General features: G+C 36.2%; 2 protein-coding genes and 1 long non-coding RNA gene across 4 annotated transcripts; 1 reads left to right on the forward strand and 2 right to left on the reverse strand.

Annotated features, from left to right (window-relative positions):
- Positions 1–5,718: 5,718 nt before the first annotated feature.
- Positions 5,719–24,235, forward strand: LOC129256400 (uncharacterized). The gene is made up of 9 exons (XR_010293018.1): positions 5,719–5,808; positions 11,079–11,170; positions 11,622–12,411; positions 14,258–14,942; positions 15,486–15,656; positions 16,971–17,109; positions 18,101–18,241; positions 19,446–19,584; positions 20,396–24,235. It is a non-coding gene; the product is annotated as an uncharacterized LOC129256400 (long non-coding RNA).
- An 11,238-nt stretch (positions 24,236–35,473) lies between these two features.
- On the reverse strand, positions 35,474–66,621 carry LOC129257494 (transcription factor TFIIIB component B'' homolog). Its single transcript, XM_054895829.2, has 10 exons — positions 66,527–66,621; positions 57,439–57,688; positions 56,558–56,957; positions 55,973–56,235; positions 54,908–55,014; positions 53,423–53,497; positions 52,211–52,446; positions 44,252–44,401; positions 42,605–42,745; positions 35,474–41,123 (listed from the first exon to the last, which is right to left on the reverse strand). The coding sequence occupies exons 2-10, from the start codon at positions 57,670–57,672 to the stop codon at positions 39,670–39,672; spliced, it is 3,060 nt and encodes a 1,019-aa protein (XP_054751804.2). The 5' UTR covers positions 57,673–57,688; positions 66,527–66,621; the 3' UTR covers positions 35,474–39,669.
- Positions 66,622–67,842: 1,221 nt separating this feature from the next.
- LOC129255729 (uncharacterized) lies at positions 67,843–98,654 on the reverse strand. Of its 2 annotated transcripts, none has more exons than XM_064096759.1 (21): positions 98,570–98,654; positions 94,253–94,359; positions 92,359–92,443; positions 91,094–91,354; positions 88,865–89,140; positions 87,198–87,320; positions 86,212–86,320; positions 85,419–85,877; positions 84,830–84,967; positions 83,597–83,846; positions 82,519–82,661; positions 80,531–80,605; positions 79,865–80,014; positions 79,126–79,166; positions 77,830–78,004; positions 77,231–77,302; positions 76,585–76,666; positions 75,289–75,350; positions 72,967–73,078; positions 71,919–72,010; positions 67,843–71,060 (listed from the first exon to the last, which is right to left on the reverse strand). In XM_064096759.1, exons 1-21 carry the CDS (start codon positions 98,588–98,590, stop codon positions 70,906–70,908), a joined length of 2,988 nt encoding a protein of 995 aa, XP_063952829.1. In that variant the 5' UTR covers positions 98,591–98,654; the 3' UTR covers positions 67,843–70,905. The 2 variants fall into 2 exon arrangements, with proteins under 2 accessions (XP_063952829.1, XP_063952830.1); XM_064096760.1 differs by having other exon boundaries at positions 91,094–91,351; positions 98,570–98,635.
- Positions 98,655–144,179: the final 45,525 nt, after the last annotated feature.

Here is a 144,179-nt window from a genome sequence, read left to right on the forward strand (position 1 = left end):
ATGTCCCTTTGCCTTCTTATAGGTGCACTTCTTTGTATCAAAGGGGCCGCGGAACGGTTTTCAAAGTGGGGGGCTGAGCCAAAAGTGGGGGGGGGGGGGGGTTGACCATGCAAAAATGACAATCCTATGGTCATTTTTACATTTTTGTGCACGGTTTTGGAAAAAAGTGGGGGGGGGGGGGGCTGTATCAGTGTCCCTTTTGACCCCCCCCCCAAAAAAAGTGCTCCTCACGAACATGTTATGTGCCCCTTTCACCTTAGGCTTATAGAAGAACCTGTTGTATGTGTTAACGAGTGCCCCTTTGAAACAAAACAATATTCACATTTTTATATGTTACTACTTATGAAGGAAAAAACTTGTAAGAATAATCTGACGTGCTTTAAGTTTCATGAGTCATGTGAGTGGGGTAGATAGGCAGTGGCGTACAGATTGGGGGGAGGTTCTTCCCCCCCCCAAAAAAAAAAAAAAGAAGGAAAGAAAAGAAAAGAGAGAAGGGTGGAATAATAATATGATATTATTTTCTGAACATCATGTCAAAATCTATCACAAAATTCGTTATAAAAATGTCAAAATTTTTGCTCGCTCTCTTCGCTTTCTCGTGGCTTCTTATAAATTTTACGTGATTCGACATACAGTTGAGGCCACAAGTTTACATACACCCAGGAAATTCAAAGAAAAAAAAATTAATAAAATTTAATGTATCTTATAAAATATTTGTGCTATCATGACGAATTTGATATCAAACAAATGAGTATATCACGCCCCTTCATCACATTGGTTTGTCATCAGGAGCTGACAAATATTTAGGTGTCATTTTCTCCCAAAAATGTTTATATTTTAGAAAAATTAAAAGTAAAAACTTGACAAAAACATTTCATATCTGTACTATAGTTACTTCTCAACACAAACATTTCAGATTACACTTTTTTGTTCAGTGGTGATATATCATGATAGAAAATGTAATATAAATCATAGATTTGACATAAAAATGAAACAATGTTTGAACATATAGTAACAAATAATACATTTGGCACGAATATTACCTTTTTTTCTTCAAAGAAAATTCCACCTGAAATATACTATCATCCCAAGAGCTTAATACACTCTTTTATTTGATATCAAAATTTTCATGGTAGTATTTATATTTGTGAAGATATAGTAAATTTTACGATTTTTGGCACGAAAACAAATTTCACTGAATTCCATGGGTGTATGTAAACTTTTGGCCTCAACTCATATTTTTGGGCTCATTACACCATTGGGTAGATAAGTTTTCTTTGTTTTAAGATAGTGCCCTTTTGGCCTTTTCGAAAGAAAAGTTACCTTTTTTCCCTGCCCCCCCCCCCCCCACTTTCAACTTCGCTCCGCCGCTCCTGTTAAAATTCTAACAGGAGTAGCAACCGCGTAGCCAGGATTTCATTTTGGAGGGGGCGGTAAATGCACGCGAAGCGTGCCAACGCCTACAGAGCGCGCGAAGCGCGCTCCCTAGGGGGTGGGTGCAGGGAGGGGGAGTTTCCCCCTCCCTCGCGAGGCGCGAAGCTTTTGGTGTTTCATAAATTAAAATGAAAAGGAGTCGTCTCTCTTGTCTCTAGTATCTATATCAGCTCCAATTCAGTTGACTATATTGTGATTTTGAACCTGGTTTTCATGAACCTTGTTTTAAAAAAAGATTGTGAACGCACAAAAAAGGAATACAATGGAGGAAATTAAAATGATAATAACCCCGCGCGAAGTGCGGAAGAGCTAAAGTGTTTTATCAATTTTTTGCCATGAAAAGGGTCCCGAGAAAAGGATATTCTCAAACATATATTGAATTCTTCCCTTGGAAAGATCAGATTTGATTACAAACAATTTAGCGACAGTGCATATCTTTAACTCGCAAAACAGAGGAGAAGAAGTGTATATGCCAGGAGGAAGATATTCCTCCCCGCGCAGAGCAACGAAACATTTCAAAGGGCGGATGTTTCATCAAAATAATGCAGATATCTCCAATACCCCATCGGCTCTAATTCAATTAATTTTCTAAGATTATTGAACTTCATTAAAAGGAAAATAGTGCGCAAAAAGTTGAAACTTCTGTGATCTATTGAAATTATATAAAAAGGATGCCTAATTTCTTTGACTTATCCTGAAGCGCTTCATTTTGAATTATAAAGAAACTTAAGAGTCATTCAATATTTCAAACTGAGGGCGAAAAACAGGACAGGAGATGAATGTACAGGGAAATTGACATGAAGTTGAATAGAATTTGATAAAAAATATTGTACTTTTTTATTTAATACCCTTATACGATACGAATTTTATACCTTCCTCTATTTGGATTAGGAACCTGTTTGCCCCAAAAATTATGGTTGTTTAGTAATGAGCTGAAAAGCGGGAGAAGTTGACTTTATGGAGGTGACGGCAGAAATTGATATAAAGATTTTACCCGCCCGGAGCCGACCCGACCAGAAGTTGCGCGATCAATTAAAAATAAAGATAACTTCATATACTTCGGCCTAACCTTACTCTAATTCCATGCCCTAATGTATAGGCCCTACATTTGAACTTTAACTGGCAATAAACACATATAGCTGAGGTAGAAAAACAGGGTTAGAGAAAGGGTGGGGGAAACAATGGAGATCTTCAATATTTTCATTTAACCGCGCGCAGCGCGGAAGCAAAATTCATAATCATAAATTTAGAGCAAGAGTGAAGGAGTTTCTCTTTTGAGAAAAAAAAAAGAATAAAAAGAAAAAAAAAACACAAAGCTACCTTTCTTCCCTTTCCTCCCTTCCCTTTTCCTTTTCTCCTCTCTTTTTTCCCTTCTTTTTTTCTTTTTGGGGACGTTTTTTTTTGGGGGGGGGGCGACCGCCCCCACCGCCCCCCCTGGCTACGCGCCTGAGGAGTAGGTCCTTAATAATATTCCAGGCGCAGTCAAATTTGCCGATACCATAAAAAGAAAAGCGGCGCCCGATTTAAGGACGTTCCACAGTTAAAATGAAGTCCATGTCATTTTCACAAAATTTTGCAGAGAGTTACTTTGGTATCTATGCATTATGAAAATGCAAAAAATAATATAGGTTCATGTGCTTATTTTTTTTCTACGGGTCTTCAAAGTCGCCGTATTTGAATGATATGCAATCTTGCGCAATCAAGAGAATTATGCCTCTCTTAGACCTCACGAATTCACCAAATGAGTTTAAATCATCTTTACTCAGTGGATACCGCATCAAACTTCATCAAATTTTCAAGATATATAAAAAAGTGTATACTAAAGTAAGAAAAAGTCTTTTAATTGGTAAAGCTATATGCATTTGGAGTCAGCAGCGCCCTCATTTGGCAAGAATGGTGCAAAAACTCGGAAAAACAAATCTTCAAAGACGTGAATCTACTCAAAAATTAAAAAAGTATTTTGTAAGCTGCACTTTTTTCAAAATCCATGTCATTTTCATCAAATTCGGCTAAATTGTAAAGGAATGCATATCAAAGGTGTAGGGAATTTAAAAATATGGGGTCCATGTGCTCGTTTTTTAACTATGAGTGTCCAAAGTGATGCGAGTTGGCATGAAAATCGCCCAAAATGCGCCCGAAACGTGCAAAAGTCTAATAATGCCGTCTAAAATACGAATGGTTCCGTAGTTTTGCCCCTTAACATTCAAAATCCATGTCATTTTCATCATACTCTCCAGATTTGTAGAAAAATATATTCTAAAGACATTAAATTATTAAAAATACGGGGTCCATGTGCTCGTTTTTAAACTATTGGTGTCCCAAGTGTGACAAGTTGGCTTGAAAATCGCCTAAAAAGCGCCGAAAACATGCAAAAGTCTCTTAAATACCCTATAAGATGCAAATGGTTCCATATTTCGCTCCCAAACATTTAAAATCCATGTCATTTTCATCATACTCTCTAGATTTGTAGAGGAATATATTCTAAAGGCATTAGAATATTAAAAATATGGGGTCCATGTGCTCGTTTTTTAACTATTAGTGTCTAAACGGTTGCGAGTTGGCTTGAAACAGCCCCAAATGCGCCGAAAACAAGCAAAAGTCTCATAATACCGTCCGAAATGTCTAAAATACGAATGATTCCTTAGTGCTGCTCCCAAACATTCAAAATCCAAGTCATTTTCATCAAACTCTCTAGAATAGTAGAGAAATATATTCTGAAGAAGTTAAGACATTTAAACTATGGGGTCCATGTTCTCGTTTTTAAACTACCAGTGTCTAAACGGTTGCGAGTTGGCTTGAAACAGCCCAAAAATGCGCCGAAAACAAAAGTCTGATAATACCGTCCAAAATGTCTAAAATACGAATGATTCCGTAGTTTTGCTCCCAAACATTCAAAATCCATGTCATTTTCATCATACTCTCTAGATTTGTAGAGGAATATATTCTGAAGACGTTAGAATATTAAAAATATGGGGTCCATGTGCTCGTTTTTAAACTATCAGTGTCCAAAGAGTAGCGAGTTGGCTTGAAACAATCTATAATACGCATAAAACGGGCAAAAGTTTAATACCATCCAAAATGTCTAAAATACGAATGGTTCTTTAGTCCTGCTCCCAAACATTCAAAATCCATGTTATTTTCATCATACTCTCTAGATTAGTAGGGGAATATATTTTGAAGAAGTTAAGACATCTAAACTATGGGGTCCATGTGCTCGTTTTCAAATTATCAGTGTCCAAAGTATTGCGAGTTGGCTTAAAACAGCCCAAAATGCGCCGAAAACAAGCAAAAGTCTGTTAATACCGTCTAAAATGCGAGTGGTTCCGTAGTCTAGCTCCCAAACATTGAAAATCCATGTCATTTTCATCATACTTTGCACATAGATACTTTAGCACCTGAATATTCCAAATATGCAAAAATTAACATGGGTACATGTGCTTGATTTTTTGCTATAGAGCTTCAAACTTACCCAAAATGGATGATGTTCTTAAGAATTGTGCATCCAAAAGAATTTGGCATTTTTAGACCTCACGAGATCACAACAATGAGTTTAAAGCCCTATTAGTCAGTCAAAATCCATGAAAATGTCATCAAATTTGCAATATGATTAATAATTGTATCCGTAAGATGGATAATCTATCTATATTGCTGTCAATTGTTTGCTCATTTAAGTCTAACAACACTCTCAGTTCACAGAAATTGCGGGAAAGATACTCAACCTCAAAAATTTCAAATTTCAATAACAAACTTGAGAAGTAAAATAAATGCTGCACTTTATTCAAAACCCATGTCATTTTCACCAAACTTTGCAAAGTTGTACAGGAAGGTATACCTAAGAGGGGCAAACATTAAAAAATATGGGTTCATGTGCTTGTTTTCAAACTATCAGCACTCTTATTAGAGAAAATTTGCTTCTTAAAACACCCGAAAACGCGCCAAAAGCAGTATCTATGTGAGGAAAATTCCGAACCACTTTTCCATTTATTCAAAACTCGGGGTCATATTCATCATACTTTGCAGCACTACAGAGAAACTATTTTGAAATTGTAGAGGAATAAAAAAAATGGTCCATGGAATAATTCCAGTTTAATAGCTTCATAAAATAACACATCAGATCTGCAGTTAGTGCATGCAGATAAGGAAAAAAAAATCAGCTCACAATATATCTACAGCTGATTAAATCGCCAGTTCATCCATTGTGACGTCAGCGCGCAGAGTGTAAAATATGCGTAGATCATGATGCGCACAAACATAACTGTGGAACGTCCTTAAAGGAGCTAAATAAAGCCTTTGGTTTGGCGTGTGACTTGTGACTGTTTCTGTGTTTTGAATTTTGTGACTTTCAAAATTATATACGACGAGGGTAATTAAGAGGTGAGTGTACATGATTTATTCATCTCAAAATGATTAACGTAATTAACTTTTGAAGTCGGTACCATTGGAAAATGAATTACTAGATCTAATTTAACTTAGACTATTCACGTTTCAATTTATGAACCCGATCAGAGACTCAGTCAGAGTCAGAGAGCACCGGCGCGGTTCGCGGGCCGGTGCTCTAGCTCTCTGGGTATGTTGTTGGTGACTGCTGCAGCTGCAGTGCATGTATGTTTTTGAATGCTCTACTTGCAATGTCAATGGAGGGGGGGGGGGGGGGATCTCGAATCATACAGTATTTTGATCGATGGGGGTGTAGCCAGGATAGCCTGGAGTGGAGGCGTCTGGGGAGTGAAAATCATAGTATGGTTGGAACTACCCCTTATCGACCACCTAATCTTCTTAGCATCATATCTGCGAAAATATTCATCAATTTTACCCAGTTTTCGTCTCATTTGTGCAGAAAATTGAGCAGATCAGATTCCCATGTTTCGCTCGGCGACTCCGATTCAATCCGCGTATATATCGACGAACAACGAATACGACGATTTTGCATTTGCTCATTTGCACCCGTCTTTTGAAACCGACCACCCGCGATACACAAAGTTTACGGCCGATTCTTGTCGCGGTAGTGAACTATTTTTATTCTTCCAAATCAGTTCTATGATGTCAACATGCTAAATGATCGTCTCACTACTTCCACTGCGAGCTCCGGCACATGATTCGACGATTGACGACGGATATTTGTTCTAAAGCCGTTTCCTATCGGATTTCTTGGTTTTTCAGCGGGGTTTGGGTCTGGTCAATACAATTTTGATTAATTCTACTAAATTTTTACTTTTTGTTGCTTCTTTTTTTCTCGTAAAATCGATTCTTACCGTTTCTATGGACACTGCGCCTACTCTCCCGCGCGTATCGTTTGTAATACGCAATAATTTTAACGCGCGCAAGGTGGTCGGTTTCAAAAGAGGTGGTCGATATGTGGTAGTCTCACCATACTAACAATTTGAGTTAAGATTTAACATGAATTTCTTCTTATTTCACAAAATCTTTTGGTTAATAGTGTTATATATATATATATTATTTATATTATTAAGAGTAAGTGTACCAAATTTCTCATTAAAAAATGAAAGAAAATATAAGATTTTCTTGAAAAAACCTTTGGGCAGTCATTTTCAGATTGAAAAAAAAAATGGTACGGTACCCCATGTCTGCGCACTCATTCACTTTGCACACGATTCAGGGATTTTGATGAGAAAGGCTGCATTTTGAGGCCGTCACATGAAATGCCCTGAATTCATTATTTTTCCACTATTTTGAGTCAGATTTTTTAATGAATACCTGTCTGTATTGCATGTGTAAAGTTCGTGCTCGTTGCGTATCTTCTTTTACTAGAATCGCGCAGATACGCGGGTGCGCAGACTTGGGAGACCGCGCAGACATGGGGGAACTGACCATACTAACGTACGCTCACTCCCCACTGACGCCTGGCTTCCTTGAGCATTGGTCTACACACACACTAGATTTTCCCACGGTGAGAGTGGACCTAAATTATATGTTAGGGTTAGGATTTTTACCCCAAACTACTGTACATGGGCCAAAACTAAGTTTTCCCCCAAAATTTAATATAATTGTATATATATTCCTTCATAGATATGATAAATATGAAAAATAATTAAGAGCACGAGCGTTGACTTACCAAGTCTGTTTTGGTCGCCATCTTGATCTCTTTGTTATCGATACCTAGATACCACACGTGTGTATAGCTGCCAATTTAAGTTTTAAAAATACTTGCATCGGCCGATAAATATTTTTGATCGCAAAATACTTGCCTCGCTTGATAAATATCATGAAGCCAGGCGTCAGTGGGGAGTGAGCGTACGTTAGTATGGTCAGTTCCCCCATGTCTGCGCGGTCTCCCAAGTCTGCGCACCCGCGTATCTGCGCGATTCTAGTAAAAGAAGATACGCAACGAGCACGAACTTTACACATGCAATACCAGAGCTTCCAAGTCTCCCGGATCCTGCGGGAGAATACTGGATTGCGATCCAATCTCCCGTTCTCCCGACCCCATGCCAAAATCTCCCGGATAATCAGGATTTTTAGCTGTTAAATTGTAAAATTCATACAAACGACTGTTTAACGAGTCTAGCATGTTCAACTCCCTAACACCCACGTGGAACCTCCTTATCACATTTTCATTTTACCCAGTAACTTCTACCAGTTTTTGTATAATCGTACATTGATTTCCCATGTAAATGAAGATAATTTTACTGAACGACTGGTGAAGTAGTCTAACAAGTCATTTTATTTCCGGGTTGTGCAATGTGTGTGATGAAAACTCTTCAGCGGTACTCCATGCACATGGCCCCCGATGCGCCCCGGCGCGGCTCCAGCCGGCCGCGCTGCGCCAGGAAGCTCCGAGAATTGCGAGGGATTTTTCGTAAGCTTGCGTGCGCCTTATTCGAGCTGAAACTGTGGATCAACGATGGGATTAACAAGTGGATTACTTTTACACCTCGACTTTCAATTTCAGGAATAATTTTATTGACAATCCTGAAGAATTAGAAGCAAAGTGGAGATTTTTTCGCCTACTTTCACTTGGGTTGATCGGATTCGAACATTTTCTCTTTTGTGACTGAGCTAGCCTGGCGCTGGCTGGCTGAGCTGTGCGAAGCACGCCCCATCCCGATTCATCCACACTACAATCGCATCGCCAGTGACCATGGAGATCATGGAGATGGAGTCATCCAAGACCAAGACGACAAAATACTTGTCGAAGTATAAAGATAATTTTCAAGCAGAATGGGACCGTGTGACAATTTTCACAGGAATCCCTCAGAGTCAGAGACTTTAAACAGTCCACATACTGTATAAAGCTCATTTACCATGTTTACCACTTCTGCAGCCCCTTCCCCCTCTGGCCAATTAAAGGTATTTTCATGTTGAATGTATTCTTTTATGAATTATTAAAAAAATCTACTGTATTGCCTGAAGTGTATATTTAGTCAATGACAAATCATGAATTCTCTCTAATGTGCATTAATTTTTTAATCTATCAGAATTTTTTTTTATGGTTTAGACAGCTGTCGGTTACTATCAAATGTTGTTTCTTAATGTGTTTTGCTACCCAAAACTCCCATCCGTGGGACAACGTTCCGCCGCTCCCTCACAAAATCATACCTCCGCGAAATCTACTGGATTCTATCATCCCAATGTTGGCAGCTCTGCCTTTTATGGGATACAATTTCATTTCCGACATTTATACGATATTGATTTCATTTTTAAACAAAAATTCATTAAAAAAATGAGAAAAATGTTTGAGAAGATGGGGAAAAACTTGCTGATGTTTATGTCACCATCTTGTTCTCTTTGTCCTCTACAAGATGCTGGAGAAAATACTGACAACAAAATGGCTGCACCCCCTCATGGGGATTGTAACATTACAGGCCATTAAATTTAAGAATGAAAATTGAGAAATCTTGGTCAGTAAAGTTTGTTATATCCTACATAAATTAAATCCTGCCTGCTGATTGGTTCAAATAGCATGATCTGACCAAACTTATTGTCACTGTTTTGTGATGATGTTGAAAATAAAAACACCCTCTGAAGAAAATTTACTTTTCCGTGATGTCAGATGATGAAAATGAAATGCCCACCAAAGGAAATTTACTATTCTTTGAGACCTGTGCCCTTTTGATACAGATCATGCAATCTCTCGGGTGCACCAGTCAGCAAGATGAAGGGATGGCGCATGCACAAATCTGCGTTCCGCTGAGCGTGTGGCTTTAGAAAAAGTAGGTCAGTCAGCGGATTTCGTTATCTATATTTTGGTTCAGATTAAAAAAGGATGAACTACGTTTACAAGAACTAGATTATCAAGATCTGTTGTTATAAATTATAAAATGTAGGATATAAAACAAATGTTGTATCGGGCCTTTATTTTAAAAGTACAGAGGGAATTATTAATTCTCGGTTGGTCTTGCAAAATTACTATTTGTCATTCTCTGCAACAACCAAATAAATATTAATGCCAGTCCAACCTCGGACAAATAATTCCTGCTGTACTTACTCAAAGCCTGGTATATTTGTATACTATTACTAGAGGTTTCAAATATAGATCTAGTAAGTATCTTAAGTTTCATTATGGTCTCCAATAAGGAAATAAAGACCAAGTGATTGGCATACAGTTTGGAGACATTGAATTTCTATTTCTTTAAAATCCATTTTTTTTCCTTTCGGTATCTCCGTTTCCGCAGTTTTCGCAGAAAATCTTTTCCCCAGAAAACTTCAGGCACTAATATGTTTCTTATTTGTCAATTTCACTTTTAGCTTCGGTCTAAGTCTCTTATATGCAACATGATTACAAACATTAATTTGCACTACAGATTCACTCAAGACTCTACCTTGTACCAGTAATGTATTCATATCTACCAGAGATCACTCTGGGCATCGTAACTTAAAGGTTAGCGAATAACCGCTAATTTGAAAGAATAATTCTGATTGGTTCCTAGTCACTCTACATAGCAAAATGACAGTAACTATCATTGGAACAAAGAAATGCTCGCGTTAATCGTCCATATCTTCATAGGTCAATGTTCTGATATTCGCGATACCGGCTGCCGATTAGGAATTCTCTGGCCCATACAAGATCAATCATTGATGCATTCTTATTTGATGTTCTGTGTTGTGCTTGGATGAATGAGAAAATGGATGCTTGGTGAATGATAATAGCAATTGATAGTATTACTTATTTGTATATCCTTTATTATTACAATGGAAGAAAAAAAAAATCAAATGGCTGCCCCCACCTCTGCGGCCCGCCCCCAAAATGGAATGTTTCAAAATTTGAGACACTTTTTTTATGTGCTGATTCGAGAGCCAATGGTATTATTCTGTGGTTTTAATGTCTACATGTACATGTACATAAAGCTGACATTGTGTGCAATCTTTTTAGTATCTTAGTAACTCAATTACACATTTTTATAAAAGTACAAGATTTGATTTTTTTTGGGGGGGGGATTTGGTTACAAAAATTATTCCCTGCTTTGGGCATAATATATCACATTGCTCTGTGAGACTTTTGAGGGAACATTTGGTGCAAATTTGAGCAAAATCAAGGGGGGGGGGGTCAGGTAACACTGCTCGGTGATTTGACATGGACTGATCCAAGTGTAATATTTGACCAGCAATTTTGTAATGTGTAATGAAAAGTGAAATTCATTGAAGATATTTTTAATAGTTTACATCATCTTGTTTATATTTTTCAGTGTTCTTGAGAGCAGCACATTACCTGCACACAATCTACAACATTTTGAAGAGATAGATACCACTATGTTCAGCATCTGTAAAACAAGACTAGGTAAATATTTGACATAACAATTTATTGTTTATTATGGTGAAAATTTGATGTGTGTTTTTAGCTTTAAATGTCCTGAATTTGTGATTCTCAACAACCCATCAACAAAATAAATAAGACAAAAAGGCAAAATTCAGCCAATAAAATGGTGAAATGAAGCTAATGAAAAAGCTAAATTGAATAGAGTTTACCTGATTGTGAGTTATACTTTATTATTCCTTTTTCCTCTGGTATTCAGAGATCGAAATAAAGAAGACAAATTTTTTTCTGAATATATGTATTTTTGTGCATATTTCATGATTTATTGAAGAGTTGCATGAAGTCTTTTTGTGATATGCATTTGTATGATATATTTCCCAAGGCAATCCATTCACTAACTTCTGGATTTTTACAAAATAATTGATAATAATAATTTAATGATTATATTTAAAAAATTATCTTTATTATCTCTCAGGGATCTAAATTGATGGTAGCAACGGCGGAGATGTTGCAGAGAATAACGTGGGATCTTTGTAAAATGGGTGATCCCTGGCAGGTAACAGGAAAGATGTTGCAGAGAACGATCTTGGGATCTTTGTGAAGAGGGCGATCCTTAGACGGTTGCAGATATTCTAGAGAATGACCTTGAGATCTTTGTGAAGAGGGTGATCCTTGGCGGGTAACAGCAAGGATGTTGCAGTTAATGACAGTGGGATCTTTGTGAAGAGGGCGATCCTTAGACGGTTGCAGAGATTCTAGAGAATGACCTTGAGATCTTTGTGAAGAGGGCGATCCTTGGAGGATAACAGCAAGGATGTTGCGAAGAATGACTTCAGAATCTTTGTGAAGAGGGTGATCCCTGGCAGGTAACAGCAAAGATGTTGCAGAGAACGACCTTGGGATCTTTGTGAAGAGGGCAATCCTTTGCGGGTAACAGCGATGATGTTGCAGAGAATCACCCAGGGATCTTTGTGAAGAGGGCGATCCTTGGAGGGTAACAGAAAGGATGTTGCAAAGAATAACCTCAGGATCTTTGTGAAGAGGGTGATCCTTGGCGGGTAACAGCGAGGATGTTGCAGAGAATCACCCAGGGATCTTTGTGAAGAGGGCAATCCTTGGAGGGTAACAGCGAGGATGTTGCAGAGAAGAACCTCAGGATCTTTGTGAAGAGAGGGATCCCTGGCGGGTAACAGCGAGGATGTTACAGAGAATGACCTAGATCTTTGTGAAGAGGGCGATGCCTGAACTTCCAGCTTCAGAGAGTGGTAAGTCTTTATAATTCCACCTCTTATTTTATTCAGAAGTTTAAACATTTGAAGCCCTATTTACATTTTATTTTTCAACTTGGGAACATTAATGTTTTCTTTGTTTCATTTTAATTTGATTTATTGATTGATAGAGAATAATATGTAAATTTACAAGTTTGAAATTTGTTGAAAATTTGCTTTAAAGAAAAAGAAGTGATTTTGAGGTTCCATTGCATTAATAGGGAGTATATATAATGTCAGGGCTCTGAATCAAAGGTTTCCTAGGCTAAACAACGAAATGTTTACACTTGTAGGAGCCAATTACACCTATCATAAATTCCTACTCCTAGAAAATAATAAGCAAAATATAAAACAGTTGTTTTAGTCAGGGTAAGATGTTTTTTTGCATCTTATGTCATCTTAACTCTAGGTGGTCTTCAATATGTCAATATCATATTTATGTCTTGCCATACACAGTCAGTTAATGTGAAATCTGATTAAATGTATATTATAGCCTTTGTTTAATGGATGATTTATTTAAACTGTTCATGTAAAGTACTGTGAAAATGTAGTAAATACAAGATAACAATACATGTACGGATGTACCACATTTATAAGAATTAGATCATTTACATTAAAAGTGATCTAATTATGATCTATTAAATTCTTATTAGTGTGGTATTGTGCAATTAGGATATATTTTCATACATTTTTGCAATTACCGCATTTCCATGGTATTGTGCAATTACCATGTTTTCATGGTATTTGTGCAGTTACAATATTCCCATAGTATTTTCATGTTACTACATTTTCATAGTATTGTGCAATTACCATATTTGTTTTGGTTTCAGAGATTGTTTTTTGTTGTGTACAAATCTACCATCATTTGCAAAAGTTTGCAAAAGGCCACCTGAAAATTTGTGTGTATAGCACTGTACATATGTATATAATTGTAATATACTGTTATAATTTCACTAAAACTGGACTGTATATTATTTGTAAGTGTTGATTCTGTGTTTTATTTGAATGGTTAAAGATAAATTTGTTAAAAGAAATTGTCCAATGGCTTGACTAATCCTTTTGTTTTAAAGTTTAAATAATTTTGAAAACAAAAGGATTAGGTAGTCAAGCTATTTGACAATTTCTTTGAGCTAGTTCCCCTTTAACCATTCTTATCAAACACAGAATCAACACCAACAAATTATATTAGGCTCGTTTTTAATGAAATTGTTACATTAGGTGGTTTCAAACCGCCTCGCTCACAAGAATGAAGAATCCCTGTTAAATTATGAGAATTTTTTTCAGGCTAAATGATACCTGTTCACTGTAGTTATTCCTGCATTCACACCATCCCGAAACATACCCTTCTGGATTAGTTCCTGAAGTTACGAGCATGCCCAGTATGGTCTGATAAGTAGAGAGAGGCGCGAGATTCAAAATCGCTAGCTCAGCAGCCACCCACGGCGCCCGCGCCTAAATACACATTGGACTAAAAGTTCCCGTAATTTGCTTTCACACTGCCAAAATACCTGCGACCTTGAAAAAATCCCCGCGAAAGTTCTTGTAATTTTGGCAAGTACCTACTATTTTCTTTCTGAGAGATTACGGGTAATTAGCTTTCACACTGCCAAAATACCTGGAACTGATGAACTTTGAGGCGGTCTGAAATCACTGAGTTTATCACAATTATTACATGTCATATACTATATACACAACACTTTGATGGTCTTAGTGATGGTATAGGCCTACTATACACTATCTCATCCTGAGTTACATGTAGCTTTGATAAATTAAGTAGGCCCATAATATATCCTTTTTCTGCAATGAAGGCACCATTATGTTATTTTTTATATTTTGTTAACAGGACATCTCCATGAAGGGATCAGATGACGAGTGTCAACAATGAAAGCTTGAATATTTTTGTCCGATGACCACCAGTGGAGACCAGTGGACCAGTGAAATCAAGAAATTAATTGTCACCAAAATTCTCAATACCAAAAAACTTAAAGTCCTACATTTCCTTATCTAGATTTAAGATTTTCACATATTATATTTCAAACCTTTAATCAACCAAGGAGAACTATAGAAATCAAATTACCAAGCAGGATTTCTCTATTTTATTGCTTGAACTTTATCAGCCAATAACGTTTTAATGCAGTTGCATGGGTGTGGCCATTTTTTCTGTCAGTTTGTGACTTTTAGCTACTCTGCTATATTTCTACAGCAGATTAACTATGAGTTGCAAACAGACGTTCAGGCAATAGGATTACAATGTTATTGGCTGATCAATTCAAGCAATGAAATTGAGAAATGTAGCTCAGTTATCTTATTTTCATTGTCATACTTCATTGATAAATCATATGAAATGATAATATCACATGGAACTTTGAAAAAAAAATTAGGGGACTTAATCTGTTGATTGTCAAAGTCTTTGACTTTGTGAATTTATATTGTATTTAATTATTTCACGTGGTCCACCGGTCGGTCATCGTTGGGTCATCGTTGGACTGGACTGCTCAGTTGAACTCAGCCCTAGTTTGAAGTGAAAAGTGAGTTTCATTTATTTAGTTTTTCCGAGAATAAATTTACTTAAAAATTAAATTAGTTAAAACCATGCCCAAGCAAGTGTTGCTTTTACAGGCGATTTTGCAGTGGAAACGGGTGAAATTAACTTGAAGATACATAAAATATTTATTGTCACTAAAAACCGAAAAACTACCAGTTTAAGAACTAAACTTCCTTGTTAAACTTGGTATCTTTCATCATCCAAGTAGAACAATGTAAATAAGATTGCTGTGCAGAATTTCTCTATTTTCTTGCTTCAATTTCATCGGCCGGTAATGGTATTAGATTGTTGCATTATGTTTGGGCGCGGCCTAATACATGACCTGCCACCCCAATACCAACAAATGTCGCACAAAATGAGTTTTGATATATTTATTGAGCTTAAACAAGCACATGATCATAAGCTTTAAAGTGAGATATAACTTGTCAAAATTGATAAATGAAAACCCACACAGTCAATTTGAGACAAATTCTTCTATTCATGACTGAGACTAAATTTAATCTTAAGTCTATGTTTCTCCTTGCAGCAAGTGTCGAGTCCTATCCAAGAGAGTAAAGGCCTAACATCAAGGATTCATTTGGAATGAGTGGCCCAACCGGAAGCAGGGAACATGGAGCTAGATCATAAAGACGTCATGACGGAGGATTAACTCAACATACTCATGAAATAGTCCAGAGAAATTTTATCAGAACCAGTGGTAAGTTATGCAGTGTTTATGGTTTTTTTAGATAGGGTAATTTAACAGTGCATCACAAATTTTTAGTATGCATGGTTTATCCGTGCAATATTGCATGGTGCACCTAAATTTGAAAAATTCCCGGACATCCCCATAACAGGCAACTTGTTGTGCAATGTTTTACAAACACTGCACATTTATAAATGTGTTTTTGGCAATGCAGCTCACTTGAGGGTACTTCCCGTTTTTGCGCAGCATGCTCTTTGCACAATATTTTGAATACTGTGGTGCCTGCATTATCCATTAACATCACAAATGTAAAATTGTGCATTATTTGTTTTATAAAATGGGCAGTATGAATTTGTGGTGGAAAATTTTATTTGCATCCCTCCAAATTTTCAAGGAATGCACAGATGGAGAGGTCAAGTCTGCTTTCTGTTATTACATCATAGGTGTATATCTGTGTACCATGAGTGCCTAAATAAGCAGAGCACGCCTGCCTTTTCTCTGAAAGAATGCAGATAGCTTCTCAGTAAATGATAATGATAATATGCAACATTCATATACATGTAACGTTACATACAATCTTCATACATGTAAGCACTGGATATTATTACCCTGGGTTTAGATTACCCAGATAGCTGCTTGATTATTCAAGGTTCTTAAGCATTCAGTTATTACATGTATGTGCTATGAGAAAAGTGATGTACCCAAACTGCAGAGTACTGAACCCCAAAATGCATTGCTTAAAGGCATGGAAGCATGAGACCTTCAAAAAAACTCGGAAGTACGTCATTTGAATTGGTACATGTCAAAATATGTCATGTCTTCATTCGATTTGACCTAAATACTTACGATATGTGCCAATTCAAATTAAGACATGACAAATCTGAACGACTGCGCTACAATTTAACGTCATGACAAATACATAATTGATGTTGCCACTTAAAAGAATTAAGATCATGTAGCAAATTTTATTGGTAGTAGCAAGATGACTAGCAAGCACTTGAGGCCACATTCATGTATTGTTCTCTTACTACACTAATATTGCTGTGTCAGGTTTAACATTGAAAAGACCTAAGAAGATTATCAGGAACTTATCATATCTCTTTTAGTCTATTTTGACAAATACTGAGAATGTATGCATTCTATGAAAATAATCATCTACATGTAAGTCAATTATATGCCAATTTCACAAGTGTAATTTTGATGGAAGCACATACATTGTATATTGGGCAATTTTGTTATGCCCTAGCAGTTACTTTTGTTTTTATCTGTCACAGACTTCGTAACTAATGAATGCAAATCCCATTTTTTGGGGTCTTTTTTCTGTAGCCATTATATAACAAGGGAGAGAATGCTAGAAGGGATGAACAGATTCTGAACTCTCAGTTATCTTGCTGAATATCAAGGACCTATTGACTTAACAGATGCTAAGGAGATGTTGAAGGCTTTTTTGCAGTACTTGTTGGATGTAAGCCAAGAACATGTTTCTTAATTGATCTTGTGACAATTGTTACCTGATTTTCAGGTTATAATTTTATGTTATGATATATACTACACATATAGGTATCTCAGTTAATTATGTCAGTTACACATACTGTATTACAAAGAGCAGCACATACTTTGTATATTGAACAATGTTTCTGTAAAATGCCTTACCAATTGTAACAATTATTGCTTTTTATCAATTTTTTTTGTCACAGACTTTTACTTTAATCAACTAAGTCCCAACTTAATGCTTATAATGTTTGTGATGTGGAAAATGATTTCATTTTTTCATTCACTGTAGTTGAAATAAAGTCAATAGTCTCTCTGCAGTGTCTATGAAAATGTATAAAATTTTGCAAAATTTAAATTTTATGTCACATTTTAACTAATCTCTAATGTGAGTATGAAGTCAAGCTGCCAAGTAGTACGGATTTACCGTATTAAGTACTAACAAATGAGAAGAGTACCAATGGTTTCATGCAAAGTACTGATTTCTAAAGTTTCGGATTTATGTGTTGTCCTATGGTATTTCTTCGACAATGCTGATTTCCTCACCTAAATACTGATTTTCAGCTTTTATAATACTGAAATGTTCTTGTTTAGGTTGGCAGCTCTGTGAAGTGTTTCTGCCAAAAGTAAGATTTCCTTCACAAGCAACATATTTCTGACCATAGGAATCACATACTTTTGATAGTTTTGTACATTTCCAATCAGGGCCCCCTAACACAGAGCATAGGGCTTTATTGTAAGGCTGTTTTTGTACTTGATTACATATTGATCATAATATGCTATCATGTTTTCAAATCAAGCATATGATCAATTATAAAGCTTTGTTTTATGAGACTCATTACTAAGAGGCATTCTTGCTATTATGGTTACTTAGTAATCAAATATTAAAAAGACATGAAATATATTATCATTGGTTCATTTCACTTTAATAATTCCCTTGATTTTTTTTTGTCTTTTTGCTGTAGCCATTATAACATGGGAGATAATGCTTGAAGAGGGACAAACGGATTCGGACCTCCCGGTTATCTTGCAGTACATAACTTTAGCACTTATTGACTTTTCTACAGAGGCTACGACGGTGAATACTTTGAAAGCAACGGTTAACAGTAAGTGAAGTCAATCATTTGTCTACAGTGTCTATGAATGAGCACTGCAAAGTGTGTATGATTTCACTACAATTCAAATTTTATGTTACATTTTTAAATTACTCTCATGTGGGTGTGAAGTGTTTCTGCCAAAAGTAAGATTTCTTTCACTAGAAACATACTTTTGGCCAGAGGAATCACTTTTTTTTTGTACATTTCTAATCGGGGCCCTTAACACAAATCATTATGTTTGATTAAAAATTAATGATACATTTTTACATAGTGGGTATGAAATGTTTTTGCCATAAGTATGAATTCCTTCATTGGCCATTAGAAACACGTTTTCTTGAGGACTTTTGTACTTTTCTATGAATTTCTAATCAGAGCTTTGTAACACAAAGATTATTGTTTGATTGTAGGGCTGTGTTTGCACTTGATAATTGTAACAGTCTCCTGTATCAAATCCCCGACAAAGATATAGCAAAGCTCCAAAGAATTCAAAATTCAGCTTGCCACCAGGTCCAAGAAACACAACCGCATCACACCAATCCTCAAAGAACTTCACTGCCTACCCATCGAATCACAAATTCGCTTCAATGTCTTTCGAATAACATTTAATGCTGTCCATGGTCTTGTCCCTCAATATATTTCTGAACTCATTTCTCCATACACCCACTCAAAAGTTCATCAACCCAAAACTCCTTCAAGTACCTACTGGTAGACGAAGAACTTAGATGCATGGCAAAAGGTCCTTCACCTACAGTGCGCCCATCCTTTGGAAGTACTGTCCGATTACAAAATAATCCTGGACTCTTCAAATCAAAACTTAAGACGTATCTTTTTAATGAAGCATTCAATTAGATTATTTCTTATACTTTAGCCATATGTAATTGATTAATGTTCATGTTGTTTAAGTGTAATATGTGATTTCCATTGTTCTCATTTATATTTGTATAATTTTATTTCTGTAAAGAGCATTGAGAGTCCGTACTGTTCTGAAATGCGCTATATAAAAACTACATTATTATTATTGTTCAAATCAAGTAGTATAAGATTGATCAAAAAGCTTTATGTTACAATATCCATTTCTAAGAGGCATATTTGCTTTTATGGTTAATTAGTGAATAAATAAAGAACGTTTAATGTATTACCTGGCAAATTATCTTTGATCATTTAAATTCAAATAAAACTCTTGAATTGTTTTGTTGTTGTCTTTTTACTATAGCCTTTAAAAGGGAGAGAGAGAGCTCGACAAGAGACCAACAGATTCTGACCTCCCGGATAACTTGCCGAACCTGAGGGACCTTTTGACTTTTCAACAGAGGCTAAGGAGACGTTGAAGGCTTTGAAAGCAACGGTTGAACGTAAGTCAAAAGCATGCCTCTTATTTGATCTGATAACTATTCCCACTACCTGATATACAGCCAGCAGGCTTGTTGACCCAGCATTATCACCATTCTTTGGGCAACAAAATATGATCGTCAATAAATAAGCAAGCATTGTCACTCCAAAATGGTTTTTATGTCCTTATTTCTATGTTATCATAAAACTAAGATCCCATGTTCACATCATCTGACAGGGTTTGGGAAGGAAATCTTTTCTGAAATCTAGCCATTTAAAACTGTTTGATGTCTGTAATGTCTCGGATACATGAGTTTTTATGGACACTGTTTTGGTAAAATTTGTTGTAAATTAAAATGCAAAGCTGTAATGTGATATCACACGACTTATCCAGAGAATAGTTTGGAAATTAAAATAATTTTCCATTAAAATAAATAAAAGATAGTTTTATGGACATTACATCACCATTGCATCTGACATGGACAGTACACATTTGCATTACTTTTTTTTCTTCTGAACTGTGAAGAAGGGTTATTTGTGGAATATAGACAGGTCACATAATTGTATGTTACCCACTCTTAATGTGGATAACAGAAACGGATAACAGAAACCATACCTAACTCCAAACTGATGTGGAAGCAAAATGAATGACATGTTTGAGTAAAGTTTTCTGACACTTGTCAAGACTGCATCTACCGTTAGTACATTAGTTCCAATGCCAACTTTTATTTATCTACTATATATATATATATATACATGTGTCACAGTGAATGTGTTTTTTAAAGAGGAATTGATGTTTAAATTATATTTTGTTCTTTCACTTTACACTTGCAGTTGCAGTTTAACATGGATGTACCCCCTATCTGGTGTTAACGATCTTCCAAGTATAAATGACAGAGATAGTCGACCAGAGACAAGGATGTAACACCTATCGTGAATCTACACGGAATGTCTGGTGTGAAGAGTTATTGGTATTTTGGTTAAGTATGATCAAACAGAGACAATTGATTTGATACAAAACTGTTCATATACACCTTCCATTTTGTGTTTATAATCTTCCCAGTATTCATAATTGAGATCGGGATAGGAAATAAGTTTTATTATTAGGGGTGATTTTATTGATAGGGGGCTATATCCTTCATTTCAAGGCAGGTGTGAATTATCTGCTATTTGACGGCCTGAAAAAATCCTTGTTATCTGTGCATTTCACATTAAATGCACCAACATTGATTAATATTGTGAAAGAATTTTGGTCAACCTGTTTTCCCCAAGACTTTCAAGATAGCATTGGTCAAGAGCGAGAATTAACAAAATTAATAATGGCTCCTTAACAAAATTAATTCAAGAGCACTGTTGCATGCGCCAGGACCTAAACAGAATAGTTGCTTTATATATGCAATCCATCACCAGGGCCCATTTCTAAAAGTCAAATTTAGGTTTTCTATTTGATATGGGGATGTTTGTCATGTAAATCAAGCTGAATGAACAAAAAGCCAGTTTGAACTTTTCTTTCAATTTATTTCACATATTTTTAGTATCAGATATGTGATTCACATAATAGTGATATAAATTTATAGAGCGCAGAAACTATTCACTAAAGTCTATATTCTACTGTGCTTTTAGGGCTCCTAAAATGCTTGATGTATTTACTATTAATAATAATACTGATATAAATTTGTAGAGCACAGAAACTATTCACTGAAGTATACATTTTACTGCGCTCTTAGGACTCTTAAAATACTTGTATGTAGTTACTATTAATAATAATATGAATTTATAGAGCGTAGAAACTATTCACTGAAGTATACATTCTACTGCGCTCTTAGGATTCCTAAAATGCTTGTATGTACATGTATTTACTATTCATGAACCCATGTTTTTAATGTATGCAAGGAGCAGGTCCAAGCTATTATTTCTTTGATGATAGGTAGGAGTATCGTAACTATTTATTATTGTGTCTATTGTTTTATTAGTAAATACCTGCTTTGTAACTTTCAAAGAATGGTTTCTCGGGGTAGAAAGTTTGCTTAAGGTTGTATAACAATTGGCAAAGATTTGGAGGCATTATAATGAGTCCATGGAGATATATGTTGAGTTAACTTAGTAGGTAACTTTATCTTCATGAAGCCAAAACCAACAATAAGTCGCACAAAATGAATTTTGAGATTTTTATCTAGCTTGAAAGAGCAAATCCTAAGCTTTAAAATGATGTATAACTTTGATCAGCAAATTTTGGTCAACAATAACACACACAAGTACTTCTTTAGATGCAGAAAACAAGGTTTAAAGTAGTCCATAGAAAATGGTGTCAAAGAAGCTCTTGTATCTTGTCTTTTATTCAAGTTACAACTTAAAATTTTGACTGTATGAAGAATAACTTTTCTTTTGGATTAAGGAAATTTCTATTTTTTTTTCATTTTTGAAGAAGTATTTTGCCTATTTCTAGAGCACCTCTTACTGACTTATTGTTGGTTTTGGAGTGGCTGGTCACATTTGGGTATATTTTGTGTTGACTATTCTGCAAAAGTGGATCCAAAGGTTTTCCAGAGTTTTTCCCTATTAGAGTTTTATCTCTGGTTTTTTACCCTGGACCTACTTGTCGTAGAATTGTTCAACAGGGGGGGTGGGGGGGGGTGGGGGGTCTTATGTAGGCCGTTGATTATGCAATCGCAATGAAAATCAGCATGCACGTCACCATAGAAAAAAATTTGTGACTCATTTCCAGACTTTTGACTTTTTATTTTTTAATTCTTGTACATCTATTGAGACCGTATTAGAAAAAAAAGTGGATACACTGTTACAACCCTGCATGACTTCTTATACATGCACTTCAACCTCAAAGTTACTTTAAAAGTTGTGATTTTGTGTACAAAATCAACACAAACTGTTTTCAACCAAGAATTGTAAATATATGATTATTTTCAAATTTGCAGATAGAAATTGATATATTCTATGCTACTTCAAAATTGTACATAGGAAATATATTTCTAGTTCAGCAAATATTTTGTAGATATTTGTTAAAAATGTCAAAATTGTAGGCGAGTTATAGGCAAAAACATTATACTAATTTCATACTTTTTGAATAATTTCTTCCAGAAATATTTTATAAATCATTAAAAGATTTTTGTTCTCCTCTCCTTGTGCATGGAAATTTATGCAGCGATTACATGATCAGCGGCTGAGATCTGAAGGGAGGGGGGGGGGGTCATATTGACCCTCACCCCAAGTAAATACCTGGTCTGAAATAGTCCAGTTAATATATGGTTAAGAGTTCAGCTTCAATTTTTACTCATGTACATGTATAAATGATCTGAATATTATCTTTTAATTTAGGATCATAAGGTAAAGGTCAAAGGTTACACACATTCTCGTGATAACTAAACGGTTTAGGTTTCTACTTTAATCTTAATTCATGTATGCATTAGGGAGAGACAGAAATCTGATTATATACTTGGGTCATGCATGAGGACAAAGTACTTATTCACATAGATCTTTATATACATTGAAATATCTCTTTCTCACATTAATTGAAGAACAGTTTGAGAGATCTTCAATCTTATGTTGAGCGAGGATGATCTTATTAGACTTTAGGGTCACAAGATCAAAGGTCATTATTTCAAAATTATTAGAAGTTAGATCTGGTAAGAACAGAGAGTCAGAGATATTTGCAGTCGAAAATCCATCTGTTCAAAATTTTACATAGTCCCTGTGATATAGTGCCAGTCATGTGGGGTTTTTTTTCATTAAAAAAAAAAAACCTCTACAGTATAGCAATCAAAAATTGTTTCTTTCCATTTAATTAATGAAAGGTTTATGACCTTAGAAAAACAGTCCTGGGGAGTGTTTCAAGAAAAAAGATAAACCCGACTAAAATCATGCTTGAGTGTTTATATGCATATTTGATGCTCAGTACTCTCATTGATTAATACACAGTAGAGCTCATTCTCTGTGCGCGAGCCAAACAATACAATTATCTGTTAATTTTGACACATATCTGGAAATTTATAAGGGATTTTTAGCCATACTCGGGTCTTCTGTGAAACACCCCTCTGATTTGTCCCTTTCGTTAGATTACATATAGCTTGGACCTGCTCTACAGTTAATAATTGTCATTACTATATGCTTGCTTTGTATTCATGATTTTATTTTTCTTTCTTGAAATAAAATGTAAGACCGGCAGCCGAGAGGGTTCATTCAAGTTGGAGGACCATGGCAGTTGACCTCATTGAGTGATGGTGCAGCCCTGAACCTCGCAAACATGGCTTGCTGTCTGGTTTGAGCTGGGGTCTTCCTGCCAGAATCACACAATTGGTGACGCCACTACCCAGAGGACTATTTTTCAGTGTGCAGAGAGGGGCACTGGCATTGCTGTGCATGACATACAACTTCCCTAATGTGAGTGCTTTATTCATGATTTTAATGGTATTCTGTGTAGCCTAGAGTATGTAAGACAATGCATTGACTTTCCAAGTGATTGTGTTGCAAAGGGTAATTGTATTATTGAGCAGCTTTACTTACATTGTACATTTATCCACATTTTACCTAAATTGACATTAAAAAAAAAATCTTCGGAACAAAATTCTTGCCATGAAAATTCTTCAAAACTAAACCATTCCTGAGGGCAATTCTGATAAATTTGTAGGGCCCTATTAAAAAAAAAAAAAAAAAAAAAAATATATATATATAAAATAACAAAATCCCCTTTTCTCTTTCCATGACTGTAATCCCTTATCTTTACAGTTACTTCACCCCATTCCTGATAATCCCTGTTTGCCCATATGGCTCAATCTGATTGAAATGTAATCTTACAATTTTCCCATGTATGTAGCCACTCCATTTATTTTTTAATTCCCAAATCTTTTCTCTTGTTCATTACTGCACCCTCTTCCCCTCATGTTTCCCTCTCTTATCCTGACAGTAGTTTTATTATTTGTTTATTCATTAATTGTCATCTGTCTTTACCTCCTTGTACTATCTACTCAATAGCTGTTAGTCTAAATCTGTTTCACACCATTGCAACATATTTGCCATGACTGATATAATAATGTGCTAAGAAGACAATGAATTTACATATTTTGATCTCCTAGCAGTTAGAAGTATTCATTATTTTGTAATATAGGTTTCACTTTTTCTGTACATGTTATTTTTTTTTATAAACTAATTTTAGTCAATTTTAAAAATCAATATTGGCCGAAGTTGGCCCTTTCCTCATTCACCACCATAAACCACTTGTTTGTGCTGATGCCGAGTGCAGGACCATATACAAAAGCGTTTGTGCGAATGCCGTGTGTGTATCCATCATGTAATCGCACAACGTGTGGAGATAATGGCCTGCGTTGAAATGGTAGGATTTTGCGATGAATATCGGTCCGTCTGCCCCAAAAAATTGTATTCACACAAAAAAGTATGCCTACTAATAAATTTTAAAGTTTTCACTAAATTTTGAGGATTGTGTGCTTAAATGGTTATTCTACAATGTGTAAAAACAACCCCCCCCCCCAATTATCCATCAATCACAGCAATACAGTAGTCTAGTTTCAGAAGTGCAATGTCAAATTTTTATTTCTGTCTTGCCTGCTATTGTCATCTCCTTTTCAAGCCATTATTCAAGAGCCTTGCCATTGTAGTGTTTCTAGTTGAACCTTATCGATTTTAGTAATGGCACTTTCGCATGTTTGTCAAATTCAATGGAGCAGTTAGGCGGCTTTGGGGCTTGTTGGCATTGATCGAGATTGAACAAGGACTGGTTTGCACTTTAAAATTGACCCAGGTCTGCTGATAACCATTTGTGGTTTCACCAAGAAGGGAAGGAACTGTTGAGCAAATTTTTACAAGAGCATTGCTGACATCCAGTAGTTTGTTTCAACTGCATTGAGAAATATCTGTATTCAGAGTTTGGAAATCTGGCAGGTGTTTCATAAAGCTGGTCCTAATTATGAGCGACTTTAAGAATGACTGGTGACCATTTCTTAGAACTAAATCAACACCAATGAAAATCAGGTGTATATCATTTACCACGAGAAAAGATCACCAGTCATTCATAAAGTTACTTGTAACTTACAAACAGCTCTATAAAACACCCACCTGGTAAAGTTGTGATAATCCCCAAGTACTGTGTGACCAAGAGGGATGGAGTTCTTTTCAGCTCATGTGATATCTGGTGCTCACCAAAACATCATGCTAGTCACACATTTCTATTGGGATTTCAGATGCTAATATTTCATGAGATGCTTCATCTTTGGTTGTTATGCTGGTATGTGGTGTCATACAGATGGTCTGAATAGTAATCAGGACACATGATGGCGCTCCGATATGACTCGTGCTATCCGGAATCAACTTTCTTTGCTATCCTGTGAGAGTATATAGTTCTCTTTGTGGTTGTATTACAGGAATTTTTTCATACCAGTTTATCTTTCCGAGTCTTTTTATCCATTTGTGATGTTTTCCTTTGTTTATTGGATTTCATCAGATTCATTTGACTCTAATGAACTGAAAGTAGGTAAGTCAGAGTGATTAGAGACCATTCTATGCTCTTAAGATACTCCTGCTCACCCTTGCTCTTTCCACTTGGAGAAAGGATCTATGGCTCAAGAGGAAGCAGCATTCACACACACAGTGCAATCACCCTCAAGAAGTCAGAGCAAAACAACTCTTCAATCTGGACCATTGTGATCATTGAAAGAGGGTTGTCATCTGTTGAGTAGCCTCAGCAGCATCCTCATATAGATTGATAACTGTGGCAGGGACTAAGGGGTGCTGTTGTCTATTGGTAATCCAGTTTGTCTGTCTAGCTGTCTGTGCAATTTGCAATTTCTTCTTCTGTTACATTGTTCCAACTGTCAGTGACCCTTTGGCTCAAGAAAAGGTTTCCCACACCAGGTTTTGAGCTCATTTTGGACATTTTATTAGGTGCCGTCTCTGAAATGTTGCTTCTTCATGATCCTATGGTTAAAGAAATGGTTTCCTACATCCCAGTCTGGAGAGAATTTTGACTTTTGTGGGGCGTTATCTCTGAAAACTGATGTTGCTTCTTCTGGTAGAGTGTTCTAATTGTCAGTGACCCTTTGGCTGAAGAATGGTTTCCTACATCCTGGTTTGGAACAAGTTCTTTTGAAATTTTGTTGGGTGCCGTCTCTGAAATTTGACATTGCGCTTTATGACTGGGATACATGCATTGTGTTTTAATGATTGATGGACCAATATGAATAATAATTACAATGTTAAGCACTTAGAAACAAAGTATAAAGTGCTATTCAAATTTAACAATTATTAATATATATTGAAACCATTGTGGGATATAAAGTGCACATCCTCAGGATGAGCCTATGTTCAGGGTTTACCGGTAACCCGTATCACATATCTTTACATTCCGGCTGCCCTTTACCTTATCTCTCAGAGTTGTGTGGAAACAAGTGGTGGATACGGTATGAAGGCATTCATTTGGTTGCTATATGGTGGTGAATGAATAAATGACAGGGGGAAGACAAAAAAGAAACAAAAAACAACAAAAAATTGCTTTCCCCCTTATTGGTTTATTTCTAAACATCATTCAAAATGCAGTGTGAATTGCATTTAATAAAAATGCAATAGCAATACTGCATTATGTACATAAAAGTTGATTTATTTGCAAAATAATTGTAATTTTTTTCATTTGCTCATTTGAAATGCAAAAAGCCCCCCCCCCAAAAAAAAAAAAAAAGTAAAAAAAGAATAGCAAAACATTAAATGATAAAAATACACAAATTAATCAAAATTTTAAAGATTATGACTAGTAATACATGTAACACTAAAAAAATATTTCAATAGATTTAAATAAAAGGAAAAAAATATGAATTACTTAGAGCATTCCAATATCAGTCATGGATAATAAATGTTGAAATGATGTGAAATGGTAGAAGATTGACAGGTATAGGGAGCATATCATGAAGAGTTTTGTTAGCCAATCAGATGCAATGATTTACAGTAGCTTATAACATCTGATTGTAAAAATTACTGACGAAAATCTTCATAAAATGCTTCCCTGAATAGATAGTACAGGGAGGTATGGGGAGAGCACAATTAGTGGATCAACAGGTAGATCTGTCGAGAGAAGAGGGGGAATAGAGGGGAGGAGGGGATGGTAATGAGCTAGGGTGCAGATTAAAGGAAAAGGTATTAAAGGTAAAATGTGGATAAATGTACAATGTTTAAAGTTGCTCTTTAATACAATTAAGGGGCTGCGGAACCCCCCCCCCTCCTTTACAAAAACATATAAATTACAATCTGATTGTGTTTTTTTGCATGGTTAGCCCCCCCCCCCCCTCAAAACCATTCCGCAGCCCCTGCAATTGAAACAATTTGCTTGGAAAATCATTGCATTGTCTTGTATACACTTGGCTGCACGGAGTATCATTAAACTTGAATAAGCACCTACATTAGAGATGGGTATATCATGCACAACAATGTCCAGTGCCCCGCCCTGCACACTTGAAAATTAGACTGTGGGTAGTGATGTCACCAATTGTGTGATTCTGGTAGGTGGACCCCACCTCCGATCAGGCTGCTGGTCATTTTGCAAGGATTAGGGTTTGCACCATTGAATCAAGAGGTCAATTGCTATGGAAACCTCCATACTTGAATGAATCTTCTTGGCTGCCGGCCCTTTTTTTTGTACATTTTTTTCTTTGGAAATATAATAAATTCCCTTGGTAAATTAAAAATTTGCTTCTCTGCATTAATTTTTGTATTGTGCACCTTTCCATGATAGTACCCCCCCCCATTCATGTGACATTTGCTCCTGTGCTAATTGCCCCTCTTATACCCCTGAACAAGGCATCATCACCCTTCCCGTGTTGGATGTACAGCAAGTCGAAAATGGCAGTTTTAATAATCTAATTGTACTACTGGTTGATATACAATATTAAAACTGCCGTTTTCGACTCACTGTGCGGGTACCACAAGGGTCAGGTGACTTCTGCCCATGAAGCAATAACCCCAGGAGCAAATGTCATGGCCCGGGGGGGGGGGGGGGGGGGGCAACTATATTGCTGTACACCTGCGCTACCCGCAAAAAAAGGTACTTTTTGCCGATTATGGCACATCACACGCTTGATTTTAGAGGTTACATACACTTGCTTAGGGAGCAAAATTGTCAAAAATTCATGCAAAATTACTCATGGTATAGATTTGACCAATGGATAAAACTTGTGTAAAAGTGGGTTAGTTAAATCTGTGGTCGCGTGGGTGTACAGCAATAGAGTGCCCCCCCCCCCTCCCCCGGGTGTTGTTGTGGGACCTTTTTTTCCAAGCCAAAATTGACATTATTCCTGAAACCCAGCTCTGGAGTAAGTCATGGCTAAGAGAGCTGCCAGTCTCCAGGTTTTGCCCAACAACTTTCCATATCAGGCTTGATATTGTAAAGTACATATGGGCCTTTAGTAATTTTTGTACTTTTTTTCAGACCAAGTGATTAAACCTGACTGGCATCTCTTTACCAGACAATGCATAAAAGGTTATCCAAATTCAAAGGGATGGGGTTTATTCATCATTGTACAATTTTTATTTTCCTCCCCAATTTTTTATATGGTCAAAACAAAATTTTCATGAATGCCCAAATAATGTTGCTTGTCAATGAATGACTTATCAATTTAATTTGTAAAGTGGGACAAGTTTGGTATTAATACAAAGTCAAAAATTTTCTTTTAATTTTCATCAACGCTCTTGGTTTGGATGACCTTTTTTGCACTGTACAGTATATGCTAAATATTCAAGCACACAAGGTAGTGGCAATTTTGCAGGCATTAAAATGCAAAAACTGTGATAATATCAGTTTATAAAATACTTTCAGGAATAATGTCATATTTTGGCTTGCAGCAGGTCATTCTGCCCCCATTTCACATCCCCCAATCTTACTTGGTAAAATGTTGCAAAGTGGATTTGAAATTGATGGCAAACGAATCCTGTGATTTTCAAGATGAAATACATGTATTTCAATATCTACCCAAATGAAAGTAAGCTTGCTCAACCCAAAAGTTTTTTTTTCCATAATCCAAAGAAAAATCCCGAAGAGTAAAATGTTTAATCATTAGTGAATACCTCGAGAGCAATCGACTTTGCAACATTACAGGTAGTAAAATTGGGAGATGTTTTATTTAGTTTTATTTTACAAATGAACTTCACAAAATGAATGTAATTTTGTTAGGCATATTTTGATGTGCTCTATTGATCAATATTCTTGAATAATCACCAGTAATGCATCAAGAGGTGCAAAGCATGAATATCACCTCAGTTACAATTTCAGAATAAATAAATAAGATAAAAGATGCTCACGGTTATTAACAGTACTTAAAAATTTTAAAATACAGTTTTAAAATGTTTTTTTATCGATCATAAAAGGTTTTGGATTCAAGAAATTGAAGTTTGTACCATTCTTTTGCAGATGATTGATGAATCAGGTTTAATAATTTGAACATGCATTTTGTGAAGTTCACTGTAATTTCCAAGGGCAGTGGGAAAATGGGGAGGTGGGGGGGGGGGGGGGGGTAAAGGATGTACATGTACAGTGCGTCTCATAAAAAAAGGAAGCCTGTCTAGAGAGGGATATCACAATCACGAAGCATATTCTGATCATAAATTATCCTCTTGATTTGAAAAAAAATACTAAGAGAATTATACGAGGATTGTAAACAAATAGGCATGTCCGAAATGATTTGCGCAGAAACTCCCAGGTGAATCTGAATATTCTCTTAAGAGATCAGTTTAAAAATGTTAGCAAATCATAGATTTATTAATGAACCACCCCTTTCTTACAATAAGTCATTGTATCCTCAACAAATCTTCACTGATTTTCCGAGCAACTTGGCTTTGAAATCTACAACTGTTCTTGCTCATACATGAACCATTCACATTATGTGATTTAAGAAAATTAATAAAAAAATAATTTCATGGTTACGAAAGACTATATATTTTTTTGAACCCCCCTGATAATTATGATTTTCTTTTTTTGTGGGACGCACTGTACCTGTATATATAAAGGGGCTTTCAAAATTGGTTGCGCGACCATTTGCAAGCACTGCTGTCGTGTGCAAAATATTCTGTAACCAAATTGTCACACAACAAATTGTGAAAGTCCCTTCAGAGGGTGATCATCTTCAGAGAAGGGGGGGGGGGCGAAGAAGAGAGAGTAGAGGGAAGAGGATTGTCATAGAGCATGTGTATGGGATGATAAGATCATTCGATAAAGGAAAATGATAGAGCCATGGATTAGGTTGAATGTGATTGAGCTAGAGATATAGACCAGAAATAGTGTGTAAATAGTTAAAAACTGAACTTGGAGGTGAAGGATTAGACCTTATGGTTTTATTTCTATTTTGAAATATTTTGAAATAAATGAAGTTTCAATTAAAAAAATCATGACAGAGAGAGAAATAAAGACTAGTTAATATTTAAAAAAATGTGTTGAGAGGAAAGATCACCTTATGTATAAGGAAGGGGGGGGGGGGAGTTTAAGAGGGGTTGAAAAAGAAAGTTGAAAGGATTTACAGAGAAAGCTTGAAATGATACATGTAAATTAACAGACAAGAATGAGAAAAAATGAAGTAGAGACAGGGGAAAGGGGGGATTAATGATGGAATAACAATAGGAAGAAATCTTGTGGAATTCATAAGAAAATGATGAATTACATGGTTTCTAATAAGAAAAAAAATGGAAATGGAAAGAGAGAGAGAGGAGGTGAGATATGGACAACATTTTTTTTATAAGGAATTGGTACATAAATAAAGACAAGTAGCCAAATGGAGGTATGGCAACCGCACACCTTACGACTGGTCAATCTACAAACCGATTTATGAAAATATAGCACTTTGCTTATTTTCTGAAAATATGAATGGGTAGCACCTTTTTTATTTGCAATTCAAATTAACTGTGAGAATACTAAAGTTTTGGATAATAGCAAGCCTTTATTATAAGGTAAAGGCCAAATTGGTTTCAAATCATAGCTGATCTTTTTGCTAAGAGTCATGATTACATATTGAATTTGCTTTTGTTCTAATAAGGAGGGTAGCATAGTAACAAATTAGTCTTTGTACAATGATTTAGAACTTTGCACGATAAGATGTTCTATAGTATGTCTCAATACTCGCATCAAATGTTACAGTTCATTCCAAAATCGGGTCACAGACCAGTCGTAGGGTGTGCAGTGGCCTAAACACAATTATTTAATAATCAATCGTCTAGGCAACATAAAAAATTATATCAAAAATTACATTTAGAGAGGAACTTATAGTTTGCATTTACCAAGTACGCTACAGATGATCAGTAATACTATCGAGGAATAAGGAGATACCAGAATTGAATACTATCCAATCATGGACAAATTCGTAAGCAACAGGCAGCACTCGGAGGAATGACGGTTCTTTAAATGTTGCCACGTACCCCTTGGCATCCAAATATTTTTATAAATCTATTGGACGTGGGAGTAGGCCTATTGAAATCAAACCAAATGTGTTACTCTAAATGATGTAAAAATAAATTAGTTGATATGGAATTACATGTATCAAATAAATACCAAAAAATCCTGCAGATAATGATTTTATATATTTATATTATTTCAATATTGATTTGATTATGAATCCGGTGACACAAAACAAACTTGTAAGCCGAGGTAAAAGTTGAGTGTGATCCTAATGCTGAATGAACTACAGTTTGGTCGTCCAAAAATATAAATGAAATAAAAAGGAGTATGTAATCGAAAATAAGTACAAGGGATGGAGATCTGTGGCATAGGATGTTTTTTTTCTTATAAAAGCATTAAAAGTTGTACCCCTCTCAATTTCAAATGCTGGTCTGCTTCTCTTTCATTACATTTTAACTCATTTTCATACATATACACTTTGCTTTATTTATGTGTTCCATTAAAACAAAAAATCCCTTTTGCCTTTTTGCACACCCTAAAAATATGTGATGGCCAAGTCATGTGCCTCCTTTTCCATGTAAGGGACGTAGCAACCAAGTGTGGTCAAATTCAATTAATGTTTTAAACCTCAAAATGCATTTTCTTGCCCTGTTTTCGAGAAAGCGAGGCAAATGATCTAAAGAAAAATATGGAAGTTTAAATCCTCAAAGCTGCATTTCTGGTGCATTTCCTGTTTATTATAGTCTTTAGAAGCTTATAATTATAAAATTGCTTTCTCCAAAGATTTTTCTTCCTCTCCCCTTTTCTTTGGGTTTATGCGCCCCTTATTTTACTGCCCTCAGCTAACATTCCTTTTAAATTGTTTTTCTTAAAGGTCAAGTACACCCCAGGAAAATGCTGACTTGAATAAATAGAGAAAAATCAAACTAGCATAGTGCTGAAAATTTCATCAAAATTGGATGTAAAATAACAAAGTTATGACATTTTACAGTTTTCGCTTATTTTTCACAAAACAGTGATATGCATAACTAGGTGAGTCAGTCGATGATGTCCATCACTCACTATTTCTTTTGTTTTTTATTGTTTGAATTTTACAATATTTCATTTTTTATAGATTTGACAATAAGGACCATTTTGACTGAACAATATAGTTTTAAACAAAGCTAATTATTCATGTTCAGGGAGGAATTAATTGTTGTATCACTTGACAATGAAGAGAAAATAAGAATATTTCATATTTCATATAATAAAATACAAAAGAAATAGTGAGTGGATGACGTCATAGTCTCCTCATTTGCATACCAGCCAGGATGTGCATATAACTGTTTTGTGAAATTAAGCGAAACTTTAAAATGTCATAACTTTCTTATTTTACATCCGATTTTGATGAAATTTTCAGTGTTATGCTTGTTGGATTTTTCTCTTTTTATTTAAATCAACTTTTTGTTGGGGTGGACTTGTCCTTTAAACTAGGAATGCTCCGAACACTGAACCCTGATCATGCTTATAAAAAGGCATTTGTAAAACTAACACAGGAGTGAAATCATGTGATCTTGAAAGGAAGCGAAACAACCGAGCTTTATAAAACATTGTCTTTTAAAGTCATGAAAGATTTTCTACAATCTATCTGATGTAAGTTTGACATACCACCTTCTCTATAAGACCATTAGAGACTTTACATTACAACATGGAAATGTCCCCAAGAATGCTAAATATTAAAAATAGAATTCAATCAGATTCGAAGTACAGGTAATTCATAAAATGCCCATTTTCCTGCATGTGCAAAGTAGACATAGGTTGGGTTAACCATTTCTTTGGCTGAATAAAACCATAAACAAAGATCACAAGGGAAGGATAGATTGCCACATGTAAAGGTGAAAAAAGAATCAATTTTCCCTTGATTCCTACTTAATGTCCTTGTGAACATTCCAGTCATTGTAACATAAAGACCTTCGGTCCTAGGCTGGCGGAAGACCACTTGGATCCTTGATCCCTCCTCACCATAATGAGACGACATTGGGGGCCCGTAACACAAAGGTTAGCGATTGATCATAAGCTTGATTTTCACGATTGATTGTACATTGTAGTCAATGGAATCAATCGTAAAAAAATGTTCTGTTACAGGCCCCGGGTGTACTTTCAAACCAATATATCAGCATGGTGTAAGTCCTGCTCACCATCCACTTCCTATTCATTCTCATGGTGAAACTAGGTCCCATCTCTAGCAGGAAATAAAAATGGCCAGTCAACAATGATGTCACACCACATCTCAACAGGAGATCACAGATTCCCTTCTAGTGACCAACATCAATCAGTCCTCAAATTGGCAACAACACACGTCCAACCAGCTTTCTGCATACACCAAACATTTTCCTAGCAATGATCATCATCCACCCATTGCGTCAACCTTCGTCTCGGTGCCAAGATCGATACCTCCGTGCACTGACATCAACCGGTAGGGTAACTTTTAGGGGGCTGACCACCAAAGGAAATATCTGAAAATGTAAAAAAAAAAATATCCAAAACTATCCCTCCGATATAAATGATAAAGGGGTTTTCTTACAAGGCTGATTTTTCTCACATTTATCCTAATAAATGTTAAGTTATAAACAAAAGTATATTTACATAATGATTTCGGTATATTTTCATTAACAAAGGAGAACATTGGTTTTGGAGAACTACCCCTCCTAATGATCCACATACATACAAAAAATTACAACCAGGAATAATTTGAACGTTCCTGCATTATTTATAGGCAACTTCAATTGCCATTTCATATCTTGTGTGAGGGAATTATAAACAAAAGACTATTTACATTATAATTTATGCATATTTTCATCAGAACACTGGTTACTTTGATGGCATTCCCTTCATATAAACAATGATCTAAAACATTCAGCGAGGAAGAAAATTTGTCATTCAGTTGGTTAAGAGACAAAAATATCACATCAAAATAAAAATTATTTAACTTACGATTCCACGCTGGATGAGAGAGAGTCACAAGACGATTCACCCGCTCCAACGATTCATCAGCATTCCCAGTATTTCAAGAAAACAAACTTCCCTGATTTTTCTGTGATGAAGTCTCAAAATTCCTTAACTATTTCAGCTCCTTTCTAGTTTCACATGTTGTTGCAGCAAATAATTTGCAGTATAGAACACCAACATAAAAGTTTGTACTTTCGACTATTCAGTCAATCAAACTTCCAAGACTGGAAAAAAGTTGTAAATGATTTTCCCTGATTTCTCTGACAGGGTTGGTCCCCTGTTCACTTGAGAATTACATAGGTTTAATCGCAGGAACTACCATCAAATAATAAAGTATCATCATAAAGCAGGGAGGAATTTTATGATTGATCATACACAATATAATCAATGCAATCAATTGTAGAAATAAACTACATGATTTATCACTAAGCTTTGTACGCAGCCTCTAAAACATTGCACTTTTTAAAATACACCTTTCTTATACTAATACTCATTGTTTGAACAAACAGACAGCCTTAATAAAACTTACATGATCAAGAGGTAATATTTCATTTAATCAAGAATGAAGAGAACTTAAATTGATTTTTAATTTAAAGGAAAAGCAAAACCACAACCAAACAGAAAGTTCTGCTCTTGCTGGAAAACGTGTAATATGAGGCGTTGCAAGAAACCTGCAATCAATTGCAAGTGATATTTGGGTAAAAAATCAATCAAGTATCTTGCAATTGATTGAACTTTGTAATTGATTGTTGATCCGCACCTTGCGATAAGTGTTAAGTGATCAGCTAAAATCAAGCTATCAAATATGAATTTGCAACAGAATAATTGAAATTGATTGCAAATATTTTCTTGCAACACCCCCTCTTGCACAAAGATGAATCCATTTAATATACAGAGTATGATGAGTGTGAGAGCCATTACCAGGTACTTTAAAATCTCAATGTACATGTATGAAGAAAAAAGCACATTGTCAGTACCTTACTGGTTCTTGACAAGCTCGGTGTATCATGCATGACGAAGGGCGGTCACACCTGAATGTTATAGCCAGCTATGCAGATGTATGTAGGCTGCTGCATGTCATTTTTTTAAATTGCTTTTCTTGATATCAAACATTGTTTTTTGTTACCAAAACAGATGATTCTTTACATAAGGAAATTTTGAATTGTTTATATTTTGTGTTGCCAACAATGTTGAATTCTTAATATCAAGAATGGAAGGATTAACACCAAGAAATGGGATAAAAGGAGCAAATGGCCATAGGTTTCTATTGTTACAGTAACAAATGCAAAGATTCTATGACAAATTTACTATCAGCCAATCAGACAGAAGGATTTCAGTAGCTTTTAACTCTTATTGCAAACTTGTTTTTATAACAAGTTTAATGAAACGGGCCCCAGGTATGACTGCCCCTTTAAACTTAATGCATAATCTCAATTAATGATATATCATTCAGAAGACCCATGTCTCTTAAACATGATATGACCAATGCGTGGATGCTTTCAGAAAGAATTTAAAGGGGAAGTTCATCCCAACAAAAAAAGTTAATTGTGAAAATATAATATAAATAAAAATTATTGTTAAAGGTTTGAGGAAAATCCAACAAAGAATTGAATCTGAAAGTTTATTTTTTTATTTTAGACATCATATTTGAGCATCTTCCCCATATATTGTATAGTAAAAAAATGTCATTTTCTACAAAAATTGCATACTGTTTTGATTGTACCTTTAATAAGTATATCAACAGACAAGTTATTTCCCAAAAGCTCCTGAAAGAAAACGTTCAGTATCATGAACCATAGAAAAATTGAAATATTTGCATTTTAGATTATATAACATACAATATGGGGCAGTTGCACATATATGACATCACAAATCAAAACTTAAACTTTTATTAATAACTTTCCTAATCTTTGACAGATGTTCCCAAACCTTCACAAATATTGTTTTAAAATATTTATTTTGTGTATTTTCACAACAGACTTTTCTTCAGGATAAACTTCCTTTTAAAGTCATTTATATCCCTCTACATAACAATGCATTTGAAATGGTAAGAAGTCTATCAAAGACATTTCCATGAAATATAAACATCTTTAAGTCATTCTTTAGCTATCTATCGTAAATTTTCCCAGAATGGGCCTGTCATTATTTCACTTTATTACCTGATTATATGAATGTGTATACCACACACAAAACAGTTAAGAGTGGAGGATGTGAAATTACAGACAAAATTTGTGATTTTACATGAAAATTAATTTTGATCAGGTACCCTTTCATAATAAAACATATGTATGCTTTTATTTCCTTTGATACGAAAAGTGATTCCAAAGCATGAAATGGCCTGGAAATTTCAAAATATAATCTTTTTATGTTGGTTTCTGATATCCAATCACTAAAGGGCCCTTTTTAAAGCAAAAATACAACCCAAGAGAATTGGTGGATGAAAATCAGATTCAACAGCTATTACAGTTCTGTAAGATCAGCATGTTAGATAATAATAGTTTCACATTATTGACACTTTACCAAAACTTTAGATGGGCTTTAATAAATATTCCCCTCTACAGTTGTAACATTGCTGGCTGGATCCAAACAGAAACACACATGCAAAAAAGGATAATTTTAAAACATTTTTTCCTCTAAAAGAGTTCAACACTATGTGTTACAAATCATATTGCACTTAAAGGTGGTAGATATATATAAAGAAATCAGAAAAAAGCATGCACCACAAAATTATCATTTTTTTACACATCAAGATTAAAACAAAGGTTCCAACAAATTCATCAAAACTTAAATTATAAAAAAAATCTGCATTTAAACAAACACAGGACTGTCTATCATATAATAAATGTGCATAATTTTTCAATGCATAAATTGAGGTTCCAACAAAACAAAATATTGTTTTATCCGCTGGACCCTGTAAGTACTAGGCTGCATTTTTTTCATACTGACCTTCAAAACTATTATTTTTAATAAATCAAAATATAAAAGAATCTTTAAGGAGAATGAAAACCTAGGATTATGTTAGCTGGAGTGATAGCAGGACAAAAAGGGTTAAAAGAAGGGACAAATATTAAGAAAGTTACTAGCATTTGAATGTTGAGATCACTGTGCTCAGGACATCCTCCCGTTGACAATGCGTCAACAATGTGTGATGTCACACTTGGACAACTTCCCCATTACTTTTGTAAAAATTTTATTCACATTCTCATTTCATCATGTCTATCTGTTGTAGATCAGGCGTTCTTTTCATGGGAGGACACGTAATAGAGGTTTCACAAAAGATACCATGGATGATACTATCATTACAATGAGCAAAATAGATCCAATGGAGTATACTTTCAGTGTACAAAGGGAATGAATTATTAAAGGTCAATTCCACCCCAGAAAAATGTTGATTTTAATAAAAAGAGAAAAATCAAACTAGCAAAACACTGAAAATTTCATCAAAATCAGATGTAAAATAAGAAAGTTATGATATTTTAAAGTTTTGCTTATTTTTCACAAAACAGTGATATGCACAACTCAAATGAGACAGTCGATGATGTCCCTCACTATTTCTTTTGTTTTTATTGTTTGAATTATACAATATTTCATTTTTTAAAGATTTGACAATAAGGACCAACTTGACTGAATCATATAGTATCAAACAAAGCTCATTCCACATGTTCAGGGAGGAATTAATCGTTGTTTCACTTGACAATGAGGAGAAAAATAGAATATTCCCTATTTCATATTATAAAATACAAAAGAAATAGTGAGTGGATGATGTCATCAGTCTCCTCATTTGCATACCCACCAGGATGTGCATGTAACTGTTTTGTGAAATTAAGCAAAACTCTAAAATGTCATAACTTTCTTATTTTACATCCGATTTTGATGAAATTTTCAGTGTTATGTTTGTTGGATTTTTCTCTTTTCATTCAAATCAACTTTTTGTTGGGGTGGACTTGTCCTTTAAAGTGTGTGTGACCTCACAAATCTAAGTCGCATTGATAATGGGATAGTGACTGCAAACATTCAAATGCTCATAACTTCTTGTTTCTCCAATTGTTCTCAAACTTACAAAGATTTAACTTTCCCCAATCAGGACAATAGCATTATTGCCCTCGTGTCTGTTTTGTTTGTTTGTTTTCTTGGCCACTATTCTATTTGTGTTTTTAATCGTACCATAATGTAGTAATCAAGGGAGTCGGCTTTGACAGGTCAATGGCCTTTCTGACTTCCTACATCCGCTACATTTTATTTTCATTTCTTTTATATTTTGACAATTTTTTATCGCTTATACTGTGATTTAAATTATTGTACTCCTTTGTTGTTGTATACTTGTACATATGTTTTTAAAGGATGTCAAATAAATGAATTGAATTGAATTGAATAACAAACATATTTTAGGGCTAAAAATATTTTTAAAAGGAGGGGGGAGCTTAACATGTGAAAATACTTCAAAGTTGGGTATCTGAGATTAATCATACTTCTTGATACTGTATCAAAACAAATGAATAATTTGTTTTCCTTTTCTGTAGAAATTCAAATAAATTTTTTGAGAACGTCTTTTTGCCAACTCTATGGTTGTTCAGTAGATGGAAAGTTCAAACAATAATGTAGAGAAATCAATTAAAAAACGTCAGCATAGATAAAATAGTTGGGGAATTTGATATATTATGCTTGAAAGGGGACATAACATACCACTGCTACTGCAAACCACAACAAATTTCAAAATAAGAGTGCTCCATCACTTAATGGGAGGAATGAAAGGTTCACTACGTTTATATCTAGGTTTAGCCTGAGGATTGGGCTCATCGGGATTTGTACTTGCTATATTAACTTGCTGAGCAACAATGTTATCCCCATTGGTTTCAATACTTTCCTCGTAAGCAGCAATTCCAATACTAGGGTCAAAGGTCATGCTCATATCGAGATCATGGAGGGAGCCTATACTTAGTAAGTTGTCTGAGCACACATTCTCTGTGACGACAGGAATGATAGGTGCTTCCGCGGGAGTCACTTCAACAGATTTTTGTGCTTCTATTGGAGACGTCTCTTTGGTTGCAATGACAGAAGTTCCCTCTGGAACACCAGAAGGGAATGGACTTAAACTTAGAACAGAACTTTGTTGATGTAATGAATGGGTAGAGGAAGTTGCAAGCTGCATTGAAGGAATCGATTTGACTGAAGGTGTAATTGCTGGTGAAATTCTTTCCATTCCCGGAGAGGTTGTTGAGGTTGATGGCTGTGACGGACTGCGCACTACCTTCCCGTCAATGATCCTCAAAATGGTCACATTCTTTGACTGCTTAGAAGGCTTATTATGGGGAGATGCTCTTTGGTACGGTGAAGACACGTCAGTGAGGGCAGTCAGAGTTCTAGCAGGACTTGGCTCAAGATTTGAAGTCGCTTGTGATGTAGCACCAGCAGGTATCTGAGCTGACCCTGCCTTCGGTGACGGCTGTCCAACTCCACTGTCTCTTAATCTCGCAGCACCAGATTCCGCTTGTTGGCTACTGCCTGAGGATACAGGCAGGGGATTACTCTCACCTGATGTCAAGTTGACTTGAACTAATGTCTGTTTACCGTCTGGTGTGGTGATCATCAGGGTAACTTTCTTTACTGAAGGATCGTTGATACTTTCAGGAGAACTGAATCCACCATCCCCTAGCTGGAAGCTGGACAGTCCTACAGAAGGACTGTTCCTCTGTAACACTCTCAAAGGTTGAAGGTTATTGGTCAGACCCAAGTTGTCAACGCTCTCCAAGTCATCGGGTACCTCACTCCCAACTTCACTCATCATATCCATGGTCATATCACTCCTACCATCATCTGATTCTTCCTCCTGATCTTGAGCAGCCTCATTCCTAGCTAATCTCTTCAGGGACAAGGTCGCTTCATGTTCACTCTGCAGCCTCTGAATACGATGTTTGGCGTAGTCGTCAAAGACCTTGAGGTCATTTGCCTTTTGACTTGGAGAAGCCCTAGTCCTTTTGCGATTCACTTTTGGCGGAATCTGAATGGTGAATGAGGTCCTAAGCTTTGGCTGACGTCCTGATCGTGTTATGCTTAGAATGTTTTCCAGATTGGGTTGATCCTCCGTGTCATCCTGGGAGTCCAGATCACCATTTCTAGATGCATCGTCCACTACTAGATTTTGATCCTCCGGTTCTTCTGCGATATCGTCCAGAGCAACTTGAGCTGTTGAAGAAAATTCCAGTACAGGCATGAACCATTAAAATCATACCTCATCAAGTACCATGTCATGCGTTTGACAAACTCTGATAGATACAAATTACCTGTCAAAACATGAAAGAATTGAAGAAATCAAATATTTTTATAATACAAAAAAAAAACCTCAGAATAAGATCATTGTTGTTGTTGTATCCTAGCATTAAAAGGGAAGATGATTCACAAAGAGTTATATTGGATTTCAAGTCATGTTTAAACTTGTTAGTGTTTATTCTCATTTATGGCATCCATACCATAACCCTTTCTTTACTTAAAGATCCAGACCGGACCCGAAAATGAAATTGATAAATTATATACCAATCGAAAGCTTATAAGCTACTAAATACAGCAAGGTATGCTTCATGCATTTTCACCGCTTCCCAGCTGAGTATTTTGCTTAAGAATATTCCAATTATCGGGCTTCGAACCCCGCTTAGAAAATAGGCTTTATTGTGCTTTTCACCTGCCTCGAGACCGTGACGTCACGTTGTGTAAGAAGCGTCGTGATTCCATAGGTTTGTACACAGAAAAACTGGGTGATTTTTTTGCTTTCCAGATAACGCATTTCATTCTCTTCACTTCTATCACAGAGGGATATCACATATATTTTTACCCAAAAGCTTGAATGTATGAAATCTACAGTTTTTAACTAGTTTTTGCCATATTTTATTTCCTGCTTATTTGGCGCAGATTTCAATTCTATCTGCATTTAGATTATGTATAACAACCTTTCCTGACATAGCAATTTAGGCCCAATAAGAGCCAAACAAAGAAATCACAAAAAAGTAATGAATAGTTGTAGGTTTACAACAATTTGAACAGTGAATAATTTTGAGTGCCATTTTCATCTGAAAACGAAAAAAAAAAATGGATTCATAACATGGAAATGGAAAAAAATACCCAATGCTTTTGTACACAAACCTATGAAATCACAACCCTCCTGACACAACGTGACGTCATCATTTCCAGGCGACGTGGGGGTGCTCAATCGAAGCGTACTTTGGAGGAGCAGTTTCTTTGATTTTGATTTAATATTTTTAACTATTGGAAGGAGATATATGTAATATTTTTGGTATATTTGTATTGTATAAATCATTACCTTTATTTTGATATATGATTGTTTTTACACCGGTCAGGGTCTTTAACATCATATATCCAGTAAATCATTGCATTTTTGCAAAGTCATGTGCGGTGTTTTGACTGAAATTTAATGTAAAAAGCAGTTCTCTTTTTTTTCCTCTTCAGGAATATCTACAACAATAAACAGGCAAGGTTAGCAACTTTCAAGCTGATTCTGACTCAGATTTAAACTGAACACCACACTTTCCTGTATCACATGCACACATAAACGCACTTAACAGCATGCATAAGGGCATTTTTGCACTGATGCGGTGTGAGAAAAATCTTTTGCTATGGGCGTTCGTGCACCGACACAACAAAATACGACTCACCATTCTCTTTAGAAGCAACTTTCTTTTCATTGCGTTTCGCTGGCTTCTTTTTCTTGTTTTTGTTGGCATCGACCGCTGATTCCACATCAGACTCGTCCGACGGAAGATCAAACAGAGACTCCTTCAACTCTTTACGATTCACTGACAGAGGAAAAGGCAATCATGATGTAAAAAATAACTTTCAGGCACTGCAACTATCAACTACATACCTGCCCACCTTGAAAGCCACAAATTAAGATCAAATTCTGAAGAATTTTAAACAATTAGGAATGTTTCTGAATTGCCTACTCATTACTGGGGAAAAAGGTTGTACAAAAATACGAATAGATAAGTTTAAATTGCTCTTTCATCCTTAAACCAGGAATGTAGTTTAGCAGTTACATGTATGAAACTCTGATGAATATTTATCATAGTGAATTCATAACAGTGAATAACTTCTTTACTCATTACCTTTATTTTACTGTGAAGTGGCTTAGTGTCATTTCCATTATATTGCTAATTCAATGACTGGTGAATACCTTCTTTCTCTAGTATCCAACATCTGATACCATAGGCAATAAAATGGGCACAGAACGTGAAGATCTTTTTCATTCATGTTCTCAAATTCTGAAATATTTCAATTGATCTTTATCAAAAGCTATTAAGCAAAACCACAAAATGTGTTTACTTTGTCACAGATACTAGTAAATAAGTTTGGATAGTAGGTACCTGGAACATCTATTCAATTCAATTAAAAATTCTTTATTTCATTTCCATTCAAATACAGTACAAAGTAGCATAAAGCAGATACAAGTTTAAGGATCATGAGAATCTAAGGCTAAGAAGTATTATTTTTATCAATATTTGATGATTCATCAAACTTTCTTTCTATCCTCGTAGTAAATGTATTAGTATTTAACAGAAAAGGGGGGAATCAAATAGTTCATATACGTCATAATCAAATATCCAACCATCTACAAGAAGAAAATTGCCCATTATGTTTTTATTTTTCATTATGATACTTATGCCCCTTGAAATAAAATAATAAATATTAAAATAAGCAGTCATTGATAGGCGGTGCTATATATTTCCGATTATTATTTTCATTCCTCTCAAGAACACATGAAGCATCTAATAATAATAATAATAATAGTCAGTTCTTGTATAGCGAATAACACATTATGAATAACATCTCTATGCGCTTCCAAAGGATATTATTACCCCGGCTGTAGCTCAAGCAGCCTTCCTGCCAGGTACCCATTCACCCCACCTGGGTTGAGTGCAGCACAATGTGGATAAATTTCTTGCTGAAGGAAACTACGTCATTGATGGGATATGAACCCACGACCCTCTGTTTCAAAGTCCGGAGACTAATCCACTGGGCCACAACACTCTACACATCTAGTCATTGATTTTTCAAAGACAAACCTGCTCTCAACCAATCAGCTGCAAGGATTTCAATAGTTTGTAACAGTTTCCGATGAAATTCACAGGCAAGAAATGCACTAAGGGGAACTGTTTACAATGCATGTTAACTGGAATTTCATTGAAAACTTGTTATGAACGATTGAATTCCTTGCAGCTGATTGACTGAGAGCAATGTTGTTGATGAAAAGTCAATGACAACATGCTTTTGTGGAAAGCCCCTCTGGGTACAGTTCTACTCACTTAATGCCCCGTCGACTCTCCCGCGATTCGTTCGCTCCTCTCTCTTGAACTTGCGCTTGATCTCTGCTCTGGTTCTACTTGGAAACATGGCGGTGATGGTGGCGAAATCAGTTCCGACTGCACTCAGCGCGAAATAGAATCTCTCTGTATCTGATTAATGAGAAAGAATGGATAGAAAAGGAATAAGTAAAACTTGTATATAAAATGGCTGATGAGAGATAGGAAAGGTGAAATAATCAACAGGTAAGAGGGTGGTCATTTTGTATAGGTTCTTCCATCAATCTAGCTAATTTGTGCATTTCATTACGCATGCCGCAGGTTGCACCCTTGATGTGAGGCTGATAATGCGCATTAATCCTGAGAGATTAATCAACCAAAGTGTACAAGACACCATTCATTACATCAATCATTGTGCTTCTCTTTTAAAGAGACTATAAACCACATTTTGAGCTATGTTTAAGTTAAACGAATTATTTACCTACAATGTTATCTAAGGGACTTCAAACATATTTTATTTATGTTTAGTTCCTACTATGTATCATTATTAACAATGTAATACTATATTCTGTAAATATATTTTTGTTACGCATGGTGAAAAATATAACAAACAAATTAAAACACTACAATCTTTCCCAATATATGTGCTGAGTTAAGCATAATGAATGAAATCTACATAACCCATGAGTTCTGATTACAGACTAGACGGGTCAATATATGGTTTGACCAGGAACATATTGCAACAAATGATTTTACAACTGTTTCTGGTAGTATTTGACCTCAGGAATAACATACTAAAAATCTACCAAAATCCGCATATGGGAAAGTAGTTATTTTCAAGATGGCGTCCAAAATGGCCGCCATTCACTGAAAATGGATATAACTCACTCATCATCCACCCTAGAATAATATTTGGGTTCATATTCCATGGTCCAGTGGGTAAATGAATTTATTGATACAAGTTAGAGTGAATATTAGCACTCTATGGTACCAGGCAAATCCAAGATGGCGCCCAAAATGGCTGCCGTAGGCTAAAAAATCAAAAATTAATTTATTACTTACTTAAGTGGCTTTAATTTGGTTTTTATTCGATGGTTTTAATGGTGAAGAAGTACATCGGGACAAGTTACAAGGACAGCCAGAGGTCTGGTGTGTCCAAAAATCCAAGATGGCTTCCAAAAAATGAGTTTAAATGGTTGTTAATACTTAAAATGGACATAGCTCATGCCATATCCACCTGGGAGATATGATTTTGGTGTCTAGACCATGGTTTCAATGGTCAAATAATACATTGGGACAAGTTACAAGGACAGTCAGTGGTCCAGTATGTTAAAAAATCCAAGAAGACTTTCAAAAATGGAGTAAAAAATGCTGTTGCTTCTAAAAAAAAACCCTCAACATAGTTTGTTCAATATCCGGGAATATGATTTTTTTGCCTATACCATTATCTAATGGGTCAAATAATACATAAGGGATAAGTTACAAGGACAATGGGTGGTCAAGTATGTCCAAAAGTCCACAGTGGTCTAAAAAAATAGTATAAATTAGCCGCTAGTATTTACAAATGGACATCGTTCATGTAATATCCGTCAAGGGCATGTGATTTTTATGTCTCTCCCATGGTTTTAAAAGTAAAAAAATTAGTTACAAGGACAATTAGTGGTCCAGTATGTCGAAAATCCTAGATTGCTTTAAAAAATAGGTCTAAAATGACAGCTGCTACTTTAAAAATGGAAAATAGTTCATTTAAAATCCACCAAGGAGATATGATTTTGGTGTCCACACTACGGTTAAAATAATACTTTCGGACTGGTTACATTGATATGCAGTTGTCCAGTTTGCCTAAGAATCCAAGAGGGTTTTCAAAAAAGGATTTAAACCGACTCATATCACTCAATAATGGTCAGAGTTCTACAATATCTATCTATAAGAAATAATGTTGGTGTTTAAATTGTGGTATGAAGGGTCAAATAATACATTCGGACAAGTAACAAGGATAATTAGTATTCCATTTTGTCAAAAAACAAATAATAATAATAATAATAATAACTAGCATTTAGTACGCTCTCCATAGTTAACTATATCACAGCGTTTACAAACGATTTAAAACAAAAGTACATAATAATTACAATACAAATACACGCAAAAGAAATTAATCGGAAAAGAGGTATGTTTTTAGAAGTTTCTTAAATTGATCTGAAGAGTTTGATGATTTAATGAAAGTGGTGATGTTGTTCCATTCTTTAGAAGCAGTAACGCTAAATGTGCGATCACCTGTTTTTGTACGAGTTTTGGGTATGGCAAGCAAATATGGGTCTTTAGATGAACGGAGATTAGGGCGAGTTGGTCTATGGGAAGCAAGGCTATCTTTGATATATTTTGGCATCTGGTTATTAAAGGCTTTGAAGACAAAAAGAAGTAATTTAAAGACAATTCTCTTCTTTACAGGAAGCCAATGAAGAGATTTAAGTAAAGGGCCAGGATCATGACGTCGGTCCACCTTAAAGATAATACGGGCTGCCCAGTTTTGTAAACTTTGTAGGCGCTTCAAATACACTTGGGGAACGGATGTTAATAGGCTGTTACAGTAATCTAATCTGGACAAAATATGACAACGAACAGCACTGTGGCAGGTTTCTTCAGTTATGTACTTTCTTATCTGCGATATGTTTCTTAGATGGAATCTGACAGATTTACATAATTGATTAACTTGTTCTAACATATTCATATTACAATCAAAGTAAGCACCAAGGTTTCTAACAGATTTGGATGATACAATAGTAGTAGAACCAATACCAAGGCTAACATCACTAAGGGAACGAAGGTTATGACTTGAACCTATGACAAGAAATTCAGTCTTTCCTTCATTGAGTTTAAGTCTGTTAAGAGTCATCCAACTACAGATGTCTGTGACACAAGCACAAAGAGTCTTCTTCGCTTCATCTACACTGCAAACCTTAGGATCAAATGTTACGTAAAGCTGTATGTCATCAGCATAAGTATGGTAGAAGACATTATGATGGCGAGCGATGTCTCCTACAGGTAAGGTGTAGATACAGTAGCCGATCGGCCCAAATACAGACCCCTGCGGCAAGCCTATAGAACTCGCACTACACTTAGATGACTTCCCACCTATTTCTACTTTGGTAGTCCAGTCTGCAAGGTAGGATTTGAACCACTTGAGTGCAATACCGTTGACTCCTAACCTGTTTGACATACGAGATATCAAAATTTGCCTGTCGATGGTATCGAATGCTGCTGATAGATCAAGTGACAACAAAAGTGCCACATGACCTTTATCTAAGGCAAACATTATATCATTTTTCACCTTCACTAGAGCTGTTTCCGTACTGTGGTGTGGTCTGTATGCCGATTGGTGTTGCTCAAACAGGTCATTATCAGCCATGTGATCCATAAGTCTTCGACATACAACCTTTTCAATGATCTTTCCAATAAAACTCAAATTGGACACAGGTCTATAATTGGAAAGACAGTTCCTGTCGAGTGATGGCTTTTTAAGAAGTGGTCGTATAACTGCAGTTCTCGCTGCCGCTGGAAAGTTTCCTGATGAGAGCGAGGAGTTGACTATCTTGGTTATGATGGGAAGAAGATCTTGGATGTTTTCCTTCAAGAACCATGTAGGAATGGGATCCAGGCTGCATGACTTACTTGCAGAACCCTTGATGATTTTCAATATCTCATCTTCAGTTGTCAGATCAAAACAGACCATAGGAGATGATGAAAACGGTCTAGATTCAATCGAGGTCCCGGAACATGAAGTGATATCCCCAAGACTTTCATGAATCTTTTCAATCTTGTTGGTAAAGAATGTAGAAAACTGGTTACACAAGGTCTCCGCACAGTCATGGAAGGGAAGACACATATTCTTTCTGTTCAGTAAATAGTCCAATGTCCTGTAGACTTCCTTGGTATCAGAAGAAGAAAGTGCATGTCGAAAGAAGGACATCTTTGTCCTGCAGATCAGATTTGATGTTTCACGCTTTGCAATTAGATAGCTATCATGATCTATTGCAGACTTGCTTTTCTGCCACTTCCTTTCAGCTCTGCGCCTTTTCCGTCGAGAAAGATGGATCTCCTCGGTGTACCAAGGCATTCTTCTACGTACCGCACAGGTCCTTTCTGTCGATGGAGCCAAGAAATCAACAAGACCACGCAGCGTATCATTGTACCAGTCAAAACTATGATCAGTATCCTTATGTTGTGAAAACTTCTGAGTCATCGTTTGAAAGGAATCTCTGAATCTGTCCCTATCAATTGCTTTATAATTACGAGAGGTTCTTGTGATCATCTCTTGCTGACTGACAGGGATTGTCAGCTCCAACCTCACTACAGAATGGTCAGACATCAGCATATCTTGCACGCTGCATCTCTTGATTATTGACTCAGATTCTCTGGTGAAAACAAGATCCAGTGTGTGTCCCCGCGAATGGGTTGGACCAGTAACATGCTGATGTAAGCCGGCCGCTGATATAGCCTGGAGAAAACCATTCACATCTGTCTTAGTAGGATTGTCTATGTGGAAGTTGAAATCTCCAAGCAAAATTAGTTTGCCTGGGATTACATACATATCAGTCAAAAAGGTATCAAATTCACTCATGAAATCCACCAAGGACAGTCCATTTGTGGGTGATGGTGGCGGTCGGTAAACAGCAACCAGATTCAATAGTGAAGAAGATGACGATGACTTGTTCACAACATGGACACACTCAAATGTCCTAAACTCATTCACCAAAGTGCGGCTTTGTAATTTGAGCTCAGATTTGAAGATAACTGTTATGCCTCCCCCACTTCCCATTTTACGTGGAGTGTTGATGAGCGTATATCCAGGTGGGGTACATTCACCCTTGATAACTTGATCGTCATCTTTCAGCCATGATTCTGTGATGACAAATATATCTAAATCATGTTCAAGAATGTAGTCATAGGTGACTAAAGCCTTATTTCTGAGAGAACGTGCATTCCATAAATGTACTTTTGTACCAGACTGAATGTTAGGATCGTGTCTGGGTATCCTCCTCAGATTGTTGTAATTGATGCCACACCTGGAGGTATTGTTGACAGGCAAACGAGGAGTTGTCAATACTGGGATATGCCTCTGCTTCCTTCTCCCTGCTCTTTTACCTCTGTGAAACCTTTGCCTTTTAGCAATCCCGAGAGAACATATATTCTTCCAAACGCCATCCTGAAGTCTGCACCTTGTTAGAAACTGTCTATTCTGATTGATCTCCAGTAACTTATTTCTATCATATACATGTCGATTTACCTTACATTCTGTTCTCGCTGTATCACCAGGATTGTAACACTCATCGGTGGTCGTGGTGGTATCAAAGTTCCTTGGTCCAGGGTTCAAGCTAATATCTCCTGATAACAAGAGTTGAAGCTGGAAGGTTGACGTGGCATTAGAATAATATGCTACCCGCGTTCCAAGGAACTTACTGGGTTTCAGCTGTTCTTTAAAACAGCACTTGAATACATGGCAGATTCTAAAATTTAATCAAATGGGTGCTGTTACCAACTCATGAAATAATATGATAACTTATCCCCATGCATTAAAGTGTAGGCACCAAAAATACTTCTCACAGGTTGATATTGTATGAACTATGTCCATTTTAAAGTAACAACAGTCACTTTAAAACCCATTTTTGAAGCCAATTTGGATTTTAAGGCAAAATAGATAACTACATATCATCGTAACCAATCCCAAAGTATTTTTTGACCCTTGAAACCCTAGTGAAGACACCAAATAGTATCCCCAAGGCGTATTTATACTGTTCTATATCCACTTTTAAGCAACAACAGTCATTTAAGACCCCCATTTTTTAAGCCATCTTCGATTTTTGGACATACCTGACACCTGACTGTCCTTTTAACTTAACCCAATGTATTACTTGACCCTTTAAACTCTAGTGTAAACAACAAAATATTACCTCCAAGGTATATTTCTAACAAACTATGTATACTTTTAAGTAAAAACAGTCAATTTACACCCCCTTTTTTTAAGTCATCTTGGATTTTTTAACATACAGACAACTGACTGGTCTTGTAACTTACCTTAGTGTATTACTTGACCCTTTAAACCATGGTTTAGACACCAAACTCATATTCCCCAGATAATTGAACACACTATGTCCTTTCATGAGTAAGATTTCTTACTCCATTTTTGGAAGCCATCGTGGAATTTTGGACATACAAGATTACTGACTGTCATTGTAACTTGTCCTAATATATAATTTGACCCTTGAAACCATAATTTACACACAGAAATTATATCCCACAGGCGGATATACATGTAATATGAGCTATGACACTTTTAAGTATCAATAGACATATTAGAATCAATTTTTGGAAGCCATATTGGATTTTTTGGTCATACCAGACCACTGACTATCCTTAAAACCCGTCCTAATGTATTATTTTGACCCTTGAAACTGAATGGATTAGACACCAAAATCGCATCTCTCCGGCCGATACTAAATAAGCTATGTCCGCTTTAATTAACATCAGTCAATTTAGAATCAATTTTTGGAAGCCAACTTAGATTTTTTGACAAACCAGGCCACTGACTGCCCTTGTAACTTGCCCTAATGCATTAATTGACCCTTGAAACCAGTGGTTTCGATACCAAAATCACATCTCCCAGCCGATATGAAATAAGCTATATCCACTTTAAGTATCAGCAGCCAATTTTTAAGATCAATTTTTGGAAGACATCTTCGATTTTTGGACATATCAGATCACTTACTGTCCTTGTTACTTATCCTAAAATAATATTTAACCCTTGAAACCAGTGGTTTAGACATCAAAATCACATCTCCCGGGCCAAAATGGAATGAGCTATGTCCGCTTTAAGTATTAGCAGCCATTTCAGAATGAATTTTTGGAATCCATCGCGGATTGTTGCACATACAAGACCACTGACTTTCCTTGTAATGTGTCCCAATGTATCATTTGAGCCATTTAACCATGGTATAGACACAAAAATCACATTTCTGGATATTTAGCAAAATATGTCGGGGCTTTTTTTAAAGTAGCAACAGCAATTTTAGACATTTTTGGAAGCCATCTTGGATTTTTTAACATACTGGACCACTGACTGTCCTTGTAACTTGTCCCAATGTCTTATTTAAGACACCAAAATTGTTATGTCCCAGGCGTATATGAAATGAACTGTGTCCTTTTTAATTATCAACAGCCATCTTGGAAGCTATCTTGGATTTTTTGACACCATCTTGATTTTTTGGATACACCAGACCACTGGCTGTCCTTGTAACTTGTTCCAATATACTACTTCACCCTTTAAACCATTGAATAAAAACCAAATTAAAGCCACTTAGATGAATTGTGGATTTTCAGCCTACAGCAGCCATTTTAGGCGCCATCTTGGATTTGCCAGGTACAAGGGAGGGCTTATAATTCACTCTTGCCTGAATCATCAATTTTGTTACTCCCTAGACCATGGAATATGAACCGAAATAGGATTCTAGGGTGGATAATGATACAGTTGTCTCCATTTTTTAGTGAATGGCAGCCATCTTGGACGCCATCTTAAAAATAACCACTTTCCCGGATGCGGATTTTAGTAGATTTTTAGTATGTTATTCTTGAGGTCAAATAGTACAAAAACCCGTTGAAAAATCATTTGTTGCAATTTGTCCCGGGTAAGGGTATTTTTGGTTGTATATTGACCCGTCTAGACTCTAAACCAGCTTTGAGAATTTGGGCCAATGCATTTTGAGAAGTAGTTTGCAAGCTCAGACTTAAATTTGCCTTTGAATAAAATAATACCATGTCTCAAGTGAAGACGAGACTCCAAACACTCTGTCTGTGCCAAATAAGAAGCAGCCACAGTACATGAGTGAATCTAGTCTCACAACATCAGACTCTGCATTATGCACATCGCGAAAACAAAGGGTCTGTGCCTGCAGACTGCTCAAGGCATACCTCTCTGTGTCCAGGCGGAAGTGCGTTTATGTTTCCTGAAGCTGGAGTAGGTGGTGGTGGAGGCGTCTTCGTGGACGATCTCGCTCTCCGAGGGATCAAAGGTCTGGACGGGAGAAGCTTGGACGTACAAGCTGGTCTGATCAATGATGATCTCACCGTCTGGACCTATCTTCACCTGCGGGGCCATAGTGGCAGACGAGGCGTCTTCTTCAACGGCTTCCTCTTGCTCTTCATCACTGTATACAACAATCAGACATAAAATCACTTGTGACAACAAAGTGCCTGGGATCCGTTTCATAACAATTGTTACAATAACAAATTTACAACAGTTAAAAGCTACTGAAATCCTTTAATTTGATTGGCTGATAGTAAATTTGCTATAGAAATTGTACATTTGATATTATAACAAGTCTTTATGAAAAGCGACCCTGGCGTTAATCAGGTTATACCAATCGGCTTTAATTTGTTGCCGTTGTTGCTGTAAGCATAAACAAGTGATATTATAATTCCTTTAATTTGCAGGACATGAGGTCACCTACTTATTTGTTTATAGGGGTTCAATCTTTTAACAGGTGTTCTGTCAATAGTCATTCACCTTACCTGGGTCGAATGCAACTAATGTGGGTGAACACCAGAACTAGAATTTGATTTTGGACCCACAAGCTTCTGTTTGAAAGGGGAGAGTCAGAACCACTACACCATAAAACTTCCACGCTTCTGATACTATTATTTGGTTCAAATTTGCACTCAAAATCCCCGTAACATCTTAATGATTTCATTATGGGTAATTTTGAATGATGTCATGAGTTTGTGTGTGCAGCTCTGAATGGATTTTTTTTATTTCCATATTTCCTGCACAATATAATTTGTTTGCAATATTTTTGTTGGGAGATATAGAAAAAAAAAATGCTTGCTTCTGCAACATTTTTTCATACCTCATACTACAATCTTATTGATTTTATAAACAAAAATATTGCTTAGCTTTTTCATGGGTTTGTCAGCACAACTTTTTTGCTCCCAAACCAGTAATATGAGATATGGGCCCCTTAACACAAGGGTTAGCAATTAATCACTAATTTGAAAGAGCAATTCTGATTGGTTCCTAGTCATTTCACTGAGCAAAATGCGCATGCAACGATGATCTTGATAGGCCGTTTCATAATAGCGATCATCGCTTACATTTGTGTTACGGACCCCTGATGATGTACTTACGTTCCAAAGGTAACCTTCTTTTTCTGGTTATTCTCAGTCTTGCTCTTCTTGTTCTTTTTCTCTGCTTCAGAAACTCTGGGGAAAAATACACAAGGTACATATCTTCAGTATGATAGTAGGGTCCTGTTGTACAGTGTCTTCCATAAAAAGGGAAACCCATTTTCAGAGACAGATTTCAGTTATTAAATATGTTATTACGATAAATTTGATATTTATGGTAAGAATGGAATCTCATCTTTAATATGAGACAAACATCTTAGCACATCGTTCGTGCATGGCAGATTACAAACAATAAATATTGAAGCATGTCGGAAATAATTTGCGCAAAAACTCACGTGAGAATCTGAATCCAAAGACAAATAACAAAGAATACAAAAGAAATGCTAATAAGTCAATCGTTGAATAAGCACGGTCATCGTATCACAAACCCATCTTGTTCAACTTTTCTGCGCAACCTGATTTTGACATTAAAATTTCACACTCGTCATGCTCATTAATGCGTGAAGTGTTGGTGTCATATCAGGTATTACAATATAGAGAATTAATTAAATTGCATGATGATGTAAATGAAACATCGAACTGATTGAGACACATACACCAGCATTAGGTATAATGCAAGATCATTATGCTTAGATAGTAATGCAAGATCATTATGCTTAGAGGTGATAAATTGTGGTATTGCAGATTCTCTATAGTAACACTAAATTGAACTGTTATCAAGTCATCATATCAATTATACTAATCTGTGAGCTTTTAAGGTAAATTAGGTTGAGGCCCCCCCTCAACGATTTGCGCAACATTTTCGCTGTGCAAAATTTTTTGACCGCGCCGCTCGCTGACTTTTTACTTTCAAGTCTTGCGCAACTTTTGAGACCAATTTTGCGTCATCCGGGTATGTGGTTCCGAAATTACGCAACATTATGTAAGTGCATGTCAGACCAAAATTTGCTCAAAAACGTGATTTCATGTACAAAGTCAATGCAAATTGTGTTTTTAACCAAAAATCATAAATGTATGATTATTTTTAGTTTTGCTGGTCTAAATGTATTTATTTTATGCTTTTTATGATCTCAGAAGAGTCCCCAACAAATTTCATTAAAAAACAATGAAAAACAAAAGGTCAATAAAACAAAGAATACATAATTGCAAAAAAAAAAATGTATAATACATAAGAAAATGATTTGATATCGCAATTTTGTTAATGTACACTTGCTAAGAACACCACAAAGAGTTTCTATACCAAAAATTCGAACATTTGGAGCTTTATTTAGGGAGTAAGAGGTAAAGTATGATTTCGCATACTAATATACGCATAAATTAGTATAATCACTTAATAGCAATTCGCATGAAATAAATTACTATACAATTTTGTAGATTATGTCCCAGACAACCCGCGTGGTCGATGGCCTAGATCCCCGGCCATATGAACTCCCAAAGTACCCCGGCCTAGATAGGGTTAAACAAAATGGGTGCCACATAACTTACTTCATGGGGTTTGTTCTTGGGTTGTAGTATATCAGATCTCCCATGGTCATTGTGGCTCGGTCGGGACTGGTGCTTCTTGCATGCCGTTTTCTTCTATTAGAGGGAGTCTGGAAAAATGATAAGAAAATAAGTTCTGTCCCAATACTATTACAACCATCTAGCAATTATCAAATCAAATATAAAATCCAATGAAAGGTTGATACAGGTGTTATTATATCTTTATACTTAATTAATTTGAGAGATCCACTGCCACAAAATATTAGCTTCTTTCTCTTATTCTTTATTGTCTACTTTGTATTGCTGATAGATGAAAGTGAAGTGATAACACAACCCCCTCTACATTTGCAATGAAGCAGCTACTTATTAAAACTTTAGATTGATTAATGTTGTCTCCTCTGCTAAAGCTTGGCAAGTACATACAACTAAACATTTGTAGTATCATCAACAATCATCACAACTGATATTTGATTACAACAGCATGCTTTCTCATGGAAAAACCAGAGATACAATGTAGACTCTGAATTTGAGTCATGCATAACTGGACTTCATTGATAATTTCATTAGCCTCAATGCGTAATCGATATACTAATGAAACGTTATGCACATAGACCTATTCCTTAAAATCAAGCAAATAAAAACAGAAGATACTAAAAAGGATGCCACATCGGGACATTTTAGCAAGCATATCTACATTCGGTATATGTGACAAGCTGTTTTTTCATAATCCAATTTCTTTCAAGAATGCCATTCTTGATATCAAGAACTATATTTCGTCATAGCAATGATATCAAGTATTCAAATTCTTTATGTAAATAATCCTTTGTGTTGTTAACAAAATGCAATGCTTGGTATCAAGAAATGGGATTACGAAAATAGCTTGCCATAGCCTATGTACTCTGTGTATGCTTGCTAAATGGTCGGGTGGCAACCCCTTAAGTGATATACACTAACAATAAATCTTGTCGGAACGATATGCACATTTACCTATTTCATAAAATAAATCAAAACAAAGGTGCTATTAAGGTAAATTCAACAAAAATTTGTACATCATTACAAAATGCCTACCTCTTCATCCATTTGATCTTTCAATTCTTTCAGCTTCTTGCTGTAGACATTAGAATGATGGGCACTCTTTTTGCCTTCAACCTCAGATGACTTGCTGTCTCCCGATGCTTGTACTTCCGGTGCCTTGGTGGTCACTACCTTAGCAGCCACTCCCGATGGAGCTATGGGTGCTTTCTGTAAAGGTACAGGTTCATGGCTCTTGGTCACTGCATTTTTCTGCACATCTGGTACTACTGATGTGATAAGTGGACTGGCTGAACCAACTTTAGGGTGGACAAAAGAAAAATTGATTGAAGTCTTAAAAGCAATTTGCAATATATATGTATAAATGTATGCTTTAAAAGGAAGGAGAAATAATAGGTTTTTTAATGTTTGGATGATCATATATGTACTACATTGTTAATCAATTCCTCTCTCTTTACCTCTATCTCTCTCCCCGAGTTCTGAATCTATTCTTTGTACACATGACTAAAGCCAAAGCAGCCAAAGCCAGGTAAATGTGGCTTAAACTCCACACCTGGGATGCTACCATTAAAATAGTGTGAAGTAAATATGTAATACATACGGAGAAAAAGTTCAACCAACCTTTCTTATCATTGGCTGTATGTACAGAGAGCACTCTTTGGACAGGGGGAGGTCTCTTGACAGCTTCTTCATTCTCCTTCTGCTCCTGGCGACTGCTGGTCTCTGGAGGCGGCCCAGCAGGGGTGACCTGTGACCTCTGACCTGTGGGTCGTAACCTTGGCTGACCCAGGTTGGGCACAGCTGAAAACCGCTTCCTTCGGATGGATGGTGGACCCATCTTGGTGCCTGCATCCTGGGCTGGTGCAGGAGCTGATGACGCAGAGGATGGAATGGTAGCACCACATGACTGCTCATCCTTATCTTCCGGAGCACTGGCAGGAAGGGTTGTACCATCCTGTTGTTTTGTTGTATCCTTCAATGGCAAAGGTTCTTGGGTGACTTCGGGGTTGAGTCTTGGTGTCTGCATGTACAAAAGAAAAATTCACTTTAAAACATTTTAAAAAGTGACAGAAAATTCTCCTCACATACAGCAGACTAAAGATGGAAACTAGAAAGATCATCCTAAACTACCTGCAGGAAATCATTTGAGCCCCAAAACAGAAATGAGCAATGGCACCACAAAATGATTCCCTGACTTCACAATTTGATTGGCAGATATCTTTCCTTCATTACTAATTACAAAAAAAGATGGCAGTGTCAAATTTTCTTCTCAATGTCGTCATTAATCTCATCTTCATACTACTTTTAAGAATGTCAGCATTGCCTATTTGCTGGCGTTTTTTAATGCTTTACTGAGCAGTTTAGTAATGAGCAAGTTTTGTTATTTTAGTTACAGTTTAGAGAATTATTATCTGACCACTTTCATACTAAGCTCCCATACAATACGGTCTAATAATTATTTCCAAAGCTGTATGATGTTTACATTATCAAACCACATATACCTCTTTCTTTGAGTCAGCATCTGTCCTTTCAGACTGACTGGCTGATCTCTCTCTTGATGGCTTCGGAGGTTCATCAGCACTTTTCTGAGATGGTTTGGGTACAGCATCTTTCCCCTGTGTGGTGTTTGATGTCACAGGTGCTCCGATGTTCCCCTTATCCTTAGAGTGTGAAGGTGTCGACACCGACCGTCTGGATGCCAAGTTTATACTTGGCTTTATCTTTGATCTTCTCATATTGTGCTACATTTACCTGAAATATGAAGAAAAAAAGGGAAAGGATTTTTTTTAACTTTTGCTATTACCATTCAATTTAAATTAAATGGTCACACAACAAAGCTGCAAGGGACAGACATTTCATAAAAAAAAAAGCCAAGTAATAATAATTTTGTTCAAACATGTGGAATAATAATCATTGCATTTTTTTTTTCAAATATGTGTCAGTGGATCATACTACTGAACACTTTTCATAAATTCAATCATTTTTACCAAATGCAATATTTTCATAAAATTCATCAAACTTTCACCATGAATACACAAATACCTACAAAAAGTAAACATGCAAAATATTTGCTGAGATCAGTTTTCTTTTTAATGATATCAGTTTCCGATCTCACCCTTATTAGCATGTGAAATATTTTTGGTCACTTGAAAATAGTATTGTATTACCGAACGTGTGTTTTCTGTGGGAAAAATGGAAAAAAAAACAAAAAAACTACTGATCAGCTATTTGTTGTTTTGAGAAAATAAAGGCTTTGAAAATATTTTTTTTGCCCTTTTTCATAACCTTTCAATCAAATTCCATTTCGAAGATGTTGCAAAGTTTTAAGCATATTAGAATTATTTTCTGATGCGTAAATGTGAGCGTTCGGTAATACAATCACTCACTACTATAATCAAATTTATTCCTTGCTAAATAATTCGGTTACTGTCTCTGTGCGACCGATATTTTGGAGAGTAACTTTGCATTAGCAAATTATTTTTTATTCTCCATGCTTCTCCAAACTTGAGTCTACCTGTGTAACTTTCGGAGAAAGTATAAAAAAAGTCAAACTTTTAGATCTAGCTCCTTCAATTTTCAATATAAAACAGTCAGATTTCTGCCAGCTGTCTAAAAATGGGCTTTATATTTCTTAGACCAAAAGCATCAGTCTCTGTACATTGGTTGTTCTGCTGAATGGGGGCTGATAATAAAATGTCAGATATTGTTTAATACAGCGCTTCTCAACCATTGGGCCGCGAGAAGCTCTAGAGCAAGAAAACAAATAGGGGAAAAACTATACTGTGTTTCACAGACCTGTCCGAACATGTTATGTCCAATCGGTCTACGTGGGTCAAACAAAACCAAAGCACGCTTATAGTATCATCATGATCATGCATGTTGCAAATCGCGCGATTTGCGTGCTGTTGCCAAGCGAAAGACAATGAAATCGACGTTAACATGGTGGCAAGGTTTCCCCATCTTTTCATAACATTTTTCTCATTTTTAAAAATGAATTCTTGTTTCCATAATCCATAATCCATAATCCATAATTTATTGTTCGAAATAGACATGAAATGAAATACTCCGAAAATTTGCTTTGCCCAATTGATCGTGGGCCCGGCAGCCACTGTGCAGCGCCAGATCGACGAGGCTCTATCCCTTTAATCGTTGAACGCCAAACAGGGTAGCAGCAACTCCCATCTTTTAACGTCTTTTGGTCTGACGCGGCCGGGGTTTGAACCCCCAACCTCCCGGTTGTGAGACGGACGCTCTACCAACTGAGCCAACACACCGGTTTCAAAATGAAATCGATAGTGTAGAAATAAGAAATGTCAGAAATGAAGTTATACCCCATTTACATCCTGATTTTAATAGGGCTAGAGTACCAGCGCCGGTGTGCGGCCACTTAAGGGTTTTTTCCCATCCTGTAACTATTTTGAACAAACTATTTTAATCCATACATATCATATAAAGAGGACTGATGGTACTGATGGTCCGATGTACAATTCCTATGGCGCTCCCGCAAGCTCCACGTGGCAGCTGCAATTCACCTCTAAACGGCGCGAACGCTGCTAAGTGCGCAGTTCCATTGCAATCGCATGTGAAAATAGCAAGCATAATCGCAACAGCCGCACTTAGGGCACTACATTTTGAGGTGTTGTTGTCGTATTTTTTATGTTTTTTATTATTTTTTTGATCTTAGCATTGACTTCCAGAAAAAAATGGCGGCCGACATCGGCTCGCGAAAGTTCTAGTTTTCACAGAGGATATGGTTTCAAAATCCACGAACATCGGGAAAATCGTGAAAAATCCACTTTTTTAGACCCCTTGTTTCTTAAGTACGATGTTAAACCAACTACGATGACAGATCCTTCTCAGTTATTGCCCCGAAGCTCTGGAACAATCTCCCCATTAATGTACGTGAGGCATCATCGTTAGAACTGTTTAAGTCCCTCCTTAAAACCCACCTCTTTTAATAAGTTTCACTTGCCTATTTTTCACTTCTTTTGTGTTCTGTATGAAATTAACCCCCTTAGTTAATTTGCATTATCATATTGTGTTCAGATTTTATAAGATTGTAAGCTTAGTTATTAGGATTATTTAAATTTACATACATGATTATCGACCCGTTATATTTAAGTTGTGTATTCACCGATTATCTCTTTATTTGTACGTATAATTAATTTTTCGTAATGGTGTTCTCACTTTCAGTTCCTTTGTTGTTCTTTTTTTTAGATATCTTGTATTTTCCCCCCTTCTTTCTTAGCGCTTTGAAACTTTTGTATAAAGCGCTCTATAAATTTTGTATATTATTATTATTAAGAAGTACCGATTGTGATATTTTTGACGCGAGATATGGTGATTTAGGTAAGAAAATTTCACTTTTTATTCGAGATTTTGCCCATGTCTCACGTACGTGCATAGCGCCAACTTAATGTGTTCCGCCATCTTGCTTGTTGGTTGCCGATAAAATGCGCATTTTCAGATTTTTTAACGCTCAGTTATTATCCATGACTGAAACATTGACCAATCAAAAACTAAGATTCTACAAGAAATATGAATATTCATATACGAAAGTATAAACATAGATAATTCAGTTTTATGTGAAATTTAAACCCAATACTTCAAAATATGGTTAGTTTTATGTCTCTAAAATGACCCTTAAAACCAGAATTTTATTAGTAAAAAATAAAGGTTTTCCCAAGTTGCCATGGTAACGCGGTCTGAGATATAAAAGCTTAGCAAACACTTCATTTCAGTGATCGAGGATGTATTTGTTTACGGTATACGTCTACATAAATTATAACATTTTTTTCCAGACCATGGATGAACTTTCAAAAAGAGACATTTTAGGCAAGTTTTTACGATTTCCGGCAATTTTCTGACACAGGCACTTTGAAGAGGTAATTTTTACAGAATTAGAAGAAGACATCATGGATTTTCCTAATTATCACGACGGATGTGCAACTTACTTGTAAACAAATCAAACAAAGTCTATGGTACATTTTCGATAATGCAAAAAGAGACATTCAAGTCTCTGATTGAGAGCCGCAGATTGAACATTCGCACGGCGCAATGGTAGCGTTTTCGCCGAATTCGTCGGGGCGAAAACTCCAAGAGAGCCGTACCACTCACCAGTCCCGAACGCTGCGCTGTATGTTTGATGATTTATCTGGTGCCATTTCGTGCTTATAAATTTGTTTTTTCTACAATGCCACTATCTCATTAAAATTGTTTGTCATGATAACATTGGAAATATTATCGTTTAATGGCCCAAAGGATCGACTGTAATAAAAGATACTTTGAAATATTGTCAGAGAGTGATTAGTTAGGTGATGTTTATGGTCAGAATTCAGTCATGGCTTCGGGTGAACTTACGCGAACGCGGTCACTTGCTCACGGGGCGAGTCGGCCTGGCCCTTTGGTGGAAGGCCGTTAGGCAACGTGCAGTGCAGCTAGAGCAGAGTTGGGGAGTTATAGGTATAAAAATACTTTGAAATAAGTAATCTGCAAATATTTTTGTCTTATCCCTTTGGATTACTTAGATAAGAAATTCAAATTCTCAAAGTTTAAATCAAATTTTAGACAGTGACAACAAAGAGTGGTGCTGTATGGGGGGGGGGGGTGGGTTCTTGCATGCCCCCAATTCACGAATAAGAAAAAAAAGGAAAAGGTAAGAGAATCTTGCGAAATTGTTCAATTGGATTTTTGTAACCAAAAGTCAAAATTATGCTTATGTCGCTTGCTTGCAACTATATATTTTATAAATTTTGCCTGATACGCCATATCGTAGTACCCTCAATTATTTCCACTTGTTACGCCACTGACATGACTGATATAACATCTACTAGTTTATGATAACATTATTTGGTTGCGGGATCAAAGCATCAGCTATATAGCTAAACATTTATACTTTATGCCTGTTCAACTTCCAATACAGGTTTAGGCCTGTATTTATGAGATGTTAAGATCTATGGGTGCCTTTTTTATTTTCATTTTCAATTAAAACAATTATTAATTATGTATTAATTTAGTATTAACCTCGATGATACATTTTATTGTATTAAATCGTACAATTTCTGTTGTATTAAGCCCCTTATTAAGCCCTTTTAAAAACATGCTCAGTAGCAGACCCCCCCCCATATATAAAGACAATAGAAGTGTATATAGAATTAATTGAACCCCCCCCCCTTATTGAGGACAAAATGAAAAAAAAATACTCAAAATAATCGACCGCCCCCCCCCCCCCCTTTGACGAGGCAGCTGTCGGTGGCCTGATGTCTTCATTGACTTCTTTTTGCTTGTAAAAATAATATTAAAGAAATAGGGGCTACTCTAATTGTCCCCTGTGAAAATTGATTTGGATCTGCCAGTGCATGAGGCTGCGCCCCCTCCAACGTCATAGCTACCCCATATCTTTAGGTTCTAGCTCTCATATTTTTCAGCTCCCTGGTTTTTTGGAAGAAAAAAAAACGAGGCGAAAGAAAAGAGTGAAATAAATGAAATACGAATATTAATCAAAATTTGAGTTGTTTGAAAGAATTATACTTATCAGAGAAACTAAATTAAATTCTACAACCATGAAGAATAACAGCAATCTTGATAAATTCTGTTTTTTTTTTCAAAATCAGAACCAATCAACCTTTTTCTGATTATTCTGTCACTTTCCATATTTTGGAGAAAAAAATAAAAGTGTTCATCGACGCCCTGTACTGCATGATGAAACTGTATCCCCACTCGGCCCTCGTAACCCCCCCCCTCTCCCCCTCCCCCACCACAATGCCCCTTGCTCATTTCTCTTATCTCACCTTGACCTTAATTAATTAATCTTAACTATTTGGCGGTACAGTCAAACGTGACTGGTCGCCATCATAGTTTCATCCCCAACAAACAAGGAACAAACAATAACAATTCTGTTTTTCGACCCAACATCATTCCTTTCAATACGCGTAAGGCTATACGTGGGCATGCACAAACAACGTGGGTTAACAAAAACTGACCCGCGTTTGGACTAAAATTGTGATTAAAATAAAAATGTTATAAATATGAAAAAAATATGTGTATAATGAAGGATATCTGATAAACGGAAAAACATCAATCGCTAATTCATAAAAATGCTGGAAAAGATTTGACAGAGGTTTTTAACAACGGTAATCAAGGGGAATTAGTGTATGGGTGAATGGCGTTCGAGCTTTAGCCGAGCGTTAGCCGGAGAGGGCGCGGGCCAAATCTGCCTGAATCTGGCAATATGGCGGCGTCCATTAAGCTGACGTTAGCCAGCGGCGACTGCACGTACGTGGTCTCCAGATAATTTTGTAGTGTGGGAGTGAGTTAGTGAATGTGTACTGTACATGTTTAGAGTGTGTTGATGAATTCAGTGGAATATTGCTGAGTCTGCTGAACGGACGCGAACAGAATCACAGATGCATTTAGTTACTCTCGATACCTTGTTCATTGATTCAATGATTGAGTGGAAGGAAAGTAGAATATCTCGGGGTGAAAGTTTCAGGTTTTTTGGTGGTAGGATAGGGGGTCGGGTGTCCAGGCACTTTATATTTTTGAAGCCTTCTTTTTTGTCTTTGGATTACACTAAAGATATGAATTCAATACTTGTAATCATCTTCTATTTTGTTCTTTATAATATTTCCTAACATTTTGTACTAAAAAATGATGAAACTTCACTTGTAGATTTTTTAAAATGACTTTCTAAAATTGATCGTCCGGACACACAACAACTGGGTATACATGGTCATGGAGATGAATGGGAAGGAATTCCTGGCTCCGCGGAGAGTAAGAATACGTTAGTAAATATGATTTTTACTCTATAACACGTTAGAAGCCTCCTGGGGCCTGTTGCATGACGAGATGAGCGATACGTAGGAACGTCCCAGGACCATTCTTCCGAGATAGGAAGATTGGCGACAAATCAGCGCTTTCCGTTTCACGAAGGCAATTTTGTCTTCCATGTCCGCGACATCGTTTGATATCGATAGTATTGGAAAAATATTTAGTCTTCATCGTCACCTGAACCTTTTATTTCTGAATGACGACTTTACATAAAATCCGATATTTCAGTAAAAGGAGATCAAATAATGTTTTATTTATTACTGATAGTAGAATTGATGTATGGAGCTTACTTTATGAGGTTAAAAGAGAAAAAAACTTTAAAGATTCACAAACATAACTAAATAAAATCGAAATTTTCATTATTTCCCTTATTTAGAACACGGTGTCTTTTTAGAGACACCTTTTATTGATATTTCAACGAAAGAGACCCTTGTCCGACATAAAAATTGATTTAACTAAGTAATTTCGACATTTATTAGTTCAATTTTCTGTATTTTTATAGAATACTTGTATATAATGATAATTTTGCAAATTATGCGTTAATATGTTATTTGTTGAGGTAAATATAGGGTTTGAATGGAGTAAACAAAATCAATAGTGTCTGATTGTATGAGACTAAAAAGGAAAATATGAGAGGCTGCGTGTGAAAAATCTAATTTATTTATTTTATTTGTCAGATATAACGCAAGAAATACAAATGTGAGTGTTTAGAGTATAAACATACCTCAGTTGCATGATGAGTAACAGAAGAAAATGAAAATATGATAATTGCTGCAAACATGTCCAAGTGGATAAAGTAGTACTTTGCAATAATAATTAAAACATAGAAAAAGGTGTGAATCAATCCGCAATGGAAAAAATACTTTTACAGAAATAATGCTAAATATGACAACGATCATAAACGCTGGTCATATTTAAAGATGATCACTTAATTTATGGAAGTTTATACAAGAATATAAGGTTTAATAAATAACATAAAAAATATATATGTTCAACATTTCAAAGTTAAGGAGTATAGAGACTATATGCTATGACATAAGGGCCGAAAGGGGCCTACCCTAAGATTTAAAATGCGCCTCTTCGTATGGACTTTCCATAATCTTTTTTTTAATGAACTTATCTTCATTTGTAATGATTGTGATGGATTCGTAAGCTATAGGCTTAATCTGTATTTTAAATTCAATATTAGCTGCTGGTTTTTTGTTTTGTTTCACTGTTTCAAATCCAACAATTAATTTTCATTGATTAAAATAAATCTCAGCAAAAAAATAATTATAATGAAAATAGAATAAAAATGAATAAATGATTTAGCATGTTTAACATCTTAGTTTTTTATGTCTTGTTTTTTTTTTGCTAAATGTTATTGAACACGTTTTTTACCTTACATAATTTATTTTAAAGAAATTTGTTGTTTATCTATAATAAGCATGAGGGGTCGGCTAAAGAGATATAGTGCCGCCCTTTTCAATTGTTTCAAGTTTATTTTTTTAATAGAAAAGGGGCCGGGGGTAACTAAGACGGAGGGAGAATAGAAGAAAACATATTTTTAAAATTTTTTGGCCCTATAGGCCTACATTACCCCCGGGAATAATGCATGTACCCCGGAGAAGTTAAAATGACATCCGTTTTTGGTCGTCCTGCCGTGCAAAAAGACGACCTGAAATTGATGACAACTAGCCCCCATATAAAAAATAACTTGACGCCATCCCAGATAAAATGCATCAGAGTGCAACCAAAAAATGTTTAGAGGTGATATGTCAGTGTGGCTTGCCGTAAATGCATTTTCTCTCAATGCCGACGGTGGCGGGCGGTGTGCAAAGAAGATCATGCCTACGTAGGACATGTCTGGAGGTGTCTTTCCAAGGACCATTCTTCGTATCGCCCAAATCGGCTTTGTGAAACAGTTGAGCGATATCTCGTTCTTACGTAGAATGGTTCTACGAAAGACCCTTTCATGCAACAGGCCCCTGGCTATCATATGGAAGGGGGTCCTAAAGCTACGCACCACTCATCGCGCATGCAGTTTTCAATGGCAAATGCGCGCTCTGTGTGTGGAACTGTGACTGCAGAGTGACGAACAATTCCTATTCATTTTTTTCAATAGAGGCTGCAATAAATCTCTAAATGCAGAGAAAACCAAAAATTGTTTGGAATTTCGGAGTTATATTCACTTTAATTTTATAATAATGTGAACATATTTTAGAAACTGAGGCACAGGAAATACTATTTTTTTGCATGATAAATCGAGTGCGTAGCTTTAGCCTAGGACCCCTTCTACATCGGGCAGCGAAATCAAGACTCCCAAGAGGGCTTCGGAAAACACGGCGGGATTTTCGTATTACGTGAGTTTTGCGTCATTTTCTTCTTGGTTAATGATCTCCTTTAGAATATTTGCCACAAGTTAGTGAAAGATAATTTGTTCAAATATTGAAATTGGTTAGTTTTTATAGATTGAAAACAAAGTGCGTAGCTTTAGGTCCCCCTATCATAGTTCATACGGTAATAACTACAGCAGTAACCCGTCTGCCCTTGACATTTACACTGTGGTCCCACTGATTCACTCTCACGACATGTTTTCTAAAAAAGCGTCACATTGAGTGACAGCTCAACACTATTCACGATTTAAAGCATTTTCCAAACGACTTGTATAATTAAACTTATGGTAGATCAATGGAAATAAATGAAAATAAAAGAAATTGAATACTGAACGATTATTAATCAACACCCTGAAAGGAATGTTATTTCGTAACTCAAACTTACCATCTGTTTTTTTGCCGAGCCGCTCCACCTGACACTTGCATGAAATGACGTGCAGTGCATGCAGCGCAGTCGCTCGCAATCGTCGCGCGATATGTACCGGTACTTACCGTACGTGAATATTATATGCGGCTGCCGCGCCTATCAAATCTCTTGCAATCACTGGAAATACGAGCTGTGTACTGCAACCCCCCCCCCCCTCAAAAAAAGAAAACGAGAATAGTTTAGTACATTTTCTAGAGGTACTTTTAGAATGCAATGCAACTTGATTGTCCACTGTAGCGTTATACTGAGACATCTGTGAGATAATTGTAATTACAGTATGATAATAAATTACATTATGGTATTTAAATATACAAGAACGATAAAAAAAAAACTTTTATCATAGGCGTTGCAACACCCTCTTTAGAATTGTATTGTATTCTTTAGGTTAGGCTATTTTCTGCTTAGTCGCATAATCTGGGAACCGGGGGCGGGATTGCTTCAACCCCCACTTCTAAAACTGTACAAATATATAAAAATGACAGTTGATTATGATTTTTGGCATGGTTAGCCCTGGGTTAGCACCCCTCCGGCTCTCAGCTCATCCCCCCACTTTCAAAACCATTCCACTGCCCCTGTGTAATCGACACATGGAGAAAGAGAAAAACAATTTTAACTCACTTTCTTCTAAGTTTAAAATTAGACATTTGTATTGCCTTTCAATTCCTGGAATGACCAACTTGAGGATTTCATATCATATTTCTTTTGAAAAGACGAAGTATGAAGAATATCACAAAGAGTGGAAATACTGGCTTTGGTAGACAGAATTAAAATATATACCCGGTAGGTAAAGATTTCAATAATTAAAAGGAATTAGGGAAGAGAAAATTCCTCAAGTTTCTCTTCACATCCCATGATCTCTCTCTCTCTCATTATGGGAAAGGTGGAGGGGGGTGGGGTGGACATGTGTTTTTCCAAAACCCTGGACAAAACATAAAAATGACCATCTCATTGTGATTTTTTGCATTGTCAGCCCCCCCCCCTTCAGAACCATGCCGTGGCCACTGTTAGGCCCAATACATGATAAACCTAACAATGACCATAAATCATATTTACATAAGAATTACAGCCTTCATACCACTTTTTAAGAATAAGTTTATATTTTATAGAACAGCTTAATACTTTCCTACTCTTACAAGATTTACAATTATTCTTATTTTCTTGAGTACATCTCCATTAGTACATCTCTAAATATTGTGCATTTTAATGATCCCCTCTCATACTAGGACATCAAAATCATACACCATTCAAAAATCAACAAATAACACAAACCAACGTGCATTCAATGCTGGATGATTTTTTTTCTCTCAAAGAGTAAGATATATCATTTTCATCAATGATAGAAGTATATTCTCTTCCATTGCACACAAATTATACAAGATTCAATCACATATATAATCACATTATACAATTAACAAAGAATCAATCAAGTTGGATGAAAAGTGTGAAACAAAAACACAAATCCTCATTTAATATCAGTATAAGACACTCTGGGCGCCATAACACAAAGGTTAGCGATTGATGGCCTATCAAGATACTTGTTGCATGTGCATGTGGCTCTGTAGACTGACTAGGAACCAATCAGAATTGCTCGTTCAGATTAGCGATTAATCACTAATCTTTGTGTTACGGGGCCCAGGGGGGTGTTTCATAAAGCTGTTTAAATGTTATGCATGACTGGTGATTCTTTCTTGCACTAAATCATATATCCGTATGTAAATGACTAAGCACTAGGACCATGTTTCACTTGTGCATAACACTGTGTGTAACTTCACGAAGAGCTTTATAAAACACTCACCAGGTGGGTGTTTCATAATGCTGTTCATAAGTTACGAGCGACTTTAAAAACAACTATAAATCCTTTCTTAAGGTAAGTTATGTGCACCAATTTTCATTGGTGTTGATGCAGCTTCTAAAAAGGGATCATCAGTCGTTTGTAAAGTCACTTGTAACTTATGAACAGCTTTATGAAACACCCCCTGATCATAAATAATCCTTATAATAGTGATTAATTGAGAAAGGCTGATCAACAAGAATCCATTTGAAGAGTATTTTTGTAGAAAGGACAACCATTACTAGGCTTACATCTTTCACAATCTTTATCTAAGTTATGTACACTTATGAGGACCATAATACCAAAATATATCAGACATCAGTACAATAAACAAAATCATACCTTATTGTATCATTAGCAAAGGTGATAAACTGCACTAGTGCATTCAATGAGTTAAGAATTAATCTAAGACAAGAACTTTAATATCCATAGGGGAGTATTTCTAAGCCCTCTTCTGGCTTCTTTTGACTCCTGAAAATGGTGTAAAAACTCTAGAACAGTGAATTTAAAACAATGAATAAAAATTTGAAAATATTAACTGATTTCTCTTTCAGTGGGTAATGTTCTGTTTTAAGGTGGACTTGATTGAAAGAAATTAAAGAAAAACAGTCCATATCATTGTGTTATTCTGAACATAAAAACTTGCAACTATTATAAGCAATAATAATGATATTAATATGTTAAGCAGGGCCCGCTGGGAGAACAGTTTTCGGAACTGAAGTGGCTACCCTGGGTAAAATAAGACCTAAAGACATAACACATAATATAAAATAAAACAACTTTCAACATTTGATCATTGACCATCATTATCAATCCTGAATGTCTGACATGTTTTTTTGTGAAATGTTTATTAACAAAAATGGCATGGAGAAAATAAAAGTGATCTGGGGGATGCTGTTCACAAAGACTTATGTGGGACTTAGAGTCATGCTTAAACGCCAATGCACATATCATGCTATTTACCACGTACATTATTTAATGCGAAATCTGACTGATGAATATGTGTTCTGCGCATCCCTTGCGCATGATCTGACCAATGCAATGATGACTTATATACCACACACAACTGAAAAATTAAATTAAGTGCGACTCTACTAAAGTCACACTTAAATCTTTGTGAAACACTCCCTGGATTACCTTTTACAACAACATAGTATGATTCACATAAACTCAGTTTCAACAAATGTTACAAATGGAAAATTCTGTAAATTTCAATGTATTAGACATTTCACTTGTGTGGATAATATATTTATTACTAAAAATATGTGATAACAGGTCCATTTACATAGTGAAGCCTCTATACTATATAGCTTGATACTTGTTATCCTATTGTTAACCCGGCTGTAGCTGATTTGCTATATAGACGTAAAAGCATTCAAGGAATAAATTCTACCGGGTGCCCAATCACCTCACCAGGTGCAGCCGAGTGCAGCCTACGTGGATAAATAGCTTTCTGAAGGAAATTTTAATTCAATTAAATCATAATTAAATCTTACTTCAGACATTAAAAAATCAGGGTAGCCGTTTATATAAATGTTGCATATTATTATTTGGCTTTGATTGAAACATGGTAGTAAACATTACTACTAATATTTTTCTGAACTACATATTTTTGGGAAATTCAGAAACACATCTAGGATTTGGCACAACAGAATGACAGAAGACTACCAACAAATCTAAAACTTCTGAACCAAACTTAATCTGAAATACAACCTATTACACCTGAATTTACAACATTTCATTCTTTCCTCAATAGCCTTTTTTCAATGTGGATAAATCATTTTATGTATATTTTCTTGTCATATCTTTTATCTATAATAAGTCCTGTACTTTATCCTAAATAGCAAGTAACATGGGCTTATTTTCATTGAACTTCCTTTTGTTTCTTATTAAATAAGTGATATATAAATATAATGCTTGTTTATATTCTTGTTACTGCTCCCGGGGGTGGTACTTTCATGGCACTTCCAAAACCAAAATAACAATCATGAAGCAGATTTTTGGAGAGAATATACAGTAAATAAAGTTCTCTAATCTTATCCTAGTTCTATTAGCTTGCAGTCCAAGGTTCCTGCCGTGTCCGACACCATGGAACAGGCATTGCATACTGGGTAAGATTAGTAGCATGATTTCAGAGCTTGGTCTTGGTTTTTGGACTAACACTCAGAATAATATTGATTATAACTTGGTTAAACAGTGGGTCCTGGGGTCCATTGCATTAATTTCAACACTTCTGCAACACCCCCTGGTTCAAACTCTGTCCCACTATGCAAGAGGGATATCGGTTCCTGGTCTTAGCCTTGGTCTAAGACCCTTGGAGGTCTGAGAGTGTTGATATGGATAACCTTCAAGTGGGCTGTCAGTTCCTGGTCTTACTTCTGGTCTAAGACATCCAGATAAAAATCAAGAGGACTGTTGGTTCCTGGCCATAGTCTTGGTCTAAGACAATGGGATGTCAGAGAGTGTTGATATGGATAACCTTTAAGAGGGATGTTGGTCCCAGGTCTTAGTTCTGGTCTAGAACTCTTGGATGTCTGAGATTATTGGTACGGATAACCTTCAAGCGAGGGCACTTGGTAAGATTCTGTGCACAGTCAACTGACACACATGTATAGTCCAGGATAAGATGAGTGAGATAAGGCAACGACAACTTGATGATACCTGTATTCAAATGAAAGAAAAAGCATAGTACAACAATTATATCAAAGATCACACACAAACTAAAGATTTACCCATAATAATTTTTACTTGCGCTGAAAAGATTTCTTCCTAAACTAAATATTTCCCAGGTATCATAGAGAGTGGCAGATCTAGAAAGACACCCAGGGGCAAACAAGGAATCTACACCCTCGTCCGAAATCTGACACCAGTGCTGGAACGATGTCTTGTCAGCTTTTCGTGTTACAGGTTTATCGGGAGGGGGGGGGGGGGAGGGGTGATACAGGCCCCCTAGTCTCGTTAGAGTTACACTTTGAATTAAAAAAAAATTATTTGTATATATATTTATGCCTCCTGAGAGATCAAGCCAAGGCATGCCCCCCCCCCTCATTCTGAAGTAAAGACAGAAGCCTGAGATCAGCAGGTGCAATACACCAGGTGAATACCCTTCCCTTTTATGAATAGCGTATAACATTCATAGGTTGTGACTCTCTTATATGGGACCAACATTTGTGTCCTATCCGATGGAAGGAGTGTTTTCCAACTGCATTCACACCTGCACTGAATATATTCAAATTATTTCAAATCCAAATATAGCGGTGAGGCACGCTAACACACTATGCTAGCATCATTTTTTTGGAAAAACATCTGCTGGCATGAGCGGGATACGAACCCACTCATGTTGAGATTGTAAAATCTTATCCAAAAACAGGTGCCCTCACCACCTGAGCTGTGCCAACTCCTTACTCTATTTGCTGAGATAAAGCAGCAAATATAATAAGCAATGTAAACAAGTTGAAGGGATAATGATTTTTATCTATTTTTAAAAGACATAATACACACATGTGGGTATATGCTTACCTTTGTCTGATATGTCTGTTCTACTGAGATTCAGTCGTGATAGGTGAGGGCATGAGTTGATCACATTAGAGAGGAGAAATTTATCTGTTATCCTGCAAAAAAAAGAAAAGAAAAAAGTTTACACCAAATCTTGAGCCAAATCATTCTCATTAACTAGTGGGTGTAAAGGGGAGTGTTTCATGGGGCAAACAATCAGTCATTTTCACTGCCTGATTTGTTCTGAGCCAATCAGATGCAAAGATTTCAGTAGCTTATAACAGTTTTTGTTGAAAATCATTGACTATTTGTTTCATGAAATGCTCCAAATAAGAGTGAGAAGTTGTAAACATTTCCTGTTTTATCCTCTTTTTGAATGTATTGCATACTGTTGAAATTCATCCTGCGACATTAGCTTCATAATTTTCAAAGATTTTCATGAACCTTGTTTAAACCGTATTTTCAATGGATCAATCAATATATTTCAGAAAAAGCCATGTTTATGTTTAACCTATATGACCACTGACCTCTCACCTCATGACCCTCTTATATTAATATATTTGATTTCATTTGAATTTATTCAGACAAATAAAATGAAATATTTACATGTCTCGGGTTGCCAAACAAGGTTAAGAAAAACCCATACAAGTATACATCCCGGATATAAAACAAAATACATAGTCAATGACATTAAACAAGAAATACAAATCGGCAAAATACAAGGCAGATCATATAGCTTAAATTTCAAATTGAAAACTACACCAATTAAGTGATCGATTGTTATTACTATTTGCGGGAGATGATTCCACTCATTATTTGTTTGAGGATAGGACTTCATATAATAATCAGTTCTAGCAAATGGAACATTCATCTTAAAAGTTTTATCATTTCTTCCTATTCTATTTGCTCATGTGCACCTATTCACTTCTCCTACATCAATCATGTTGTGTACAATCTTATAATTTAAAAAAAGGCGATGGTATTTACGTCTTTTTTCTAATAAATTCATTTTAACTGAAAACACAAATGCCATCAGTGACAACCTTTGTTAGGTGGAAACATAAACACCTACTTAGTTTCTGCCATGCTCAGAACTTGAAGCTTATTCAGCTGACCGATGACAGTCACCCCTTGGTCATCTACTGAAGTACGGTCGAGATGAAATTCAAGCAAATCTATCAAACCTTGATGGAGGCAAATGAAAGAAAACCAGGAAAAACTAATATGTACTTGGATTGGTTTTGGATTCCGGTGACCCAAATTTGATTCCGCCTTGATGTACCAGTGCCCTTTATTAAGGCATTTATTCTCATTACTAAGTCCCTTGGAGAGGACCTAAAGCCTTCAGTCCTCTGGTTGCTTGCTTACAAGCATTCATGCTTTCTAGCAATCAGGTAAAAATCAACACCATCGACACATTTGTTATACATTAGTTAAGCTTAAAGATAAATGCCAGTCGTCATAAAGATTTCAAAATGAGTTAGTGCAGAATCCAATCCAATGATTAACTTCATGTCTGTATGTATGAATAAAACATATGTGCCAAAGGATTCTAGAAGAAATTGTGTAATTGCTGAGAAGTAGCAAGCGTGAAATTTCAGCCAGATATGGAGTCTTTACCCAAGCAATAATAATACACTGTCCTACATGTGCTGTACTGATGATCTTCAGGGTGATCTGCAATGTGATCATTTTTTCCAGCTTATAATTTCACAAAGTTCAGTTAATGAAATTGTACCTGGTCCAGATCTATGATGATATAGTGACAATTAACCTTAGTATTACAGTTTTTTTCATGAAATTAGTGTTTACTGCAACTACTTATTTTTATCTTTAAAGGTCAAATCCACCCCAGAAAAATGTTGATCTGAATAAATAGAGAAAAATCAAACTACCATAACGCTGAAAATTTCATCACAATCGGATGTAAAATAAGAAAGTTATGACATTTCAAATTTTCGCTTATTTTTCACAAAACAGTTATATGCACAACTCAGTGATATGCAAATGATTATTATTATCAATTATGACCATCACTCACTTCTTTTGTTTTTTATTGTTTGAATTATACAATATTTCATTTTTTACAGATTTGACAATAAGGGCCAACTTGACTGAAGCATGTAGTATTAGAGTAATGCTAATTCCACATGTTCAGGGAGGAATTAATCTTTGTTTCACTTGACAATGAGGAGAAAATTAAAATATTTCATATTTCATATAGTAAAATACAAAAGAAATAGTTAGAGGATGACGTCATCAGTCTGATCATTTGCATATTGACCAGGATGTGCATATAACTGCTTTGTGAAATCAAGCGAAACTTCAATATGTCATAACTTTTTTATTTTACATCAGATTTTGATGAAATTTTCAGTGTTATGCTCATTTGATTTTTCTCTTTTTGTTCATTAGAACTTTTCATTGGGGTGGACTTGTCCTTTAAATTAGCATGCACAGAGAAAAGGGCTCCAAGTTTGTCTGGGTTGCTGAATTCATGCTTGTTTGAGCATGAATGGGCAGACATTTTCTAATTAAGTATTCTACTCTTTATAAACATTAATCTATAAAAGTGACTCAAACCATATCATCAAAGATGAATTCAGCAAATATATTTGCATTCATTATTGAACCCTTTCTCAGTGTATGTACTAAATAAATTAAGTAATGCATGAAATCTGCATAAACCATGGTTCAAAACTAATTTCAAAACCACTCTAGTGAATTTGGGCCAATGAGCTCAAATCTGTAAAGCAATGAACAAATAACTGTCTGTTAATGAGTTCTCACACATATTTTCTCTTAGGCAATAGACTGATCATTTTATAATGCACAAAGGTTGCACAATCTTCCTTTGTACATTTACTTATGTAACCTGTTTCTTTGTAAACCCATGCTAATAACGTTAAAAAAATATTTGACACTGTTTATGATACCGCAAGTCACTATCATACCTCGGTTATAAATGAAAACCAAGAAAAGCAGTATTCTAACAGTGTCATTGTTGTCTTGGAAGGAAATAAATATTGCTTGAGATAGATTTGGATTGGAAAGACATCATAACGCCTGTGCTACACTACACAATCCAAATTTGAATTTTGGCATAATGCTAGAAATACTAAAAACATAATTTTGCTTTGCTGAAAGCCTTGCGATCAGAGTAAATTTGTATTCTCTTCAAGTTGCAGCTGATGATGACGTCATTATGCTTTGAAACTGAATTTCTTTTTATATTTACAGGGAGGCTTGGGAAAGACTACAATGTCAATTTTAGTATTCATACAACTATTCAGATCTGTGATAATAAAGATATTAAAGGTTCTAGGCAAATGTTATGATTTCTTTGAAAATCGGATCACAACAGATCAAGAAGTGTGTGCTGGGTTTAACTCACCATTCAAGTACTGCATGCCTGCACTGGTCACCTTGGTGTTTGTGATAGTGAGTTTGCGAAGACTGTGAGAGACATAATAGACGGTAATCAAAACACAATAAGAAACACCTGAAACCAAGAATTTTAATGATCTAATCATTTACCCCCAAAACCCTTGAAGCCTGCCCCATTCTTTCTCTCTCCCTCCTCACTTGCTCAACCACCTCCCCTCTTTTTCACTCTACTTTATTGTATAGAGCACTTATCCAAATTGTCAGGTGCTAAAGGTGCTCCTATATCACCCTGGCTAAGCTAGGCTACAGATTCCAGCACTCACAGCTTTTTGAGGAATTACTTCCTGCCGGTACCCATTTACCTCACCTATAGCATACTGTGGATCGATTTCTTACTGAAGAAAATTTCACCACGGCTGGGATTCGAACCCATGATGACCCTCTGTTTTAAAGTCCAAAGATCAATCCACTGGGCCACAATGCACCACTTCTCTAGAGACAATCACACGTCCCTGGTCAAGAGGGCAGTTCTTGGTGGTGTGCCCCCTATTAAAGCTAAATGCAATCACAGCACTTTATTAAACTTGCTTCCTGTGAATTACATTTGGCAGGTTTCTTATGAATTGTGCTTGCCTAACAAATTAATAAGCCCCCTATTATATTCCATCGAAAAGTAAATTGGCGAAACTCCATAATGAAGGACTCTAGTTGCATCCAACTTCGGGGGGCAAACGACCGTGAACTGCCAAAGAGTGATCGTCCCTTAAGAGGCACCCATACAAAGATATTTCTTCCCTCTGTATTTCATACACATGTAGGCCTATAGGTAACACTCTGGATTGATCATAGTGCTAGAAATCACTAATGCATAATGGGCCAAAAAATTTGAGGGGGCATAATATGGAGTATGTGGCAAAATTTCTATTAAATACTGAGCAAGTGAGCAAATATTTTGACCTTTCTAAAGTGAAAATCTAAATTTGTGATAGATTTTGACATACATGTAATATTCAGTAAATATCATATCTCATCCTTACCCCTTTCCTTTTCACTTTTTCCCTATTCTTTTTTTTTTTGTTTTGGACCTTTTTTTTTTGGGGGGGGGGTGGCCCACAAGTACCTCCCCCCCTCCCCTTGTACACCAGTGCTAGCAATGACAAAACTGCATAGGAATGAATGCAACTCCAGCAAGTTAATGCAAATTGCGAGGAGCCAAACAGCAATTACTCCTACAAGTTTTGTACAGAATGGATACTTGCTTCTCATGAGGTATTTTTAGAAATTATCTGTGAAAGGATTTTACCTTGTCATATCAGCAAGATGGTGTATTCCTGCATCAGTGATGTGAATGTAGTCAGTCAAATCTATTGAACACAGTGACATTCCTAGAAACAGAAGAAAGGGCAAGACAACTGTAGACTAAATTCAAGAATCAGTCAATCAGAAAAAGAGAATAGGCAGGGATGCCAACCCCGTAAGAAGAATTGCAGAGTTTTGAGGGATGAAGAAAAAAAGGATTTCGGATGTGAAAGGATTAGTTTGAACTTCCTCCAATAAACACGTGTACACGCATTTAACAAAAAAAGTATTTTTCAATAAATCTGTAATATTTTGTTCAAATAAAGGAAAATGCTGCATCTCTGGGTAAGGGTATATAACAAGCATTGATAAGGGCAAGATTTTTAAGACAGACTCCACTCAAATAATCAGATTCATTACATGATTATTACTAAAAAAAAGTCTCAAAACTAATTTCTAGGTCTTCAAAAGGTTTCATATTCTCACTGTCTGATTTTTTTGGGGCTGGGAATTTTTGGGATTTTTCAAAATTCAGATTTGGGGTACAAATTCGATTGCCAGAAAATAAGTAAACAGGTTTTTATTTACATGTACAAAAGGCTATTTGGCAGGATAAGATACATCAGTTTAAAAAACAAAAAAAAGCTTACCGGCAATACATTTGAGACCATTGTCTGTTGTGGTGTGCCTATCTGGCAAAGATAACTGCAACAACTGTAACCCTAGAAGAAGAAAATCATTTCAAAATCATTAATGTTACCCTTATTTATCCATGGGGGGGGGGGGGAGTAAGGTAAGTTTCTTTGGATTGATTAATTGTCTGAATACATGAAAATAATCGGTCACCTTCCCTTTCTATTTCATGCTGTTATTAAATTGTGCGATTTGATTTAACTGTTTTATGTTGTAGGATGTTGTATGTATGTAAATTGAACTATCATTGCAAATATGAAAAGATTGAAAGATAAAAATGAATAAATATGAAATTAATTGAATACTATTTTTTTTTTCCCATACACAATACTCCAAAATTTCTGGATAAACTTTTCACTTGACCATAAACTTTGATGGCACAACATTTGAAATGCATCATCCTGTTTCAACTTCCGTAGAAAATATGTACTAGAATATTAAAGGCTTGCTGGGGAAGTTTGATACTATAGATACAATTTCTGGCTTGAGAGAGAGAGAGAGACGAGAAAAGAGAGAGAAAACTTAGAGGGAATAGAAAGGGCAACAATATTCTTACCTTGTAGACAAACGAGAGCTTGATCACCGGTGATACCTTCAACATGTGAGATATGAAGTACCTTGAGAGTAGGGACCTGATGAAGCCGGAGCAACGCATCACTCTCTAGACGATTCCTTGACAGGTTCAAAGACACCAGCTGACTCAAGTGACCAATGTGTTCCAAGGATTTCACCTGATGAATAAAGATAGTAATCATTCTGTTGAAATATCCAAGAGAAAAACAACTATATGCACAAAGGGGTATCAAATTAAGGTGACGCTTGACATTTGCTCCGAGCTTTATTTCGTCTAAGATATTGGGTTAGGGTTGCAATAGGGTTTTATGTAAGGATTAGCGTTAGGTTTACAATAGGGTATAGTGTTAAATCCAGGGTTGAAGTTGGTCATTCCATTGTCGCCGGAGCAAATGTCAAGGAACCTAACTTGAATATGCGGTTTAAAGGGACTGAAGAACATTGACTTGATCTTAAAATATCTAAGCTCTAAGATCCCATTTGTCATATGTTTCTGTGATATGTTGTAAAAGTGAGCTCTGAAGATTTGCACCACAAAATCATTTAATGCTTCAAAAAAGTGAAAAATAAAGTGATTAGGAGCACCATCCTGTTTTCATTCCATATACTACATGTGTAGACTCCCAAGGAGATGAATTAAATGATTTTCAGTCAAAGATATCTTGAAAGTGTCTTCAAATTTTTTTTTTTCCTTCCTTGGTGTTTTAAAGAATCCATATGAACAATGTTAAATACAACACACATTGCAATCAAGATTTTTTTGTTATATTGGACCTTTGGAATGTTAATCTATGTCTCTAACTATGGATAGCCAATTGCAAGATTTTTGTCGAGACAGTTGTGCTCTCAATGTTATCTAAGCTTCTGGGAAAGTGATATGAATTCACATTTGGTTGCTTGGTCTAAGCTCTATCATCTGACAACTGCTGGTGGGTGTTTCATAAAGCTGCTCGTAAGTTAAGAGTGACATTAAGAATGACTGGTGATCCTTTCTTGAGGAAAATGGTACATTCATTGGCGTCTATGGCGATGGTTAAGCGCGTAAGAAAGGTTCACCGGTCGTTCTTAAAGTCGCTCTTAACTTACGAACAGCTTCATGAAACGGCCCCCTGGGCCATGTAACATCAATCTTGATCATGTGGCTGATTTCTATGATTGATTGCATTGATTATTGTGTATTATCAATTGTAAAAATCAGCCCACAATCAATCGCTTAAGTTTAAGTTACAGGGCCAAGGCCTGGTGGTAAGTGTTGAGAAACAGGAATCCTCAAACTTACCTGTGTCTGCTCAAGACCAAGGTTCCTTAACTTTGATAATCCTGGTTCAAAAAATAAAAAAATAAGATAAAGGTCAAAGGTGAAAGATTATAAATAAAGAGGCATGTCATAGATTTTACACACTTGTAGGGAAAATTATCCCGTTGAATAATACTAAATTCTCTAACACCAACAGGTAGATTTACCTGGTTCATGTTTAACAAAGATTTGTTATAATAACAAATGCAGTATTTCTATAATAAGTTCACTATCCGCCAATCAACTCGATGGATTTTGGTAGATTTGAACTGTTATTGCAAATTTTTTATAACAAGTTTTATAAAATGGGCCCCTTATGTTGACTGGAACCAGATGATCCCTGCACAAAACTGGAAAATCCAGATGAGTAGATTAAGAAATATGGCATGCATAACGCTTCTATACATTAATTTCATTGATATTATGTTTGAACTTGAATGTAAATCTTTTGAGAAAACAAAAAGAACATTGGACATTTAACTCTCAGACTGAATTCTATAAGCATGAATTTTGTGCTACTTTCACTGGTTTCCTTAGAACACCAGAGTCTGGTCGCATCGGATGGATTCGATGTTCCGGAATCTATGACTCAGGCCCAATCCAAATCAACTGAAGTCTCTGACAAGCTGATGTACATTTCTCATTACAAAGTCCATGAGAGCAAGCATTTTTGTTTTTCAAAGCAATAAAGAGAAACAACCACTGCTGATTCAATACCCACTTGCTAGGAAGAGTATTGCCAGGTCTGTTACACCGGTCCTGTTCAGGCTCAGGTTTGTGAGGTTGGGAGGAGGGACAGCAACAAAGGCTTCGATACCAGCATCCGTCACTGAAGTCCCTTCAAGTAGCAATGTTGACAAACTTGAAAACACTATCAAAAAGAAAGAAAATAAGACCAAGGATGATTGCACTATTGATCACTGGATAACATACAGATCTTTCATTGAACATTCACTTAAGGTGGAGTATACCAAAAGAACAGATCAATGCTAATCTCTGTAAGCACACATTTCTTCTGACGATATTTGAATATTGTCTAAGCTGATAATTATAACGATGATATTGTTCCACTTCCATATAGTACTTAATACATCCAAACAACGTTTATCAGTGCTTTACAGATATTATTACCCAAGACATAGGATCCTGGCTTGCCCACACAATGTATACACTTTCTACACTCCCTGGGGAGCAATCCAGCAAGACATTTCATATTCAATAATAAAAACATTATTTCACTTATCTATAGCTTCCAATGCCTCCGTAACGTCTCTACAAATGTCCCTTTACAAATAAATCATCACCCCACTCATCAGATTCTGCCTTGCCAATACACAGTGAAAATGAACCCTCTCCACTCCCTGGGGAGTCTTCCAGTATAACATACCTTGAAGAGTTTGGAAGACCTTGTCAGTAAGACTCTTGTTGTTGCTCAGGTTCAAGTGCTGAAGCTTCTTCAGACCTATGGTGTTGACAAATTTAGAAATCATGAAGTTTGTTCTCCGGATATATTTTGGCAGTATAAAAAGACACTGTGTCACTGTATTGTATGTTTTAAAACAAACTTCAATAAACAGTTTAAAGCTTTTATAATCTGTTGGGAGTGAGGGATATTTTGGTTTTCCCATTGACTTTTGCATTTAATTCCACAGCAGGCAGTATTCACGAAAGCCTGTTGGAACCAGGTTGTGAAGCAATGCAGTTCTAGATACTGGGCAGCACGGCTAGCTCTATGCAGAGCATGATGCATACATGTATGTACAGCATAGCAGCGCAGCGTACATGTGTCTGATGAAAGCCTTATCATAGAAAATGACTACTTCTAAGAGATTTTCAAGTTTTGGTGAAGATGAATTTGATAATATCTGTGATCAACAAAGATGCTGTGTTCCGTGAGTTTCTGCATGAAAAATCTCTTACATATAATGCAATATGCATTGGACTCAACTGGCACTTGAAAAGTGAGCACCAAGATCTGATTAATATTATCAAAGATTCAGAATTTGACAATGAAGCATTTAAAGCTTCATCTGTGGAATTAAAGGAAATTGGAAAAGGAGAACGTAAAGCATCATATAATCCAAAACCAATAACGACTAGAAGAAACTATATGAATCTGACGTCTTCGATCAGAGCTTACCGTCTGAGCTTCAAGACAAAGTTTGGTTTGAACTAATGTTATGTATATGCCGAAGAGGGAGAAAACAACTTACAGGCACTTAAGAAAGATCTGAAAATGGTCACCAAAATGTGACACAGGCGGTCAATGAGTCAACAAAAAAAATCTGGAGAAGATGGCAGAGCAGCTAGAGCAGGTGACGGAAAATGAAAACTGTCCCGTTGGTTCGCTTGAAAAGAACCTTTCAAAATTGAACCCTGAATGCAAATTCCTATTCCAAACTACAAAGCCTTCTGTCCTTAGTCCCTAAGACAGTCTGTGGTTCAAAATATGCCCGGACGAAAAAAATACACACTTGGAACTGCTGTGTTCCAACTTTCCAAAATGCTGAACTGTCAAAAACATATACCATTCACTGTCTTTGTGCTAAGTGTAATTCTATTCTGGATGGAGAAGGTTTTAAGAACAGAGACATTTGTAAGATTTCAGGCCATGCGAATGAGTCCAGTCTTCATTCTTATACTGGTAGAGTAACTGACACTAAGAAGCAGCAGATGTCTTGATGCCTTGTTTCAAGCCATTGACATTGGGGGAAAAATACACCTGAAGTTCCAAACAAAGGCCACGCCCTAAACCTACTCTTCATGCTATCGCTTGTCCTAATGCAAGTTTTGTACGACCCCGTCCAGAACCACATGATCTTGGTGAAGAACTGAACTTTGATCTCAATCTTGAGATGGAATGGTTTGACTTTCAAGAACAGAGGTATCTGTAGCAGATAAGGAAATAGTTCAAAGTGACACAGATCTAGTCCAAAAAATAGAGCCAGATTCTAACAACAGGTCTGCCATAAAACTACAACCTGCAAAACACATCAGACGATGATGAGCCCATCTGAATTCTACAACTGCAATGTGACTCTCAATTATTTCAACTCAAAGTGATGTGAGAATCTTTGTAAATAAGTTCGGATTTGTCCCCACGGCCCTTAACATATTTTTTTCACCACAAATAATTACCTTTTAATATTTACTCCAACATCACATTTAACCTTGGTCTGGTTACCTGAAATTACTTTTATCCAATCGAATACACTCATGTAAATTCTATGAATATTTTTTTTCTCCATTTATAGAATAATAAATAGAAAGTGTAATACTGTAATCTAAATGAAAAAGAGTAATGATTACTGCATCAAGGTAATGATTGACAGCTCTACATACAATGTTTATAGACCAACTGATACCATCACTTACTTGTAATATGCTGTAGACCCTGATCTGTGATAAGAGGACACGAGGCAAGATTGAGAGAAGATAGATGGATGTGAGGACGTACAGTCTGAAGGAGTTCATTGGTCGTGTACTTATAGCAGTCTAGGGCAAGACGTTGCAAGTGGCTGCAGGAGAAAAAAAATAATAGGCATTTATACACCACCATCTATCTAGAAATAAACTACTCCGTCGTGCACGATTACTATTACCACGGCTTTAGCTCGAGCTGCTGTTTCAACCGCTGTGCATTGGAGGAAGGGATTAATTCTGCCTGGGTACCCTTTCACCTCATCTGGTAGAGTGCAGCACAATGTGTGTAAATTTTGTGCTGAAGAAAAACACACAATGGCAGAGATTTGAACCCAAGACCCTCTTATTGAAAGACAAGGGTCAGTGAGGGTAGACTTCGCCCTTACGTAGGATGTATGCATATATATATATATATATATATATATTCAGTGCATGGGTTGATAGAAGTACTACAGACACAAGTGCTGACTTTGTACTTGTGGAAGATATGTAAAAATCAGTATACAGCATGTATAAGTATTCTTCTGAAACTTGCAAACAAAGATATTCATGGAGCAGTGATAGTGATAATTCTAGAAGGTACAAAAATTGTACTGGTGTAGAGGTGTAATGTTCTAATGGAGATTATTCCAGACCATAGATCACAAGGTTCAGGATTCAATCCCTGCCTCGGCACTAACATCCTCTGGCAAGGCATGCCATTGATCTACATTTCCACACTTGACCCAGGTGAGGTAAATGGCTATGTGTTAGGAATTTATTCCTTGAAATGCTAAAGAGTACCTTATTGGTATAGATGCTACGGCTGGGGTAATAATATGCAGTGGCAGCTATGCTGAAGAGGGGTTAGTAATAAGCAGTGCTTAGAAGCATTTGTATTAAGCAATAAGTGCTTATCATTATCATCAAATATCAAAAAGGTCAAATTAGACAACTTGACTGTGAGTTGGCATATTATAGACAGATTGATAAGTATAATTTCATTCATTTCAGAATAAATGCTATTTTAAGTAACTGTTGCACAACTTACCAAGGAACAAACATCATCAATGTTTTTGGTCTGAGATGTCCCGACTTCTTCAGCTCCGTCAGCAGCCTCTCTGCCACCATGGGAGGCACTGCTTCCAGTCGGCTGAACCCTGTCTGGTGTCCTTCCAAACGCTTGGATGTACACTTGACACACATGTCAAGGAGGGTTGGGATGGGTCTCTCCGTGGGTGGGGAGGTCTGACTGGGAGGGGGAGGGGCAACATTGACGAGTCTCTGTAACGCTGCAGCAGCTGTGTGGATACAAATGAAATGAGTCTTAGACTAAGTGTAAAGTGGACCGAATGGCAATGGCACCATATTGATAGTAGACCAATTGGGTTTCCCCCATGTGTTAAGGCCACCGCACACCTCACGACCCGACTGGTCTACGACTGGCTTGCGACTGGGTGAGGGGAGATGTGACGTCACATCTCTTGTCATTAAAGGAAAATCGTAAGGATTTGACATGTCAAATCCTTCTGACTTAATCGCAAGCTCAATCCAACTTCCAGCCAATCAGACAGCAGAGTTGCACGACGCGTATAATGATAAACGCGCATACGCAATAGTAAGCGCATTTTCTCAGTTGCTATGGCAAAAAGCGCATGCGTGAGTCGCAGACAGCATGGTAGTCGGATCGCAAGGTGTGCGGTGTCGAGGCTTATGACTACCTTGCGATTCATATCTACTCACTCAGTCGCAAGCCAGTCTGAACCAGTCAGGTTGTAAGGTGTGCGGTGGCCTTTAGAAGTAGACCAATTACTTGTAGACCAAGTGAATATAAATTCAACATATTATTCAAACTGCCTCTACATGTATCTCCTAAGTCGCAATATGACCATTTTCACATTCAAACTTTTATTAAAACAGAAACGAACCAGAAGCCTTAACAGCGCCACCTAAAGTCCTCAACTCCTCACATCTGACCAGTATAATGCAACATTCTGAACCGTGTAGTCTTGTAATACAGGCCCACTTAAATGACAACACACTAATTCACCACTTAATGTACATTTCTTACCATACTAATTATGTTACCAACTAGCAAAAACAAGTACTTTTCTCTCAAAAACATTTTAGTTTTGAATAAAATAATAGTCTAATTCATTTCCTGTATCATTGATGGTTACCTCAAAATGAATATTTTTAAGACTAAATCTACAACACACAGTCAATGATAGACCGTTAAAATTTTTGGTTAGTTCGTTCCTCCTTTAAAGGACAAAAGTATTACCGATACGAGCAGGACTTGGTGCCACTTCCTCTCCTTCTCCGTCATCTTCTCCCTGTGCCTGGGCGAATCCGTAATCGAACCTTCCTGGTCCATCAGCATCCAACCGCCGCCCTTCTCCCCATACGTGTTGACCAAATCCTAACAAGAGAGTTTGATCATTCATGTTAAAGCCAGTCTATAGCTGTGGAAAGTCCCCCAAAATGTATCTATGATTATTCCAGTTCATTACTAGATGATATGAATGTGTATGCCCTATGAGCAAGGACCCACGAATGGTATGATTGAGTATTGACATTCAAACAGGTTGCACGCTGGTAATGCAGTCTGCAAACAGGAATCTCTCGTTCTTGAAAAAATCATCTACAATTGTGCTTCAGAGCTTTCATCTTGAATAACATATATTCATAACATATTACTAGGTTCATGTTGGTTTTCTAAAGCTGTAAAGGAGTCTTTGATACAACTTGGTAAGGATCAAACCAAGGAGCTGCTTCTGCTCAGAGACTGGCACTCTAACCTGTAACAGTGACCATGCACAATATATTTACACATCTGAGTATAATGAATAATGAAATGGAACACAACCAACCTTGTCCTCCTGGTCGACCACCACCTGCTATCATACCAGCCAACTCAGGTGGAACCGCCTGGCCCCACATATCAACCATGCCCCTGTCATCATCCTCCATCTCTTCATCCTCTACCCCATCCTCCTGCAGACCACCCCCCAATCCGGCCTCATCCACCGCCATCCTTTCGTCTCCATAATCTCTGCCATAGAGTCCCTCTCCTGCATTTTCTTCCATCTCCATGGCAACCGCTTCTCTCTCCATCTCGCCCTCTTCTTCCCCAGGCTCTTCCTCCACCCGTCGCTCCCCCGTTGCCTCTCCCAAGGCATGACCTTGCCCCCATCGGTGGACCGGTGGTTGCACGCCTTGAGGTGGTAGAGGGGGCATGGGTTCAATCCGCCCACCGGACCTGAATCCGGGTAATCTTCCGGAAGATGGTTGGCCTGTGTTGAGGTCCTCAGGCAAGCCGGGTGCTTGAGCTATAACAAGCATAAGAAAGTCAAGTCCAATCCGAAATGAATATTTTCATCATATACAACTATGCAGTTTAAATCAATATAACTGTAATTCCTTGAAAAATAAACATACATATAAGCTGACATCATACTTTTCAGATGATATGCTTTTTTATTGCACAAAGACTTAAAACAAAAATTACAAGTACTGTGGTCTCATTAAGTAGTTTAATGATTATTTTTTTATTTCAATTTTTTTTTAAGTTTTTTTTTCTTTGTGTATTTCTACTTTGAAAAGAAGGAAATGAATGGAGTCTATTTGCCGCTCAAGGATCAGATGATACAAACATAAAATCACCTTGTGAGGGACTACCTGTCGTGACAACCAGACTCCCGCTCGGTGTAAGGCCTAATTCATGAAGAGACTTGGTTACCTCCTCTGCAGAAAACACTTTCCTTGGAAAAGGCTGATAGGAAAAAAGATAGTGAAGTTGTGAATATGTGAATGGTAAGAAAGTATGAATGCTTGTAAGCAAGCAACCAGAGGACCAACAGCTTAAGGTCCTCTCCGAGGGACCTGGTAATGAGGATTTAAATGCCTCACCAAAGGGCACAAGCGCACCAATTGAGAATCGAATCCGGGTCACCACAATACGAAACTCCCGCTCTACCACCTGAGCTATTGCGTCTCTAAGACTCTAAGGAATTGTTCAAAAAGAATTAAATGTGACAACAATGTAAAGACATTTCTTTTCTTCAAATGAGAATGTCTTTATATTTCAATACAAGCACATTCGAATAGAGAACATTTCTTTGTCCTTTTTCTTCACAATAGGGGTGGACCCCCCCCCCCCAATGATAAGAGTTGCAAGCAAATATATACATCTTTTACATCACTAAACTACTTATAATGAATGCTTGAATATCACATACCTCTAAATTCAATGTAAAAAAAAAATGTCTCAATTCAACGTTAAGGTAACTAAGGCTGTTGCTAACACCTAATTATTGAAAAATTGGATAATCATTTCTTGTATAGCACACATCACATCATGATATACTATTCTATACACTTCTAAAGGACCTGGATATTACTATCCTCACCTGGCAGCTTCTTACACCACATAGAATTTCAAGATATGAATCCTGTTAGGTCCCAATTTACCTCACCTGGGTTTGACTGCTGCAGTGTAGATCTTTTTTGCTGAAGGAAATTATGCCATGGCTGGGATTTGAACCCATGACCCTTAATTTCAGAGTCTAGAGACTAATCCACAAGGCCACAATGCTCTCATGCGTAATCATATCGAATCATATCATGTAACACATTCACAATATCAATACCTGCATTAGCTCAACATTGTCACCCAGTGATGAGTGATGTTCTTTGATCTTGGTGATGACATCACTCAAGGAAGTACTAGAAGAGAATGTCTCCCTCATGTGTTGGCCTGAAGGAAGACGGATCTGCAAAGAGACATAGATTAAGACTCACTTTTTCATATCATAAAAGGCATTTATCCAGTGGTATCTATCTAGAAATAATCTATTCCAAGGTGCACTATTATTAAACGATGGGTTCAAAATTAGCTGCCGTTACCAGTGATGTGGATTTAAGGAACTAATCCTGCCAGGTAACTATTCACCTCAACTTGGTAGAAAACACACCCTAACCCTGACATACAAGGTGCATGCCATGTATGATGTATTTAATCCACAAACAAAATTATATTATACATACGGACAATTCACTGTATAGTTTAATGTGGGGTCATTCATAACCAAAAATGATTTCATAATCTGTATTCACGGAAGTGTGTTGACAATAATGCTAAACACAGCTCACTAAGAACTGTTTGATTTGATTGATTTGTCTAAGAAACAAGTGGAATGCCTCTGGCCGTCTCACCTGCATCACGCGATTCAATAGAGCAGCAGTGCTGATTTTGAAAACTACTATAACTCGCACAAGACGTTCAGTGATACTTGGTTACTCTTATTTCCACGTTTTATGAACTAGACCAATACACTTATAGAGATATGATGGCAATTCAACAAATACCCCCAACGTGGCCAAAGTTCTTTGACCTTACAATTACATGACCTTTGACCTTGATCATGTGACCTGAAACTCGCACAGGATGTTCAGTGATACTTGATTACTATTATGTCCAAGTTTTATGAACTAGACCAACACACTTTCAAATTTATGGCTGTAATTCAACAAATACCCCAATTTGGCCAAAGTTCATTGACCCTAAATGACCTTTGACCTTGATCATGTGACCTGAAACTTGCACAGGATGTTCAGTAATACTTGATTACTATTATGTCCAAGTTTCATGAATCAGATCCATAAACTTTCAAAGTTATGATGGTAATTCAACAGATACCCCCAATTCGGCCAAAGTTCATTGACCCTAAATGACCTTTGACCTTGGTCATGTGATGTGAAACTCAAGCAGGATGTTCAGTGATACTTGATTAACCTTATGTATAAGTTTCATGAACTAGGTCCATATATTTTCTAAGTTATGATGACATTTCAAAAACTTAACCTTAGGTTAAGATTTTGATGTTGATTCCCCCAACATGGTCTAAGTTCATTGACCCTAAATGACCTTTGACCTTGGTCATGTGACATGAAACTCAGGCAGGATGTTCAGTAATACTTGATTAACCTTATGGCCAAGTTTCATGAACTAGGTCCATATACTTTCTAAGTTATGCTGTCATTTCAAAAACTTAACCTCAGGTTAAGATTTGGTGTTGACGCCGCCGTCGCCGCCGCCGTCGCCGCCGCCGTCGCCGTCGGAAAAGCGGCGCCTATAGTCTCACTCTGCTATGCAGGTGAGACAAAAATAGGCAGGTACTTAGAGGGATGTTATGACAATCATAGTGGGCTCTTATCCTGCAGAGTTATGACAAAGGTTAAGACGAAGGTTATGTCGGCAGCAGAGAATATCACCCCTGGGTGGCCATAGAGCTGATAGTCAAACCGACAGTATTACCTGGAGAATGCAATTCACTGGGGGTTTTGGAGCAGTTTGCTCTTTCTCTTTAGCTGCATCTTCTGCTTCTTTACACTCAGGAGACACATTCTGTGAACTGGACTTTAGAGGGGTCTCTGAACTGGATGACGCTGTTGCTGGTGTGTCTTTGACCGCTGATGACATCATTGACTGCGCCCCGGAAGCAGTTGGGCTCGTTGGTGATGGATGTGAAGGGGTTTTGAGTTGCTTGGCTTTACGGTCATCTTCGATCTCCTTCAGAACTTTGTCATGCGCCTGAATTAAACGAGAAAAGTCAATTCCCCAGTAGTTCATAATTTGTCACTCATTATTATCTTCCTATTCTATTCTTTCTATTCAAAAGATACAATAAAAGAAAAAATTTCAATTAATTACAATGGGACTATTAATAAAAGGCTTTGATGATAATTTCTCAAATATGTAAATGTACACAATCAATAATGATAACAAATAATGGTTCTTTGAAAGTTCATGCAACATTTCAGGATAGTATGTAGTTATAACATGTTATAAAGAAAAATAAATGAAGATGATACATGGAGAATTAAATGGAACTTTCAGAAGTCTTGAACCGCACTGACATAACATCGGAAATAAAAGAAAAGTATACATAAAGCTATGACAAGGACCATGTTTGTGGTCATGTTAGTTGAATATGCAATTTGAGTTACACCCACTCAATGAGTAAGTGTGCTCTTTTTCAACAATTATCTTTATATACAACAACTTTTTACCATCAGTTTCATAAATTATTTTCGTTATAAACTTATTGATACAAATTGGTTTGGTGAGACTATGTACAGTGTCTCCAAGAATTATTTGTACACTACATTCATCAATGCAAAATGAGAAAATAACCTATGTAGGAACCCCAAAATTGATAACTTAGCTATTATAAAACAAAATGAATTAAATATCATATGAAAGAGGGAAGTATATAGCCTTTGTTCTGCACCTAGTTGCAATTTGTGATCGATCACGCATTAATGATTATGAATCAAAATATGCAATAATGCATATTTTCAGACCTTGCTGTGATCATTGAAGCATAGCATACAATGTTTCCATGATCATGACTTATTTCCTATTTTTCTGAGAGATGAGATAAAATTTCAGTCGGTATTACCCATTTCGCAAATGATTTTAAGCGAATGGATATCTGATTGGTGTTGCCTCATTGACTTTTGTGAAGGGGTGTAATTAGACTCATTTTCATATTTCATTTCCTGTCAAAATAAATAAAACAGAAGAAATAAGTCATGATCATTGAAGCATTGCGACTTACGCTTCAATGATTACAGAAATATAAGAAAATATGCATTATGACACTTAATGAATTATTATCATTCATGCATGATTGAACACAATTTGCAACAATAGACTTTATGAAAGCCAGGTTACAAGTCTTTGACTTCTAGCATAGTTCATCCACCAATTCTACAGTGTTTTAATAATCGTCTGCTGCTATTCGTTGAGTTGATTTGCCTTCAGGTTCGGATATATTCACTTGTTTGTAAGTACAGTTATATCATTATTTTCCTTCTTTAGAGCAAATTTTGTTGATAGAGGGAAGAGACTCTGTCCCGGGACTCTGTCTGGATGTGGTCATGCTGGAATTCATTTTCATGGATTTGACCCCGGTGTGCAGCTAGCAGCTGCATGAGTTGGTAGCGAATAGGCATGCAAGTTGAATTGTCCGACTCATCATCACCGGCGTAATTCCCCTAATTTACCTCCATCCACGTCACTTTGTTGTTCACTAGAGCTAGAAACTTCATCATCATTCTCTTCATCTTCAAATCTTCAATTTGAAAATCCAAATCTAGATAAACTTCTGGGTTTTCTTTCATTTCGTGATCGAAGTATTCAGTGACAGTGTGGAGAAAACGTACCCTCGCAACAGGTTTTGCATGCAAGTGGAGCTTGACGTGGGATAGCCAATCACGTCTCTCGTACACTCATGCACGTCATAAAAAATCCCCAATTTCGCGGACGTAATTCTGCGTGTTTGAAGCATTCAGAGAGAGAACTTTAAACTATCAATTAACTGAGTTTCATCGGTCTCCATGATAAATTATTTATACCATCGTGTTCTTCTTATTTTCTCTTTAATTTGATATATAATTCTCCATTTTTAGGATTTGCAAATATAGTTATACTTGAAATTGAATATTTAAAGGCCTCTAGCAAAATCATAGAAAACCTAACCTTTTTCTTTCGCATTCTCTCCTCCTTGTACTTTGCAGAGAGCTGTTCCCTCTGTTCTCGCTCCCATCTGTCCTTCTCCTCTCTCTTCTTGTCTGTCAGGGAGAACCTGCTTACAACCTTCTCTGAGTCATTACTTCCAGTGGGGGTTTGCTCAGCAGATGAAAGAGCAGAACCGGGAGGGGATGGGTCAGTTGGTACAGAAGTTGGTGGCATACTGAAAGGAAGGTAATTCTCGTCTCGAGAGCTGGAGCTTGAAGACTGCTGTGAATGCAACATAAAGAGAAATATGAAATATTAAAAAAATAATAATTGTTATACTTGCTTTATGGCAATCAACACTTACTTTATCATAAGTCTCTGATAGCTCTACAGTAATGCAGCACACTTACCCTAGCTTTAACACAGCAGCTTTTACGTGCACTGCGTTTTGAGGAATAAATTCCTGCCACACTCATTTACCCCACCTGGGTTGAGTGCAACACATTGTAGATTAATTTCTTTCTGAAGGATATTATGAAATAGCTGGGAGTCAAACCCATGACCCTCTGTTTCAATGTCCGGAAACTAATCCACTGAGCCATTAACGCCCAGTCTAGAAGTGTGTTTGATATTCCTTTTTTATTGATCATCAACCTATTGGTATGTTTGCTTGGATTCACATGTGCATAGGGGTCAAGAGACAGGCTGAATCAATGTAACCTATCAGCCTGAGATCTCTCAACTTGTTGCCAGCTCTACGTCTACATGATTCATTCATATCTAATCTAGATGACATGTAGTTGACAATCTGTTCATCCAATTTCAAGAATGGTTTCCACTCTCACTCTTTAACATATTCCAATATTTCATTTCCCTATTTTTACAGACTTCAACTCTTTAAATCCCAACAACTTCTTCTCGAGACAAACTAAATGTTGCACTGGATACCCCTACCAAGCTACCAGTGCCACCAATCAAAATTCTGTTTCTAAAAACTTGAAAATTTCAAGTCTTTGAGACAAAAATAATTCTATTATTTCCAATGAATTTTTAACATAAATGAAAATTCAATAATTCAATGACTAAAAGCACAAAATAATGAGCACACAAAATGTTACGAATGTCTGAAATCACAAACTAATTCTGTTTGACAAAGATATTATATACCGGTAATGTATGTGTGAAATCAAAATTTAAAAGTACAAATGAAATACTTATCTTCAAAATTTTTTAAAGCACAAACTTAATTCTTTCAATGGTATTTTATGTTGGTTTGTTACACTGACCTGTGCTTGTGATGATGGTCTAAGGGAGAGCGTAGGTGTCGGTCTCGAAGATAATTCTTGGTTTCTGTTTCCACCTTGCAATAACCTGACGAGACACACAAAAAAAAAAACATGAATTTTTTTTTTTCATAGATTTTGATACCAACGTCAACCCAAAGTTAAACAGAAAACTAAACACAAGGGGTGAATAAATTCAATGTCTACTGTTATTTGACGGTGACAGAATACAAGACTTTATTTGCTTTTACAATATTGAAGAAAAAGGAAATACCAGAATAATCATAATTCTGAATGATTTCAAGTTTAATCCATCTTTGAGAGTGTCTGAAGAGAGCATTTGTTGGAAAGACAAAAAACAACATCCATTTGTATATGAGATTATACATTCCTTTACTGGAGGTACAGATGGAAATTTGTTTGAAATTAAAAAGAAAAATGTGTAGGCCTATTCATTCAGGCAAAATCAAAGCAATTGTTGACCAGCCTAAGAAATACTGACAAATTAAATAAGCCGGTGATGACATAAATAAACAAGAATGAACAAATAAAAGTGCTTGTAGCTTTTTAATATCTTCTTATTAAGCCAAACTCACAATCAGAATTTGGAAGCTACATGTACAACCAATTTCATACATCCCATTTTCTTTATTCATTAATACATGTAGGATATGAAACTCCAGCATTGTTCAAACTGGGAACCACTTCTTTTGGTACTTAAATACAGGAATTTCATTAAACTGAAAATTTGATGACCCTGTCTGTGTCAGGAACTATAAACAATGCAGTACCAAATTGATACGTAATTTTCTGGATTCGGATGTGTAGGCTACACTGCAAGATAGTTGTGGTATAGGGTACTGGGATTTTTTTTTTTTTAAATTAAAGACCCTGACCGGTGTAAAAACAATCATATATCAAAATAAAGGTAATGATTCATAGAATACGAATATACCAAAAATATTACATATATCTCCTTCCAATAGTTAAAAATATTAAATAAAAATCAAAGAAACTGCTCCTCCAAAGTACGCTTCGATTGAGCACCCCCACGTCGCCTGGAAATGATGACGTCACGTTGTGTCAGGAGGGTTGTGATTCCATAGGTTTGTGTACAAAAGCATTTGGTATTTTCTTCCATTTCCATGTTATGAATCCATTTTTTTTTTCGTTTTCAGATGAAAATGGCACTCAAAATTATTCACTGTTCAAATTGTTGTAAACCTACAACTATTCACTACCTTTTTTGTGATTTCTTTGTTTGGCTCTTATTGGGCCTAAATTGCTATGTCAGGAAAAGTTGTTATACATAATCTAAATGCAGATAGAATTGAAATCTGCGCCAAATAAGCAGGAAATAAAATATGGCAAAAACTAGTTCAAAACTGCAGATTTCATAAATTCAAGCTTGTGGGTAAAAATATATGTGATATCCCTCTGTGATAGAAGTGAAGAGAATGAAATGCGTTATCTGGAAAGCAAAAAAATCACCCAGTTTTTCTGTGTACAAACCTATGCAATCACGACGCTTCTTACACAACGTGACGTCACGGTCTCGAGGCAGGTGAAAAGCACAATAAAGCCTATTTTCTAAGCGGGGTTCGAAACCCGATAATTGGAATATTCTTAAGCAAAATACTCAGCTGGGAAGCGGTGAAAATGCATAAAGCATACCTTGGTGTATTTAGTAGCTTATAAGCTTTCGATTGGTATATAATTTATCAATTTCATTTTCGGGTCCGGTCTGGATCTTTAAGTTAAAACTTGCGAAATTGCTATCATAGTAACCACCATCGTAACAGGGCTTTAATAGCATCAAATCAAAATCAAGATAGTTGACATGATGGCAAAGTAAGAGTAAGTGTTCATGCGGGATGACTGCAACAAGTTTTCTTACCATTCTACAGCTTCATGTACGGTGAGTTTGCCTGCCTGTATCGCTGCTTGGCCTTGGTCCAGGTCAAACCCCATACTGGCCAAGGTGACAAGCAAGGAATCTAAAGTCTGCATTGAATGAGAACAACAATGATAAATGGTCAACATCAATAATGTTTGGCCTAACCTTCAAAAAAATTGATAAGAAAATGGCTTTACATCTACTTTCACAGTATACAACAATCATGCAAACAGTACTGGTATGGACCACATTCCCTTTGAAGCTTTTTCAGTTTAATATGGATTCATATTATTCAGATCATCAGCACTGTGTCTGCGCTAACAACGTAACAAATTGAATACATTATAAAATCATGATGGCATTAATGTAATGATTATAAACAAAAATTATCAAGTTTCCTAGATAGAGACTTAAGTGCATTTATTCCTTTTGTATTGGCCATTTTTTGTCACCATATATGAGATGAGCTGGGAGCACAAATAACAGAAGGAAAATCAGTGAGTCTTTATCCCCAATTTCTTAGCTTTAATTAGAAATCCATGAAGTTAGGTGCAAAACTGCATTAGCGCCAGAATTTGTGCAGAGCCAGAGGCCTTGTAAAGTTTGATCAGCTCCTTTAGGAAACCAGTTTAGTACTACTTGCGCTAATATTCAATAACTCATCGTTGTTTAATTTTCAATTTCCATATTCAATCTGACAAGGCCAAAGATGCCCATTGACTGTGTAGCACAAACTGCCAGGCTCCGCACAGATCATGACAGCGATATGAAGACCGCTGATTGGTTCATCGCGCAGATCACGTCATGATCACAAAAATAATTCGGCCAAAAAATATTCAAAAGTATCAATAGCAATAATCCAGCCTCGTATTCCGCATATAGGCCTACATGTATCACGATATGCGTGCTGTAGTCTTGGCGAAAGACAAAGAAATCAAGATGGCGACGTAAACACAATGGCAAGTTTTCCCTGTCTTTTCATATTTTTCTTGTTTTTTTTAATGAATTCTTGTTTAAAAATGAATATCGTAGAAATCTTTTGATACTATACATATTCCACGAAAATATCTAAAATATACGTTACTGATGATCTATTCCTTATTTATTTTATTTTTTTTGCCAGAGAGGAAAAAATGGCAGCCGTGTGTTGCTGCCCACTACGTTCAACGAGTTGTGCTTTTAACAAGGCTTTCCGAATAGAATTTTCGATATCCTGGCCAATCAATGCGAGCGACAAGTTCCGAATGCACGCACATCTACAAGCGCAAAGCAGCGGCACAAATTGCGATATATAGCGACTGGTAAATACGTCTGTAAGGATGATGACATCATCCAAGATGGCAACTTACGTTGACCAACGAAAGTATCGAAGATGACTATGTTTTGATCATCATTTGAAAGGAATTAGCGGTAACTGCGGTCTAAGCTACGATATTTCTGAATTTTATATATTTTCCCGTAAACTTGCATGTAATTTCTTTTTTATAATGTGACATTTTACGTACAAATAAAGGATCCGAAAATCAGGTTTTGCCGAATGTTAGATCTAACATTACTGCTAATACGTTGTCTGTACGTACGGGCAAACAACTCTTCAGTCTATGTATTGGTGACTGGAGCCAACACAGTTCAGCAGAACAATTAACCAAAATACAGAGACTGAAGCTTTTGGTCTACCCATTTACATGATTTAGGGCTAGATCTTTCGGTTTTAGAAAAGTAGAAATCTCGGGGCGAAAGTTTCAGTTTTTTTTGCGGTATATGCACATGAATGGGACGCAATCCCTGGCTTTGTGGAGAGTAAGCATACGTTAGTAAATGATTTTTACTCTCCAGGCGCCTCCTGGCTAACTTGGAGTGTTTTGTTGTAACTTTTTGACCCTTTTTTTCACACACCGCGCATGCGGTATCGCAGTGTATCCTATTACTGGAAACCTTTATTTCATTGCTTTAAAATGACAATGAGAGGAAATACAATCAATAAAAATTTGCACTAGCTATTTCAAATATTATGAAAATTATGAATATGGTAAAAATATTTTATATTTACCAACTGTTTTCTTAATAATTCAATATTTATATAGCGTCTATCAAAATTTCTCTAAGTGCATCTTTGCATCGTGCTTGCCGCATACCCCTCCGCAAAAAACAATTATTTTCGTGTGTGACAAATTACATCATGATTCCGGATACGCGCTGGACGGGTGAAGATATTCTTGATTAATAATGATGTAATTGAGAAATGGGGTGATTTTTTCTTCATATATCATGAGTAAATTCAAAATTTTTGCTTGCTTTTTTCATATCGAATCTGAGCAGATTTTGGTAATAAATTTGTGTTTGCTATCAAATCTTATTTTTTCTTTTTAGCTGCATGTTCCATGGCTCTTTCCAATAAGCCAGTTCGTAGTTCCTTTCTGCGCATGATCAAAAGATTCTGCGCATGATCAGAGAAAGGCCGTTTGTACTAAAATGACATGGTAGTTTAAAATCTAATGAGATAAAGCACCAACTTTGATGTCTTGATTATTCATATATTCTTTTGAATTGTGTTTTTCATTTACATCCAAAAACAACAACAATGCGTCCACGAACGACTGGTATTTCACAGTTTGCCAAGTACATTGTGCAACATGCTATGATATGCATCCAAAGTAGGAATGCAACAAATACCTTCATAAAGTGTTCATTGGTGCATGGTGTGCTATTCTAGTCACCTGGTCTATTCAATTTCTTCATCCTGCTATGTAAGGCATGCTTACGTAATATCTTGCTTTGAAATCTGCCTATCATAATGAAAGAAATGAAAGGTCATTTGACCAAAATTGTCCATGAAGTAACTACGAACTGGTCTATATTATGCTCATTCGTTTCAAGTTCTATCGATGCGCCGTCGATCGATCGTCGACGGCTCTATACGGTAAACCTCGCGGACGGTACCTTGAGAACCAGCCCCCAAGGGAACTAGCCGTCGACGATCACCCACAATGACCCCACCAATTCAACATTCGATCGAAGGAGCGGATGAGATTGAAATTCGGCAAATCAGACCCTTATTTCCGTCAGAAAATATATCAATTGTTAATATGATATTTTAAGCATTTTCTGTCATTTTAGAGATAAATAAGGTAAAAGTTGGATTTTTTCGCCTTTTTTTTGCAATCTTGTTCTATGTATTGCTCTGTGAAATTTGTACGCAGTAATATGCGCGTCCGGAATCATGATAGTGTTAGACCCCTATTTCAGAGTTTCGTGAGGAACACCGGTAAGCAGTAGAGGCGCACGGCCAATATGGGAGACTCTCTCCAATAGGGGAGACAATCTCCCACATTGGAGACTTGCTTTGCAAAAGGACAAAAGAAACAACACCAACAAAAGCATGATTTTTTCCACCCAAAATTTTGTCTCACTGAGGTCAGAAGCCCATTTGTTTTGTGTGTGATTGACAACAAAAATCCTTATCAAAACAAAAGTAAACAGTGAATTTTTAAAGTAGACGGTGAAAGGGGGTAATTTTTCATGGGGAATCTGCTTATCACATTTTTATTTGCCGCCAAGGTAATCCTTTTGCAGCAAATGTAAACAAAGGAAATTGGTCTCCAAAACTGGAGACTGTCTCTGAAATTGGATACCCAAATTCTTTACAAAAGTCTCTGATATTGGAGATAATCTCCCACATTGGAGACAGTCTCCAATATTGGCCGTGCGCCTCTACTGGTAAGAGTTCCATATGCACCCCCCACAAAATTTGAAAATAAAAATATGGAGAAGGTTCAGAATAATATATCTAGCCCTAATATAGAACATATATGATGGGGGAGTGGAAATACATACCAAAATATGGCATTATTCCGTCTAATTTCGAGCAGGATCTAGACTAGTGCGTGTATTTGTCCATAAAAATAACATCGTCATCGTCATCGGTTTATTTAGTCAGTAAAAAAATAATGGGTCTGTGAGTCAACAATCTCAACAATATTTTTTTATTTTTGGTGGGGGGTGCATATGGAACTCTTTCCGGAACACCCCCATCAAAAAGTAATTTGAGTGCCCCCCCCCCCGGGGGGGGGTTGCAGTGAGCATTGTAATGTGACTTGCATGTCGTCTTGTTAAATGCGTTAATAAAACACAGCACAAAAATGAATACATGGGACACACACACAGATCTCAATTCAGAACAGACTCGTTAAAAACTTGTTCTAGATCTACATCTTCCTTCGCCAATTTGACATTTTTTACTGCTTCAAATTCATTCAGTCATTCTTCTTGTACCACACTCGTCACAAAATTATAGTACTCTCATGAAATTTCACTTACTGAATCATTTGGGGTACTCATTTTCGTACTTTAGACTGTGACTCACTGACTGTGTATCTGTTCTGTGAAAAACTTTGCAGTTTGCACTGGTTCTTTGCAGATTTTTGGCACATACCGGTATAACGGTACCGTACGTAGAGAGTCTAACAGTTCCTAGTATACGGTAAAATTGTTTATTTATTTTTTTATATATATATATTTTTTTTGTATCCTTCCTTTTTCCCTGTGGCTTCCATGTTTTAATATTTATTTCTTTAGTTCATTCAAAACTTCCTAGCTACTATCGTCTTCTTTCTTTCTTTCTTTCTTTCATTCTTTCTTTCTTTCTTTCTTCCTTATCCTTCCTTCCTTTTATCCGTCCTTCCTTCCTTCCTTCTTTCCTTCCTTAATTCCTTCCTTTTTCTTTTTTCCTTCCTCCTTCCTTCCTTCCTTCCTCCCTTCCCTCGATCCTTCCTTCCTTTTTTCCCTAATTCTTTCTTTCTATCTATCTTCCGTTCCTTCACAATTTGAATTCTTTTATGGCATATATGTTACCATTTTTCATTTCAATGCAGTTTCTTCTTTCTCTTTTTAGAATTTTTCAAACCCTTGATCGTTTCTCCATATTCCCCCTCATTTTTATTTTGTTTAACCAGATGCGGATCCAGGGCGGGGGGTACGTGGCGGCTCTATGGGGGGCTAAGCATTGGGCTAAGGCCATTAAGGGTGCGTGCGCGCCCCGTAGGATTTCAAAAAAAAAGAGGGGGGGGGGGGGGGGAGAAGGGAAAAGAGAGCGGAAAAAAGAGGAGGAAGACGAGTGAATAAAATAAGGTAGGGGGAATACTTGAAAAAAGTCTTTCATGTTACTACAAAAAAAATTTCGCTCGCATTACATGTTCGATCAGATACATATCTTGCTCAATAGAGCTTAAAATATCAAGTATTGAAGTCAATACACAAAACATAAGAGATTTCAGTTCGGACATCGAGCTTTCATAAATAATTTGTTTGATTTACAAATTGATTTTCAAAAAGTGCTCTGTAAAATATGATCCGTTTTATTGTCCGAGTATCAAAATTTTCAGCCCGCCGCTGCTCGCTCGCATTAGTTGATTTGTCAATACCTTTTCTCTTCGTGTGTTCCATAATGTTATCAAAATATCCCTTTTCAGGTTTGATTGTCAAAACCAATCAGCTAGCGCTGCGCGCCCGCATTTTGATTGGTGAGTAAAGTGTAGGCCTACCTCTATTATAATTCTATAACAAACTACCTAAAATCCCATTTTCCTGACGTTTTATAAAAAATTTCGGCTCGCGATTGCGCTCGCATTAATTGTTAAAAATATATTAACCCAAGCATCCTATTCACAATTACAAAATTGCTTAAAATGTCTAGTTTTCAGGCCTATAATATCAACAAACTTCGCACTCTCATTAAGGGTTATTAGATTAATGAATAAGATAATAACATTTTCATGAATTCCAATAACATAATCGTCCCTTTTTTCAGAAAGGAATATCGACAAGTTATAACTCGCGTTTGGGAAGAGGAATATGAAGATATATAGTCATCATTTTCATATGATAAAGAAAAAATTTCCTTAGATTGTCCCGTTTCTAGATTAAAATAATAACATAATGGTTAGTCGCGTGCATTTGAGTGTCCGAAAGTCCCTACACACAGCTTCAACACAGGGAATAGTGGTTATCATGAACGTAGTATTGCAGAAACCCAGGTATATCTTTATAACTATTAATAATCTCACACCAGATTGATAATAGTGTGAAAATGTTATCCAATTCCATTAATTTGATGTAAATATTATTACAATTAATTCACTATTTACGTCTCGCTGTTCATTTGAAAGTGTCCATGTTCACAACTCTTGCTATGGCAAACGGTCTAAAATCACCCATATTTTCGAGACGCTGGCACCTTTGTTTTCCCCTGGAATATTCCTAAGGGTAAAAAAGGTCGAGATTGATTGTCATCTCAATGCTAAATAGATTACCTACAGTTTGATGTATAATACTTTATGACTGGTATAATGGTTACATCTCATTTCCCCCCCAAACTTTGAGATCGAGCAGGCAGAACATGGCATATTTCTGTGTACAACGTCACCTGACTAGCGTATGATAGTTTCCGTTCCTAGACCCTTTTGATTTGAAACAATTAATACAGTCCAAACAAACTTAATTAACGCATTTAATGTTGAAAGTAACAATGTTCTTGTACTATAAAGCTTTGCCTACTGATATTTATAATATAGTTACAGTTTGAGGAAGCAAATATCGAGTCCGGAATTGATTTTCATTTGCAATAGAGTCTGCGTAAGTATACTATATACTAACAGCCTGGGCTAGCATCGTCTGCTACGTAAACCAAATGAGCGAATATGACCGAAACTATAAACCATTATGTTATAAAAATATCAGCTCGCGCTTCGCGCCCGCATCATTTACCATGTGCTGTCCATATCCACTTCAGATTCTTTCTACACAGTGCTTGAATTGATCCTTTTTCAGATCGGAATATCAAATATTTTCAGCTTGCGCTTCGCGCTCGCATTATTGATTTTCATAATAAAATATGTATTTAGAATGCACAGATTTTTAGGTCTGAATCTAAAACACGTGCACGCACGTTTATTGAGATACGCAGCTGGTTCTTTATTTAAGACATGCTTAAATCCAGTTACAGATCAGAATATCATAAATTTTTTGCTCGCGCTATGCGCTCGCATTATTAATATAGGAAGATACCCAATTATATCCATCCTTTTCATGCTTTACAAAACATGAACAGAGTGTCCCGTTAAATCTCAATTTTTCCGCTCGCGCTTCACGCTCTCATTATTTAGTGATACCTATCCTGTTCATGATTACAAAAAGTGCTTCGAACGTCCACTTTTTAGGTCTGAATGTCAAAAATTGTTAGCTCGCGCTTCATGCTCGCATTATTGATTGGTGAAATACGTCTACAGAAGCGGATCTAGAGGGGGGGTTGGGGGGTTGCAACCCCCCCAAAAAAAAAATCCGGGGACCATTTTTTAAAATCTTATCTTTTTTTTTAAACTTGTAATTTTATTTTATTCTATTTCTATGTATTTATTTCATTTATTATTATTATTTGACTGAGATTTGCCAGTGAGTATCAGTGACAAGCTGTTCATAATAAAAGTATTAGGCTAACAGTGCTTATTCCAAGGTCCCCAATTCTTTGTATCTGTGTTGTTAACTGGCCTTACATTGCAGGAAAATGCAACTTAATTTTACAAATTTTCATGGGGGTTAATTTGGCAACGACCTCTATACCAAAAAGAGTGGTGTTTTAGATGCAAGAAAACGCCATTTTCACACACAGATTTTCAAAAATTTTCCCTACTGTGGGAGGGGGGACACCCCCCTCCCACACCCTCCTTCCTCGCTCGCTCCGCTCGCTTGGACTCGGTCGCTACGCTCCCTCGATACCACCCCTAGGCCAGAACCTATATATTAAAATTTTCTGCTCGCGCTTCGCACTCGGCAGTATATGCCTATAGAATACGCATCTTGTTCAGGATCAAAAACATTGCTCAGAATGTTCAATATTAATTAAGGACAAAATACATGAGGCAAAAATTTCAGCTCGCGCTTCACGTTCACACTTTCTAAAATAGGGCTTATGATATTATGATATATTTATGTTGTTTTATAAGAATAGAGCTAAAAAGTGACTGTGGCTATAGGGTAGCCCACTTCAGTTCCGAAAACTGTTCTCCCATGCAGCGGGCCCTGCTATTATAGTATTACCCACCCCGGCTTTAGCTCGGCTACCTAGAAGCGCTCAAGCATTCATCAAATTTCTTCCTGCCAGGGGAGCGTTTCATCAACATTTTCATCCGACAAGTTGTCAGATCTGACATCTTTCTCTGATGTTGATTGGCTGAGAGGTACTGTTACTATGGTAAATGTCGGATAAAATGGGACTTGTCAGATAAAACGTCCGACAAGTCCGTTCATGAAACGCCCCCCGGGTACCCTTTCATCTCACTTGGTTCGAGTCGGTTCGAGTGCAGCAGAATGTAGGTAAATTTCTTGTTGAAGAAAAACACGCCATATTGCTCGGAATCGAACCCACGTCCCTCAGATTGTAAGACGAGTGCCATAGCATGAATATGCTTGACATAAGTTCATAAGTTCATTTTATTTGTCTTCCAACTTTGAGTTTGAATACATGACAAACATATAAGTGTGTATGAAACAATGAGCAGAGTACATGATAAAACAGGTATATATAAAACAGAGTATGCAGAAAACATTGTTTTTAAATACATTATACTAGACGGGTCAATATATGGTTTGACCCGGAACAAATTGCAACAAATTATTTTTCAACGGTATTTTGTACTATTTGACCTCAGGAATAACATACTAAAAATCTACCAAAATCCGCATCCGGGAAAGTGGTTATTTTCAAGATGGCGTCCAAGATGGCCGTCATTCACTAAAAATGGATATAACTCACTCATTATCCACCCTAGAATCCTATTTGGATTCATATTCCATGATCCAATGGGTAAAATAATTTATTTATACAAGTTAGAGTGAATATTAGCACTCCAGGGTACCAGGAAAATCCAAGATGGCGCCCAAAATGGTTGCCGTAGTCTAAAAAATCCACAATTCATCTATTACTTACTTAAGTGGCTTTAATTTGGTTTCCATTCGATTGTTTTAATGATGAAGTAGTACGTCGGGACAAGTTACAAGGGCAGCCAGTGGTCTGGTGTGCAGGAAAATACAAGATGGCTTCCAAAAATTGAGTTTAAAATGGCTGTTAATCCTTAAAATGGACATAGCTCATATCACATCCACCTGAGAGATAAGATTTTGATGTCTAGACCATGGTTCCAATGGTCAAATATACATTGTGACAAGTTACAAGGACAATCAGTGGTCCGGTATGTTAAAAAATCCAAGATGGCTTCCAAAAATGGAGTAAAAAAGGCTGTTGCTACTTAAAAAAAAACCAACATTGTTTGTTAAATATCCGGGAATATGATTTTTTGTGCCTATACCATGGTTAAATTGGTCAAATAATAAATTGGGATAGGTTACAAGGACGTTTGGTGGTCAAGTATGTCCAAAAGTCCACGGTGGCTTAAAAAATAGTATCAATTAGCCGCGATGGTATTTAAAAATGGACATAGTTATGTTTTATTCGTCAAGGGCATATGATTTTGTTGCCTATATCATGGTTTCAAAAGGCAGAAAATTAGTTACAAGGACAGTCAGTGGTCCAGTATGTCGAAAATCTAAGAAAGCTTCCAAAAATCGGAGTCTAAAATGACTGCTGTTACTTTTAAAATGGACATAGTTCCTTTAAAATCCACCTAGGAGATATGATTTCGGTGTCCACACTATGGTTTCATGATTAAAATAATACGTTTGGACTGGTTACATTGATATGCAGTTGTCCAGTTTGCCTAAAACACAAGAGGGTTTTTAAAAAAGGAATCTAAAACGACTCATATCATTCAATAGTGGTCAGAGTTCTACAATATTCATCTGCAAGAAATAATGTTGGTGTCCAAATTGTGGTATGAAGGGTCAAATAATACATTCGGAAAAGTAACAAGGATGGTTAGTACCCCATTTTGTCAAAGAATCCATGATGGATTCTAAAATTTCATCAAAATGGGTGCTGTTACCAACTCATGAAACAATATGATAACTTGTCCCCATGCATTTAAGTGTAGGCACCAAGATTATTTCTAACAGGTAGATATTATTTTTATGTAACGGTAGTCACTTTAGAACACATTCTTAAGCCAACTTGGATTTCAAGGCAAAATGGATTGCTGCATATCATGGTAACCAGTCCCAAAGTATTGTTTGGCCCTTGAAACCCTAGTGTAGACACCAAAATAATATCCCCAAGGTGTATTGATAATGTTCTACATCCACTTTTAAGTAACAGCAGTCTTTAAGACCCCCCTTTTTAAAGCCATCTTTGATTTTTAGACATACCTGACACCTGACTGTCCTTTGAACTTATCCCAATGTATTGCTTGACCCTGTAAACTCTAGTATAGACAGCAAAATCATACCTCCAAGGTGTATTTATAATAAACTATGCATACTTTTAAACAGCAACAGTCAATTTACACCCCATTTTTTGAAGTAATCTTGGATTTTTTAACATACAGACAACTGACTGGTCTTGTAACTTACCCTAGTGTATTACTTTACCCTTTTAAACCATGCTTTTAACACCAAACTCATATTCCCCAGACAGATGTTAAACAAACTATGTCCTTATGTAAGTAACATCAGACATTTTCTTACTCCATTTTTGGAAGCCATCTTGTAATTTTGGACATACTAAGCCACTGACTGCCATTGTCTTGTCCTAATTTATTATTTGACCCTTGAAACCATAGTTTAGACACCGAAATCATATCTCACAGGCTGATTTAAAACGAGCTATGCCACTTTTAAGTATCAACCGCCATTTTAGAATCAAGTTTTGGAAGCCAACTTAGGTTTTTTGACCGACCAGGCCACTGACTGTCCTTGTAACTTGCCCTAATGTATTAATTGATCCTTGAAACTAGTGGTTTAGACACCAAAATCACCTTTCCAGGCCGATATGAAATGAGCTTTGTCCGTTTTAAGTATCAGCAGCATATTTTTAAGACCAATTTTTTGACACCATCTTCGATTTTTGGGCATACCAGACCATTGACTGTCCTTGTAACTTATCCTAATATATTTTTTGACCCTTGAAACCAGTGGTTTAGACATCAAAATCACATATCCCAGTCCAAAATGAAATGAGCTATGTCCGCTTTAAGTATAAGCAGCCATTTCAGAATCAATTTTTAGAATCCATCGAGGATTTCTGCACATACCAGCCCACTGACTTTCCTTGTAACTTGTCCCAATGTATTATTTGACCCATTGAACCATGGTATAGACAAAAAAAAATCATATTTCTGGACATAAAGCAAACTATGTCGGGTTTTTTAAGTAGCAATAGCAGTTTTCGGCTCCATTTTTTGGAAGCCATCTTGGATTTTTGAACATACTGGACCACTGACTGTCCTTGTAACTTGTCCCAATGTCTTATTTGACCATTGAAATCGTGGTCTAGACACCAAAATCATTATGTCCCAGGCGGATATAAAATGAACTATGTCCATTTTAATTATCAACAGCCATTTTAAACTCCGTTTTTGGAAGCAATCTTGGATTTTTGGACACACCAGACCACTGGCTGTCCTTGTAACTTGTTTCAATGTACTATTTCACTCTTAAAACCATTGAATGAAAAACAAATTTAGATGAATTGTGGATTTTCAGCCCACGGCAGCCATTTTGGGCGCCATCTTGGATTTGCCTGGTACACTGGAGGGCTTATAATTCTTTCTAGCCTAAATCAACTTTTGTACCCCAGACCATGGAATATAGAACGAAATAGGATTCTAGGGTGGATAATGTGTCAGTTGTATCAATTTTCAGTGAATGGCGGCTATCTTGGACGCCATCTTGAAAATAACCACTTTCCCGGATGCGGATTTTGGTAGATTTTTAGTATATTATTCCTGAGGTCAAATAGTACAAAATACCGTTGAAAAATCATTCGTTGCAATTTGTTCCGGGTAAGGCTATTTTGGGTCGTATATTGACCCGTCTATACAGCTTAAGACAGAAAAGAAATAATTTTAAAGGAAGACGAGGAGACCTAAGTGAAGCAATGCTTGTAAATTAAGGTTTCTCATTACGAATTCAAAGAACATTGGATAAACAACAAAGAAATGGCAATATAATATAATATGATAACTAAAGAGAGAGGAGGGAGAGAAGAGGGACACATTTATGTACAAAAGGGACAAAAAAGGGGACATGAGGACAGAGACCAGCCAGGCCCGGGAAAGGGTTGATGTTAAGTATTGATAATTTAGCATTAACTGATAAATAACACACGAAAAATAGGCTTTACGAATCACTTTCATAGTTACTCAGTAAATAAGATTTTAATTTTCGTTTAAACACTGTAGAACTGATAGCATGTGTAATGTCAGGGCCAAGTGCATTCCAAAACCTGGGTCCAGTGCAAACTAGAGTGCCCAAAGTGAACTTTGTTCTTGCACGAGATATATGGAGAGTGGAAGATTGTCTAGTATTGTAATTGTGTACTTGACTATTTTTCTTAAATATCAGTGCCAGGGCTGAAGGGAGACTTCCTGAATCAAAATCATACATAAGAGATCCTAGCTGCATAAAGTAAATATCTTCCACTTTCAATAAGTGATTGTCATGAAATAAAACATTTGTATGGGCACGATAACTGACATTACATATACTTCTAATAGCTCTCTTCTGAACAATGAATAATTTTTGCAATTGCGTTTTAAGTGAGTTGCCCCAGGCAAGCACACCGTAGTTTAAGTAAAGAACAATTAATGAGGAATATAATATAAATAAAATTTCTTTAGGAAAAACTGATCTCAACTTGTATATAACACCGGTATTTTTTTACAACAGTTTGCAGAGATGATTTACATGAAGTTTCCAGTTCAATTTCTCATCAATAAATAACCCAAGAAATTAAGTTGAGGTTACTCTTTCAAGACAGACATTATTAAACATTACATTGCCAGGCAGCATTTTTAAGGAATTGCTAAAAAGCATATAATTTGTCTTTTGAAAATTAAGTGATAATTTATTGGCTTGAACCCACAAGATAACATTCTTCAATTCACAATTCACTGTTTCTATCAGGGTTAGAGGATTCCTATGTGAAAAAAATAAACTAGAATCATCAGCAAAGAAAATTAAGGATAATTTGTTTGATGAATTTTGAAAATCATTTATATACAGTATGAATAAGAGAGGTCCTAGAAGAGACCCCTGAGGTACACCACATGTAACAGTTTGCAAGCTGGAATTAATTCTATTCAAAGATACAAATTGTCTCCTGTCAGTGAGATAACTCCTAAACCACTCAAGGGCAACACCTCTCACTCCATAATGGGATAACTTATGTAGCAAAATTTTATGATCAACTGTATCAAAAGCCTTGGAAAAATCCAAGAATATACCAATTGTGCTCAAGTATTTATCCAAGGCAGTGGCAACCTTATCAACAAAGTGCAAAATGGCATGTGTAGTTGTATGCTTCTCGCGAAACCCAAATTGAAAATTCGAAAAGATATTTGACTTTTTAAAGAATTGCATGACCCTTGCATATATGAGTTTTTCAAGGATTTTTGAAAAAGATGTCAACAAAGAAATTGGACGATAATTGGTCAACAATTCAGGGTTGCCTTTCTTAAAAATTGGCACAACTTTTGCAATTTTCATGCTTCTAGGCACAATGCCATTTGACATTGAAAGATTAAAGATATGAGTGATAGGTGTCAAGATTCCTACAATAACATGTTTAATAAGTTCATTTTTAATATTATCACAGCCTGGGCTCTTTTTACTTTTGAGAGATCTAACCACATCAGTCAACTCTACCTCACTTGTAGGCAAAAAAAATAGACTTTCCAAAGTAGGCTCAGACAAGAAGTCAGCACAGGTTTTTTGACAGGGTGGAATAGCCGCCTGTAAATTTGGACCAATATTACAAAAATAATTTTTGAACTCTTCTACAATAACACTGTTATCATCCACAACTTGATCATTTATGATTACCTGTTTTATCTTTGAAACCTTAAGTGGCGCTTTAAAAACATTTCTGATCACTTTCCAGGTATCCTTAATATTATTGAAAGTCGCTTGGAATTGAGCACAGTAACATTGCTTTTTTGCATTACGCAATGTAGCAGTTAAAGTATTTCTATATGCTGAATATTTCCTATACAAAAATGCTGACTTTGTTTTTTTATATTGGTAATACATCTTATTTTTCTTATTAATTGAGTTTAACAAAGATTTGGTATTCCACGGCATACGTGGAACTCTAAATCGACTCTTATTTGTACAATTAATCACAGGTACGTTCTCGTCATATAGAACCATCAATTTTTTCATGAAATTATCAAAGGCACTCTCAACACTTTGGTCTGAGAGACATACAATTACTGAAAAACAGTATAGTGTATGACTGTATCAACTTTAGAGAGTAGACGAACATACATTTGATCTAAATCTTTTACTATAAAAATCTTCAAATTCAGATTTAAAACAAAAACTCGGTGAATGATTTATTTCGTATATAAGGAAGAGTTGAAGGTGCTTTTCGTGCCGGTAGAATCTTGGAATTGGTGTTAAACCTTGCGGTTTTATTTAGAAAAAAAAAACCAATCTAGATTTGAACACTTTAGATTTTTTTGTATCAATGAATCTTTCAGGATTTTGAATTATAACAGTGAAGTGATTCAAGTGCATGTCAATCTGGACTATTATTGAGTTTTGGGTTCAAAGATATTATCATGTGCATAGAAATGTGCGACCCTTGTGTACTACAAATGCCAAGTTTATAATTTATATTGACTTATTCCTAAATGCAATATAAGTTTATAATTTATATTGACTTATTCCTAAATGCAATATTTTTTTTGACAAAAAAAAACATAATAATCATATTTATAATAATGGAGGAAAAAAAACTCTGGTCATTTCAGGTGGTTTTATTTTCAGGAGACATGTTTACCTATTTTGTTTACAATAGAAAGTAGATTCAAAGATAATTTGAGTTGGAATTATTTACTTAATCTAGAGTGTGAACATTACTAGAGCATTCTTTTTAATATTCATTTTTCCGGCAATGTAAACATGATATACCAGGCGCCGGTCGAATCTTGGACTTGGACAGTAATGTTCCACCCTAGTACCTAAATATATATTTTTTTCTTTTTTGGACAAAAGTACAAATAAAATTCGTGATGATCTTAAAGGGATGGTCCGGGCTGAAAATATTTATAGCTTAATAAATAGAGTAGAACTCACTGAGCAAAATGCCGAAAATTTCATCAAAACCGGATAACAAGTAACAAAGTTATTGAATTCTAAAGTTTAGCAATATTTTGTGAAAACAGTCATCATGAATATTCATTAGGTGGGCTGATGATGTCACATCTCTACTTGTTCTTTTGTATTTTATTATATGAAATTAGGTTTATTCGATTTTTTTCCTCCAAGAACTAGAAAAATTGGATTGACAACTGATTTAGTGCATTAGATATTTATACCTGCAACTTATTTCATTACAAGGGAGACATATTATTCACACAAGTATGAAATAATGAAAAAAATATGATTTTATGTAATAACATAAGAAAACGGAAAGTGGGGATGTGACATCATCAGCGTTATTAGGCGTTTCATATCATTTTTGTTTAATCATCGAAAAATCCCTATCATTGAATCATTTACCTTTTTATTATCATCATTATTAATATTATTTGTTTTTAGCTCATCCGGCCCGAAGGGCCATGAGCTTATGCCGTGGCGTGGCGTCCGTCGTCACATCAACAGTCGTCTGTCGCCGTCCACAATTTCAAAAAGCTTCTTTTTCGCCATTTCTAGTCTGATTTCAATTCTGTTTGCTTTATATGATAGCACTAGGTGGGGGATTTAAAACTTCTACACAGAATTTTGAAAACTACTTAAATATGATAATTTATGCGCATTTTTTCAAAATTCACAAAAAATGCTTCTTCTTTATTTGTTGACCAATTTGGATTTTTTTTCTTCCATCTGGTAGAGCTTCATGAGGTTCACCAAACTTCTACACAGAATTTTGAAATTTTGACTAGAACAATTTTCATGCTAAGTTATGCGAAATTAATTTATGCATATTTTAAAAATTCACATAAAATGCTTCTTCTTCAATAATTGTTGACCGATTTTGATTTTTTTTCTTCCATCCGGTAGAACTTTATGAGGTTCACCAAACTTCTACACAGAATTTTGAAATTTTCAGTAGAAAATTATTTATGCTAATTTATGCGAAATTTATCACAGAAAATGCCTCTTCTGTTTCACAAATGATGTATAACGAGTATGAAGTAAACGCGCAAAGGAAACGGATCAAAGTGTATGCCTGGTTGAGCAATGGTGACGAGTTCTTCGATATCAACAATAATAACAATGATAGTAATAATAGAGATAATGATAATGTTGATGATATTGATAATCACAATAATAATAGTAATCATGATACTAATAACAAAAACAAAAATAATCATGATAATAGTGATAATCAATAAAAGAAGGGACAATCTACATACAACAGGGAGAGCTAGGTTTTATACGTAGCCAATAAAAATGTCTTAAGTTTTATTTTGAAGACTGCGAGTGAAGGGGAGTTTTTCAAATCTATGCGCAAAGTATTCCAAAATTTAGGACCTTTAAAAAATGAATGTATTTTTATGCTGAAAGTGTTTTTAGTAAAGGTAAATGAAATTCTTCAGACTGTCTAGTGGGATATTTATGAATAGTTTGATTCTTTATAAACATGTCATGAAAAACTAAGGGAAGGGTACCAGAATTGAATTTATACATAAATTCTCCAAGATGAAACAAGTAGAGATCGTTTACTTTGAGAATATTATGTTCAAGGAAAAGTGGATCTGAGTGGGCACGAAACGGAGCATTGCAGATTATACGAATTACTTTTTTTTTGTAACAATATAATTTTTTCTAAAAGAGTTTGATGAGTGTTTCCCCAAAGCAAAAGTCTTTAATTCTTTAATTGTTGACCGATTTGGTTTTTTTCCTTCCATCTGGTAGAACTTCATGAGGTTCACCAAACTTCTACACAGAATTTTGAAATTTTCAGTAGAAAATTATTTATGCTAATTTATGCGAAATTTATTCATAAATCACAAATGCTTCTTCTTCTTCATTTGTTGATCAATTTCAATTTTGTTTGCTTTATATGATAGCTCGATGTGGTGATACAAAATTTCAACACAGAATTTTGAAACTCATTAAATATGCTAATTTATTCATATATTTTCAAAACTCACAAAAATTACTTATTTATTTGTTGATTGATTTTGATTATTTTTGTTCCATCTGAGAGCTACATGAGGTTCACCAAGGTTCTACACAGAGTTAAGAAATTTTGACTAGAAAGTTATTTATGCTTAATTTATATGAAATTTATTCATAGATCACAAAAAATGATTTTATGTCATTTCTTCATCAATTTCAATTCTATATCCTCAATTTATGTCACCATTATATTTCACTACAGTGTCAACTGGGCTGAAATTAAAATTGTGTTAAATTTCGTTGCGAGATGCGGGATGTGCTCCACATCATTGATGTGCTAGTTTTTATGTAAACTCACAAATTTATCTTATAAAACACATTCTGAATTTATATTCTCCTTAATCTACATCATACCTGTTTTAGGGCATTTAAAATTATTCATGTAATTTATTGCAATTTCGGGGAGTCACCAAAACTAAACTATTGATTTTCAATAACATATGAGTTGTATCCAGTACTGCATCAGTATGAATCAACTTGAATTCACATTACAGTTGTCCTTTGAGGCTCGCTGCCTCCTGTCTATCACTCTCTCTCCTTTGTAAATTTCTATTATTATTTACTTTACTGCAATGCACAGCTGACTGCTTACAACACCAAATTTTGAAACTCATTAAATATGCTAATTTATTCATGTATTTTCAAAACTCACAAAAATACTCATTTATTTGTTGATTATGGGGAACAGACGTAGGAGCTACCTTTCATTTCGCATCGATAAGCAAACCAATATCATTAGTATAATCCCCAAAACCAATGAAAAAAAGATATGAGGGAATATAAAATTAAATATATCAAGGGATCTGCAAAGCGTGTAGATCTAATTAATCATTAAAATATTAATTCCCGCAGTTGGCTTCGGACTCTCGATCGCCTTGTAATCAGCAGTGGCATAACAAATGGGGGGGGGGGGGCAGGCTGCTCTCCCCCCCTGGTGAATTTTGCCGATATTTTATTTTGATGGAAAAGGGAAAGGAAGAGAGAGAGAGAGAGAGAAATGGATATTACAAGAAAAGGAAGGAAATTAGGAAAGAGGAGAAGAAAGGCAAAAAAAGAGAAAGGGAATTAGATGACATAAGGAGGAGACATAAAAACGGAAGGAAAGAGGGAAAAGGAAGGGAAGACAGGAGACGTGAATAATATGGCGAAATGGTACGGGAAATGATGATGAGAAAGGGGTAAAAAAGGAAATATAAGGGGAAATGAGGGTACAATGGAATGAGCTTAAAGGCTATTAAGGGAAAGCTGAATGGGAAAATCAAGAAAAGGGGCGAACAATTACTGAACTTCGAGAGGTTCCGGAGGTACCACCCTGACCCCCTAAAAGAGCATTGCTATCCCGAGCCAAAGGTTAGACACGCTCATTTATACTAAGGAGCAACAAGGAACCTGATGTAAAGCCGCCCTATGACGAGAGTTTTCTCCATAAATTTGTTCATTAAAGACATGGGCGGAAATCTGTCCCTAAAGGTAGGGGGACAAGGGGCTGGAAATTTTGAAAATTTGACAAACAAAAAAAAAAGATATCACGCAAAATGTAAGGTCATTAAGGTCTTTTTAACAAAAACAAATTACAAGCCAAAAAAAAAAAAGGTTTTCACCCAAAATGTAAGGTCATTTAGTTCAAAATACATCTATTATTTCGAATGTGAATGATGTATTTTTCTCCATCATAAAAGACCAAAAATAGTAGGGGGACATTTCATATTGTGTCCCCCTACTATATTTTTGGTAGGGGGACGCGTCCCACTGTCCCCCTGGGATTTCCGCCCATGTTTAAAGAAATCGTTCAGTGATGCTGTGGGCAGGCGTGAAGGTCACTAAAATCCAACACACATATAAGAAAAGGCATATAATAAGAACAACTGTGATTGTATAACCTGCACATTTTTCAAAACGTTTCATAATCTTTATCGGCGTTCATTCCAAAACAACACATTAATTCATGTAATAACCATGGACCTGGGAAGCAGGGGGGGGGGTGTAAAATTTTCATCGGGGGTGCTGCGTGTGTTATTTTCTATAGGCAGCACCCCCTGGAAAACTGGTTGGTTTGATAGATACCAGAAATTTAATGAAAATGAACGACATTTCGCGCTCGCATTATTGATTTTCGTTAAAAAAATGTAATAAGAATGCTAAGATTTTAGGTCTAAATCTAAACACGCATACGCATGTTTATTTATATACGCAGATTGCTTTTATTTAAAACGTGCTTGAATTATAAAGTTTCAGATCAGAATATCAAAAAAATTCTGCTCGCGTTTGAGACTCACATTATAAATGTAGGAAGAAACCCATTACCTATCCTTTCCCTGATTAACAAAACATGAATATAGTTTCCCGTTTTTAGGTCTGAAATCTCAATTTTGTTTCCGCTCGCGGTTCGCGCTCGCATCAATTGCGTAATAATTATATAGCTATTATGTTCATGATTACAAAACTGGTGCTTAGAAAGTCCAGTTTTTAGGTAGGAATGTCAAATATTTTCATCTCGCGCTTCGCGCTCGCATTATTTCATTGTTGAAATATGTATCATCTTCATGGGTAACTGCAAACAGTGGTGTAACAGGTCCCTTTTCGATCAGGCCAGAACGTATAAATATAAAAATCTAAAAAAAAATTATGCTCACGCGGTGTAATGATAAACAAAATTGATATGATAGACTCTCGTCATAGCTTCATTCATCTAAATAGTGGAATTTCATAATAGCAAATCGCTAGTGCGCAACATGCAGCGGCTTTTGCAATGTTTTTTTTTCTAGTGGCGCCACTGATCCGAAGCGCACCTTCGCTAAAAAGCAAAAGCTTGTACGTCGGGCTTCGCGTTCACAATATTAATGTAGGAAGATACCCAATTACCTATAATTTTCCTGATTTACAAAACATGAACAGAGTGTCCCATTTTTAGGTCTGAAATCTCAATTTTGTTTCCGCTCGCGCTTCGCGCTCGCATCAATTGTATATATACTTATCCTGTTTATGATGACAAAAATTGCTTCGAACATCCGGTTTTTAGGGCGAAATGTCAAATATTTTCAACTTGCGCTTCACGGTCTCATTATTTGAAATTTTGATCGTTATCTTTTGAATTATTTAATTTTTTCTAATATTTACCGTCTACATGGGTAACTGTCAACAGTCCTCATAACATGCCAGAACGTTTATTAATAATTTCTGCTCGCCCTGATCGCGCTCGCAGTAATTATTTGTTACATACACATCTTGTTCAGGATCATAATCATTGTTAAAAAGGTTTAATTTTAAGGACAAAATACATGAAATGTCCAAAATTTTCAGCTCTCGCTTCTCGCTCGCATTAATTATTTATATATCTTTGTTCTTTTATAAGAATAAAGCTAACAAGTGTCTGTCATATATAAATATATATATATATATATATATATATATATATATATATATATATATATATATATATATATATATATATACAATGCGTATAAAAAAAAAACAGTTTTGAAAAGTCTATAAAAAATTGTTTCAAATTATATTGATATCTATATCTATATTTTGATGTTAATAGATGCTCTGAAATCTTATCTTTGAAATACCATTAAAAAAAAAATGAATTTTGTTCATGCTTGAGTGAACACGGAAATTTTTGCCGGAGGTTCAAAAAGAGGCTTGCGCCAAAGTGGCAGAAATGAGAAATTTGATGATCAGACTTCTTGCTAATCAGCAGACTTCTTAACCTTTTCAGTATCTTTGCAATGATTTTGAATTATGCTATCAAATTTCATTAAAAATTTTATTTATTTACTTTAATGAATTATTCTTTTCATTTAAACTTCTTTTTTACCTTTGAATTTTCCTTCATAGGTAAGAAAAGAAGAATTTTTGTTAACCCGAGCAAGAAGATTTGCATTATTAATTGGGAGAACTGGTAATTGCTCAAATACTTTTATTATGTGAAACGAATTATGTGGTATCTTTTATAAAAGACATGAATCGTATTTTCAAGGGTTTATTGATTTTTTTAGGACCAAGTTATGTGTTTGACAGGACAAACAGGAAAGGATTCATGTATTTCAATGACAATGGTGTTTTGAGTCAATTTTGAAGGAGCTAGATATAATGTATGTATAAATGTATTAAAAAGTTGTGAGCGAGCAAAGCGAGCAAGTTAAAATTTTCACTTTTTTATTAAAATATCAAATTTTTTGATAGATTTTGACATAATATTCAGAAAATAAATCACATTTCACTTTCTATCTTTCCTTTTTTTTGCCAAATAATAACATGTGCGAAAAGAGTCAATGGATATACCGCACCGATGTCCGCAGAGAACCGAGTGCGGTTATATCCATTTCGCGAGTCGAGCACAGAGTTCATTATTTAGGTCCTCTATGCACAAGAATGCGTGCATTGTTTGTTTTATACACCCCCATGTTAATGAGTTGCACAGAATGCTATATTAAATATTGATCTAAATTCTAGATAATTCGAGATAATTCCAGACTTCGCACTATCCTGCATTCTGACGTCAGAGTGCAGGATAGTACTTTTGGTATGACGTCAGAGTGCAGGATAGTGCATTTTGGATGCGATAGTGCAATTCGCTGAATGTCATGTGATCCGATTTGGACCAATCAGATTACAGAACATTCTTGGGAGTGGTATAATATTGACTGAACTTGATGGGAACTTAAACTATGTTGCCCGCAACAGAATCATATTGGTCCTAGTATTTAGACGAGGGCAATTATGGTTCTTTTGAGGGCAATATATTTTCCCGAAAGAAGAGCCAGTCAATATCCATAATTATTATTATTATTAATACCTACTGTTGTATAATGTGTAATTCAAGCTATTAATTAGACAAATTTATAGGCCTATGCCTTTTTGCTTATCACTACTTCTGATATCTCGTTATTCATCACAAACGACGTGGCGAAGTAATCCTTGCTATATAGTGCGTCCCACAAAAAACGAAACCGAGATTTATCAATGATTTATCATAACTTAATCACAAATACAATAGACAAAATGACCTACCATCGTAAAGCTTAGAATCTCCTCTTTCATCTGGAATTACTTAGATTATTTCTCATTCACGCATGAGTGAGCAAAATAATTTGAAGAGGGGATACCTAAAAGTCATTTGGCGGGCTGTATCTGGGTTTCAAAACGAAAACCCCATTTCTAAAAAGTTCAATATCTGCTCTTTAATTTGATACCTCTATTACAAAAAATGGTCAAGAAATATAGGTTTTCCCGTCCAATTTCACACTTAGTGCATGCAAAAGTAAAGATAGGTCATTCAATTTTGCACATAGTGCATGACAAAGTATAAATAGGTCATTCAATTTATTAGATAGGGCAGCCAAAATCACCAGTCGGCGTTCAAATTCGCTATAGTGCAACCAAAATGGCCATTTGGCATTCATAATTGCTTTAGAGCAACCAAATCCGCCACTCGGCATACGAATTTGTACATAGTGCAACCAAGTTCACCCGTGAAACCCCCACGAGCTATGTTAGAGCATTCAATATCGCCATTGTGCATCCAATTATACAATTTGTGCATGCAATTTAGCACACGTAATTTTTTTTATTTGTTTTATAACTTTTCATGTTTATATTTTCTTCCATTTTATGGGCTTACTATGTCCATATTAAGTACCGAAAAAATATAAATATCGGATGGCTAAAGGCATATGAATTAACAGAGGGAAAAATTCCTGACATTTCCCTGTGTTAATTCATATGTCTTTTTTATATTTGTAATTTTTTGGTTCTTAATGTATATTTTCTTGTCATTTGCACCATCTCTTCGATAAATGCATTGACTAGAGACATTATCATAGCATGTATACAATATCATGATTTTCTTCTTTCATAACATACTTTTATTGTTTTTTTTATCTTGTATCTGTTTTCATATGCCTTTAATCATTTAAAACAATAATCTTTTCATCAAAACTTAAGACATTGACTACGATTTTCTTCCATTATATAATTCTTTTTGGAACCTTTTATATTCTTTAAAAAACAGAATATCCAAATGTATATACTTAATATGATATCGTAATTGCAGATGGTATATAACTTACTAAATAAGCAGGCCACTGCTTTTTATGTAATTTACATGATTTTTTACAAGCATCTGTAAAGAATAATGTAAATTGTCCAGTGCAGTTTTATGAATGGTCACCTGTGGCACACATACTGCAGGTTGGGAAAAACAAGCGAAGAATGTTTGAATATGTATTACAAGTCATGTAAATACAGTGCTAAATTGAATGCACTAGTTATGAACATGGATACCCAATAGCGAAATTGAACGCTCTGTCTTCAGTCACGTGACCTCCGGTGTTAACTTGAGTGCACTACGGCGAATCTGAATGATGTGTTTACACTTTTGATTGCTCTATAGCCAAAGTGAATGCCCATTATGAATTTTTGGCGGCCCTATGGCGATTTTGAATGACTAGTTTGAATTTTTGGTTGCTCTTTAGCGAAATTGAATGAACTATTTATACTCTTGCATGCACTAAGTGCGATGTTGACCGGGAAAACCTATAATAAAGTTCTGGTTATTTGAAATAAGGCTTAAATTTCAATAATTTCATAAAATGAAGAGGTTTTACAGGCCAGCGTTCAAACTCACTCGATACTCCGTTTTGTTGACGATCAGCCATGCATTAAGTCTTTTGTTAAGCGTCCGATAGCTTCTGTGGGAAACCGGTGAAAACACGTTTATTTAATGAAATTATGGAAATACAAGCATTGTTTCGAGGGAACATAACTTTTTTACTTCTAGACCATTTTTTATGATTAAGGTATCAAATAAAAGAGCAGATATTGAACTTTTTAGGCATTGGACTTTCTTTTTGAAATTCAGATACCCCCCAAATGACTTTTTGGTATCCTTTCTTCAAATTGTTTTTGCTCACTCATGCGTGAATGAGGAATACTCTAAGTAATATCAGATGAAAGAGGAGATTCTAAGCTTTACATTGATAGGTCATTTGTCTTTTGTATTCATGATTAAGTTATGATAAATCATCGCTAAACCTCAGTTTCGTTTTTTGTGGGACGCACTGTATATATATATATATATATATATATATAACAAATTTGAAGTTATTAAGGAATAAAAATCACTGAATTTTTCACATTTGCGGACCTCGGTGCGGTATATCCATTGACTCTTCTCGCACATCGTTCATTATTTGGCCCTGCATGCACGCGCTTACGTGCATTATTTGCATATTATATAATTATAATTATAAAGTTTTAATTCACGCTTTGAATCACTCCAATACTTACCTTATTTTACTCGTAGGCCTATATATTTAACGAAATATACTATCTGGTTCTGATAATTACAAACAGTCATACACCGATGCATGGGGACGGACGTACTTTAAGAGCGCTCTTGGCCAATGTCGCCGCAACTATCATGACTGATGATGTACCTGATATTTGAATTACTGTATATTCTATATCTGCTTATGGATTATTAATGTCTTCACTTCATAAAAACTGATCTTACTACGAATAACCAGATACACTGCGTTTTCTTCGATTTATTCGTCATCATGCACCCAAGTACTCGCTCTAAGACGGCTAATAAGACGCCCCCAGCCCTTCAAACACCAACCCAGGAAGCGGGTAACAGCCTACCTCAGTTAACCCTAGCAGACCTATACAAGAAAATATCAGAATCTACATCTAACCTAGGAGACAAGATTGATAAACTTTCAAATGAGGTTAGTCAAATTAATAAGAGGTTTGATGAACTTGAGGATAGCGTCGTTTTTCATACCGGGAAAATCAACGAAATCGAGAAGGAAATTATTCCCGAAGTAAATTAAGTCGTCTCTTCAAGAGGAAATACAGAAGATACAGGACAAAATAACGATGATGGAAATCCACAACAGGAAATCAAATTTGCTTTTCTACGGAGCTACGGAAACACGCGGAGAAGATATCTACACGGTGTTAAAGGAGATTTTCATGCATCTTGGCGTACCTGCGAGGGAAGCGGATCAAATCCAGGTGATCAACGCCCACCGGCTACCAAGGCGCCATGCCGAAGCAAACGCAAGTAACCTTGGCCCAAACCCAATAATCGCCAGATTTGTCTTCATGGGAGATCGCGACCGTATTTTAAATGCTTTCGAACAACGTAGCCGAAGCAAAAGCGGAGCGACCCCCGACCCTCAACCCCAACCAGCAGGATCCCAACGGCCGCGTATCACCGTAAGGACTGATCTACCCCCGGCACTAAAAATCCAACGTGGGAAGTTAGCTAACGAGGCTTACAAATTGCGTAAAGAAAAAGGCCTATCAACGAAAATTGTTGTGTACGAAGCTAAAGTCATCCTAAAGTGGAAAGAAAAGGGATCAGCTAACTGGAACAACTACACTGGCCAAAAGTGAGTCAATTCCTTATCCGTTTTCACTTCAAACTAATTTCAACTTAAACTGAAGCACTTGAAAGATTTCGTTCATGAATGGATTTTTGTTTGTTTTTTTTTTTTTTTTTTTTCCCAATACCCAAATTTACTCCTATAAGTTAGATTGATAATTCAAGTTAATGGAACATGTATCGTACCATGACCATGTTACCGTGGACGTGAATCCTTATGAAGACTTTAAATTCATGTTAAAAGTATGATTAGTTTTCCAAAAAGATCCCAAAATTTTGTACCTGTGTAAATGTACAACTGCATAAATTGGCAAATATCTTAGTTTTTTTTTTTTTTCACTCTTTTTTAATCAATGTAAACGAAAATAGTCGATATTTTGTACTTTGATTGTAAATCTTTATTCTGTAGCCCAGATCTTCAGGGTTTTCTTTCAGATAATGTATTTTATTGCATTCTGAAAATCGTAAACATATCTTAGAAAGAAAGTACTGATTATGGTTCGCTACATTTTATTTTATTGGAAAATTCATTGTTAAATGTACCCTTATATCTCCATACAGAATGGAGATAATTTGTATGCAGGTACTATGATACTTTTCCCCTTTTCTCTCTTTAATGTATATTGATGAAAAATAAAAACAGGGCAACGAAACGGATAGCGATTTCGTACTGTAAATATACAACCACACAAAAACAGTTAAGCGTCTCAATTGATTTTAAACAATGTGAAGAGAATAAGAAGGGAGAAAGTCAATATTTTACCTATCCCCATTCTGAACCCCAAATCACCCAGGTTGATTGCACGCGATTTCATGTGAAAGAAAATCTTGTTTGTAGATCCATGCTATCTTTTATCCTTCCAGACAATTCATTTGAAAACTATATATCCTTACAGAATGAGGATAAGCTGTATTTTTAATGTATTTTCTTAGCCATGGAGAATACCTACTCATTTTCTCTTTTTTTACTATTGTAAATCTTCATTCTGAATATATCTCCAAATTGCTCGGTTCTCCTTTCAAATGTTTTTTATTACATCCAAAACATACACTAATTAATAGAAAAGATAATTCAGTTTTCTGGGAATTGTTTCAATATATTTTGTGAATCTCAGTTTGAAGGTAAACCATACAGAATGAAGATGAATTATAATTGCATGTATTTTTTTTTCTTAAGATATTCATATTGATAAAAATTATATCAGGAAACATGCACGCATTACCAAAATAATGTACTGTTTTTACTATTGTTAATCTACCTTCGTAGCCATAGATACATACTCTGGACGATTTTCATTCTTCAAGACATCTTGAGAGACCTGTTAATGTTCTATAAGCAATTATTGTCCTTTGTCTTCCACAATGATATGCGAAAATTCTCTTTTCCTAATTACAATCAAATCTATTATGTATTGCTTAGAACGATCTCTGAATAGAGACTTTTTCTTGATATTAATTCAACACCATTCCTTAAAATGTACTCTTGTCACCTGATATGGTTTGATAAACACCTATTACTTTATTACAATGGTAATGAGTTCAGAAAATTCCAATAGTTAATTCAGAATACTGATGGTAATACGATGTCATTTTGTTAAACAATTGTAAAAGTAGAGCACTGGATTTTGAATGGTATTGAAGTGGGTTTATTTTTTGGCGCGAAAATTATCTTTTCCTAATTACAATCAAATCTATTTTGTATTGCTTAGAACGATCTCTGAATAGAGACTTTTTATCTTGATATTCATTCAACACAATTCCTTAAAATGTACTCTTGTCACCTGATATGGTTTGATAAACACCTATTACTTTTTTATAATGGTAATGAGTTCAAAAAAATTCCAACAGTTAATTCAGAATACTGATGGTAATACGATATCATTTTGTTAAACAATTGTTAAAGTAGAACACTGGATTTTGAATGGTATTGAAACGGGTTTTATTTTTTGGCGCGAAAATTCTTTTTCTAATTACAATCAAATGTATTATGTATTGCTTAGAACGATCTCTGAATAGAGACCTTTTTCTTGATATTCATTCAACACCATTCCTTAAAATGTACTCTTGTCACCTGATATGGTTTGATAAACACCTATTACTTTATTACAATGGTATTGAGTTCAGAAAATTCCAATAGTTAATTCAGAATACTGATGGTAATACGATGTCATTTTGTTAAACAATTGTAAAAGTAGAACACTGGATTTTGAATGGTATTGAAACGGGTTTTATTTTTTGGCGCGAAAATTCTCTTTTTCTAATTACAATCAAATGTATTATGTATTGCTTAGAACGATCTCTAAATAGAGACTTTTTCTTGATATTCATTCAACACCATTCCTTAAAATGTACTCTTGTCACCTGATATGGTTTGATAAACACCTATTACTTTATTACAATGGTAATGAGTTCAGAAAATTCCAATAGTTAATTCAGAATACTGATGGTAATACGATGTCATTTTGTTAAACAATTGTAAAAGTAGAACACTGGATTTTGAATGGTATTGAAACGGTTTTATTTTTTGGCGCGAAAATTATCTTTTTCTAATTACAATCAAATGTATTATGTATTGCTTAGAACGATCTCTAAATAGAGACTTTTTCTTGATATTCATTCAACACCATTCCTTAAAATGTACTCTTGTCACCTGATATGGTTTGATAAACACCTATTACTTTATTACAATGGTATTGAGTTCAGAAAATTCCAATAGTTAATTCAGAATACTGATGGTAATACGATGTCATTTTGTTAAACAATTGTAAAAGTAGAACACTGGATTTTGAATGGTATTGAAACGGTTTTATTTTTTGGCGCGAAAATTATCTTTTTCTAATTACAATCAAATGTATTATGTATTGCTTAGAACGATCTCTAAATAGAGACTTTTTCTTGATATTCATTCAACACCATTCCTTAAAATGTACTCTTGTCACCTGATATGGTTTGATAAACACCTATTACTTGATTACAATGGTATTGAGTTCAGAAAATTCCAACAGTTAATTCAGAATACTGATTTCAAATACTATAATCACTACAGTTTATACCCATTATTCACATTATCCAAATGAGTTAGTATTTTAATAGAAATTTATAAGCACCCGTTGTGTATTTATAAATTTCAAACTCGTAATCTTGAATCCTTGTTTAATCTCTCATCAATGTATTATAATACATGTCGATAACCTTTAAAGAGGTCTCGTATACAAATTTGTGAACTCCAGGAAAGGGGAACGAACTTGCTCAGACCCACAATCTAGCATTGTTATATTATAACACTATTGAAAGTCCTCACTAACTCATGCAAATTGTTTCTTTTCTTTACAGACGCTCCTTTTCTTCTTGCTTCTCCTCCAAAATGTCCTGTCTTAGAATTTTTTGAAAATCTCCTTTAATGACATTGCTCTTTTATTCTCTTTTGTTTTCTTTAGTTTACTCTTTTAGTTTTCGCTGCAGGTATTTAGTGCTTTATTCCTACGGCGGTGCATTGACCAACAGAGCCTTGGGTACATGTATTGTCATCTCTTTTGACGATCCTGATACCTTCGTCTCCTCTACATCCACTTGACTGCACACACACGCACATGCACACACTCCCAACTCACAGCCTTTAACATGGACAACAACACAGACATGATAGATCAACTAAACAATGACAGTAAATATTATACAGTGGCAGAATTTAATGATTCGTTTTCAAACTCAAACAGCTTTAGCCTTTTGCATATTAACTCTAGAAGCCTCAACAAAAATTTTGACAACCTTGAACACCTCCTTTGTGCCCTCAATGAATTTCAATTTTCAGTTATTGGTGTAAGCGAAACCTGGCTTAATGAAACTTCTCCTCCATTATTCAATTTACCAAAATATTCTTTAATCAGAGCTGACCGTGTAGGACGGAGAGGGGGTGGTGTTGCTTTTTATATTTCCGACAATTTGAAATTCAGAATTCGAAATGAAATAAGATTTCATCTAACTGAAACATTGTTTATTCAGATTGATATCCCAAAGAGTAAAAACATCATTATTGGCCTTGTATACAAACCACCTAATGTTGAATTCGATTTATTTTGTCAAAATTTTGAGCAATGTATAGCTAAACTCTCTACAGAAAATAAACACATCTATTTCATGGGTGATTTTAATACTAATTTTTTTAATTTAAATCATTCTAATACTGAAAGATTTCTTAATTTGATACATTCTTACGCTTTCTCTCCATATATAAACAAACCTACAAGAATCACTTCAGCCTCTGCGACTTTGATAGATAACATTTTTTCAAATATTCATAATGAAACCATTATTGGCGGCTTGCTCTACTCTGAAGTATCAGATCATTTACCAATATTCACCATTTCCGAAACAAACGCATCTAAAAATAAATTAACTAAATTTCCCAGCTATAGATTAGAAACTCCTAGAAAAATTGAATCATTTAAACAGGACCTTATTGAAGAAAATTGGAATGATGTTTACATGCAGTGAAAATAACGTGCATACTGCTTATGATAAATTTAACCTTAAATTACAGCATTTTTACGATAAAAATTTCCCACTTGTAAGAAAGCGCCAAAAAATCAAAGAGGCTCAAAATCCGTGGATCACTAAAGGGATTCTAATATTAATTCATACTAGAAACCGTCTTTACAAACTACATTTAAAGAAACCTACATCTACAAACACTCAAAAATATAAGAAATATCGTAACAAACTTACAAACCTGATACGAATATCTCGAAAGATGTATTATTCAGACAAATTATCTAAAGTTAGTTCTAATTCTAAGGCCACGTGGCGGATTATAAATGATATTATTGGGGAAAAAATACTCTATTACCTGAAGATGAATTAACTTTACATGGTGATAAAATCCCAGATCAATCCAAATATGCTTCATCCTTTAACTCTTTTTTTAGTAACATCGGCCCCTAACTAGCAAATCAAATAGGTAATTGCAACAACGCCCATTTTACTGATTTCGTTTCAACGCCATTCGAACATTCTCTTTTTCTCAATCCCACCAACCCTACTGAAATAATTAATATCACGAAATCGTTGAACTCTAGTAGGTCACAAGGTCACGATAGGATAAGTTCATCCATGCTTAAAGAAATTATGCATGCTATTGTTGATCCACTTACTTATATTTTTAATCAATCTATTTCATCAGGGATTTGTCCGAATTTACTCAAAATTGCAAAAGTTACCCCAATCTACAAAAAAGTTGATCCTCATGAAATAAGTAATTACCGCCCAATTTCTATCCTCTGTAGCATATCAAAAATCTTAGAAAAAATAATATACACAAGATTATACAAATTTTTTAACTTGCATAATTTATTAAATCCAAATCAATACGGTTTTAGAAAAAAACCCTCGACATACTTGGCTCTAGTAAACATTTATGACAAAATCACAAAAGCGATTGCTAACAAGGAACATGTTATTGGAATATTTTTGGACTTAAGCAAAGCTTTCGATACACTTAATCACAAAATATTACTTCATAAACTACATTTATACGGAATACGGGGCAACGCACATCGATGGATAGAAGATTATTTATCAAATAGACAACAGTATGTTACATTTAATGGAATAGATTCAACCTTTAACACTGTCGAATGTGGTGTGCCGCAGGGGTCAATTTTAGGACCGCTCCTTTTCCTACTATACGTCAATGATATATCGAAAACTTCCCCCTTATTATCTTTTATCCTATTTGCAGATGATGCCAATATTTTTTATTCCCACCCAAAACTTGAAATTGTAGTATCTACCTTAAATGATGAATTATGTAAAGTGTCTACTTGGTTCAAATGCAACAAATTATCTTTAAACATAAACAAAACACATTTTATGCACTTTAAACATTATAATACCCATGCAGTTAACGAAGAAATAACGATAAACATTGACAGCGTAACCTTACAACAAAAACAACATTCAAAGTTTTTAGGAGTAATTATTGATGAAAATTTATCGTGGAATTATCATTTACGCCATATCACCACTTCAGTATCCAGAGGTGTTGGGATAATTTCCGAATTAAAATACTTATTACCCCCAAAAACTCTTTTTCTTCTTTATAATGCCTTATGGTTCTCCCTCACATATCATATTGCAACATAGTTTGGGGTAACTGTGGTAATACAAAACTTAATTCGATATTCTTGTTACAAAAAAGAGCAGTTCGTATTTGTACAGGATCACAATATCTCGCTAGATCCAGTCCTTTATTTTTCAAATTAAGAACTTTAAAAATTTCAGATATAAATACATATCAAGCTGCTATCTTCATGTTTAAATACAAAAAGGGAATACTTCCTCCATCCTTTCAAAATATGTTCACAATCAACAACACCATCCACTCTTATCCAACACTTGCACTTGCACTCTCGCACACTTGCACTTGCACTTTATCATTTATCAACATGATTATAACTTCCTCATTTTAATTTTTCTTTCCCTATCTACTTTTTGGTAATATTCCTATTATTTTGTGCAGTAAAGGATAAGTCTCTTTTATTGCACTGTTTGTCTGATTTTCCTTCCCCTTTCCTTTTGAGGCCTTCATCAATGTCAAGCTCTAAGCTTAAGATGAAGGTCTCCCACATTTCAAAATGTACTATGTTGATATATGTATATATATATGATTTTTTTTTCTGCTATTTTTTGTAACAATTAAAAAAAAAAAAAGAAATTTATCAGGTATAAATATATTTTAATTAGATTATTAGATTGTATATATGTATATGTTATTAATTATATCATTTACTTATTATGTTATGCTAAGAAAAAAAATGATTTCACTTGTATATGATTTTATTGGAATGTGGAAATAAATAAATCAATTCAAATCAAATCAAATCACTTGGCCAAGCCTTCAATCTTTGGATATTTTACTAAGATATACAATAAAAATGGATATAAATATTAATAATTTGGGTCAATGAAGGAATTAGTACTAAAAAGAGATGCTTACCTTCATTCAATAAGTAGGTCATGATGAGAACAAAGGCCAATCTGGAATGTGCCTGCAAACAAGACAGTGACAGATATGTGAGAATGTGGCGCCTTTAATTTTAAATTCCTGATTAAGTAAAGCTCTCAATAATAATAAAAAATGACACAGATTTGTTTGAACTAAAGCTTTTTTTCTTATTTTGGAAAATGTGCATTTCTCTAAAGTTTTTTGGTGGTTGGCACTTACAAATGATATCCACAAGAGTAACTTTATGTTCAACACAAATCATTCACTGGTGATTTTTTAAAGCTTAAAGCACTGTCAAAAATCACTAGTGAATGTTTGTGTTGAATATAAAGTTTAACCAGTTTATTCACTGACGACAAGTGATATTCAATTTTTGGCAGTATGAAAATTAATCGAAGTGAATTAAATTAAACCAATAATCATGATAATGAGTGTAATACACTGCCAGTTAAGAGATTTTTCTGGACCTACCATTTTCTTAGATGTTTGGATCTCTCCTGTCGATTGATTAAGATTGAATTATAAGATCACGCGAGGCTTGACCTATATAATAATCTCAAATGATTAAAATTGTTTAGCGTCGATTTCTTTTATACTAGGAGTGTATGCACAATGCGTGTAGCTATGGTGCCGTAGCTATGGTGCCGTAGTAATTTTAATTTTTAAGGCTGTATAGTCGAGGGAAGTGCAGTGTATTAATAAAGCTAGTTGTTATGTATCTGAATTATTTCAAAGACAACAGTTTACTATTTTTTTCAAGCGGGGAGTGTCCACGAGACTCAGTGTTATGTATGTTTGTCTACACTATCAAAATGCTTTCTTCAGTTAACCTGGGGAGCGTTTCATCAACATTCTTGTTCGACAAGTTGTCAGATCTGACAACTTTTCCGGATTTTGATTGGCTGAGAGTCACTGTTACTATGGTAACTGTCGGATAAAATAGGACTTGTCGGATAAAACGTCTGACAAGTCCTTTCATGAAACGCTCCCCTGGTCTTCAATGTAAACTTGAAATAGGCTTTAAGCTTGAGTCATTACAAAACAATTATGTTACAATCAAAACTGGTAAAAGGGTATACAGTATCGTTACACTTCGTAATTCCGAATGTTCTTTATTCCGAAGGTTCGTAATTCCGAAACATGTAAATTGCCTATACCTCGATGTTCGTTAATCCGAAAACGTAAAAGGGTTCGTTAATCCGAACATTTGTGGCGTTATTCCGAAGGTTCGATAATCCGAAAACGAAATAAGGTTCGTTGTTCCGAAGGTTCGTCAATCCGAAAACAAAATAAGGTTCGTTGTTCGAAGGTTCGTTAGTCCGGAAACGAAATAAGGTTCGTTAATCATTTCGTTTTCGGACTAACGAGCCTTCGGAATTTCGAACCTCATTTCGTTTTCGGATTAACGAACCTTCGGAATTACGAACCTCACTTCGTTTTCGAACTAACGAACCTTCGGAATTACGAACCTTCGGAATTACGAACCTTTGGAAATACGAATCTTCGGAAATACGAACCTTCGGAATATCCGAACCTTCGGAATAACGAAGCTTTGGAATTACAAAATTTATATTTCTCGGGATTTAGAGATTATGGATTTATCGTACAGCCTATTACACACAACCCTCTCCAGAATTTTCGAAAAAATAGGTAATATGGAGATCTATAATTCTCAATTATCTTTTCATCTTTTGTTAACTGGGATCACGTTGGGTCTTTAAAAAAAAAAAGAAACACTACCGTTAAGAGTAAGACATTGCAAACAATTTTGTTTCAATTTATTTCAATAAGACTGTGCTAATTTCAGAAAACAATTTTAATAGCTTTTTACAAGGGGGACATTAATCTTATCTTTCTAAACATTCACAGCACTATTGATTGATTGATTATATCTCTGGGCCCTGTTGCATAAAAGTTTATGTATTGATTTATGTCATGATTTATGTCACGATTTATGTCATACAGCATAAATCACGCTATAAAATCATGACATAAATCAATTTGAATGACATAAATTTATGTTGTGATTAAAATCAAGACATAAGCGGCGGCTTTCCGCAAGAAGTGACTTAAGGGTAATTTCACGATTATTTTTTTTTAATTATGCCCTCTGTAATTTGATGATATTTTGAGTTTTACTTGGACTTTCGAAATAATTTTTGTGTCATTGGATAGCGTATGATGTATTCTTTCAATATTTGAAAAACTAACAATCATAAATATTTCCCTTATTTTTACAACCAAAACTAGGCCTAAGCTTAATAGTTAATGTGTTTACTTCGTTGAGGATAGGACATTTTCCTTAGAATAATATCATAATTTAAATATCAACGTCACATATTTTACAAGCACCACCCCTCCCTCCCAAAATAATGCTAATAACTCTGACTTTCAGTCTAGAATCGCCCCTTTTGTGCTTAATTCAGATGTGATTAAACAAGAAGTTTGCTACACACATTGGCTGATTTCAAGTCCGGTGTTGGAAGTTGGATATTCCCCCTAGCTCCAAAACATATTTTGTGTGTTGGAAATCATGTTACCATGGTAACGGCATACTATATGACAAAAAATGGTAAAACATTTTCAAGTTTAATTACTTCATCAATTTTCAACCAATTCTCATGAAATTTGGTTCACACATTAAGTTAGAAGTAAAGGTGTGACAGACACATATTTTGTGGGTGTCGAAAATTGTGTTGCCATGGTTACAACATATTATAGGCCCCAAATTAGGTAAAAATCTATTGGTTCCAACTACTTGATTAGTTTTCAACCAATTCTCATGAAATTTTGCTCACACATTTGCCTCGAGGTAAAGATGTACAAGACATATTTTTGCATGTGTCGGAAATCGTGTTGCCATGGTAACATTATACAATATGTCCAAAATTAGGCAAAAATCTTGAGGTTCAAACTACTTCATCAGTAATTCTCATGACTTGATCACACATACATGTAGGTCTTGGGTAAAGATGGGCAATAAATATATTTTTTCCATGTGTTGGAAACTGTTGCCATGATAACGGCGTAGGGCAGGGGTATTAATCACCTTCATTGATAGTTCTAGTTTAAGTTACCCCAACATTTTGCTTGCTCGCAGTTTTTTGAAATTTTGCCCTTTACACCATGTCTGCCCTATAAAAATTTAAATTCCTGAAGCCACCCCTTTAAACTAAAAGAAAACTCCTTTGCAGAGAACAATATTTATATCAGTCATCCCCAAACCATTAACTCCGATTGACAACTATGCATATATCCCTGTAATCATTTATTCATTATTTTTTTAATTCTATATAATTTCAGTTGTCTATTTTATAAGCGTGTCATGGAACCCTCTTGCCTGAGCAGTTTGGGCGAGGGTTACACATTTGGAAGCACAGTGGGGTAATTTCGTCAAGAAAATATTTTACATAAAATATAAATAAATAAATAAATAAATAAATAAATAAATAAATAAATAGGCCTAAATAAAAATGTTCCTCACTTCAGAACAATGGTCTAATCCGATGGTTTGGTTTATTGTTTTTTGCTAAGAAAAAAATAAAAGAGATACGGTTTTCCTTGCCCAAAACTGGCCAAGATGGGGCGATGGGGGGGGGGGGCACTTTAAAAAAAATGCCCACTTATTGTCCAAATTTCAAGAGGAGTGCATATGAGGGGCCACTACTCATCACAGCTTTGTGCCTAAATTGGGACACATTCATGCCACCTGTATCCCTTGATCCATGCCTCTGTCACCCATCATTTATATTTTTTTCATCTTTAAGCACCTGGCCATTTTCTTTCTATCTCTCATCAAATGTAACCAACCCCCTCCCCAAAATATGCTTTATCATATTTTTCCATTTCATTATCTTCCACCCTCCGAGGTTGGCCCACTATCATTCTCGAAATTTATCTCTTTAATTCTCTATACATCTCTCTACCTCTGTTAATGACTTCTTCACATTTCTACTTTTTTCCTCTCCCTCCTCCCATTCTAATTCACCTCGCCTCTCTCTCTCTCTTTCTCTCATTATTCCTTATACAGTGTAATTTTTGCATATCTGGATCTTTCAATTTTTTTCATGATATTTCCTTTTCATTTCTCGTCCTTGCTAATTCAAATCTTCATCTCAATCAATTATTTTTCTAATTTGACAATTCATGGGACAACTATTGGTTTTAACTGGTATCAATTGGTTTGATATTCCAGTATGGTTAATGGGTTTTTTAAGTGGGTTATGGGAGGTCTATGGGTTTCAACTGGCATAATCTGTTCCATATTGGTTTATGGGTTTTAACTGGAATCAGCTGGTTGATATATCAGTAAGGTCTATTGGTTTTAGCTGGTATCAATTGGTTTGATATTCCAGTATGGTTAATGGGTTTCAAGTGGATATGGGAGGTCTATGGTTTCAACTGGTACATTCTGGTCCAGTTTGGTTTATGGGTGTTTACTGGAATCAACTGGTAGATATATCAGTAAGGCCTATTGGTTCTAACTGGTATCAATTGGTTAAATGATATACCAGTATGGTTAATGGGTTTAAGATGGCATTAACTGGTATATGCACCCATTGAGTTTCTATGGGTTCCAACTGGCATCATTGCAAATGGTCCAGTTTGGCTTATGGGTTTTAAACTGGAATCTATTGGTAGATAAACCAGCAAGGCCTATTGGTTTTAACTGGTATTAACTGGTGTACTAATTTATACCAGTATAGTTAATTGGTTTCAACTGGAATCAACTTGTATGTTTTCAGCATGTCCAGTTGGGACAATTGGTTTCAACTGGAATATACTGGTATGATGGGAGTTTACCAGTTGTGCCAATTGGTTTCAACTGGTCCCAGTTAAATCCAGTTGAAACCAGTTAAAATTTCAACTGGTTTCAACTGTTTTTTTTTACCTGGGTTCAGAGTTTATAAAAAATAATCCTACAATTTTCTACAAATATTAATTACTATTTCTAGTAGGGAAACGTGTGTTCTGAGGGGCAAATCATATTTTAACCCCACCCCTCTTCCTCCCGATTCATTGAAAGCAACAAAACAAAGAGATAAGGCAAAAAGAATGACATTTTGTGTAAATTTATTACTTTTAAAATAAATACACACCAAAATTTGTAAAACAATATAATCTTTTCACCTGTCCCATGTCCTTTAATCATGACTGTATACACATACAAAAATATTTCTTAATCAGTTATTAACACTTAATGTATAAAATATAAGAAAAAATTATAATTCATAATTATTTTTTGCTTTTTTAAAGTAGTTTCAACTTGTCTTTTAATTTACTTGATTTATTTGGGTTCAATATACATTTAAGAAAATTCACGTACTGCTAGCTTGCTTCAATTGAGTGAATCTAACTTAATTAGGCAAAGATGATTATTACTTATAAAATCATGTTGAATGTACTTATATTTTCAATTAACGCCTTATTGAAATAATGCATGAATATTCATTAGAGCAAGTCATTTTTTTTTTACTGTCATAGGCCTATCTATTTGTGTTTGAAATTTTTTTGGATAAGGGTGTGCATTTTATTCTTTTGTTGAATTAAAGATTGAGCAACATTAAATTTAGCAGAAAATTTCAGATTTCTTTTTAGGTTTTCGGAAAATGCTAATATTATTCTCATTGTTTTATTTGTAAGAATGAAACTATCGCGTATAAATATCTGTCAGTACCTATACATGTACAGGTAAGTGACAATGCACAAAGTCTAATATTTGGATAAAAGATGTCTAAGATGAAAATGATGCCACTAAAAGTGGGACGATGGGGGGAGCGGACTTTTTAATCACGAAAGTCCACTCCCCCATTTGATTTTTTCAAATATTTTAGTGATTGTTTTACTTAATTGAATTAAGTTATTGTAACTTAATTTTCTTGAGTAAAAATGGATGCAAAGAAAAAAAAGTAAATTTTACTTAAAACTGCCAAACTCATAAATACTGGAAAAAATTTAAGTAATTTTTTGCCACAATTTTATACAGTCATTTCAACTATTTTTTTTACAGTGTCGATTCAAATGAAATATATTATTCATATCCTAAATGAATACAATACCTAAATCAAGTGTACAACTACAAACATGACACATAATACATTAAAAAAAAACCATGAATAACTATATCGCATTTGTATGCTTAATAAATATTTCCATTTAAAAGAGAAATATTTCTGTAAGATTTCATGAAGAGGAACTCACAGTGATGTAATTTCTTCTTATTCTCCTTTTCTCCTCTTCCACCCCTCCTCTTCTATTTCTTCATAATCTTCTTTTCCTCTTCCTTCTTTGTCGCCTTCTTTTCTACTTATTGTTCCTTTGTATTATGACTTATCATCATTATCATTATAATAATTTTATGATAAAAATCATAAAAAGGTATCCACAATATCAATATAATGATTATTATCTTTGAAAAATGAAAATGAGTACTTTTGTTAATTTTACAAAGCTTTTAGAGAATACTTAAGTCAGTGAACAGTCATCATGGTCATATAGTTCCCTTGCCAAGTGCAACCAGGTCCATGGCGTCACGTCTTCAAAAGTCTTGACTCTTGAACAATCTGAAATAAGAAGAATCAGTGCAAACCACGTTAGCAGCTCAACTTGATAATAGCAGAGTGTTCACATTCATGTACAGTATGTATGATTCATGGAAGAGCCTTATGATGTTGCAATCACGGGCTTGAATTAAACAAGTGGAATGCCTCTGGCCGTCTCACCTGCATCACGCGATTCAATATAGCAGCAGTGCTGATTTTGAAAACTACTATAACTCGCACAAGATGTTCAGTGATACTTGGTTACTCTTATTTCCACGTTTTATGAACTAGACCAATACACTTATAGAGATATGATGGCAATTCAACAAATACCCCCAACGTGGCCAAAGTTCTTTGACCTTACATGACCTTTGACCTTGATCATGTGACCTGAAACTCGCACAGGATGTTCAGTGATACTTGATTACTATTATGTCCAAGTTTTATGAACTAGACCAACACACTTTCAAATTTATGGCTGTAATTCAACAAATACCCCAATTTGGCCAAAGTTCATTGACCCTAAATGACCTTTGACCTTGATCATGTGACCTGAAACTTGCACAGGATGTTCAGTAATACTTGATTACTATTATGTCCAAGTTTCATGAATCAGATCCATAAACTTTCAAAGTTATGATGGTAATTCAACAGATACCCCCAATTCGGCCAAAGTTCATTGACCCTAAATGACCTTTGACCTTGGTCATGTGACGTGAAACTCATGCAGGATGTTCAGTGATACTTGATTAACCTTATGTATAAGTTTCATGAACTAGGTCCATATATTTTCTAAGTTATGATGACATTTCAAAAACTTAACCTTAGGTTAAGATTTTGATGTTGATTCCCCCAACATGGTCTAAGTTCATTGACCCTAAATGACCTTTGACCTTGGTCATGTGACATGAAACTCAGGCAGGATGTTCAGTAATACTTGATTAACCTTATGGCCAAGTTTCATGAACTAGGTCCATATACTTTCTAAGTTATGCTGTCATTTCAAAAACTTAACCTCAGGTTAAGATTTGGTGTTGACGCCGCCGCCGCCGTCGCCGCCGCCGTCGCCGCCGCCGCCGCCGTCGCCGTCGCCGCCGCCGTCGGAAAAGCGGCGCCTATAGTCTCACTCTGCTATGCAGGTGAGACAAAAAAAGATAGAATGTGAAATTAAAACAAGTGGAATGCCTCTGGCCGTCTCACCTGCATCACGCGATTCAATATAGCAGCAGTGCTGATTTTGAAAACTATTATAACTCGCACAAGATGTTTAGTGATACTTGGTTACTCTTATTTCCACGTTTTATGAACTAAACCCATACACTTATAGAGATATGATGGCAATTCAACAAATACCCCAAACGTGGCCAAAGTTCTTTGACCTTACATGACCTTTGACCTTGATCATGTGACCTGAAACTCGCACAGGATGTTCAGTGATACTTTATTAGTCTTGTGTCCAAGTTTCAAGAGTCAGATCCATCAACTTTCAAAGTTATGATGGTAATTCAACAGATACCCCCATTATGGCCAAAGTTCATTGACCTTTGACCTTGGTCATGTGACCTAAAATGCGCACAGGATGTTCAGTGATACTTGATTACTCTTATGTCCAAGTTTTATGAACTAGACCAACACACTTTCAAAGTTATGGCAGTAATTCAACAAATACCCCAATTTGACCAAAGTTCATTGACCCTAAATGACCTTTGACCTTAATCATGTGACCTGAAACTTGCACAGGATGTTCAGTAATACTTGATTACTATTATGTTCAAGTTTCATGAACTAGGTTTATATACTTTCTAAGTTATGCTGTCATTTCAAAAACTTAACCTCAGGTTAAGATTTGGTGTTGACGCCGCCGCCGCCGTCGGAAAAGCGGCGCCTATAGTCTCACTCTGCTATGCAGGTGAGACAAAAATAAATATTACCCTACAGTATACTTGTATTTACAAGTAGAATGTTCAATAAATACAACTTTATATACAAACTCACCTTCATACTAGAAGCTTGACCCCCTTATCCAAAGAGAGATTTCTTGTTAAATATGGCACACAGTGGCAGAGTGTCTGGACTTCCATCTCCTTCCAGTTGCTGTCCCCCTCTTTCTTTCTACCTCTTCTCACCGTTTGTGTGGTTCACCTGTTAGAAAAGTGAATACCAAATTTTTCCATAGTAACAGATGAGAATGAATTCATATGTACATTTTGTATCAACATCAACAACTGAAGTCCCTTCTTTAAAAAATATTGTTATCATTACAGATTTTGTCAAATATATTTGACAGGGGTGTTGGACTTTTGGTACAGTTTCACTGGCTATTATAAGAACTGTGTAAAAATGAATTCTATCAATGAGTGCATTGTGAATGAGGTCTAGTCATTCAACCTTGAAATGGTTTGATGAACACACTAAGAATCAGGGTTCAAATTTGAGCCTTAGGGGTTGGTACAGTAAGGGGTGCTAGAGAGAGCAATGCTCATTTGTGCACCTTCATGTGTGTAACATAAGCTACATTAAGCACCATATAGGGTGCAGATTTGAACCATTTAATGAAAGTTAATTTTTTTTGAACATTTTTAATGTTTAAGTATTATACACCTTAAAAGGTAAAATGTTGCCCCTTTTATTGTGCAAACGAACATTTCTGGGTGCAAACAATAATAAGGACAATTTCACCTTTTATCACTTAGGGTGCAATATTACAAGGAGAGTACAAGTGTTTCATTTAGGCTTCAAATTTTTTAACTTAGAAAAATATGTTAGAAAAATGATTTACAAACGCAATATATGAATACTTCAAATGAAGATACATGTAGCATCCTAACCGATTATTACAGCGAGAATCAAGAAGATCCAGGGAGTTTGAATTTTCGACCCCCTCGCCCCATCCGCGACATGAAAAATTTGGCAAAATTGGCCAAAATTGAGCAAAATAATATTTGTTCAATATTTCCCCCGAAACCCCCCCAAATATCAGCCGTCTTTGCTCCTTGGTATGTTTTAGCATCCTAACCGATTATTACAGCTAGAATCAAGAGGATCCAGGGAGTTTGAATTTTCAACCCCATTGCCCCACCCGCGACATGGAAAATTGGGCAAAATTTGCCAAAATTGAGCAAAATAATATTTGTTCAGTATTTCCCCCGAAACCCCCCCAAATCAGCCGTCTTCGCTCCCTGGAATGTTTTAGCATCCTAACCGATTATTACAGCAAGAATCAAGAGGATCCAGGAAGTTTGAATTTTCAACCCTATTGCCCCACCCGCGACATGGAAAATTGGGCAAAATTGGCCAAAATTGAGCAAAATAATATTTGTTCAATATTTCCCCCGAAACCCACCCAAATCAGCCGTCTTCGCTCCCTGGGATGTTTTAGCATCCTAACCGATTATTACAGCGAGAATCAAGAGGATCCAGGGAGTTTTAATTTTCAACCCCCTCGCCCCACCCGCGACATGGAAAATTGGGCAAAATTGGCCAAAATTGAGCAAAATAATATTTGTTCAATATTTCCCCCGAAACCCCCCAAAATCAGCCGTCTTTGCTCCCTGGGATGTTTTAGCATCCTAACCGATTATTACAGCAAGAATCATTCGGATCCAGGGAGTTTGAATTTTTGACCCCCTCGCCCCATCAGCGACATGGAAAATTTGCCAAAATTGAGCAAAATAATATTTGTTCAATATTTCCCCCGAAACCCCCCCAAATCAGCCGTCTTCGCTCCCTGGGATGTTTTAGCATCCTAACCGATTATTACAGCGAGAATCAAGAGGATCCAAAAAGTTTGAATTTTCAACCCCATTGCCCCACCCGCGACATGGAAAATTGGCGAAAATTGAGCAAAATAATATTTGTTCAATATTTCCCCCGAAACCCCCCCAAATTAGCCATCTTCGCTCCCTGGGATGTTTTAGCATCCTAACCGATTATTAAGGCGAGAATCAAGAGAATCAAGAGGATCCAGGGAGTTTGAATTTTCGACCCACTCGCCCCACCCGCGACATGGAAAATTTAGCAAAATTTGCCAAAATTGAGCAAAATAATATTTGTTCAATATTTCCCCCGAAACCCCCCCAAATCAGCCGTCTTTGCTCCCTGGGATGTTTTAGCATCCTAACCGATTATTACAGCTAGAATCAAGAGGATCCAAGGAGTTTGAATTTTCGACCCATTGCGAACCCGCGACAAGGAAAATTGGGCAAAATTGGCCAAAATTGAGCAAAATAATATTTGTTCAATATTTCCCCCGAAACCCCCCCCAAATCAGCCGTCTTCGCTCCCTGGGATGTTTTAGCATCCTAACCGATTATTACAGCGAGAATCAAGAGAATCAAGAGGATCCAGGGAGTTTGAATTTTCGACCCCCTCGCCCCACCCGCGACATGGAAAATTGGGCAAAATTGGCCAAAATTGAGCAAAATAATATTTGTTCAATATTTCCCCCGAAACCCCCCCAAATCAGCCATCTTTGCTCCCTGGGATGTTTTAGCATCCTAACCGATTATTACAGCGAGAATCAAGAGAATCTTCGCTCCCTGGATTGTTTTAGCATCCTAACCGATTATTACAGCGAGAATCAAGAGGATCCAAAAAGTTTGAATTGTCAACCCCATTGCCCCACCCGCGACATGGAAAATTGGGCAAAATTGGCCAAAATTGAGCAAAATAATATTTGTTCAATATTTCCCCCGAAACCCCCCCAAATCAGCCGTCTTCGCTCCCTGGGATGTTTTAGCATCCTAACCGATTATTACAGCGAGAATCAAGAGAATCAAGAGGATCCAGGGAGTTTGAATTTTTGACCCCCTCGCCCCACCCGCGACATGGAAAATTGGGCAAAATTGGGCAAAATTGAGCAAAATAATATTTGTTCAATATTTCCCCCGAAACCCCCCCAAATCAGCCGTCTTCGCTCCCTGGGATGTTTTAGCATCCGTACCGATTATTACAGCGAGAATCAAGAGGATCCAGGGAGTTTGAATTTTCGACCCATTGCCCCACCCACGACATGGAAAATTGGGCAAAATTGAGCAAAATAATATTTGTTCAATATTTCCCCCGAAACCCCCCCAAATCAGCCGTCTTCGCTCCCTGGGATGTTTTAGCATCCTAACCGATTATTACAGTGAGAATCAAGAGGATCCAGGGAGTTTGAATTTTCGACCCCCTCGCCCCACCCGCGACATGGAAAATTGGGCAAAATTTGCCAAAATTGAGCAAAATATTATTTGTTCAATATTTCCCCAGAAACGCCCCCAAATCAGCCCTCTTCGCTCCCTGGGATGTTTTAGCATCCTAACCGATTATTACAGCGAAAATCAAGAGAATCAAGAGGATCCAGGGAGTTTGAATTTTCGACCCCCTCGCCCCACCCGCGACATGGAAATTTGGGCAAAATTGGCCAAAATTGAGCAAAATAATATTTGTTCAATATTTCCCCCGAAACCCCCCAAATCAGCCGTCTTCGCTCCCTGGGATGTTTAAGCATCCTAACCGATTATTACAGAGAGAATCAAGAGGATCCAGGGAGTTTGAATTTTCGACCCATTGCCCCACCCGCGACATGGAAAATTGAGCAAAATAATATTTGTTCAATATTTCCCCCACACCCCCCCAAATCAGCCGTCTTCGCTCCCTGGAATGTTTTAGCATCCTTACCGATTATTACAGCGAGAATCAAGAGAATCAAGAGGATCCAGGGAGTTTGAATTTTCGACCCCCTCGCCCAACCCGGGACATGGAAAATATGGCAAAATTGACCAAAATTGAGCAAAATAATATTTGTTCAATAGTTCCCCCGAAACCCCCCCAAATCAGCCGTCTTCGCTCCCTGGAATGTTTTAGCATCCTTACCGATTATTACAGCGAGAATCAAGAGAATCAAGAGGATCCAGGGAGTTTGAATTTTTGACCCCCTCGCCCAACCCGGGACATGGAAAATATGGCAAAATTGACCAAAATTGAGCAAAATAATATTTGTTCAATATTTCAGCCGAAACCCCCCCAAATCAGCCGTCTTCGCTCCCTGGGATGTTTTAGCATCCTAACCAATTATTACAGTGAGAATCAAGAGGATCCAGGGAATTTGAATTTTCGACCCCCTCGCCCCACCCGCGACATGGAAAATTTGGCAAAATTTGCCAAATTGAGAAAAATAACATTTGTTCAATATTTCCCCTGAAACCCCCCCAAATCAGCCGTCTTCGCTCCTTGGGATGTTTTAGCATCCTAACCGATTATTACAGTGAGAATAAAGAGGATCCAGGGAGTTTGAATTTTCGACCCCCTCGCCCTACCCGCGACATGGAAAATTGGGCAAAATTGGCCAAAATTGAGCAAAATAATATTTCCCCCGAAACCCCCCCAAATCAGCCGTCTTCGCTTCTTGGGATGTTTTAGCATCCTAACCGATTATTACAGCGAGAATCAAGAGGATCCAGGGAGTTTGAATTTTCGACCCCCTCGCCCCACCCGCGACATGGAAAATTTGGCAAAATTGGCCTAAATTGAGCAAAATATTATTTGTTCAATATTTCCCCCGAAACGCCCCCAAATCAGCCCTCTTCGCTCCCTGGGATGTTTTAGCATCCTAACCGATTATTACAGCGAAAATCAAGAGAATCAAGAGGATCCAGGGAGTTTGAATTTTCGACCCCCTCACCCCACCCGCGACATGGAAATTTGGGCAAAATTGGCCAAAATTGAGCAAAATAATATTTGTTCAATATTTCCCCCGAAACCCCCCAAATCAGCCGTCTTCGCTCCCTGGGATGTTTTAGCATCCTAACCGATTATTACAGAGAGAATCAAGAGGATCCAGGGAGTTTGAATTTTCGACCCATTGCCCCACCCGCGACATGGAAATTTGAGCAAAATAATATTTGTTCAATATTTCCCCCACACCCCCCCAAATCAGCCGTCTTCGCTCCCTGGAATGTTTTAGCATCCTAACCGATTATTACAGCGAGAATCAAGAGGATCCAGGGAGTTTGAATTTTCGACCCCCTCGCCCCACCCGCGACATGGAAAATTGGGCAAAATTGGCCAAAATTGAGCAAAATAATATTTGTTCAATATTTCCCCCGAAACCCCCCAAAATCAGCCGTCTTCGCTCCCTGGAATGTTTTAGCATCCTAACCGATTATTACAGCGAGAATCAAGAGGATCCAGGGAGTTTGAATTTTCGACCCCATTGCCCCACCCGGGACATGGAAAATTTGGCAAAATTGGCCAAAATTGAGCAAAATAATATTTGTTCAATATTTCCCTGAAACCCCCCCAAATCAGCCGTCTTCGCTCCCTGGGATGTTTTAGCATCCTAACCGATTATTACAGCGAGAATCATGAGGATCCAGGGAGTTTGAATTTTCGACCCCCTCGCCCCACCCGCGACATGGAAAATTGGGCAAAATTGGGCAAAATTGAGCAAAATAATATTTGTTCAATATTTCCCCCGAAACCCCCCCAAATTAGCCGTCTTCGCTCCCTGGGATGTTTTAGCATCCTAACCGATTATTACAGCGAGAATCAAGAGGATCCAGGGAGTTTGAATTTTCGACCCATTGCCCCACCCGCGACATGGAAAATTGGGAAAAATTGGCCAAAATTGAGCAAAATAATATTTGTTCAATATTTCCCCCGAAACCCCCCCCAAATCAGCCGTCTTCGCTCCCTGGGATGTTTTAACATCCTAACCGATTATTACAGTGAGAATCAAGAGGATCCAGGGAGTTTGAATTTTCGACCCCCTCGCCCCACCCGCGACATGGAAAATTGGGCAAAATTGGCCAAAATTGAGCAAAATAATATTTGTTCAATATTTCCCCCGAAACCCCCCCAAATCAGCCGTCTTCGCTTCTTGGGATGTTTTAGCATCCTAACCGATTATTACAGCGAGAATCAAGAGGATCCAGGGAGTTTGAATTTTCGACCCCCTCGCCCCACCCGCGACATGGAAAATTTGGCAAAATTGGCCAAAATTGAGCAAAATAATATTTGTTCAATTTTTCCCCCGAAACCCCCCCAAATCAGCCGTCTTTGCTCCCTGGAATGTTTTAGCATCCGAACCGATTATTACAGCGAGAATCAAGAGGATCCAGGGAGTTTGAATTTTCGACCCCATTGCCCCACCCGCGACATGGAAAATTTGGATAAATTGGCCAAAATTGAGCAAAATAATATTTGTTCAATATTTCCCCCGAAACCCCCCCAAATCAGCCGTCTTCGCTCCCTGGAATGTTTTAGCATCCTAACCAATTATTACAGTGAGAATCAAGAGGATCCAGGGAATTTGAATTTTCGACCCCCTCGCCCCACCCGCGACATGGAAAATTGGGCAAAATTGGGCAAAATTGAGCAAAATATTATTTGTTCAATATTTCCCCCGAAACGCCCCCAAATCAGCCGTCTTCGCTCCCTGGGATGTTTTAGCATCCTAACCGATTATTACAGCGAGAATCAAGAGGATCCAGGGAGTTTGAATTTTCGACCCCCTGCCCCACCCGCGACATGGAAAATTCGGCAAAATTTGCGAAAATTGAGCAAAATAATATTTGTTCAATATTTCCCCTGAAACCCCCCCAAATCAGCCGTCTTCGCTCCTTGGGATGTTTTAGCATCCTAACCGATTATTACAGTGAGAATCAAGAGGATCCAGGGAGTTTGAATTTTCGACCCCCTCGCCCCACTCGCGACATGGAAAATTGGGCAAAATTGGCCAAAATTGAGCAAAATAATATTTGTTCAATATTTCCCCCGAAACCCCCCCAAATCAGCCGTCTTCGCTTCTTGGGATGTTTTAGCATCCTAACCGATTATTACAGCGAGAATCAAGAGGATCCAGGGAGTTTGAATTTTCGACCCCCTCGCCCCACCCGCGACATGGAAAATTTGGCAAAATTGGCCAAAATTGAGCAAAATAATATTTGTTCAATTTTTCCCCCGAAACCCCCCCAAATCAGCCGTCTTTGCTCCCTGGAATGTTTTAGCATCCGAACCGATTATTACAGCGAGAATCAAGAGGATCCAGGGAGTTTGAATTTTCGACCCCATTGCCCCACCCGCGACATGGAAAATTTGGATAAATTGGCCAAAATTGAGCAAAATAATATTTGTTCAATATTTCCCCCGAAACCCCCCCAAATCAGCCGTCTTCGCTCCCTGGAATGTTTTAGCATCCTAACCAATTATTACAGTGAGAATCAAGAGGATCCAGGGAATTTGAATTTTCGACCCCCTCGCCCCACCCGCGACATGGAAAATTGGGCAAAATTGGGCAAAATTGAGCAAAATATTATTTGTTCAATATTTCCCCCGAAACGCCCCCAAATCAGCCGTCTTCGCTCCCTGGGATGTTTTAGCATCCTAACCGATTATTACAGCGAGAATCAAGAGGATCCAGGGAGTTTGAATTTTCGACCCCCTGCCCCACCCGCGACATGGAAAATTCGGCAAAATTTGCGAAAATTGAGCAAAATAATATTTGTTCAATATTTCCCCCGAAACCCCCAAAAATAAGCCGTCTTCGCTCCCTGGAATGTTTTAGCATCCTAACCGATTATTACACCGAGAATCAAGAGGATCCAGGGAGTTTGAATTTTCGACCCCCTCGCCCCACCCGCGACATAGAAAATTTGGCAAAATTGGCCAAATTGAGCAAAATAATATTTGTTCAATATTTCCCCTGAAACCCCCCCAAATCAGCCGTCTTCGCTCCTTGGGATGTTTTAGCATCCTAACCGATTATTACAGTGAGAATCAAGAGGATCCAGGGAGTTTGAATTTTCGACCCCCTCGCCCCACCCGCGACATGGAAAATTGGGCAAAATTGGCCAAAATTGAGCAAAATAATATTTGTTCAATATTTCCCCCGCAACCCCCCCAAATCAGCCGTCTTCGCTCCCTGGGATGTTTTAGCATCCTAACTGATTATTACAGCAAGAATCTTGAGGATCCAGGGAGTTTGAATTTTTGACCCCTCGCCCCACCCGCGACATGGAAAATTGGGCAAAATTGGCCAAAATTGAGCAAAATAATATTTGTTCAATATTTCCCCCGAAACCCCCCCAAATCAGCCGTCTTCGCTCCCTGGGATGTTTTAGCATCCTAACCGATTATTACAGCGAGAATCAAGAGAATCAAGAGGATCCAGGGAGTTTGAATTTTTGACCCCCTCGCCCCAGCCGCGACATGGAAAATTGGGCAAAATTGGCCAAAATTGAGCAAAATAATATTTGTTCAATATTTCCCCCGAAACCCCCCCAAATCAGCCGTCTTCGCTCCCTGGGATGTTTTAGCATCCGTACCGATTATTACAGCGAGAATCAAGAGGATCCAGGGAGTTTGAATTTTCGACCCATTGCCCCACCCGCGACATGGAAAATTGGGCAAAATTGGCCAAAATTGAGCAAAATAATATTTGTTCAATATTTCCCCCGAAACCCCCCCAAATCAGCCGTCTTCGCTCCCTGGGATGTTTTAGCATCCGTACCGATTATTACAGCGAGAATCAAGAGGATCCAGGGAGTTTGAATTTTCGACCCATTGCCCCACCCGCGACATGGAAAATTGGGCAAAATTGGCCAAAATTGAGCAAAATAATATTTGTTCAATATTTCCCCCGAAACCCCCCCCAAATCAGCCGTCTTCGCTCCCTGGGATGTTTTAGCATCCTAACCGATTATTACA

Source organism: Lytechinus pictus, chromosome 3 (assembly GCF_037042905.1).
Source record: "Lytechinus pictus isolate F3 Inbred chromosome 3, Lp3.0, whole genome shotgun sequence".
In the NCBI taxonomy this organism is placed as follows: Eukaryota; Metazoa; Echinodermata; class Echinoidea; order Temnopleuroida; family Toxopneustidae; genus Lytechinus; species Lytechinus pictus.

What these genes read in the sequence shown, in the direction of transcription:
- LOC129255729 (XM_064096759.1), bottom strand. Translation starts at nt 98,590, where the DNA reads ATGAGTACCCCAAATGATTCA. An exon ending in GACAGGTAGTCCCTCACAAG is followed by an intron (nt 85,878 to 86,211) that starts GTGATTTTATGT and finishes TGCTTGTTATAG; the next exon opens with CTCAAGCACCCGGCTTGCCT. An exon ending in TGGTCGACCAGGAGGACAAG is followed by an intron (nt 84,968 to 85,418) that starts GTTGGTTGTGTT and finishes CTCTCTTGTTAG; the next exon opens with GATTTGGTCAACACGTATGG.
- LOC129257494 (XM_054895829.2), bottom strand. Translation starts at nt 57,672, where the DNA reads ATGAGAAGATCAAAGATAAAGCCAAGTATAAACTTGGCATCCAGACGG. An exon ending in GAGAGTCGACGGGGCATTAA is followed by an intron (nt 42,746 to 44,251) that starts GTGAGTAGAACT and finishes TTCCTCTGTCAG; the next exon opens with TGAATCGTAAAGAGTTGAAG. An exon ending in AGTTGCTTCTAAAGAGAATG is followed by an intron (nt 41,124 to 42,604) that starts GTGAGTCGTATT and finishes TTTCTTCAACAG; the next exon opens with CTCAAGTTGCTCTGGACGAT.